Source organism: Vigna umbellata, chromosome 7 (assembly GCF_029865625.1).
Source record: "Vigna umbellata cultivar VRB3 chromosome 7, Vumbellata_1.0, whole genome shotgun sequence".
NCBI lineage: Eukaryota > Viridiplantae > Streptophyta > Magnoliopsida > Fabales > Fabaceae > Vigna > Vigna umbellata.
The window spans coordinates 11,038,082-11,182,260 of NC_142171.1; positions in this window are offsets into that span (position 1 = coordinate 11,038,082).

Sequence of the window (144,179 nt, forward strand, 5' to 3'; positions counted from 1 at the left end):
ATTTGGCCATCAAGTTTTTGGCGCCGTTGCCGGGGACTCATGGTTTAACTGGTTAATTTGTGTGATTATTAATTATCTTTGACTTATTTTTTTTTTATTTTATTTTTAAATTTCGAATTTTTATTTTATTTTATTTCTTTTTGTGCTAACCAAATCTTCTAGGGTTTTGTGTTCTTGTGTATGCAGGAGGCAATTCGAACTAGGAGCAAGAAAACAACAGAACCGTTGCTTGAAGGATTAGAAGACAGTAGACGGAGGAGAAGAATCAGAACATCTAGAGAACTTTTCCCTCCTCCGGAAACTCTGTTGCAACTATCACCACAAGGTTCTGATAATAGCACAGAAAATATGGAGAATAATCATATCAGAAGAACTCTTGCTGATTACACTAATGTAGCTGGACCTCAACATTTTAACAGCATAGCTAGACCTAGAGTCAATGCAGCCAATATGGAGGTCAAACCAGCATTGATCCAACTGGTGAAGAGTAATCAATTTAATGGGTTATCTCATGAAAGCCCATATGAGCACCTGACTACATTTAATGAAATTTGCATCACAGTGAAAATCAATGGGGTGCCAGACGAAGCAATCAAACTTAGTTTGTTTCCTTTCTCATTGGGAGGCAATGCTAAGCTTTGGTTGAACTCTTTTCCAGAAGGAAGTTTCACAGAGTGGGAAGCAGTGGTAACAAAGTTTTTGAACAAGTACTTTCCACAATCAAAAGTGACAAAAGGCAAGCAAGAGATATCTTCATTTAAGCAGGGCATGGAAGAATCACTGGGGCATGCATGGGATAGATACAAAAGTCTGCTAAGAAAAACACCCACGCATGGCTTTGAAGAACAAGAAGTAGTCTTAACTTTCCTTGGAGGGCTTGGTTCACAAACCAAGATGATGCTTGATGCCTCAGCAGGAGGCAATATTAAATGGAAAACTCCAGAGGAAGCTATAGAAATTATTGACAACATGGCTACTAGTGATAATGAGCTCAACAGCGAAAGAGGAGTTCCTATGCAACAAAAAGGGGTTCTCCAATTACAGACACATGATGCCTTGCTAGCTCAAAATAAAATTCTAACTCAACAGCTGGAGACTCTGACTAAAACTCTTGCACAATTACCTAAAGAGTTGAAAACTGCTGCACAGGTGCAAACTCAGTTGTGCGAATTATGTGGAGGTGATCATATCAATGGTCAATGTGCTTTTCCAGTGGAGGCCTTGGAGGATGTTAATTTCATGGCTAATCAATTTCCATACCGTCAAGGGAATTACAATCAAGGGTGGAAACCACATCCAAGCATTGGTCAAGGACAAACTGGGCAAGCAAATCAATATAATAAGCAGCAGCAACCAACCTTTTGGCAACAGTTATCTATGCTTAATGAAAAATCAACAAGGTTGGAAGAAACTCTTCAGCAATTCATACAGAAAACCGAATCTTCTCAAAAGAGCACTGAAGCTGCTATAAAGAATTTGGAGATTCAAATGGGTCAGATTACCAAGCAATTGGAAGAAAGGCCAAATAGAAATTTTGGGGCTAATACTGAGGTTAACCCTAGAGAAGAGTGCAAAGTGGTAAAGAGTGTGAATGAAGAGATAATTGAGTTAGAAGAAGGAGAAACAGAAGAAAGAAGAGAAATAGAGAGCAAAAACAATTTTCCTTTTCCAATAAATCAAGAGAAACAAATGGATTTCACAGAATTATTCAGAATGGTGGATAATAAAGCACCTTGGGAACAGATTTTACAGAAAATTGCAGTTTACACAAAATCTGATGAAGAAATTTCTACAAAGAAGAGACGTAGAGATGATGAGGCAAAAGAGTGTATAACTGTTAAGAAAGAGTCATTCCCTCCTAAAGCGTCAGATCCAGGTAGTTTTTCTATCCCTTGTACTATAGGGAAGAAAAAGGTAAAGAAAGCTCTCCTTGATTTAGGGTCAAGTGTTAACTTGATACCTTATTCTTTACTGGAGCAAATCGGCAAAGTTAAAATGAAACATGCAAAGATTAAAATAGTAATGGCCGATGGATCTTCAAAGGAGCCATGTGGGATTGTAGAGGACATTATAGTTTGTGTTGGCAAACTTCAGTTCTTGGCAGACTTTGTGGTGATGAAGATGGAGACTGAGAAGATACCTATCATACTTGGAAGACCGTTTATGAAAACGGCCAGGGCTATCATAGATGTAAATGAAGGTATAGTGGTGCTCCAGGATAGAGAGGAGAGAGTGGTGGTAGATGTTTTCAAAGATGAGATGCAAGCAAAGGAGGAAGAAGCTAGTTATAAAGCTGCATTTCGAGATGCACCCATGACTAGCCGTAAAGATGAAAATCTTGAGGTTTCAGGTAACCATTGTTTGTTGTTTCAGGTACCCAAGGTAGAAGAGATTGGAAGAGGAGAAGAAATTCCTAGAGACTGGAAGAAAAGAAGACTCCAACTTGGCACACCTGTTAGAATCAAGAACAAGTTGTGGGTTGTGAAGGGCTTTAAAGAGAAGGAGATGATAGAGATAGAGTCTCCATGTTCTAGAAGAACCAAAACAGTTCAAAGGAAACAGCTGAGGAATTGGTGGAATAACAACATCAATTACAAAGAAGATGGAACTTGAACTTTATTGGGTCAAGCTAATGACATTAAAAGAGCGCTTGCTGGGAGGCAACCCAGTGAATTTAAAAACTTTTGATTTGGTTTTGTAATTTTTTTTTTATTTGTGAACATTATTTCTGTATTTATTTTGTTGGATATAGCATCTACTGAAAGATGCTAGGTGGTTAAGTATCTACTGAAGGATACAATGGTTGTAACACCTACTGATGGGTGTTGGTGGATTTTGGGTCAGGCTCGTGACGTTAAACAAGCGCTACCTGGGAGGCAACCCAGTTGATTGAATATTTCTGTTTGTTTGTTTTAGTTAGGGTTTGCATAAGCATTTTGAACATTGAATTGCAGGGAGCCAGTGAGGGGCATATCTAGGAGGCACGTAGGTTAAGAAAAGAAGGAGAAGAGCACTTCACGAAAGTGCCGCTGAGCGGTACTTTACCGCTGAGCGGTACTCTCGCAGAATAGGGTTTTTGTTCCCCTTAGCGGGACCCGAGCCCATTAGGGTATTTTTAAACCCTAAGCTGCGCATTCTCTCACACTTTCAGACTTTTCTTTGCACAAACACTCCCACATACCTTCTCCAAGGTTTTCCACATCTTTTCACTCTTCCCTCTTAAGAAAATTTCTCTTCCACTCACTTTTTCACTAGTGTGCCATCAAAGTTTGGGGTTGGGAGAGAGCATTCTAGCTTGGAAGCATTCTCATTGCATCTAGTATCTCCACCCAAGTAAGTAAAATGCATTTTGTTCATTCTAGGGTTTTTGATTTTGAATATGATTGTCAAAGCATGAAGATTTAGGGGTTTTGATTTCTTTGCATGATTTGATGATATATTTGATGTTTGAACCGATTAAACTGCATGATTATGAACTGGAAAACTGAAAATTGCATTTGGGTGGAGTTAGGAAAGCTTTAAAATAGATTTTTCAAAAATCTGCAGAGTTACCGCTGAGGGGTACACTGCCGCTGAGCGGCACTCTGCCAGATTTGGTTTTTCTGGTCTGAAATGTGGTACTGGTGGCTCTGAGGGGAAATTCTGGCCCTCAGCGGTGGTTTAGCTTCGAAAGGAGTTGTGTTCTGTGTTTTACTAATGATTATCATCATGTTCTGTGGTTTGGTTTTGTGTTTTGAATGTAGGAATGACATCCTCATCCGGAAAAAGATTGAAAACCATGGCAAACAAGAGAAAGGAAAAGGAACCAGAGCAACCCCACTCTAGTAGGTTCCTCTCTAGGAAACATGAGAAGCACTTTAAAGTGGTTCAGGACAGGAGACTTCTGATGGAGAGAAAGGTTGGAATGATACCTAACCTTGCTCCTCAATTTGGAGAGCAAGTGTTAGGGAATGATTGGGGAAAGCTAGCCACTTATCCTGCACCTGCCAACATAGCTGTGGTTAAGGAATTTTACACCAATGCAAAGAAGATTGGTGATTATCCAGCTGAGAATTATTTGGGCTATGTTAGAGGCCATGCTATCAGGTATGATCCTGATTCAATTAATAATTTTCTGGACACTGTATGGGCTGGTGAGCAGTGCCAGTTTGCTCTTTGCATGGAGGAAGGTGCTGATTATGAGGATGTGGAGAGAGTACTGTGTATACCTGGAGGACACTTCCAAAGGAATAGATCTGGCTCAGTGGTTAACATTAGGAGGACAGATTTGACTCCTCTTGCAAAGTATTGGATGGCGTTTTCTCATGCCAACATTCAGCCATGTTCACATGTGTCAGATATTACTCTCAGCAGGGCATTCTTCATCTACTGTGCTATCAGAAACTTGAATGTTAATATTGGGCAGGTGATAGCTGATGAGATTAGTGTGTGCGCCAATACTTCAAACAACAAAGCACCACTAGGACATCCTTCTTTGATCACGCACCTTTGCAAGATAGCTGGGGTGGACACTTCTGCTCCACCTTTTGAGAGGCCAAGAAAAGCTATTGATGAGGCTTACTATAGACAGTACTGTGGAGGTGATGATGCAGCTCAGCCAGTTCCACCGCGCCGTGCTCGTAGAGAGAGAGGGCCAGCACAGAGCCAGACATCTGCTGAGACACATGAAGCAGAGCCATTCCAGATGAGGGACATGTATATGTCTCTTATAGGGGCTCAGTTGCAGTCCATTCACAGAGGGCAGGTGGCCACTGCTGAGATGATTGTGGGGATGTAAGATACACCTCCAGCCCACAGGTGGACTATGGATGAATTCCATAATGTGGTAGCTTGGCCAGAGGAGCCAGTGCATGGAGGAGGAGCTGAAGCAGCTGAAGCTTCAGGTAGAGATATGGAAGAAGATGAAGCTGATGAGGATGATGCATTTGAAGATGATGCAGATGAGGAGGAAGAGGAAGATACAGAGGACAGCTCAGATTGATGAGGAGCTGAGATAACATTTACTGATGAATGCTATCATGTGTTTATGCTTTGTGGTTTAAGTTTTCTGAACTTATTTGTTTTTGTTTTAAATTAGGGTTTGATGTACTCTATTTGAAACCTGGTTTCTTGTGATGGTTTGCTATTAACTGTGATGTTGTGATAAGTAATTCTGAATGATGCTTATGATTAACTGATGTTGAGATGATGTGCACATTAAAATGCTTATACAGGTGATTCACAAGCTTTGTGAACAAATGCAGGATATTATGATTGTGATTGTAAAATTAAGCAGGATGTGTATGTCGAATGTGAATGAGCTTATATGTGAGATTTTGAGCTTCAGAGTTGTTATTGTTGAATGCTATTACTTTGAAAGCATGAATGGTTTTGCCCAGGTTTTCTATGATTGAATCAATTGCTTGTTTTGCATCATGTGATCAAGGCCATTTGTTGAAAACCTTTTTATTGGCCAAATTCATAAAATTAGCTCACTAAAAGAGAACACTGTGTGTTCTATCCTTTGAACCCTTAGCCTTGAATATACACTGAAAACCCTTGATTGAAAATCTTTACCTTGAGTTAAGTAGAAGATCTTGTGTGGTATTGTTAAATGTTCAAGTTTGGGGTTGTTGGGAAAACATGAAAAGCATTGAGCTAAGAGCTAAAAAGTAAGAATATGCAAAGAAAAAGAAAAGAAAAGAAAAAGAAGCAAAGCTCAATGCAAAGGCAAAAGAAAGTTGGGAAAGAATAAGATGATTGTGTTGTATAATTCTCTTAACTCAAGGATTTTGTGATCTAGAAAACCAATTTTCTTGTTAGCCCAGCCACATTATAAGCCATAGAAAAGTCCTTGTGATGATGCATGCTTGTGAATGTTTTTGATTGTGGTAAAATGAAAGGCAAAGTTGATTCATGTAACATTGTGATAGTAGAGTGAATGAGTGATCATCTCTTATACACTTGAGTATGAGTGAAACACTTGACTTAGTGAGGAAATATCACATGAACACATGAACATCCATGTTTAATTGATTGATCATTCATGAAAATAGCATTTGTTGGAATTTAAATGACTTTGTGAACACTAAAGCATGTGCACATCTTGATTGAACTCTTGGTCATAAGTTTGAGTGAAGTTTTTGCTTATCTTGAAAAGAAGATTTTTGAATGAAGTGAATCATCATATCAATTGGTTGAAGATAGAGTTACATCTTATTTGCTTGAGGACAAGCAAAGTTTTAAGTTTGGGGTTGTGATAACAGTTGAAAAACTGTTATTTTCATGATTAAAATTGACACTAAAAGCAACCTTTACACTTAGAAACTAGCTTGAAATCATGCTTTTCTTTATATTTTTGGAAATAAGAGAGCTGGACAGGTTTATGCTTGATTTCAGTGTTTTTGTGCAGGTTTTAAGGTGAATTTGGTGAAAGAAGTGAAGAAGGAGAGAGATGAAATCAGAAAAGACAACAAAAAGTGCAAAAGGAGAAGCCGAAGTCACCGCTCAGCGGCAGTTTACCGCTGAGCGGCACTCAGGAGTTTGCGGGAGGTCCGCTGAGGGGCAAATTGGCCGCTGAGGGGAGAAAACAAGTCACGCACTCACCGCTGAGCGGTATTTTACCGCTGAGCGGTACTCTGAAAGTCACGGGAGGTCCGCTGAGGGGCAAATTGGCCGCTGAGGGGAGAAAACAAGTCACGCAATCACCGCTGAGCGGCACTTTAATGGGCTTGGACTTGACTTTTTGTAATTTACGAATGATACATAAGCTTTAGGGTTTCCTAGGGTTAGGTATCTCTGGCTGGAACGAGGCAAACACTCTCTCTACCACCCCTTTGAAGGAGGATCTTGGATGCTGAGGCTTCCGCTTCACCTTTTTAGGGTTTATTCTTTCATTCTTTCATTGTAATTCATCTAGGTTCACCATGAATATGGTGAACTAACCTCTTTATGTTTGTTGGGGAATCAATGTAGTCTTGTGAAACTCTCATATATGGAATCTGTTTTTACATCTTTTATTTAAGATCTATGCTTTCTTTCATCATTAGTTAGGGTTTTTCCTCTTTGTTTAATGCTTGCATGGTTTAACTCATTCGATGCATGATTATTGGTTTTGTCGATACGGGAAAGTACGGGGAAGTCTAGATCCGGGGAATTTCTCCCAATTTTATATTGGTTGTCGTTAAGCTCCTGTACTTATGAACTAATCATTAGGAATGCTAGGAATTGTATGAACTCGTGATTAGGGAGAAGCCTTCTGGAAAGGTACATTAGAGAGTGGCATTAACAATGGTGATTTGATCGTTGAATTCCTAAAATATATGAGAGTGGATAAGATGAAATTGACCCCCAACAACATATCCATACATAAATTTCATTGAAAGTGTTTATCTCTTGTTTTGCCATTGATCACAATTCATGCATACATGTTTATTTTCTGTCTTGCATTTTAAACCCCAATTAATTCGTTTGTAAGTCTTAGTTAATTAAGAAATCACATAACTAAACTAGGCCGTGAGTCCTTTGGGAAGAACGATACTTGGTCTTACCAAGTTTTATTACTTGAACGATTCGGTCATACTTGCCGATTGAAAACAAGTTTGTGACATCATAATTTGGTGTTCATAAATTTGTCCATCATCGTCCACATTCACCACTTCCTCCACTTCCTCCTCTTCGTCCTCTTTCTCAACTTCGTCAACTTCGTCCACTTAGTCCATTTCCTCCACTTCCTCCACTTCGTTAGTCCACTTCGTCCGTCCACTTCGTCAACTTCGTCAACTTCGTCCACTACGTCAACTTCGTCAACTTCGTCCACTTCGTCAACATCGTCTATTTCGTCCACGTCGTCCACGTCATCCACTTCGTCCACATCATCCACTTCGTCCACTTAGTTCACTTAGTCCACTTCCTCCACTTCGTTCACTTGGTCGACTTCGTCATCTTCGTTCGTCCACTTCGTCCGTCCACTTCGTCAACTTCGTCCACTTCGTCAACTTCGTCAACGTCATCCACTTCGTCCACTTAGTCCACTTCGTCCACTTCGTCCACGTCGTCCACTTGGTCAACTTCGTCCACTTCCTCCACTTTCTCCACTTCCTCCACTTCCTCCACTTCCACAACTTCCTCCACTTCCTCAACTTCGTCAATTTCGTCCACTTAGTCCACTTCATCCCCTTCCTCTACTTCCTCCACTTCGTCCACTTCCTGCACTTCCTCCACTTCGTCCACTTCGTCCACTTCGTCAACTTCGTCAAATTCTTCTACTTCGTCCACTTCGTCCACTTAGTCCACATCAACCACTTCGTCCACTTCCTCCACTTCACCACTTAGTCCACTTTCTTCACTTCGTGCACTTCCTGCACTTCCTCCAGTTTGTCCACTTCGTCAACTTTGTCAACTTTGTCAACTTCGTCCACTTCCTCCACTTCGTCAACCTCGTCCACCTGGTCCACTTCGTCAACTTTGTCCACTTCCCCCACTTCCTCCACTTCGTCCACCTCGTCCACTTTGTCCATTCGTCCACTTTGTCCACTCGTCCACTTCGTCAACTTTGTCCACTTTGTCCACTTCCCCCACTTCCTCCACTTCGTCCACTACGTCCACTTCGTCCACTTCGTCAACTTCCTCAACTTCCTACACTTCATCCACTTCCTCCACTTCCTCCACTTCGTCAACTTCTTCCACTTCCTCCACTTCGTCCACTTCGTCAACTTTGTCAACTTCCTCAACTTCGTGCACTTCCTCCACTTCCTCTACTTCGTCCACTTCCTCCACTTCCTCCACTTTGTCAACTTCTTCAACTTCGTCAACTTCGTCAACTTCCTCCACTTCCTCCACTTCTTCCATTTCCTCCACTTCCTCCCTATCCTCCACTTCCTCCACCTCCTCCACTTCCTCCACTTCGTCAACTTCGTCAACTTCGTCCACTTAGTCCACTTCCTCCACTTCCTCCATTTCCTCCACTTCCTCCACTTCCTCCACTTCCTCCACTTCCTCCACTTCCTTAACTTTGCCCAGTTCCTCCACTTTGTCCACTTCGTCCACTTCGTCAACTTCGTCCACTTTGATGAGTCAATATTTTATTCACTTCACTTAGTTTAATGTGCTAGAATTAGTTGGGGAATTATGCTTAAACGTCCGGTATTTTCCTGTTTTTCCTAATTGTGCTTAATTTGATCGGAAATTCTTATTTTAACTAATTTGAATTATCTGAGCTTATTATTTTGCATTATTAATTACGGGAAAATTTTGGATAACTTTTTGGGACATTTGAAAGCTAAATGAGAAATGGCAATTGAGCCAATGCATCTTAGCCATTTTTATTTTCGCTGGCTGCCGCGTGAATGTTGTGTCAACTTGTGTGTCTTCGTTTGAGTTCAATTCTTATTCGTTTTCCATGCAATTTTTTTTCATAGTTTCGTCTGGATGTCTATTTTAACATATAGTTTTTACTTTGTTCAAATTCATTCTGTGCTGTTCCCAGTATTTATTTTACTCTCATATGTCAGTCCAGTGATTACTGCTGTTTGTGTCAACTTGTGTGTCTTCGTTTGAGTTCAATTCTTATCCGTTTTCCATGCAATTTTTTTTCATAGTTTCGTATGGATGTCTATTTTCACGTATAGTTTTTATTTTGTTCAAATTCGTTCTGTGTTGTTCCCAGTATTTTTTTTACTCCCCTATGTCATTCCAATGCTTGCTGTTTGAGTGATTTCTAATCTGTTGCATTGTTTGCTTGTTGTTTAGTAATTGTGGTGGCTGGAATTGATCATTGGATGATGCTAAGACCTCCCAACACTCTTAACCAAGTCCTTTAATTCTTGAATTTTAAGAAGCAAAATGGAAGGGCCCACATAGAAACGAAGTGGTCCAGCCTTGGAGCTCCCGTCCAGCAACACCACGCGGATGAAAACGCACAAGGAAATTGGTGTGCATGTTGGAAGGGAGGTGCACACGGTAATTGCTAGCTCTCGGTCCAGCAAAATTGGGGGTGTGTCCAGTAGCAAGGGTGCACATCCAGCTTTCAATTGAAGAAACAACATCACGCCACGGACACGCTCTTTTGGGCTGGAGTTTTCTGGAAGATTGAAGTGTTACATCTGGAAGCAGCTGCCACGTCCACGGTCCAGCAAGGAGAGCAGCGGTGCACGCAGAAAACACACGGTCCAGAAGCAAGCAGGTCCAGCAGCTGTGAAGACGTGGTGCTTGAGAGTTTGGGGGTGCATCCAGCACAGATCCAGCCGCAACCTAGGATGGACATCATGTAGCGTCATCCAGAGAGAAGCTCCAGCCGCCACACTAGAAAGAGGGAACCACCGAGAGTAAGTAGGGGAGGAGTTGGAGAAAGAAAAAGCCACGCACATGGAGGGGTACGGCTAGAAGGAGAGAAGCACGCTGGAATGGCTGGAATGCTGCACGCTCATTTCATTCGGAATAGCTGGAAGAAGTGAAGGTGCTGATTCACTTTTCTTTTTGGAAGCACACATTTTCCTTTCACTTTGAAGAAAGAGTAGTTGGCACATCAGGAGGGGAGTAGCCCCCGAAAGGGTTTTCGTTTATTGTAGTTATGCTTGGATGAGAATGAATTTTATATTCCAATTTTTGAAATACCAAAAGCATTGACCGGTTTTGAAGTTGTTTGCTATGAATCATCATTCGCGTTTTTCAATGTTCATCATTAACTATCCATTATTCTAATCCATTCCATTACTATTCATGTGTCCTTTTATTTATACTTTTCACGTGATGGAGGTGTCTTGAAAGAAGACCAACCTAGCACTTCATTTATTAGCTTTAGGATGCATTTTATTTTCTTTTATTGAGAAATGCACTCACGGTGCAGCTGCCATGTGGAGTAGTTTTAGTTTATTTAATTTGCTGCCACTCATTTTGATTCCTTAAGTGATTCACGTTTTTTTTTCAATCTAGAAGTAAGGTGTGTCCACGTAAATGTGAAGCATTGTGTGGTGATGAGACACGTTGAAGGATAGAAAGTTTTATTTTTTTACTTCTTCACGCATTTACTTTTATGTGTTCTTTACGCATTCATTTCAATTGGTTTCCGTTCTCGATGTGCATTTAAATTGTTTAGCTCAATGTTGCACTTTTAATTTGGTTAAAGCGATTTTCATTTTGACGTTCTCTATTTTTCGTGGTTGTGATATTTTAGTTACAATGTTAGCTTAAGTGACTAACCATTTTAATTATGTGTTTATATCTGTGTTTACATCCGTGTTTATGTTCGTGTTTTAATTTAGTTCACTTGCACTCTCAAAAAAAAAAAAATATTCACACACCCCCCCACTACGTGTTTGACCTAAGCCTCGAACCACATTTGGTCCTTGAGAGACGACCTAGGAGTCACTTCCTAGTCTATACTGCATTCTTTTATGCATAACTTTTGTGGGAGGTGCGACCCTCTCATCACACTTCCTCCACTTCCTCCACTTCGTCAACTTCGTCCACTTAGTCCAGTTCCTCCACTTCCTCCATTTCCTCCATTTCCTCCACTTCCTCTAGTTCCTCAGCTTCGTCAACTTCGTCCACTTCCTTCACTTCGTCCACTTTCTCCACTTCGTCCACTTCGTCAACTTCGTGAACTTCGTCCACTTCGTCAACTTCGTGAACTTCGTCCACTTCGTCAACTTTGTCCTCTTCGTCTACTTCGTCCACGTCGTCCACGTCATCCACTTCGTCCACTTAGTCCACTTCGTCCACTTCGTCAACTTCGTCCACTTCGTCCACTTCGTCCACTTCGTCCACTTCGTCCACTTCGTCAACTGCGTCAAATTCTTCTACTTCGTCAACTTCTTCTACTTCGTCAACTTCGTCCACTTCATCAACTTTGTCCTCTTTGTCCACTTCGTCAACTTCGTCCACTTAGTCCACATCAACCACTTCGTCCACTTCCTCCACTTCACCACTTAGTCCACTTTCTTCACTTCGTGCACTTCCTGCACTTCCTCCAGTTTGTCCACTTCGTCAACTTTGTCAACTTTGTCAACTTCGTGCACTTCCTCCACTTCGTCAACCTCGTCCACTTTGTCCACTTCGTCAACTTTGTCCACTTCCCCCACTTCCTCCACTTTGTCAACCTCGTTCACTTTGTCCATTCGTCCACTTCGTCAACTTTGTCCACTTTGTCCACTTCCCCCACTTCCTCCACTTCGTCCACTACGTCCACTTCGTCCACTTCGTCAACTTCCTCAACTTCCTCCACTTCCTCCACTTCCTCCACTTCGTCAACTTCTTCCACTTCCTCCACTTCGTCCACTTCGTCAACTTTGTCAACTTCCTCAACTTCGTGCACTTCCTCCACTTCCTCTACTTCGTCCACTTCCTCCACTTTGTCAACTTCGTCAACTTCGTCAACTTCCTCCACTTCCTCCACTTCTTCCATTTCCTCCACTTCCTCCCTATCCTCCACTTCCTCCACCTCCTCCACTTCCTCCACTTCGTCAACTTCGTCCACTTAGTCCACTTCCTCCACTTCCTCCATTTCCTCCACTTCCTCCACTTCCTCCACTTCCTCCACTTCCTCCACTTCCTTAACTTTGCCCAGTTCCTCCACTTTGTCCACTTCGTCCACTTCGTCAACTTCGTCAACTTCGTCCACTTCCTCCACTTCCTCCACTTCGTCAACTTCGTCCACTTAGTCCAGTTCCTCCACTTCCTCCATTTCCTCCATTTCCTCCACTTCCTCTAGTTCCTCAGCTTCGTCAACTTCGTCCACTTCCTTCACTTCGTCCACTTTCTCCACTTCGTCCACTTCGTCAACTTCGTGAACTTCGTCCACTTCGTCAACTTTGTCCTCTTCGTCTACTTCGTCCACGTCGTCCACGTCATCCACTTCGTCCACTTAGTCCACTTCGTCCACTTCGTCCACTTCGTCCACTTCGTCCACATCGTCCACTTCGTCAACTTCGTCCACTTCCTCCACTTCGTCCACTTCGTCCACTTCGTCCACTTCGTCCACTTCGTCAACTGCGTCAAATTCTTCTACTTCGTCAACTTCTTCTACTTCGTCAACTTCGTCCACTTCATCAACTTTGTCCTCTTTGTCCACTTCGTCAACTTCGTCCACTTAGTCCACATCAACCACTTCGTCCACTTCCTCCACTTCACCACTTAGTCCACTTTCTTCACTTCGTGCACTTCCTGCACTTCCTCCAGTTTGTCCACTTCGTCAACTTTGTCAACTTTGTCAACTTCGTGCACTTCCTCCACTTCGTCAACCTCGTCCACTTTGTCCACTTCGTCAACTTTGTCCACTTCCCCCACTTCCTCCACTTCGTCAACCTCGTTCACTTTGTCCATTCGTCCACTTCGTCAACTTTGTCCACTTTGTCCACTTCCCCCACTTCCTCCACTTCGTCCACTACGTCCACTTCGTCCACTTCGTCAACTTCCTCAACTTCCTCCACTTCCTCCACTTCCTCCACTTCCTCCACTTCGTCAACTTCTTCCACTTCCTCCACTTCGTCCACTTCGTCAACTTTGTCAACTTCCTCAACTTCGTGCACTTCCTCCACTTCCTCTACTTCGTCCACTTCCTCCACTTTGTCAACTTCGTCAACTTCGTCAACTTCCTCCACTTCCTCCACTTCTTCCATTTCCTCCACTTCCTCCCTATCCTCCACTTCCTCCACCTCCTCCACTTCCTCCACTTCGTCAACTTCGTCCACTTAGTCCACTTCCTCCACTTCCTCCATTTCCTCCACTTCCTCCACTTCCTCCACTTCCTCCACTTCCTCCACTTCCTTAACTTTGCCCAGTTCCTCCACTTTGTCCACTTCGTCCACTTCGTCAACTTCGTCAACTTCGTCCACTTCCTCCACTTCCTCCACTTCGTCAACTTCGTCCACTTAGTCCAGTTCCTCCACTTCCTCCATTTCCTCCATTTCCTCCACTTCCTCTAGTTCCTCAGCTTCGTCAATTTCGTCCACTTCCTTCACTTCGTCCACTTTCTCCACTTCGTCCACTTCGTCAACTTCGTGAACTTCGTCCACTTCGTCAACTTTGTCCTCTTCGTCTACTTCGTCCACGTCGTCCACGTCATCCACTTCGTCCACTTAGTCCACTTCGTCCACTTCGTCCACTTCGTCCACTTCGTCCACATCGTCCACTTCGTCAACTTCGTCCACTTCCTCCACTTTCTCCACTTCCTCCACTTCCACAACTTCGTCCACTTAGTCCACTTTATCCACTTCCTCCACTTCCTCCACTTCGTCAACTTCGTCCACTTCCTGCACTTCGTCCACTTCGTCCACTTCGTCCACTTCGTCCACTTCGTCAACTGCGTCAAATTCTTCTACTTCGTCAACTTCTTCTACTTCGTCAACTTCGTCCACTTCATCAACTTTGTCCTCTTTGTCCACTTCGTCAACTTCGTCCACTTAGTCCACATCAACCACTTCGTCCACTTCCTCCACTTCACCACTTAGTCCACTTTCTTCACTTCGTGCACTTCCTGCACTTCCTCCAGTTTGTCCACTTCGTCAACTTTGTCAACTTTGTCAACTTCGTGCACTTCCTCCACTTCGTCAACCTCGTCCACTTTGTCCACTTCGTCAACTTTGTCCACTTCCCCCACTTCCTCCACTTCGTCAACCTCGTTCACTTTGTCCATTCGTCCACTTCGTCAACTTTGTCCACTTTGTCCACTTCCCCCACTTCCTCCACTTCGTCCACTACGTCCACTTCGTCCACTTCGTCAACTTCCTCAACTTCCTCCACTTCCTCCACTTCCTCCACTTCGTCAACTTCTTCCACTTCCTCCACTTCGTCCACTTCGTCAACTTTGTCAACTTCCTCAACTTCATGCACTTCCTCCACTTCCTCTACTTCGTCCACTTCCTCCACTTTGTCAACTTCGTCAACTTCGTCAACTTCCTCCACTTCCTCCACTTCTTCCATTTCCTCCACTTCCTCCCTATCCTCCACTTCCTCCACCTCCTCCACTTCCTCCACTTCGTCAACTTCGTCCACTTAGTCCACTTCCTCCACTTCCTCCATTTCCTCCACTTCCTCCACTTCCTCCACTTCCTCCACTTCCTCCACTTCCTCCACTTCCTTAACTTTGCCCAGTTCCTCCACTTTGTCCACTTCGTCCACTTCGTCAACTTCGTCAACTTCGTCCACTTCCTCCACTTCCTCCACTTCGTCAACTTCGTCCACTTAGTCCAGTTCCTCCACTTCCTCCATTTCCTCCATTTCCTCCACTTCCTCTAGTTCCTCAGCTTCGTCAACTTCGTCCACTTCCTTCACTTCGTCCACTTTCTCCACTTCGTCCACTTCGTCAACTTCGTGAACTTCGTCCACTTCGTCAACTTTGTCCTCTTCGTCTACTTCGTCCACGTCGTCCACGTCATCCACTTCGTCCACTTAGTCCACTTCGTCCACTTCGTCCACTTCGTCCACTTCGTCCACATCGTCCACTTCGTCAACTTCGTCCACTTCCTCCACTTTCTCCACTTCCTCCACTTCCACAACTTCGTCCACTTAGTCCACTTTATCCACTTCCTCCACTTCCTCCACTTCGTCAACTTCGTCCACTTCCTGCACTTCGTCCACTTCGTCCACTTCGTCCACTTCGTCCACTTCGTCCACTTCGTCAACTGCGTCAAATTCTTCTACTTCGTCAACTTCTTCTACTTCGTCAACTTCGTCCACTTCATCAACTTTGTCCTCTTTGTCCACTTCGTCAACTTCGTCCACTTAGTCCACATCAACCACTTCGTCCACTTCCTCCACTTCACCACTTAGTCCACTTTCTTCACTTCGTGCACTTCCTGCACTTCCTCCAGTTTGTCCACTTCGTCAACTTTGACAACTTTGTCAACTTCGTGCACTTCCTCCACTTCGTCAACCTCGTCTACTTTGTCCACTTCGTCAACTTTGTCCACTTCCCCCACTTCCTCCACTTCGTCAACCTCGTCCACTTTGTCCATTCGTCCACTTCGTCAACTTTGTCCACTTTGTCCACTTCCCCCACTTCCTCCACTTCGTCCACTACGTCCACTTCGTCCACTTCGTCAACTTCCTCAACTTCCTCCACTTCCTCCACTTCCTCCACTTCGTCAACTTCTTCCACTTCCTCCACTTCGTCCACTTCGTAAACTTTGTCAACTTCCTCAACTTCGTGCACTTCCTCCACTTCCTCTACTTCGTCCACATCCTCCACTTCCTCCACTTTGTTAACTTCTTCAACTTCGTCAACTTCCTCCACTTCCTCCACTTCTTCCATTTCCTCCACTTCCTCCCTATCCTCCACTTCCTCCACCTCCTCCACTTCCTCCACTTCATCAACTTCGTCAACTTCGTAAACTTCGTCAACTTCGTCCACTTAGTCCACTTCCTCCACTTCCTCCATTTCCTCCACTTCCTCCACTTCCTCCACTTCCTCCACTTCGTCCACTTCCTTAACTTCGCCCAGTTCCTCCACTTTGTCCACTTCCTCCACTTCGTCCACTTCCTCAGCTTCGTCCACTTCGTCCACTTCGTCAACTTCGTCCACTTCGTCCACTTCCTCCCCTTCCTCCACTTCCTCCACTTCGTCAACTTCGTCCACTTAGTCCACTTCCTCCACTTCCTCCACTTCCTCCATTTCCTCCACTTCCTCTAGTTCCTCAGCTTCGTCAACTTCGTCCACTTCCTTCACTTCGTCCACTTTCTCCACTTCGTCAACTTCGTGAACTTCGTCAACTTCGTGAACTTCGTCAACTTCGTGAACTTCGTCCACTTCGTCAACTTTGTCCTCTTCGTCTACTTCGTCCACGTCGTCCACGTCATCCACTTCGTCCACTTAGTCCACTTCTCCCACTTCGTCCACTTCCTCAACTTCGTCAACTTCCTCAACTTCGTCCACTTCATCAACTTCCTCAACTTCGTCCCCTTCTTCCACTTCCTCCACTTCCTCCACTTCGTCAACTTCCTCCACTTCGTCCACTACGTCCACTTCGTCCACTTCCTTCATTTCCTCCACTTCATGCACTTCATCCACTTCCTCCACTTCCTCCACTTCGTCAGCTTCGTTAACTTCAACCACATCGTCCACTTCGTCAACTTCGTCCACTTCGTCAACTTTGTGCACTTCGTCAACTTCCTCCACTTTGTTAACTTCGTCCACTTCGTCCACTTCCTCCACTTCCGCCACTTCCTCCACTTCGTCAACTTCGTCCACTTAGTCCACTTCTTCCACTTCGTTCACTTCGTCTACTTTGTCAACTTCGTCCACTTCGTGCACTTCCTCCACGTCCTCCACTTCCTCCCCTTCGTCCACTTCGTCAGCTTCGTCAACATCGTCCACTGCGTCAACATCGTCAACTTCGTCCACTTCGTCCACTTCTTCCACTTCCTCCACTTCCACCACTTCCTCCACTTCCTCCACTTCCACCACTTCGTCCATTTCGTAAACTTCGTCAACTTCATCTACTTCGTCCACTTCGTCAACTTCGTCCACTTCGTCCACTTCGTCCACTTCGTCCACTTCGTCCACTTCGTTCAGTTCATCCACTTCGTCCAGTTCATCCACTTCCTCCACTTCGTCCACTTCGTCAACTTCGTCCACTTACTCCCCTTCCTCCACTTCCTCCACTTCCTCCACTTCCTCCACTTCCACCACTTCGTCCGTTTCGTAAACTTTGTCAACTTCATCTACTTCGTCCACTTCGTCAACTTCGTCCACTTCGTCAACTTCGTCAACGTCGTCCACTTAATCCACTTCCTCCACCTCATCCACTTCGTTCGCTTCGTCCACTTCGTCAACTTCGTCCACTTCCTTCGTCCACTTTGTCAACTTCCTCCAATTCGTCCTCTTCGTCAACTTCCTCCACTTCGCCAACTTCGTCCAGTTCGACAACTTCTAACACTTCGTCCACTTTGTCAACTTCGTCAACTTCGTTCACTTCCTCCACTTCCTTCCCTTCGTCCACTTCATCCACTTCCTCCACTTCTTCAACTTCGTCCACTTAGTCCACTTCCTCCACTTCCTCCTCTTCGTCCACTTCGTCCACTTCGTCCACTTCGTCTACTTCGTCCACTTCTAAAAAAAATACTCCTTGGCCGTGACTCTTCCATTCCATTCAAAGAAAATTGAAATAATTGAAATGCTTCCCTTTATTCCTCTTTGGTCGTACACCTTCGCTTAAATTACAACTACTACTCCCATTTAGTCTTCATTCTCAAAGAGTTAAAAGAAATGCAACAAGTGGGCCACTTCTTCTTCTTTCACGTGGATCACCAACAACCCATCCACTTTTAATTTCTAAAGTGGATTCTTCTCCACATGGCAGCTACATTCTCCACATAAATAAATCAATGTCTCTCCTCTCTCATCCATTCCCGTCCAGCACAACTTAAAAGAAAGAAAGAAATCTCCAAAATGTTGAATCACCATCCAAATTAAATCACGTGACAGCAGCAACACCATTTCTCCATGCCAAACCGTGACAGCTACTCTATCTAATCACTCTACTACTATTCTCTAAAGAAAGAAAGGGAGAATCAAATAAAAGCAAGGCTACTTAGTCGTAACAGTGTGCACGGCTTCCAACTAAATTAAAATGCACTTTTCATTCAATGAAAAATTAAACCAACATTCCTCATGAATCATCACCGAACAACACTTAGAAAGAAAACAATAAATGCTTGGATAGTAGAATAAGAAATGAAATGAGTTATTTTGCTTCAACCTCTAACAGCGTTCACATTTTCTTTTGCTCAAAATCCCAACGTTCCCAGCCAAAGAAAAACTGAGTAAATGTGGCGGCTGGAGCACATCTTCTACTTGCCCCCCATCCCCTGGACCTCTCCGCTCCCTGCTTCCATTAAAAATGAAAGATAAAAACCACACCAAATCCCACGTGTTGCTGCCCTAATGAACCAGGCCCCTTTTCTCCAAACTTGTTGGACCAAGGTTGCCTCTTCCAAGCTTGCTGGAAGGGTGAAGGCTGTTATTTCCGTGTGCACCCCTCCAAGCTTGTGTTGGATTCTCCTTCCGTGTGCGTGTGAAGTCTCCTCTCTGCTGGATGTGTGTGCCCTACGCTCCAAATTAATTTGTCCGTGGGCCCCTTGTGCCAAGCTCTCTCTCCCGTGTGCTCATCAATTGTTAGGGGTCACCTCTCCTCATACGTGGATTGCTGCTGGACGTGCTTCTTTCTTTTTTCCTTCCTGCACCCCCTCCTTTCTTAAACAATGTTCCAATTAATCCCCCGTGGCAGCTAGAACTCCCTATTCTAAAAACTGTGTACACCCCTCTTCAAGGATGTGGCTTCCCTATGTTGCTGGATGTGCACCCCTCCTCATACGTGCTGTTGTTTGGGAGTTGCTCTCCGTGCCAATCAATTTGAGGAATGCCCCCCCGTGTGCAAGCAATCTCTAGGCCGCTTCTCTCCTGCCTCCACGTGCTGCTCTCTCTTCATCCACCAGGCCCTTGCGCGTGCTGCTTGAAGGTTGTGTTGGTGCTGTCTCGCTGGACAACATATCTTCATGTGTGGGCGTGCTTCTCCAATTGCTCGACACAACGTTGCTTTGCTGGAAAATGAAGAAATTTGGATGCTGCTAGACTGGACGTGTTGAAGGCCTGCTTCTTGGACGCACCCCCCAATTTCGCTGGATGCACCTCCTAAAGCAAGCCAACATTCTCTCTTCATCGTGCACTCCACTTCTTGAATTAATCAGGTTTTCAGCTGGGCCGTGGCATCCCTTTTTCTTCCAGCACCACTTCTTCATTTTAAAAGAAGCTTCTCCAATCAAGCCCATCTCCATGTGCACTCCCATAATTTAAATGAACACCTCCTCACTCATTTTAGCTTAAAATACAATTGATGTGGCATTTCTCTTTAAGTCCAAAAATATTATCCAATAATTTTTCTACAATTAATAATGCAAATAATTAGTCTCAGATAATTCAAATTAATTAAAATAAGAATTTTTGGTCAAATTAAGCACAATTAGAAAAAACGAAAAAATACCGGACATTTAAGCACAATTCCCTGATTAAATCTGGTACAATAAACTAAGTGAAATCAATAAAATATTGACTCATCACTCCACTTCCTCCACTTCCTCCACTTCCTCCTCTTCCTCCAATTCCTCCACTTCCTCCACTTCGTCAACTTCGTCAACTCCATCCACTTAGTCCACTTCCTCCACCTCCTCCACTTCGTTCGCTTCGTCCACTTCGTCAACTTCATTACTCCACTTCCTTCGTCCACTTCGTCGACTTCGTCAACTTCCTCCACTTCGTCCACTTCGTCAACTTCCTCCATTTCGTCAACTTCGTCCACTTCGACAACTTCTAACACTTCGTCAACTTCGTCAACTTCGTCAACTTCGTCAACTTCGTCAACTTCGTCAACTTCGTCAACTTCGTCAACTTCGTCAACTTCGTTCACTTCCTCCATTTCCTTCCCTTCGTCCACTTCCTCCACTTCGTCAACTTCGTCCACCTAGTCCGCTTCCACCACTTCCTCCACTTCCTTCACTTCCTCCACTTCGTCAACTTCGTCAACTTCATCAACTTCGTCCACTTAGTCCACTTCCTCCACCTCCTCCACTTTGTTCGCTTCGTCCACTTCGTCCATTTCGTTAGTCCACTTCCTTCGTCCAATTCGTCCACTTCGTCAACTTCCTCCACTTCGTCCACTTCGACAACTTCTAACACTTCGTCCACTTCGTCAACTTCGTCAACTTCGTTCACTTCTTCCATTTCCTTCCCTTCGTCCACTTCCTCCACTTCGTCAACTTCGTCCACTTCCTCCACTTTGTCCAATTCCTCCACTTCCGCCACTTCCTCCAATTCCTCCACTTCCTCCACTTCCTCCACTTCCTCCACTTCCTCCACTTATTCCACTTCGTCAACTTCGTCCACTTAGTCCACTTCCTCCACTTCGTCCACTTCGTCAACATCGTCAACTTCGTCAACTTCCTCCACTTCCTCCACTTCCTCCATTTCCTCCACTTCCACTACTTTCTCCACTTCGTCCACTTCGTCAACTTCGTCGACTTAGTCAACTTCCTCCACTTCCTCCACTTCGTTCACTTCGTCTACTTCATCAACTTCGTCCACTGCGTCAACTTCGTCAACTTCGTCCACTTCGTCCACTTCTTCCACTTCCTCCACCTCCTCAACTTCCTCCACTTCCACCACTTCGTCCATTTCGTAAACTTCGTCAACTTCGTCTACTTCGTCCACTTCGTCCACTTCGTTCACTTCATCCACTTCGTCCAGTTCGTCCACTTCGTCAACTTCGTCCACTTACTCCACTTCCTCCACTTCCTTCACCTCCTCCTCTTCCTCCACTTCCTCCACTTCCTCTACTTCCTCCACTTCCTCCACTTCCTCCACTTCGTCCACTTCGACAACTTCTAACACTTCGTCCACTTCGTCAACTTCGTCAACTTCGTTCACTTCCTCCATTTCCTTCCCTTCGTCCACTTCCTCCAGTTCGTCAACTTCGTCCACCTAGTCCGCTTCCACCACTTCTTCCACTTCCTCCACTTCCTCCACTTCCTCCACTTCCTCCACTTCCTCCACTTCGTCAATTTCGTCAACTTCGTCCACTTAGTCCACTTCCTCCACCTCCTCCACTTTGTTCGCTTCGTCCACTTCATCAATTTCGTCCACTCCGTTAGTCCACTTCCTTCGTCCAATTCGTCCTCTTCGTCAACTTCCTCCACTTCGTCCACTTCGACAACTTCTAACACTTCATCCACTTCGTCCACTTCGTTCACTTCCTCCATTTCCTTCCCTTCGTCCACTTCCTCCACTTCGTCAACTTCGTCCACTTCCTCCACTTTTTCCACTTCCTCCACTTCCGCCACTTCCTCCACATCCTCCACTTATTCCACTTTGTCAACTTCGTCCACATAGTCCACTTCCTCCACTTCGTTCACTTTGTCTACTTTGTCAACTTCGTCCACTTCCTCCACTTCCGCCACTTCCTCCACTTCCTCCACTTCCTCCCCTTCGTCCACTTCGTCAACTTCGTCCACTGCGTCAACTTCCTCCACTTCCTCCACTTCCTCCACTTCTTCCACTTCCTCCACTTCCTCCTCTTCCACCATTTTGTCCATTTTGTAAACTTCGTCTACTTCGTCCACTTCGTCAACTTCGTCCACTTCGTCCACTTTGTTCACTTCATCCACTTCGTCCAGGTCGTCCACTTCCTCCACTTCGTCAACTTCGTCCACTTACTCCACTTCCTCCACTTCCTCCACTTCCTTCACCTCCTCCTCTTCCTCCACTTCCTCCACTTCCTCTACTACCTCCACTTCCTCCACTTCCTCCACTTCGACAACTTCTAACCCTTCGTCAACTTCGTCCACTTCCTCCACTTCCTCCACTTCCTCCACTTTCTCCACTTCGTCCACTTCCTCCACTTCCTCCACTTCCTCCATTTCCTCCACTTCCTTCACTTCCTCCACTTCCTCCACTTCCTCCACTTCCTCCATTTCCTCCAATTCGTCCACTTCGTCCACTTCGTGAACTTCGTCCACTTCGTCCACTTCCTCCACTTCGTCCAGTTCGTCCACTTCCTCCACTTCGTCCACTTCGTCAACTTCGTCCACTTACTCAACTTCCTCCACTTCCTCCACTTCCTCCACCTCCTCCTCTTCCTCCACTTCCTCCACTTCCTCTACTTCCTCCACCTCGTCAACTTCGTCAACTTCGTCAACTTAGTCCACTTCCTCCACCTCGTCCACTTCGTTCGCTTGGTCCACTTCGTCAACTTCGTCCACTTCGTCAACTTCTTCCACTTCGTTAGTCCACTTCCTTCTTCCACTTCGTCCACTTCCTCTAATTCGTCCACTTCGTCAACTTACTCCACTTCGTCAACTTCGTCAACTTCGTCCACTTCGTCCACTTCGTCCACTTCGTCAACTTCGTCAACTTCGTCAACTTCGTCAACTTCGTCAACTTCGTTCACATCCTCCATTTCCTTCCCTTCCTCCACTTCTTCCACTTCCTCCACTTCGTCAACTTCGTCCACTTCCTCCACTTTCTCCACTTCCTCCACTTCGTCAACTTCGTCCACTTCGTCAACTTCGTCCACTTCGTCCACTTCCTTCACTTCCTCCACTTCGTCCAGTTCGTCCACTTCCTCCACTTCGTCCACTTCGTCAACTTCTTCCACTTACTCAACTTCCTCCACTTCCTCCACTTCCTCCACCTCCTCCTCTTCCTCCACTTCCTCTACTTCCTCCACCTCGTCAACTTCGTCAACTTAGTCCACTTCCTCCACCTCGTCCACTTCGTTCGCTTGGTCCACTTCGTCAACTTCGTCCACTTCGTTAGTCCACTTCCTTCTTCCACTTCGTCCACTTCCTCTAATTCGTCCACTTCGTCAACTTACTCCACTTCGTCAACTTCGTCCACTTCGTCCACTTCGTCAACTTCGTCAACTTCGTTCACATCCTCCATTTCCTTCCCTTCCTCCACTTCTTCCACTTCCTCCACTTCGTCAACTTCGTCCACTTAGTCCGCTTCCTCCATTTCCTCCACATCCTCCACTTCGTCAACTTCGTCCACTTCGTCCACTTCGACCACTTCGTCCACTTCCTTCACTTCCTCCACTTCGTCCAGTTCGTCCACTTCCTCCACTTCGTCCACTTCGTCAACTTCGTCCACTTACTCAACTTCCTCCACTTCCTCCACTTCCTCCACCTCCTCCTCTTCCTCCACTTCCTCCACTTCCTCTACTTCCTCCACCTAGTCAACTTCGTCAACTTCGTCAACTTCGTCAACTTAGTCCACTTCCTCCACCTCGTCCACTTCGTTCGCTTGGTCCACTTCGTCAACTTCGTCCACTTCGTCAACTTCGTCCACTTCGTTAGTCCACTTCCTTCTTCCACTTCGTCCACTTCCTCTAATTCGTCCACTTCGTCAACTTTGTCCACTTCGTCCACTTCGTCCACTTCGTCAACTTCGTCAACTTCGTCAACTTCCTCAACTTCGTCAACTTACTCCACTTCGTCAACTTCGTCCAATTCGTCCACTTCGTCAACTTCGTCAACTTCGTCAACTTCGTCAACTTCGTTCACATCCTCCATTTCCTTCCCTTCCTCCACTTCCTCCACTTCCTCCACTTCGTCAACTTCGTCCACTTACTCCGCTTCCTCCACTTCCTCCACTTCCTCCACTTCGTCAACTTCGTCCACTTCGTCCACTTCGTCCACTTCGTCCACTTCGTCCACTTCGTCCACTTCGTTCACTTCGTCCACTTTGTCCACTTCCTCCACTTCGTACACTTCGTCAACTTCGTCCACTTACTCCACTAACTCCACTTCTCCACTTTGTCCACTTCGTCCACTTCCTCCACTTCGTCAACTTCGTCAACTTCGTCAACTTCGTCCACTTCGTCCACTTCGTCAACTCCGTCCACTTCGTCCACTTCGTCAACTTCGTCTACTTCGTCAACTTCGTCTACTTCGTCAAGTTCGTCCACTTCCTCTACTTCGTCCACTTCCTCCACTTTCTCCACTTCCTCCACTTCCTCCACTTCCTCCACTTCCTCCACTTCCTTCACTTCCTCCACTTCCTCCACTTCGTCCTCTTCGTCCACTTCCTCCACTTCCTCCACTTCCTCGACTTCGTCCACTTTGTCCATTTCCTCCACTTCGTCCACTTAGTCCAATTCCTCCATTTCCTCCACTTCCTCCACTTCCTCCACTTCCTCCACTTCGTCAACTTCGTCAACTTCATCACCTTCGTCCACTTCGTCAACTTTGTCTACTTCGTCAACTTCGTCCAATTTGTCAACTTCGTCCACTTCCTCGACTTCCTCCACGTCCTCCACTTCCTCCACTTCCTCCACTTCGACAACTTCGTCCACTTTGTCCACTTCCTCCACTTCCGCCACTTCCTCCAATTCGTCCACTTCCTCCACTTCGTCAACTTCGTCCACTTAGTCCACTTCCTCCACTTCGTTCACTTCGTCCACTTCGTCAACTTCGTCAACTTCCTCCACTTCCTCCACTTCCTCCAATTCCTCCACTTCCTCCACTTCCTCCACTTCGTGAACTTCGTCCACTTCGTCCACTTCGTTCAGTTCGTCCACTTCGTCAACTTCGGCAACTTCGTCAACTTCGTCCACTTCCTCCACTTCCTCTAGTTCCTCCACTTCCTCCACTTCCACCACTTCCTCCACTTCGTCCACTTCGTCAACTTCGTCCACTTAGTCCACTTCCTCCACTTCCTGCACTTCGTTCACTTCGTCCACTTCGTCAATTTTATCCACTTCGTCCACTTCGTTAGTCCACTTCGTTCGTCCACTTTGTCCACTTTGTCCTTTTCGTCCACTTCCTCCAATTCCTCCACTTCCTCCACATCCTCCACTTCGTCCGTTTCGTCAACTTCGTCCGCTTCGTCAACTTTGTCTTCTTCGTCAACTTCGTCCACTTTGTCGACTTCCTCCACTTCCTCCACTTCCTCCATTTCCTGCACTTCGTCAACTTCGTTCAATTCGTCCACTTCCTCCACTTCGTGCACTTTCTCCACTTCCTCAACTTCCTTCACTTCCTCCACTTCCTCCACTTTGTCAACTTCGTCCACGTAGTCCACTTCCTCCACTTCTTCCACTTCGTCAACTTCGTCCAGTTCGTCCACTTCCTCCACTTCGTCAACTTCGTCCACCTACTCCACTTCCTCCACTTCCTCCACTTCCTCCACCTCCTCCTCTCCCTCCACTTCCTCCACTTCGTCAACTTCGTCAACTTCGTCAACTTCCTCCACTTCGTGAACATCGTCCACTTCATGAACTTCGTCCACTTCCTCCACTTTCTCCACTTCGTCCACTTAATTCACTTCGTTCACTTCGTCCACTTAATTCACTTGGTTGACTTTGTCCACTTCGTCCACTTCGTCCACCTCGTTCGTCAACTTCGTCCACTTTTTCAACTTCGTCCACTTCGTCCACTTCGTCAACTTCTTCGTCCACTTCCTCCACTTCCACCACTTCCTCCACTTCCTCCACTTCCTCCACTTCCTCCACTTCATAAACATCGTCCACCTCGTCCACTTCCTCCACTTCGTCCACTTCCTCCACTTCCTCCACTTCGTCCACTTCATCCACTTCATCAACTTCTTCAGCTTCGTCAACTTTGTCCACTTCGTCAACTTCGTCTACTTCCTCCACTTCCTCCAATTTGTCCACTTTGTCAACCTCACATTCGTCCACTTTGTCAACTTCGTCAATTTCCTCAGCTTCGTCCACTTCGTCAATTTGTCCACTTCCTCCGCTTCGTTCACTTCGTCCACTTTGTCCACTTCCTCCGCTTCGTTCACTTCGTCCACTTCCTCCACTTTGTCCAATTCATCCACTTCGTCCACGTCGTCAACTTCGTCCACTTAGTCCAATTCCTCCATTTCCTCCACTTCATCCACTTCCTCCAGTTCGTCAACTTCGTCAACTTCATCCACTTCGTCCACTTCGTCAACTTGCTCCACTTCGTCAACTTCGTCCACTTCGTCAACTTCGTCCGCTTTGTCAACTTCGTCCACTTCCTCCATTTCCTCCACTTCCTCCAATTCGTGCACTTTGTCATCTTCATCAACTTCGTCCACTTCGTTCATCCACTTCGTCAACTTTGTCTACTTCGTCCACTTCCTCCACTTCGTCCAATTCGTCCACTTAGTCCACTTCGTCCATTTCATCCACTTCGTCCACTTCGTCCACTTCCTCCACTTCGTCCACTTGGTCAACTTCGTCAACTTCGGAAACTTCCTCCAATTCGTCCACTTCGTCAATTTCATCAACTTCCTCCACTTCGTCAACTTCCTTCACTTCGTCAACTTGTTTCACTTCGGCAACTTCTAACACTTCGTCAACTTCGTCAACTTCGTCAACTTCCTCCACTTCGTGCACTTCCTCCACTTCCTCCACTTCCACCACTTCGTCCACTTCCTCCATTTTCTCCACTTCCTCCACTTCCTCCATTCGTCAACTCCGTCAACTTCGTCCACTTCTTCCACTTCCTCCACCTCCTCCGCTTCGTTCACTTCGTCCACTTCGTCCTCTTTGTCCACTTCCTCCATGTCCTTCACTTCGTCCACTTCGTCCACTTTGTCCATTTCCTCCACTTCGTGCAGTTCCTCCACTTCCTCCACTTCGTCAACTTCGTCAACTTCATCCACTTCGTCCACTTCGTCCACTTCGTCAACTTTGTCTACTTCGTCAACTTCGTCCACTTCGTCCACTTCCTCCACTTCCTCCACTTCCTCCACTTTCTCCACTTCGTCCACTTCCTCCACTTCCTCCACTTCCTCCACTTTGTCAACCTCACATTCGTCCACTTTGTCAACTTCGTCAATTTCCTCAGCTTCGTCCACTTCGTCAATTTGTCCACTTCCTCCGCTTCGTTCACTTCGTCCACTTTGTCCACTTCCTCCGCTTCGTTCACTTCGTCCACTTCCTCCACTTTGTCCAATTCATCCACTTCGTCCACGTCGTCAACTTCGTCCACTTAGTCCAATTCCTCCATTTCCTCCACTTCATCCACTTCCTCCAGTTCGTCAACTTCGTCAACTTCATCCACTTCGTCCACTTCGTCAACTTCCTCCACTTCGTCAACTTCGTCCACTTCGTCAACTTCGTCCGCTTTGTCAACTTCGTCCACTTCCTCCATTTCCTCCACTTCCTCCAATTCGTGCACTTTGTCATCTTCATCAACTTCGTCCACTTCGTTCATCCACTTCGTCAACTTTGTCTACTTCCTCCACTTCCTCCACTTCCTCCACTTCGTCCACTTCCTCCACTTCCTCCACTTCCTCCACTTCCTCGACTTCCTCCACTTCGTCCACTTTGTCCATTTCCTCCCCTTCGTCCACTTCGTCAACTTCGTCCACTACGTCAACTTCGTCCACTTCCTCCATTTCCTCCACTTCTCCCACTTCCTCCACTTCCACCACTTCGTCCATTTTGTAAACTTCGTCAACTTCGTCTACTTCGTCCACTTCGTCAACTTCGTCCACTTCGTCCACTTCGTCCACTTCGTTCACTTCATCCACTTCGTCCAGTTCGTCCACTTCCTTCACTTCGTCAACTACGTCCACTTACTGCACTTCCTCCACTTCCTCCACTTCCTTCACCTCCTCCTCTTCCTCCACTTCCTCCACTTCCTCTACTTCCTCCACTTCCTCCACTTCATCAACTTAGTCCACTTCCTCCACCTCGTCCACTTCGTTCGCTTCGTCCACTTCGTCAACTTCGTCCACTTCGTTAGTCCACTTCCTTCGTCCACTTCGTCAACTTCGTCAACTTCCTCTACTTCCTCCACTTCGTCAACTTACTCCACTTCGTCAACTTCGTCCACTTCGTCCACTTCGTCAACATCGTCAACTTCGTCAACTTCATCTACTTCGTCAACTTCGTCCACTTCCTCCACTTCCTCCACTTTCTCCACTTCCTCCACTTCCTCCACTTCCTCCACTTCCTCCACTTCCTTCAGTTCCTCCACTTCCTCCACTTCGTCCTCTTCGTCCACTTCCTCCACTTCCTCCACTTCCTCGACTTCGTACACTTTGTCCATTTCCTCAACTTCGTCCACTTAGTCCAATTCCTCCATTTCCTCCACTTCCTCCACTTCCTCCACTTCGTCAACTTCGTCAACTTCATCCCCTTCGTCCACTTCGTCAACTTCGTCCACTTCGTCAATTTTGTCTACTTCGTCAACTTCGTCATATTTGTCAACTTCGTCCACTTCCTCGACTTCCTCCACGTCCTCCACTTCCTCCACTTCCTCCACTTCGACAACTTCGTCCACTTTGTCCACTTCCTCCACTTCCGCCACTTCCTCCAATTCCTCCACTTCCTCCACTTCCTCCACTTCGTCAACTTCGTCCACTTAGTCCACTTCCTCCACTTCGTTCACTTCGTCCACTTCGTCAACTTCGTCAACTTCCTCCACTTACTCCACTTCCTCCACTTCCACCACTTCTTCCACTTCGTCCCCTTCGTCAACTTCGTCCAGTTAGTCGAATTCCTCCACTTCCTCCACTTCGTTCACTTCGTCCACTTCGTCAATTTTATCCACTTCGTCCACTTTGTTAGTCCACTTCCTCCACTTCGTCCACTTTGTCCACTTCGTCCTCTTCCGCCACTTCCTCCAATTCCTCCATTCCTCCACTTCCTCCACTTCGTTAACTTCGTCCACTTAGTCCACTTCGTCCACTTCGTTCAGTTCGTCCATTTCGTCAACTTCGGTAACTTCGTCCACTTCGTCGACTTCCTCCACTTCCTCTAGTTCCTCCACTTCCTCCACTTCCACCACTTCCTCCACTTCGTCCACTTCGTCAACTTCGTCCACTTAGTCCACTTCCTCCACTTCCTGCCCTTCGTTCACTTCGTCCACTTCGTCAATTTTATCCACTTCGTCCACTTCGTTAGTCCACTTTGTCGACTTCCTCCACTTCCTCCACTTCCTCCAGTTCTTCCACTTTGTCAACTTCGTCCACTTCCTCCACTTCGGCACTTCGTGAACTTCATCAACTTCCTCCACTTAGTCCACTTCCTCCACTTCGTCAACTTCGTCCACTTCGTCAACTTCGTCCACTTCGTGAACATCGTCCACTTCATGAACTTCGTCCACTTCGTCCACTTCCTCCACTTCCTCCACTTTCACGACTTCGTCCACTTAATTCACTTCGTTCACTTCGTCCACTTAATTCACTTCGTTGACTTTGTCCACTTCGTCCACCTCGTTCGTCAACTTCGTCCACTTCGTCCACTTTGTCAACTTCGTCCACTTCGTCCACTTCGTCAACTTCTTCGTCCACTTCCTCCACTTCCTCCACTTCGTAAACATCGTCAACCTCGTCCACTTCCTCCACTTCCTCCACTTCAGCCACTTCGTCCACTTCATCCACTTCATCAACTTCTTCAGCTTCGTCAACTTTGTCCACTTCGTCAACTTCGTCTACTTCCTCCACTTCCTCCAATTTTTCCACTTTGTCAACCTCACATTCGTCCACTTTGTCAACTTCGTCAATTTCCTCAACTTCGTCCACTTCGTCAATTTGTCCACTTCCTCCGCTTCGTTCACTTCGTCCACTTCGTCCACTTAGTCCACTTCCTCCGCTTCGTTCACTTCGTCCACTTCGTCCACCTTGTCCACTTCGTCCACTACGTCCACTTCCTCCACTTCCCCCACTTCCCCCACTTCCTCCACTTCCTCCACTTCGTCAACTTCGTCCACTTAGTCCAATTCCTCCATTTCCTCCACTTCCTCCACTTCCTCCAGTTCGTCTACTTCGTCAACTTCATCCACTTCGTCCACTTCGTCAACTTCCTCCACTTCGTCCACTTCGTAAACTTCGTCCACTTTGTCAACTTCGTCCACTTCCTCCACTTCCTCCAATTCGTGCACTTTGCCAACTTCATCAACTTCGTCCACTTCGTTCATCCACTTCGTCAACTTTGTCTATTTCGTCCACGTCCTCCACTTCGTCCAATTCGTCGACTTAGTCCACTTCGTCCATTTCATCCACATCCTCCACTTCCTCCACTTCCTCCACTTCGTCCACTTTCTTAACTTCGTCAACTTCGTGAACTTCCTCCACTTTGTCAATTTCATCAACTTCCTCCACTTCGTCCACTTCGTCACCTTCGTCAACTTCCTTCACTTCGTCCACTTGTTTCACTTCGGCAACTTCTAACACTTCGTCAACTTCATCAACTTCCTCCACTTCGTGCACTTCCTCCACTTCCTCCACTTCCTCCACTTCCTCCACTTCGTCCACTTCCTCCACTTTCTCCACTTCCTCCACTTCCTCCACTTCCTCCACTTCCTCCATTCGTCAACTACGTCAACTTCTTTAACTTCTTCCACTTCCTCCACCTCCTCCACTTCGTTCACTTCGTCCACTTCGTCAACTTCGTCCACTTCGTCCTCTTTGTCCACTTCCTCCATTTCCTTCACCTCGTCCACTTAGTCCACTTTGTCCATTTCCTCCACTTCGTGCGGTTCCTCCACTTCCTCCACTTCCTCCACTTCGTCAACTTCATCCACTTCGTCCACCTCGTCCACTTCGTCAACTTCGTCTGTTTCGTCAAGTTTGTCTTCTTCGTCAACTTCGTCCACTTCGTCCAATTCGTCCACTTCCTCCACTTCCTCCACTTCAACCACTTCCTCCACTTCCTCCACTTCCTCCACTTTGTTAACTTCGTCCACTTCCTCTACTTCCTCCACTTCCTTCACTTTCGCCACTTCGTCCACTTCCTCCACTTCCTCCACTTCCTCCACTTCGTAAACTTCGTCCGCTTAGTCCACTTCCTCCACTTCCTCCACTTCGTCCACTCCGTTCACTTCGTCCACTTCCTCCACGTCGTCCACTTCGTCAACTTCGTCCACTTCCTCCACTTCCTCCACTTCCTCCACTTCCTCCACTTCGTCAACTTCGTCAACTTCGTCTACTTCGTCCACTTCCTCCACTTCCTCCACTTCGTCCACTTCGTCAACTTCGTCAACTTCGTCAACTTCCTCCACTTCGTCCACTTCGTCAACTTCGGCAACTTCAGCAACATCCTCCACTTCGTCCACTTCGTCAACTTCGTCCACTTCGTTCGTCCACTTCGTTCATCCACTTCGTCAACTTCGTCAACTTCGTCCACTTCGTCCTCTTCGTCCACTTCCTTTATTTCCTCCACTTCGTCCACTTCGTCAACTTCGTCCACTTCCTCCATTTCCTCCACTTCCTGCACTTCCTCCACTTCCTCCACTTCGTCAACTTAGTCAACTTCATCCACTTCGTCCACTTCGTCAACTTCGTCCACTTTGTCTACTTCGTCAACTTCGTCCACTTCGTCCAATTCCTCCACTTCCTCCACTTCCACCACTTCCTCCATTTCTTCCACTTCCTCCACTTTGTTAACTTCGTCCACTTCCTCCACTTCCTCCACTTCATGCACTTCCTCCACTTTGTCAACTTCGTCAACTTCGTCCACCTCCTCCACTTCTTCCACTTCCCCCACTTCCTCCACTTCCTCCACTTCCACCACTTCGTGCACTTCCTCCATTTCGTCAACTTCGTCCACATCGTCCACTTCGTTCACTTCGTTCGCTTCGTCCACTTCCTCCACTTCCTCCACCTCATACAGTTCGTCAACTTCGTCAACTTCGTTAACTTCGTCCACTTACTCCACTTTCTCCACTTCCTCCACTTTGTCCATTTCCTCCACTTCCACTTCGTCCACTTCCTCCACTTCCTCCACTTCCTCCACTTCCTCCACTTCGTCGACTTCGTCAACTTCGTCCACTTTGTCCACTTCGTCCACTCCGTTGACTTCGTCCACTTCCTCCACTTCGTCCACTTCGTTAACTTCGTCCACTTACTCCACTTCCTCCACTTCCTCCACTTTGTCCATTTCCTCCACTTTCACTTCCACCACTTCCTCCACTTCTTCCACTTCCTCCACTTTGTTAACTTCGTCCACTTCCTCCACTTCCCCCACTTCATGCACTTCCTCGACTTTGTCAACTTCGTCAACTTCGTCCATTGCGTCAACTTCGTCCACCTCCTCCACTTCTTCCACTTCCTCCACTTCCTCCACTTCCTCCACTTCCTCCACTTCCACCACTTCGTGCACTTCCTCCATGTCGTCAACTTCGTCCACTTCGTCCACATCGTCCACTTCGTCCACTTCGTTCGCTTCGTCCACTTCCTCCACTTCCTCCACCTCGTACAATTCGTCAACTTCGTCAACTTCGTTAACTTCGTCCACTTCGTCCACTTCCTCCACTTTGTCCATTTCCTCCACTTCCACTTCGTCCACTTCGTCCACTTCCTCCACTTCCTCCACTTCCTCCACTTCGTCGACTTCGTCAACTTCGTCCACTTTGTCCACTTCGTCCACTCCGTTGACTTCGTCCACTTCCTCCACTTCGTCCACTTCGTCAACTTCGTCCACTTCCTCTACTTCCTCCACTTCCTCTACTTCCTCCACTTCCTCCACTTCCTCCACTTCCTCCACTTCCTCCACTTCCTCCACTTCCTCCACTTCCTCCACTTCCTCCACTTCGTCAACTTGGTCCACTTTCTCCACTTCCTCCACTTCCTCCACTTCCTCCACTTCGTCAACTTCCTCCACTTCGTCCACTTTGTCAACTTCGGCAACTTCCTCGACTTCGTCCACTTCGTCAACTTCGTCCACTTCGTTCGTCCACTTCGTTCATCCACTTTGTCAGCTTTGTCAACTTCGTTCACTTCGTCCTCTTCGTCCACTTCCTCCATTTCCTCCACTTCGTCAACTTCGTCCACTTCCTTCATTTCCTCCACTTCGTGCACTTCCTCCACTTCCTCCACTTCGTCAACTTAGTCAACTTCATCCACTTCGTCCACTTCGTCCACTTCTTCCACTTCGTCCACTTTGTCTACTTCGTCAACTTCGTCCACTTCGTCAACTTCGTCCAATTCGTCCACTTCGTCCACTTCCTCCACTTCCACCACTTCCTCCACTTCTTCCACTTCCTCGACTTTGTTAACTTCGTCCACTTACTCCACTTCCCCCACTTCATGCACTTCCTCCACTTCCTCCACTTTGTCAACTTCGTCAACTTCGTTCACTGCGTCAACTTCGTCAACTTCGTTCACTGCGTCAACTTCGTCAACTTCGTCGACCTCCTCCACTTCTTCCACTTCCTCCACTTCCACCACTTTGTCCACTTCGTCCATTTCGTCAACTTCGTCCACTTCGTCCACTTCTTCCACTTCGTCCACTTCGTTCACTTCGTTCGCTTCGTCCACTTCCTCCACTTCGTACAGTTCGTCAACTTCGTCAATTTCGTCAACTTCGTCAACTTCGTCCACTTCCTCTATTTCCTCCAATTTGTCCACTTCTTCCACTTCCTCCACTTCGTCCACTTCGTCAACTTCGTCCACTTCGTCAACTTCGTCCACTTCGTGAACTTCGTCCACTTCGTCCACTTTGTCAACTTCGTCCACTTCATCCACTTCCTCCACTTTCTCCACTTCCTCCACTTCCTCCACTTCCTCCACTTCCTCCACTTCCTCCACTTCGTCCACTTCGTCAACTTCGTCATCTTCGTCCACTTTGTCCACTTCGTCCATTCCGTTCACTTCGTCCACTTCCTCCACTTCATCCACTTCGTCAACTTCGTCCACTTCCTCCACTTCCTCCACTTCCTCCACTTCCTCCACTTCCTCAACTTCGTCAACTTCCTCCACTTCGTCCACTTCGTCAACTTCGTCAACTTCCTCCACTTCGTCCACTTCGTCAACTTCGGCAACTTCCTCCACTTCGGCCACTTCGTCAACTTCGTCCACTTCGTCAAGTTCGTCCACTTCGTTCGTCCACTTCGTTCGTCCACTTCGTTCGTCCACTTCGTTCGTCCACTTCGTTCATCCACTTCGTCAACTTCGTCCTCTTCGTCCACTTCCTTTATTTCCTCCACTTCGTCCACTTCGTCAACTTCGTCCAGTTCCTCCATTTCCTCCACTTCGTGCACTTCCTCCACTTCCTCCACTTCGTAAACTTAGTCAACTTCATCCACTTCGTCCACTTCGTCAACTTCGTCCGCTTTGTCTACTTCGTCAACTTCGTCCACTTCGTCCAATTTGTCCACTTCCTCCACTTCGTCCACTTCCACCACTTCGTCCACTTCATCCACTTCCTCCACTTTGTTAACTTCGTCCACTTCATGCACTTCCTCCACTTCCTCCACTTTGTCAACTTCGTCCACTGCGTCAACTTCGTCAACTTCGTCCACGTCCTCCACTTCTTCCACTTCCTCCACTTCCTCCTCTTCCTCCACTTCCTCCACTTCCACCACTTCGTCCACTTCGTCCATTTCGTCAACTTCGTCAACTTCGTCAACTACGTCAACTTCGTCCACTTCGTCCACTTCGTCCACTTCGTCCACTTCGTCCACTTCGTTCGCTTCTTCCACTTCGTCCACTTCCTCCACTTCGTACAGTTCGTCAACTTCCTCAACTTCTTCCACTTAGTCCACTTCCTCCACTTTGTCCACTTCCTCCACTTCCTCCACTTCGTCCCCTTCGTAAACTTCGTCCACTTCGTCAACTTTGTCCACTTCGTCAACTTCGTCTACTTTGTCAACTTCGTCCACTTTGTCAACTTCGTCCAATTTCTCCACTTCCTCCACTTCCTCCACTTCCTCCACTTCCTCCACTTCCTCCACTTCGTCGACTTCGTCGACTTCGTCGACTTCGTCAACTTCGTCCACTCCGTTCTCTTCGTCCACTTCCTCCACTTCGTCCACTTCGTCAACTTCGTCCACTTCCTCCACTTCCTGCACTTCCTCCACTTCCTCCACTTCCTCCACTACGTCAACTTCGTCAACTTCATCCACTCCGTCCACTTAATCCACTTCGTCCACTTTGTCCACTGCGTCCACTTTGTCCACTTCGTCCACTTCGTCAACTTCCTCCACTTCCTCCACTTCCTTCACTTCCTCCACTTCCTCCACTTCCTCCACTTCCTCCACTTCCTCCACTTCGTCAACTTCGTCCACAGTCCACTTCCTTCGTCCACGTCGTCCACTTCCCAACTTCCTCCACTTCGACCACTTCGTCAACTTCCTTCACTTCGTCAACTTGGTCCACTTCGACAACTTCTAACACTTCGTCCACTTCGTCAACTTCGTTCACTTCCTCCACTTCCTGCGCTTCGTCCACTTCCTCCACTTCCTCCACTTCGTCAACTTCTTCCACTTAGTCCACTTCCTCCACTTCGTCAACTTCGTCCACTTCGTCTACTTCGTCCACTTCGTCCACATCGTTCACTTCGTCCACTTCCTCCACTTCGTCAACTTCGTCAACTTCGTCCTCTTAGTTCACTTCCTCCACTTCTCCACTTTGTCCACTTCCTCCACTTCCTCCACTTCCTCCACTTCGTCAACTTCGTCAACTTCGTCCACTTCTTAAACTTCGTCTACTTCGTCCACTTCCTCCACTTCCTCCACTTCCTCCACTTCCTCAACTTCGTCAACTTCGTCCACTTCGTCCACTTCCTCCACTTCGTCCACTTCGTCAACTTCGTCCACTTCGTTCGTCCACTTCGTTCATCCACTTCGTCAACTTCGTCCACTTCGTCCTCTTCGTCCACTTCCTCCATTTCCTCCACTTCGTCCACTTCGTCAACTTCTTCCACTTCCTCCATTTCCTCCACTTCGTGCACTTCCTCCACTTCCTCCACTTCGTCAACTTAGTCAACTTCATCCACTTCGTGCACTTCGTCAACTTCGTCCACTTCGTCCACTTTGTGCACTTCGTCAACTTCGTCCACTTCGTCAGCTTCGTCCAAATCGTCCACTTCCTCCACTTCCACCACTTCCTCCACTTCTTCCACTTCCTGCACTTTGTTATCTTCGTCCACTTCCTCCACTTCCCCCACTTCATGCACTTCCTCCACGTCCTCCACTTTGACAACTTCGTCAACTTCGTCCACTACGTCAACTTCGTCAACTTCGTCCACCTCCTCCACTTCTTCCACTTCCTCCACTTCCTGATAGACGGGGCCCAAGCCCAATTAGTTCAGTGTAGGATTTCTTTTACTTTTATTAAAACATGTGTAAAAGGTGCTAGGCATGTGCTAGATAGGAGGGACTTTTAGTCCTATATATAGACATGTCACCACGTCTTGTAAGATACTTTTGAGAATAGTGAATTAAACTTTCTGTAGAGAGAACTCCAGAAATTAATTCCCTTGAAAGTCAAAGCTAGAGAATCCCAAAGGATCTCCTCTAGCCACCTTCCATTCACACTTCATTTTTCATTTTTCATTTACACTCCAGAACTCTCTTACCTTCACGTAATCATTGGTTTCTCCACTCTGCTCCAGCCGCGTGGATTGACTACTCCATCACTGCCACGCGAGCTTAGTCCTCGCGAGTTTCCATCAGCACAACACTACATCTTCATTTCGCGAATCTTCATCTACTTCACTCTCGAGAGAGAGCTCTTGCACCACGAACCACACTGTCATCGTAGAACCTCACCTTTCTCACCGATTAAATCACTTCTCCACCGTTCAAAGCCGCTTCCGCCTCAAACCCTAGGTTTTCACCGATTAATCATCCAAACCTAGGGTTCTTAGTTCTTCTACTGTTTCCGCTGCTTCATTTGCTTCTTCTGCTTCTTATTGCTGCGCATCGATGTCAAGGAGGCCTCGAGGAGTCCAGATCTCTCAAGTTTCGTTTTCTCCTCGGAGCGTCGCCTATCAAGTGGTAATCAGAGCTCAGGTTCTCCGCGCTTCGAAAGCTAAGTATCTCTCCATGGATTCGTGTCTCTGATCTGAGTTTAAGTTTCTTGCGTTGTTATGAAATTCACGAGTTGTTTCGATTCTGTCTTGATCTTATTCATTCGTGTTGAATCTCTTCAATATTCGTGTTGTTCATTATGATTCCTTCTCTGTCTTGTGTTGATTCATGTGTTTTTGGTCTTGATCTATTCATTAGGTTTCTGCTTGAGTCATTTCTTGTATGCTAACCTTGTTTTGGTTGTGTCTTTCATCATCTTAATCGGTCCAAATTTTTGTTGAGTCATTTTTATTGATGAATCATATTCTGTCATGTTTACAGTCATGTTTAATTGCTTAAAATGTCATAAATTTTGTGTTCAAAGCTGAGTTGAGTTTTTTTTTGAGATTCTGGAATATATGATCAGTGGCTATACACCATATGAGCTATGATACATTCATTGTGAGCTCGGGTGCATGCAAAAGTGACCGTAATCTCAGATTTAACGTACTGTTGATGTGTATTTTGATTTGCGTTTATTGTCATGCCCAATACATATTATTTTGGTGATAAAATGCTTGAATGAGTTAGTATCAGGTGCACACCACTTAAGCCATGAATTGCTGAAGCAAATAGCTTGGTGGCATCTTGTGAACACTCCAATAGTATCAAAGTTGCAGTTGACCGATCTGCATTGTCTTGTTTGAGTCTAGTTTTTGTTTTAAAATCTGTTTTGGCATATAGATCATGCTGGAAATCTTGCATTAACTTCCTTGTGTCGTGTTTAAGCTTCAAATTGCTGTTTTACAGTCATTTTCATTAATAATTTGTCAATTGACTCCATAAAACTTAAAACTGGTGGTGTAGTTGAGCTGTTTGATTGCATAATTGGCTATTGCAAGTTCAATTTTCGAATTACTACTTTCTGCATCCAACTTCAGAGCAAAACAAGTTGTTTTGATATTTCAAACATGAAGCAATAGCTTAATTCGAGTTATATCAGCCTTTGTGCAATTTCACCTTTGAAACCCCCAATTTTTAAGTTCAAATTTTTTTGTACAAGTTGGAATTGCAGTGCTGAATTTTCTTGTGAATTAGATCATTTCAAGAGGACTGGATTGTAGCAATAGCAAGGATCTGTGATAAAAAAAAATATACAGAAAGATGAATATGATATATTCAATGTAAAAAGCTTTTCAGACCTGTACAATCCAGTTGAAACCAATTTCAAAACAGATTTCAGATTTAAACATATACACTAGTTTCTTTTTGGCATTCCATTTAACAGTTTTGAAAATTCAGTTCTGGACGCTGCATGTGAATTCAGTTTCAACTTGCTGTGGGTTTTGATTTTCTTGCTTTAAAAATCTGTTCTAGCCCTATTCATTAAGTTCCATTTGAGTGCTCACTTTGATCAAAAGCTTTGTTTCTTGCTTGTCATTTGTTGGTTATCTAGTTTTGTCTCTCACATGTTAATCATGTTCTGCTGAATCATAATTGGATCTTTTATTTGCTTTATTAATCTGATCTCAAGTCAGTTGCTCTGCTATTTTTGTCATTCCATTACCTTGTTTATCTTAGCCATTTTCCTTATTGAGAAATCTGATTCCATTCTAGTTTTTGGGATTTGAAAGAAGGTAAGTGTGAATGGTAGCATATTAGGTGGTGGTGATCCACAGGATTCTCTGGCCTAGACTGAAAATTTCTCTTTTAAACTTTTCATTTGAGTGTTTTAAATTTTTAAAGAGAAACCTCAATGCTGTGAGCTTTGTAAGGCTAATTTAGCCTAAATTCCTTGGCATTTGCTTGAGAGTTCAGTTTCAATTAACCATTTGTTGACTGTGTTCATTGTGCAGGAAAAGAAATGGGAGTAATTAGATTGGATCAGCTGTGCTTTGTTTCAACTGCAATCACTGTTGTTTTCAGTTGATTACTGATTGCCTGGTGATGCTATTTGTGCTTGTGAATGTTAAACTGTCATTGCACTCATTTTAGTTTCAAACATTGCTTGCTGAATTCATTGATATACTCATTGTTTTGCAAATGAATTATTGATTTCGTGGTTTAATTGGACATGTTGAATGCTGATTTTGATTTGATAAGACCTATGGGAACTTGGTAAATGCATAGGATTTGCAAATAATGTGCTGATTGTTTTATGAGCATTTCTGGAAGTGCAACAATACTGCTTTAAAACTGCCAATTCCTGATTTGCCTCACATTACTCTTTGTCCATTTATTTGATTAGCATGGTCCACTGATTTCTGAATTAGTTTAGGACATTGTTCTTGACTAGTTGGTCCATTGTTTCTGTCCAGTGTAATTCACTAATTTTTCTGAAAATGTTGTTCTTACCATAATCAGTTGGGCATCAATTTGTTTTAATTGCCAATGCATCCTCCAATTTTAGGAAGTGATTAAAGCACCTAAATTTCTAGTTTTAACTTGGTGATTGAATTAATTAGATGGTTAAATTCTGCATTGAATTATACCCAATCTGAAGTTAATTCACTGTCCATTTGCGCTTGCTGGATTTTGTTGAGATTTATGTGTGTAGAGCTGATGTGAATGAATCATTAGTTGAGCAGAATATTACCGCAGAAACAGTAGCAGAAAAAAACCTCAGTGTAGAGCTTGGAACAGGCTAGAAACAATCATTCAAACAGGGAAGTTGCCTAATTTACCCTTTGTTATGAATTGATATTTTGTTTTAGCTTGTAAGTGATGTAAGTGATAATATTGAATGAATATCCTGCTGATTTTGGTTGAAAATTAACTATGCAGAATATTTGGAACTGTTTGAGAGCAAATAGGAATGATACTTGAAACAACACTGAAGCGACTCAGAGACAGTTAATGGATATTCTTGCTGCTACCAGAGGCACGCCAGGAGCGTCCTCTTCCAACGCTACCCAACCACATGCTGAATGGAGTTTAGAAAGTTTCCTCCAACACCATCCGGCCAAGTTCAGTGGAAAAAAGCTTATATAAATTTAATTCATAAGTCATTCATACAAATCAACATATCATTATTTATAGAAATATCTCAACACATAAAATCATCCAAAACTCTCATATGACAGACCGTCCGGACTGTATGAATCTGTGTATCTACGGTTTAGCTTGAGCAGAAATTTACTGAGAAGACAAAAACCTAAGCACTTCATGTGGAAGCTTTGAACTGAAGGGAGTTATTTACTTTAATTGCTTCTGATTGTTTACATTGCTTTGGTTTAAAATTGTTCATTGTGGACTGCATGAACTGCTGATTTAGTGTGAATTTTCTGTGTAGTTTGGGAAAAGCAATATTGATGGTACTGTAGCATATTGTAAATTGTGAGCTGTTTCAGTGAAGACAGTAGCAGCCATCTGAACTAAAGGGAGTTTCTTTTATCTCAAATTGCTTTTGATATGCTTAAATTCTTTATATGGCCTGCAATCATTAGGATTAGAATTGTTTGATCTGCTAATTTAGTTGGAATTGTGTGTGCAGTATAAGTTGAGACCATTAATTGAGCAGCAGCAGATTCTGAGTGGAAAGCTTGGAAAGTTTGTGCAGCCAAGAGAAAGGGAAGTTCTTACTGCCCTATATCTTCTTTTGCAATCTGTTTTAACCAAGTGAATACTCACAACAGTTTTGTGCATTTGTGATTATAGGATTGACCAGAAGCTAGATTGCCCAAGTTATCCAGCAACAAGAAATTGAAGCAACAAAGTTGGGCAAACGTTTGGTTGGAGCAGGCTAGCAGTTGTCTTCTGAACAAAAAGGGAAGACATTAAATTGTTGTGTATCTCTTCTTGCAATTTGTTTGCATCTGGTTCCCTAATCCACATGTTGTTATATACTGTTTTGAAGGAGTGGTGAATCAGATCCAACGAGAAGTGGAATCCAGAAGCTAGAAAAGGGGCCAAAGCTGGCCGAAACAGCAACAGGAGTGTACGTATTTTTGGCACAAGGACTGACATCAAAAGTGGATTGTAGCTGACCCATACCAGACTGATGAATCAATATTTTATTGATTTCACTTAGTTTATTGTACCGGATTTAATCAAGGAATTGTGCTTGAATGTACAATATTATCCTATTTTTCCTAATTGTGCTAAATTTGATCGGAAATTCTTATTTTAACTAATTTGAATCATCTGAGCTAATTATTTTACAAGGAAAATTTGGAGATACAATTTGGGACATTTGAAGGTTAAATGAGAAATGGAAATTGAGCCAAATGCATCTCAGTCATTTCAATTTTCGCATAGTGCTGCGTGAATGTTGTGTCAACTTGTGTGTCTTCGTTCGAGTTCAATTCTTATCCGTTTTCTATGCAATTTTTTTTCATAGTTTCGTATGGATGTCTATTTTCACGTATAGTTTTTACTTTGTTCAAATTCATTCTGTGCTGTTCCCAGTATTTATTTTACTCTCATATGTCAGTCCAGTGATTACTGCTGTTTGTGTCAACTTGTGTGTCTTCGTTTGAGTTCAATTCTTATCCGTTTTCCATGCAATTTTTTTTCATAGTTTCGTCTGGATGTCTATTTTAACATATAGTTTTTACTTTGTTCAAATTCATTCTGTGCTGTTCCCAGTATTTATTTTACTCTCATATGTCAGTCCAGTGATTACTGCTGTTTGAGTGATTTCTAATCCGTTGCATTGTTTGCTTGCTGTTTAGTAATTGTGGTGGCTGGAATTGATCATTGGACAGTGCTAAAACCTCCCAACACTCTTAAACAAGGAATACAACAGCTTGGCTTTATTGAATAGCAAAGAAAAAAGCTGCCACGTCCGCATCCAGCAGCTTGGTTGCAGGTCCAGCACGTCTAGGAGAGAAGCTGCCCAGTAGGGGTGACGAACAGTAAAGCAGGTCCAGCAGCTTGGAAGTGGTGTGAGTATTGGAGCATAGGGTGACGGGTAGCAAATGGAGGTACACGGTCCAGCAGAAGCAGGTGTGTGCTTGGAGAGAATGGGAGGTGCACAAGCAAGAGGCTTTCACGTCCAGTAGGTTGGATGGATTAGGGAGAGTCGCCACGTTGGAAAAAGGGTGGGTCATTCACCCTTATTTTGGGGAGCTGAAGGTTAGCGTTTTGTTTTGGGGGGAAGCAGCAGAGAGGCCACCAAGGATGGAGGGCTACGGCTGAAGTGGAGGAGTGTTTGGAAGAGAACGGTAGCAGCTTTGGAGGCTTTTGGGGGGAACGTTTCAGGGGGGGCTGGAGGTGTGAGAACCAGCCACTACCGATTGGAGATCTTCATTTTGGCAGCAGCACGCGAGATTTTTCTTTCTTTTAAATAGAACCACGTGAATATTGAGATGGAGGGTGTGTCATGGCCTGGGATGCACACGGTGAATTACTTTGGAAGCATTTTTATGTATGGTGATTCATTGGAGAGTTACGTTCCAGCATAGGAGAATGGAATTTTATGCGCTGATTTCATCTTTCACATGCGGTCATTTTATTTTGTTTCCTTTAGATTTGCGTCTACATACTTTCTTTTCTTTTAGGTAGCTGCAAGCGGTATGCACAAGCTAAATTCACTTACTTTGCTGAATGAAGTAGCTTAGTCCGAGATTTTATTTTCAATGTCATGAGATTTTAATTTCTTGTTTGCTTTAGGAATGTGTTGAAGATGCTGAATAGAACATTTCACCTTTTAACTCAATATTACCATTTACTAGCATTAAATAATGTTTTACTTGATTTAACTTTAAAAGCTTGCACCGAGAATTTTAATGCATTAATAGTAGCACCGTGCTCATTTATCTTGTTTTACTATTAGTGTTTTCTTTTTAAGTGTTGATTTAGTGATGAATAACATTTCATTTCTTTAGCTTAAGTGTTGTGTTTGAATAGTATGTCAAGTGTTTCTTTATTATCTGCTGCATTTTAATTAGTTCACACATATTGTTTTAGAACCGTTCGATCATCTGTAGGACCGTTCGGTCTTCATGCTTTGTTCATTTATTTCAGTGTTTTCAATTATGTTTGGTTGTATTTAAGTTCCAGTTTTAATGTAGTTCATTTCTAAAGACAAAAACATTTTCAAAACCCCCCCACTACGTGTTTGATCTGAGACTGAACCAAAATTGGTCCTTGAGAGACGACCTAGGAGTCACTTCCTAGTACTATACTGCATTCTTTTATGCACAACTTTTGTTGGGAGGTGCGACCCTCTCATCAAAATGGCGCCGCTGCCGGGGACCAACGGTTCAGTCTTAGGTCATTTTGTTGTGTTTGTGTGTGTTGTGTTTTATCTTGTGTTGTGATGTGATGTAATGTGATGTTTTGTTTTGTGTGTGCGTGTTGCATGTATAAATGTGTTGTGTTTAATTTGTTTCGTGATTTTTAGTATTCTTCTTTTTCCATGTCTACCTATTTTGATTTCGTGAACACTGCTTGTTTTGCTAGTGCCTCTGATTATGATTCTCCTTCTGCATGTTACTCTGATTGTAATTCATATTCTGCTGATTTCTATGTTGAGAACAATATGACTCATCCTCTAATTTCTGAGAGTGCTCTTTGTGAGCCGGTTTCACTTAAAGAGGATGATCTTCATTGCGATCTCACCCATGGACTGATACATTTGCTGCCTAAGTTTCATGGTTTTGCAGGAGAATGCCCACACAGACATTTGGAGGAGCTCCACATCATGTGCTCTTCAATGAAGCCTCCAGATGTCCCTCTTGATTACATTTTCTTGAGCGCATTTCCGCATTCATTACAAGGAGCAGCTAAGGATTGGAAAGACTCTCTTCCTCTGAGATCCGTTACCGATTGGGGATATCTTGAGCATCAGTTTCTGAGCAAATTTTCCCCTGTGCAATATGCTTACAGCAACGGTCTTGGATGGAATAACCCTACCTTGGGATGGTATGATGCTCCACAGCATCAATATCAAGAACCACCATTCCAGAGTACTTTTATGCCTTCACCAGTCCAGCAATACCAAAGTCAGCAATATGATGCTCATGCCCAAATAGCTCCTCAGCCTTCTACTTCTGAGCCTACATTGAAGGAGTTGTTGGAGCAGTTGACCATGCAGAACCTGCAGTTTCAGCAAGAGACTAGAGCGTCCATTCAGAGCTTGAATGACCAGATAGGGCAGATGGCTACTCAATTAAATCAGGAACAGTCTCAAGATTCAGAGTTACCATTTCAGACTGTTCAGATTCCAGATGAGGATGATAGTGGCATCAACATAGAAGATGGGGAGAAGAGTCATGAGCTTACTACTGTGCCATCTACTTTCCCATCATCCTATGTCCCTACCCTTGCACCTGAGGAGACTGCTGAAGATTTTGAGGACCAGGCAGGTATAAGCAGTAATTTTGAATCAGGTAGACAACTTTCATATTCCACCACTTTACCAATCTTTAGGGAAGTGGAGGTAAACATACCTCAATGTGATTTTGTTGATAATTATGTTGTTGAGGGGTATGTTGATGATTGTATTGTTGTTGAGTCTGATTTTAATTCTTCCTCTCTGCATGATGAGAATAAATTTTTGATATCAAATTCGTATGTTTATTCTCCATGCACTGAACATGAATCTGAATCTGTGGTTGATATTGTTTCTGAATTTGAAATTGATTCATGTTCTGAGAGTTTATCTGTTGTTCAGCCTGTTACACTGGGATTGGGTGTTATACCCCTGTGTGTCAATTCTTTGGAACCACAATGTACTAACCATGCTGCAGGAGGTACATATGAATTTGACCAACATGCACCCCCAGTGGAAGACAAGGGTGCTTACATACACAATAGTTTGAAGATCAGCAGGCACCTGTTGAACCTGCTCATCAACAATCACTGCATAGATCCAGCTGTGGAAAACATTTCACTGCTAGATCAGATTTGGAGGATGAAGAACTTCGTCCTCAAAACCTCCTTGCTGGACACTATGGCGGAAAACATCTCCCTGAAAGTCCAAAATTGGCAACTGCCACCATGACCAGGGGAGTTTTCTTTCTCTCTTCTCCCCCTTTCCCTACTTTTATTGCACTTGTCCATGATCTGTTGACTGTTTTGATTTTTGGTCTTATGCTTATGACACATTGAGGACACTGTGTAGTTTAAGTGTGGTCTATTGGGGGAGATTCTAATTTTTCTTTGTTAGTTTTTGTTTTCCGTGTTAAATTTTTTTTTTTCTTTTCTAGGTAGTTTTTGTTTTGTCTTGTGTACAGTTTTACATGTTTCTCTTGATTTCTGGACTTTGTTTGGGTTGTAGACTTGACCTTCACTTCACTGATACTTGGCTTGAAATCCTTGCTTTTCTTTGCTTGGGAAGATGATTATGATGTTTGAGAGGTTGAATTGATTGTGATAGAATTACCCTGTGTGAGATTTGAGCCACTTTATGTTCTTTCTTATGTGTGATATATCTCTTGATTGCTTGCGCATATGCCTTGGCTTGACTCTTGTTGATAATTCTTGATTGATATGCATGTTTGGAAGTGATAAAGGCAATTTTGTTCTTGAGCCACTCTAGCCAAATAAGCCTACCTTATTGTGATCCTTTGATAACCCCTTTTGAGCCTGTACTTTCCCTATTTCTTTGTTTTGAAGCTCATACACTAGCCCTAAGTGAAAAACCATGTTTAACTTAACCTTAGGGAATTTTGGAGCTTTGGAAGTGTTTTGGGAACAAGTGTGGTCTTCCTGGGGATTCTAATGAATTGGCTAGTTGGTTCCTCTTCTTGTTTTGTTTCGTAAATATATATGTGTATCTTGTCTTTTACAGTTTTGTTTTGAAAAGAGAGAAAAGAAAAGAGACAGGATGAAAAAAAAAAAAGAGCAGAAAAATAGTGAAGAAAAAAAAAATGTGAATAATTGTGAATAATGGAGTCAAGAAGAGGATGGAATTAGAGGTTGTGGGTGTGTTTGAATGTGTTTACACTTGTTCCCCACTGCTCCTCTGTTCCGTATGGTTTGAAGCTTCTTATCCAGATGTATCCTCCCTGGTCCTTGGCCCCATTACAACCATGAAAAGACCTTTTGATTTGAACATGCGTATGTGCTTAAGTGTTGATATTAGAGGCTTGCCAAGTCTGTTTGTGATTGCTTTCTTGAGTGCATTGAGTGACATTGATTTACCTTAAACACTTGAGAGAAACACTGATAGTGCATCTGTGAGGTTCTGTTGCTTTTGATTCACCTCTTGAGCTGATTGATCATTTTGCCATGTCTTGACGTGCTTGGATAATTTCATGAGTATCTGCTTTCTTTGATTTTGTGTCGGATATTGTCTACTTTCTTTCTTGGTCCAGATTCCTGGAGAATGATGGACAAATTTGTAAGCACCAAAATATGATGTCACAAACTTGTTTCACAATCGGCAAGTATGACCGAATCGTTCAAGTAATAAAACTTGGTAAGACCAAGTATCGTTCTTCCCAAAGGACTCACGGCCTAGTTTAGTTATGTGATTTCTTGATTAGCTAAGACTTAAGAAAACAATGATTGAAATTTTAATATGCAAGACGAAAATAAACATGTATGCATGAATTGATCAATGGCAAAGACATAAGATAAACACTTTCAATGGATTAAATGAATGAATATGTTGTTGGGGGTCAATTTCATCTCATCCACTCTCATATATTTTAGGAATTCCTCTTTCAAATCATCATTGTTAATGCCACTCTCTAATGTACCATTCTAGATGGCTTCTCCCTAATCAAATAGTTCATACAATTCCTAGCATTCCTAATGATTAGTTCATGAGTGCAGGAGCTTAAGGCAACCAATATAATGTTGTCAGTAAAATATTGGGAGAAATTCCCCGGATCTAGATTTCCCCGTACGTGTCCGTATCAACAAAACCAATAATCATGCATTAGAATGAGTTAAACAATGCAAGCATTGAGCAAAGAGGAAAAACCCTAACTAATGATGAAAAGAAAGCATATGTCTTAATTCAAAGATGTATTCAACAAATCCATATATGAGAGCTTCAAGAGATTACATTGATTCCCCAACAAACATACAAGGTTTAGTTCACCATATTCATGGTGAACCTAGATGAATAACAATGAAAGTATGAAAGAATAAACCCAATAAAGTGGAAGAGGTAGCCTGAGCATCCAAGATCCTCCTTCAAAGGGGTGAAAGAGAGAGTGTTTGCCTCGTTTCTGCCAAAGATACTAACTAAAGGACGTGCAAGCCCTCGTGAAGTGGAGGAGTGTTTGGAAGAGAACGGTAGCAGCTTTGGAGGCTTTTGGGGGGAACGTTTCAGGGGGGGCTGGAGGTGTGAGAACCAGCCACTACCGATTGGAGATCTTCATTTTGGCAGCAGCACGCGAGATTTTTCTTTCTTTTAAATAGAACCACGTGAATATTGAGATGGAGGGTGTGTCATGGCCTGGGATGCACACGGTGAATTACTTTGGAAGCATTTTTATGTATGGTGATTCATTGGAGAGTTACGTTCCAGCATAGGAGAATGGAATTTTATGCGCTGATTTCATCTTTCACATGCGGTCATTTTATTTTGTTTCCTTTAGATTTGCGTCTACATACTTTCTTTTCTTTTAGGTAGCTGCAAGCGGTATGCACAAGCTAAATTCACTTACTTTGCTGAATGAAGTAGCTTAGTCCGAGATTTTATTTTCAATGTCATGAGATTTTAATTTCTTGTTTGCTTTAGGAATGTGTTGAAGATGCTGAATAGAACATTTCACCTTTTAACTCAATATTACCATTTACTAGCATTAAATAATGTTTTACTTGATTTAACTTTAAAAGCTTGCACCGAGAATTTTAATGCATTAATAGTAGCACCGTGCTCATTTATCTTGTTTTACTATTAGTGTTTTCTTTTTAAGTGTTGATTTAGTGATGAATAACATTTCATTTCTTTAGCTTAAGTGTTGTGTTTGAATAGTATGTCAAGTGTTTCTTTATTATCTGCTGCATTTTAATTAGTTCACACATATTGTTTTAGAACCGTTCGATCATCTGTAGGACCGTTCGGTCTTCATGCTTTGTTCATTTATTTCAGTGTTTTCAATTATGTTTGGTTGTATTTAAGTTCCAGTTTTAATGTAGTTCATTTCTAAAGACAAAAACATTTTCAAAACCCCCCCACTACGTGTTTGATCTGAGACTGAACCAAAATTGGTCCTTGAGAGACGACCTAGGAGTCACTTCCTAGTACTATACTGCATTCTTTTATGCACAACTTTTGTTGGGAGGTGCGACCCTCTCATCACAGACCGTGGAAGCTGTTCGAATTTTTTGTAAATTGTTTTCTTCATTTTTTATGTGTAATAGGTTTTTGTGTTAGCTTTATTTTAATGTCAGTGTAAAAGGCCATTCAAAGTCCAAGTGTCTTGGAAGAGTCCTTGGTGCTCTTTCAAATCTTGGCAAAACTTTTCTTGTTTGTGTTTAATTTTTTTAGTGTCTTACGTTTAGGGTGATTTAGGCTAAAAGGGATTAAACTCTAAGCCTTGTCACCTTAGAGTCCGAAAAGTCTCGTCTTTTAGTGTTTAATTGTTGTGATTGTTTGTGAGTTGTGTTCTTTGATTTTAAAAGTGATTTTAGTTTAAAAGATAACTAGTAGTAACCTGAGACATTTCTGGCAAGGTAAGACTTGGTACTTAAGTAGTCTTCATGACTCACCTCTCTTACCTGGGACTTGTCTAAGTGTGAATCTTGTAAATCTTTTACACTAGAAAAACTTTTAGAAACAAAGATGTCTTGTTATTCATATAGGTCTTGTAGGAATTTTAATTTTGATAAGCAACTTACTTACAAAGGCATCAAAAGAGAACATGATAAAGCTAGAAGGAAGTCTTGTTCATCTTATGAATTTAATAGGATTGAAGATGATTTGTATAAACAAGCTAGTGAAAACATTCCATTCTTTGGTGATGATATTGGTGCATTAACATACCTAGCTTGGGAAAAGGAAATTAATGACATGCATTCATTCATGGTGAGAAAAAGTAAATATGAATCCTTCTATTCTAGAGATAATGAATCTTATATTCTTAGTCTTTACACTTCTAGTTTTAAAAAGCATGCAAGAGAGTGGTGGGATGATAGACAATATCATGTTAAGATAGGTAGAAAATATCCCATCTATGATTGGAATGAATTGAAAGCTTGTATGAGAAGAAAGTTTGTGCCTCGAGAAATTGAAAGAAACTTAAAACTTATGAGAGAACTTATTAGAGAAGGTGAGTCATTCATTCAAAATTTAAGTGGATTCTCTCATAGGGAAAGTGAGTTTTTCAAAAAACTTAAGAGGCTATGGGAAGAGACAAGCAAATATAGAATTGAGAGATTCAAAAGAGAGAGAAGAGAGCAAGAGAGAAGAAAAGAGGAAGAAATAGAGAGAAGAGAAAAAGAAAGAAGAGAAGAAGAGAAAAGAAAAGAGCAAGAGAGAAGAGAAGAGGAAGAAAATGAGAGAAGAAAAGAGGAAGAAAAAGAGAGAAGAAAAGAGGAAGAGAGAGAGAAGAGACGAGGAAGGAAGAGAAGAAGAGAAAAGAAGAAAGAAAGAAAGAAAAGAAGCAGAAAGAAGAGAAAAGGAAGAAGTTGAAAGGATAGAAATGGAAGAAAAGAAAAAAAAGAGAGCAACTAAGGGCAACATATCCTCCTACACTAGAAGCTAGAATCTTAAGGGGAGGTTTTCTATCCTCTCACTTTTCTTCATTTATATTTGAATTGCCCAAATTTCACTTTTCTTTCAAAGAATTTGCCACTCAATCTTTAAAAATGTTATCACTTTCAAAACATGCAAAGTCACAACTTGGGTTATGGTTACCTTTATGGTTACCAATAACTCAAGATACAAATAAAATTTCAAATGAAGAAAGGTTTCTTTATTATATTAAAATTAAAAATTTCAAAATTAGGAAACCTTCTTCTACACATATTCTTTTATATATCTTATTGGGTCAAAGAAAACTAATTAGAGATATGTTTGATGCTTATTGCAGATGGATATTTGACCCAGGAGGAACCCTTGTGAAGCCAACAAAAATAAGTCTTCAGAAGCATCATCAGATTTGAGGACAAATCCTTTCCAAGGGGGAGGGGATGATAGACGGGGCCCAAGCCCAATTAGTTCAGTGTAGGATTTCTTTTACTTTTATTAAAACATGTGTAAAAGGTGCTAGGCATGTGTTAGATAGGAGGGACTTTTAGTCCTATATATAGACATGTCACCACCTCTTGTAAGATACTTTTGAGAATAGTGAATTAAACTTTCTGTAGAGAGAACTCCAGAAATTAATTCCCTTGAAAGTCAAAGCTAGAGAATCCCAAAGGATCTCCTCTAGCCACCTTCCATTCACACTTCATTTTTCATTTTTCATTTAAACTCCAGAACTCTCTTACCTTCACGTAATCATTGGTTTCTCCACTCTGCTCTAGCCGCGTGGATTGACTACTCCATCAGTGCCACGCGAGCTTAGTCCTCGCGAGTTTCCATCAGCACAACACTGCATCTTCATTTCGCGAATCTTCATCTACTTCACTCTCGAGAGAGAGCTCTTCCACCACGAACCACACTGTCATCGTAGAACCTCACCTTTCTCGCCGATTAAATCACTTCTCCACCGTTCAAAGCCGCTTCCGCCTCAAACCCTAGGTTTTCACCGATTAATCATCCAAACCTAGGGTTCTTAGTTCTTCTGCGGTTTCCGCTGCTTCATTTGCTTCTTCTGCTTCTTTTCGCTGCGCATCGATGTCAAGGAGGCCTCGAGGAGTCCAGATCTCTCAAGTTTCATTTTCTCCTCGGAGCGTCGCCTATCACTTCCTCCACTTCCTCCACTTCCACCACTTCGTCCACTTCGTCCATTTCGTCAACTTCGTCCACTTCGTCCACTTCGTCCACTTCGTCCACTTCGTCCACTTCGTCCACTTCGTGCACTTCGTCCACTTCGTTCACTTTGTTGCTTCGTCCACTTCGTCCACTTCCTCCACTTCGTACAGTTCGTCAACATCGTCAACTTCCTCCACTTCCTCCACTTCCTCCACTTCGTCCACTACATCGACTTCGTCAACTTCGTCCACTCCGATCACTTCGTCCACTTCCTCCACTTCGTCCACTTCGTCAACTTCGTCCACTTCCTCCACTACCTCCATTTCCTCCACTTCCTCCACTTCCTCCACTTCCTCCACTTCGTCCACTTCGTCAACTTCGTCAACTTCCTCCACTTTGTCAACTTCGTCCACTTCCTCCACTTTCTCCACTTCCTCCACTTCCTCCACTTCGTCCACTTCGTCCACTACGTCGACTTCGTCAACTTCGTCCACTTCGTCGACTCCGATCACTTCCTCCACTTCCTCCACATCGTCAGCTTCGTCAACTTCGTCAACTTCGTCCACTTCGTCCTCTTCGTCCACTCCCTCCATTTCCTCTACTTCGTCCACTTCGTCAACTTCGTCCACTTCCTTCATTTCCTCCACTGCGTCCACTTTGTCCACTTCGTCCACTTCGTCAACTTCCTCCACTTCCTCCACTTCCTTCACTTCCTCCACTTCCTCCACTTCCTCCACTTCGTCAACTTCACCAACTTCGTCCACTTCGTCCTCTTCATCCACTTCCTCCACTTCCTCCACTTTGTCCATTTCCTCCACTTCGTCCACTTCGTCAACTTCGTCCACTTCGTCCTCTTCGTCCACTTCCTTTATTTCCTCCACTTCGTCAACTTCGTCCACTTCCTCCATTTCCTCCACTTCGTGCACTTCCTCCACTTCCTCCAGTTCGTCAACTTAGTCAACTTCATCCACTTCGTCCACTTCGTCCACTTCGTCAACTTCGTCCACTTTGTCTACTTCGTCAACTTCGTCCACTTCGTCCAATTTGTCCACTTCCTCCATGATGAGAGGGTCGCACCTCCCACAAAAGTTGTGCATAAAAGAATGCAGTACAGTACTAGGAAGTGACTCCTAGGTCGTCTCTCAAGGACCAATTTGGGTTCAGTCTCAGATCAAACACGAAGTGGGGGGTTTTGAAAGTGTTTTTGTGCTTGGAAATAAACTAAATTAAAATTAGAAATTAAATACAACTAAACATAAATAAATGAATAAAACATGAAGACCGCACGGTCCTACCCATGACCGAACGGTTCTACATTGAGACCGAACAATCTCTAAAGTAAGTGAAAATAAAGGAAAATAAAAAAGCTGAACAAAATAGACTGCAACATATTGAATAAAAACATTAAACCGAAAATAATAAACATAATAATAAACGAAAACAATGAACTCTGCTTGCGTCGGCACAAGCAATTGGAAGCAACGAAATTAAAATTTAACAAAAATGCATATATTACTTTTGAATGTAACACACCAATTTAAAGCACAATGCCGCAGAATAAAATTTAATGCAAGTTGCGTGAATTTGCTAATTTAGATAAAGAAGTATCATATTGCAGCAGGAATAAAAAATTGTAACATTTAAGCTAATAATTGAAAAAAAAAAGTATATTGTAACTTAGAAACCCGTGCAATTGGAATGTAACTTTAAGAAAGTGTGTGACCAATTTAAGATGCAAACTAAGCATTTAAATGTGAACAGAGAAATGGGACTTGAAAAGCTGAATGCACCGCTCTCTTTTCCAGAATAAAATCGAGAGCACCTCTTCCTCCAATTCACGTGCCACTCATCTCAACTCCGTGCAGCGTATCTTCCCCTCTCAAGTAAATCACTGTGTGCGTTCCATTCTCTCGGTGGTTCTCCCTCTCTTTCTACAGTGGCGGCTAGAGCCCTAGACCATCCAGCCCTAGGCCCCCCTCTCGGTAGTGACTACAACTCTTCCTCCCTCCCTATTAAGGGTGAATGACCCACTAAAAACCAGCTCCGTATTTTTCTTTCTTCCAGCACCCCCTTTTTCCCAAGCTGCTGCCCATTCTCCGCGTGGCTACTGGATTCCCCGTGTGCCTCCAATGCTTGCTGGATAATGAAGATACTGGGAACGTGAAGCCCGCGTGGACGTGTGAAGGCTGTCCCCAAATCAGCGCATGTGTCTCCTCTTTTTTTTCTTCCTACACCCCTGCAAGCTGGATGCTGGGCCGCGTGGAATTCCTTTCCCCTTTGAAGGCTGGATGTGCACCCCTTGACCGTGAAGAATGAGCGTGGACGTGTGCTGCTTGGACCGTGATGGACGTGTGGATCTTCATTCTCTCGGTGGCTGTTGCACGTGTTGCTGGATGCACCCCCTGCTTCCCATGTGAAAGCTGCTGGAACGTGATGCTCTTCATATGAAAGCAAGCTGGGCCGAGGTGATGTTTACTGGACGTGTGCTTCAATGTGGTCCCCTTAATTATTTTGAGTTTTGCCAAACCATTCTTTCAGCAAAAACCGTGGAAGCATCTTGTAATATGGTGGCCCCCTCTTTCAAAATTAATTTTCCAATGGACCTTAGCTATTACAAATTCAAGAAAAATATTTATCAACACACAAAATAAATAAATGCAGTGCAAGTTCTTCTAAGCAAACTGTGTGAATGTTTTTCCAAATGTTCCAAATTATTATCCAATAATTTCCCTACAATTAATAATGCAAATAATTAGCTCAAATAATTCAAATTAATTAAAATTTGAATTTCCGATCAAATTAAGCACAATTGGTGAAAACGGGAAAATATCGGACATTTAAGCACAATTTCCTGATTAATTCTAGCACAATAAACTAAGTGAAGTCAATAAAATATCGACTCATCAAAATAGACCACACTTAGTCTTTTGCACTCCTGGGCAAAATCAAGACGCAGATCAAGGAATAGTTCAGAGGACATCAGGGAAATGACACAAACTTGGCACACGGAAAATAAAGACGAACAAGGAAAGAAACAGAATTACATAGTTCTCAAGGAATCTGGACCAAGAAAGGAAGTAGACAATATCCAACACAGAATCAATCAGAGAAAGCAGATACTCATGAAATCATCCAAGCAACTCAAGACATGGCAAAATGATCAATCAGCTCAAGAGGTGAATCAAAAGTAACAAAACCTCACAGATGCACTATCAGTGTTTCTCTCAAGTGTATAAGGTAAAGAATTTCAACTCAATGCACTCAAGAAAGAACATAAAGTGGCTCAAATTCTCACACAGGGCATTTGTGTCACAATCAATTCAACTCTCAAACATCATGATCATCTTCCCAAGCAGAGAAAAGCAAGGATTTCAAACATATCAGAGTATCAATGAAGTGAAAGACACATCTACAACCTAAACAAAGTCCAGAAATCAAGAGAAACATGTAAAACTGTATGCAAGACACGACAAAAACTACCTAGAAAAGAAAAAAATTTAACCAAGAAAACAAAAACTAACGAAGAAAATTAAAAATCTCCCCCAATAGACCACACTTAAACTACACAGTGTCCTCAATGTGTCACAAGCATAAGATCGAAAATCAAAACAGTGAACAGATCATGGACAAGTGCAATAAAAGTAGGGAAAAGGGGGAGAAGAGAGAAAGAAAACTCCCCTGATCATGGTGGCAGTTGCCAATTTTGGACTTTCAGGGAGATGTCTTCCACCACAGGATCCAGCAAAGAAGTTTTGAGGAAGAACTGCTTCATCCTCCATATTTGATCGAGCAGGGAAATGTCTTCCACAGCTGGATCTAAGAAGAAGTGATTGTTGATGAGTGGGTTCAGCAGGTGCCTATTGATCTTGAAGCTTTTGTCAGTGTCAGCACCTTTGTTGTCCACTGTGGGTGTTTGTTGATCAAATTCATTTGTACCTCCTGCAATAGGGTTAGTGCAATGTGGTTCCAAAGAAATGACATGCAGGGGTATACCACCCAATCCCAGTGTAACAGGCTGAACAACAGATAAACTCTCAGAACATGAATCAATTTCAATTTCAGAAACATTATAAATCACAGACTCAGATTCATGTTCAGTGCATGGATGAGAAGTATTCAGATATGATGGCAAAAGTGGTTTCTCATCATGCAGAGAGGGAAAATTAAAAGCATTCTCATCAACAATATAATCATCAATAACATACCCATCAACATCATAATCATGGATAGCATAGTCAAAATTAGGTATGTTTTCTTCCACTTCCCTAAAGATCGGAAAAGTGGTGGAAGATGAAAATTGTCTACCTGATTCAAAATTACTGCTTATACCTGCCTGGTCCTCAAGATCTTCAGCAGTCTCCTCAGGTGCAAGAGTGGGGCCATAGGGCGATGGGAAAGTAGGTGGCACAGTAGTAAGCTCATGACTCTTCTCCCAATCTTCTATGTTGATGCCACTATCATCATCATCTGGAATCTGAACAGTCTGAAATGGTAACTCTGAATCTTGAGACTGTTCCTCAGTGAGTTGAGTGGCCATCTGCCCTATCTGATCAGTCATACTCTGAATGGCAGCTCCTATTTCTTGCTGGAACTGCATGTTCTCTTGTTGGAACTGAAAGTTCTGCATGGTCATCTGCTCCAACAACTCCTTCAATGTAGGCTCAGAAGTAGAAGGCTGAGGAGCTATCTGGGCAGACTCATAAAGTTGCAGCTGTTGTTGTTGCTGGACTGGCGGAGGCATACAAGCATTCTGAGATGGTGCTTCCTGATATTGCTGTGGAGCATCATACCATCCCAAACTAGGGTCATTCCATCCAGGATCGTTGTTGTAACCATACTGCGCGGGGAAGAATTCATCCAAGAACATATGCTTAAGATCTTCCCAAGAAGTGATAGATCCTGGAGGAAGACAATACAGCCAATCCCTTGCTGCTTCTTGTAATGAATGTGGGAATGCCCTTAAGAACATGTGATCAACCGGTACATGTGGAGGCTTCATTGAAGAGCAAATGCTGTGGAATTCCTCCAAATGTCTGTGTGGGCATTCACCTGCAAAACCATGAAACTTAGGCAGCAAATGTATCAGTCCAGTCTTGAGAACGCAATGAATATCATCCTTAGTAGGTGGAACCGGTTCCCAAAGAGAACTCTCAGAAGTCGGAGGATGAGCCATATTACTCTCAACATACAAATCAGCAGAATATGAATCACAATCAAAGTAACATGCAGAAGGAGAATCATAATCAGAGGCACTAGCAGAATAAGCAGTATTCACAAAATCAAAATAGGTAGACATGGAAAGAGAAGGGGAAAGGTAGAAAGGGAATGCTAAAAATTACGAAACAAACAAAACACAACACAATTGAACATGCGACACGTACACACAAAACAAAACATCACATCACAAGACAAGACAAAACACAACACACACTAACACAACAAAAGACCTAAGACCGAACCATTGGTCCCCGGCAGCGGCGCCATTTTGATGAGAGGGTCGCACCTCCCACAAAAGTTGTGCATAAAAGAATGCAGTACAGTACTAGGAAGTGACTCCTAGGTCGTCTCTCAAGGACCAATTTGGGTTCAGTCTCAGATCAAACACGAAGTGGGGGGTTTTGAAAGTGTTTTTGTGCTTGGAAATAAACTAAATTAAAATTAGAAATTAAATACAACTAAACATAAATAAATGAATAAAACATGAAGACCGCACGGTCCTACCCATGACCGAACGGTTCTACATTGAGACCGAACAATCTCTAAAGTAAGTGAAAATAAAGGAAAATAAAAAAGCTGAACAAAATAGACTGCAACATATTGAATAAAAACATTAAACCGAAAATAATAAACATAATAATAAACGAAAACAATGAACTCTGCTTGCGTCGGCACAAGCAATTGGAAGCAACGAAATTAAAATTTAACAAAAATGCATATATTACTTTTGAATGTAACACACCAATTTAAAGCACAATGCCGCAGAATAAAATTTAATGCAAGTTGCGTGAATTTGCTAATTTAGATAAAGAAGTATCATATTGCAGCAGGAATAAAAAATTGTAACATTTAAGCTAATAATTGAAAAAAAAAAAGTATATTGTAACTTAGAAACCCGTGCAATTGGAATGTAACTTTAAGAAAGTGTGTGACCAATTTAAGATGCAAACTAAGCATTTAAATGTGAACAGAGAAATGGGACTTGAAAAGCTGAATGCACCGCTCTCTTTTCCAGAATAAAATCGAGAGCACCTCTTCCTCCAATTCACGTGCCACTCATCTCAACTCCGTGCAGCGTATCTTCCCCTCTCAAGTAAATCACTGTGTGCGTTCCATTCTCTCGGTGGTTCTCCCTCTCTTTCTACAGTGGCGGCTAGAGCCCTAGACCATCCAGCCCTAGGCCCCCCTCTCGGTAGTGACTACAACTCTTCCTCCCTCCCTATTAAGGGTGAATGATCCACTAAAAACCAGCTCCGTATTTTTCTTTCTTCCAGCACCCCCTTTTTCCCAAGCTGCTGCCCATTCTCCGCGTGGCTACTGGATTCCCCGTGTGCCTCCAATGCTTGCTGGATAATGAAGATACTGGGAACGTGAAGCCCGCGTGGACGTGTGAAGGCTGTCCCCAAATCAGCGCATGTGTCTCCTCTTTTTTTTCTTCCTACACCCCTGCAAGCTGGATGCTGGGCCGCGTGGAATTCCTTTCCCCTTTGAAGGCTGGATGTGCACCCCTTGACCGTGAAGAATGAGCGTGGACGTGTGCTGCTTGGACCGTGATGGACGTGTGGATCTTCATTCTCTCGGTGGCTGTTGCACGTGTTGCTGGATGCACCCCCTGCTTCCCATGTGAAAGCTGCTGGAACGTGATGCTCTTCATATGAAAGCAAGCTGGGCCGAGGTGATGTTTACTGGACGTGTGCTTCAATGTGGTCCCCTTAATTATTTTGAGTTTTGCCAAACCATTCTTTCAGCAAAAACCGTGGAAGCATCTTGTAATATGGTGGCCCCCTCTTTCAAAATTAATTTTCCAATGGACCTTAGCTATTACAAATTCAAGAAAAATATTTATCAACACACAAAATAAATAAATGCAGTGCAAGTTCTTCTAAGCAAACTGTGTGAATGTTTTTCCAAATGTTCCAAATTATTATCCAATAATTTCCCTACAATTAATAATGCAAATAATTAGCTCAAATAATTCAAATTAATTAAAATTTGAATTTCCGATCAAATTAAGCACAATTGGTGAAAACGGGAAAATATCGGACATTTAAGCACAATTTCCTGATTAATTCTAGCACAATAAACTAAGTGAAGTCAATAAAATATCGACTCATCACTCCACTTCCACCACTTCCTCCACTTCTTCCACTTCCTCCACTTTGTTAACTTCGTCCACTTCCCCCACTTCATGCACTTCCTCCACTTCCTCCACTTTGTCAACTTCGTCCACTGCGTCAACTTCGTCAACTTCGTCCACCTCCTCCACTTCTTCCACTTCCTCCACTTCCTCCACTTCCTCCACTTCCACCACTTCCACCACTTCGTCCACTTCGTCCATTTCGTCGACTTCGTCAACTTCGTCAACTTCGTCCACTTCGTCCACTTCCTCCACTTCGTCCACTTCGTTCACTTCGTTCGCTTCGTCCACTTCCTCCACTTCGTACAGTTCGTCAACTTCGTCCACTTAGTCCACTTCCTCCACTTCCTCCACTTTGTCCACTTCCTCCACTTCGTCAACTTCGTCCACTTCGTCAATTTCGTCCACTTCGTCAACTTCGTCTACTTTGTCAACTTCGTCCACTTTGTCAACTTCGTGCACTTCCTCCACTTTCTCCACTTCCGCCACTTCCTCCACTTCCTTCACTTCCTCCACTTCGTCGACTTCGTCGACTTCGTCCACTTTGTCTACTTCGTCCACTCCGTTCACTTCGTCCACTTCGCCCACTTCGTCAACTTCGTCAACTTCGTCCACTTCCTCCACTTCCTCCACTTCCTCCACTTCCTCCACTTCCTCCACTTCCAGCACTTCCTCCACTTCGTCAACTTCGTCAACTTCGTCATCTTCGTCCACTTCCTCAACTTCCTCCACTTCCTCCACTTCGTCCACTTCGTCAACTTCGTCAACTTCCTCCACTTCGTCCACTTCGTCAACTTCGGCAACTTCCTCGACTTCGTCCACTTCGTTCATCCACTTCGTCAACTTCGTCCACTTCGTCCTCGTCGTCCACTCCCTCCATTTCCTCCACTTCGTCCACTTCGCCAATGATAACAGTTGTAAAACTGTTATTTTCATGATTAAAATTGACACTAAAAGCAACCTCTACACTTAGAAACTAGCTTGAAATCATGTTTTTCCTCATGTTTTTAGAAATAAGAGAGCTGGACAGGTTTATGCTTGATTTCAGTGTTTTTGTGCAGGTTTTAAGGTGAATTTGGTGAAAGAAAAAAAAAAGGAGAGAGATGAAATCAGAAAAGACAATAAAAAGTGCAAAAGGAGAAGCCGAAGTCACCGCTCAGCGGCAGTTTACCGCTGAGCGGAACTCAGGAGCTTGCGGGAGGTCCGCTGAGGGGCAAAATGGCCGCTGAGGGGAGAAAACAAGTCACGCACTCACCGCTGAGCGGTAGTTTACCGCTGAGCGGCACTCTGGAGGTCACATAAGGTCCGCTGAGGGGCAAAATGGCCGCTGAGGGGAGAAAACAAGTCACGCACTCACCGCTGAGCGGTAGTTTACCGCTGAGCGGCACTCTAATGGGCTTGCACTCTAGTGGTGGTAGATGTCTTCAAGGATGAGATGCAAGCAAAGGAGGAAGAAGCTAGTTATAAAGCTGCATTTCGAGATGCACCCATGACTAGCCGTAAAGAAGAAAATCTTGAGGTTTCAGGTAACCATTGTTTATTGTTTCAGGAACCCCAGGAAGAAGAGATTGGAAGAGGAGAAGAAATTCCTAGAGACTGGAAGAAAAGAAGACTCCAACTTGGCACACCGGTTAGAATCAAGAACAAGTTGTGGGTTGTGAAGGGCTTTAAAGAGAAGGAGATGATAGAGATAGAGTCTCCATATTCTAGAAGAACTAAAACAGTTCAAAGGAAACAGCTGAGGAGTTGGTGGAATGACAACATCAACTACAAAGAAGATGGAACTTGAACTTTATTGGGTCAAGCTAATGACATTAAAAGAGCGCTTGCTGGGAGGCAACCCAGTGATTTAAAAACTTTTGATTTTGATTTTGGTTTTGTAACTTTTAATCTGTGGACATTATTTTTGTAAATATTTTGTTGGATATAGCATCTACTGAAGGATGCTAGGTGGTTAAGTATCTACTGAAGGATACTCAGTTTGTAACACCTACTGATGGGTGTTGGTAAGTTTGTTACACCTACTGATGGGTGTTGGTGGATTTTGGGTCAGGCTCGTGACGTTAAACAAGCGCTACCTGGGAGGCAACCCAGTTGATTGAATATTTTTGTTTGTTTGTTTTAGTTAGGATTTGCATAAGCATTTTGAACATTGAATTGCAGGGAGCCAGTGAGGGGCATGTCTAGGAGGCACGTAGGTTAAGAAAAGAAGGAGAAGAACACATCACGAAAGTGCCGCAGAGCGGTACTTTACCGCTGAGCGGTACTCTCGCAGAATAGGGTTTTAGTTCCCCTTAGCGGGACCCGAGCCCATTAGGGTATTTTTAAACCCTAAGCTGTGCATTCTTTCACACTTTCAGACTTTTCTTTGCACAAACACTCCCACATACCTTCTCCAAGGTTTTCCACATCTTTTCACTCTTCCCGATTAAGAAAATTTCTCTTCCACTCACTTTTTCACTAGTGTGCCATCAAAGTTTGGGGTTGGAAGAGAGCATTCTAGCTTGGAAGCATTCTCATTGCATCTAGTATCTCCACCCAAGTAAGTAAAATGCATTTTGTTCATCCTAGGGTTTTAATTTTGAATATGATGGTTAAAGCATGAAGATTTAGGGGTTTTGATTTCTTGGCATGATTTGATGATATATTTGATGTTTGAACCGATTAAACTGCATGATTATGAACTGGAAAACTGAAAATTGCATTTGGGTGGAGTTAGGAAAGCTTTAAAACAAGTTTTTCAAAAATCTGCAGAGTTACCGCTGAGGGGTAAACTGCCGCTGAGCGGCACTCTGCCAGATTTGATTTTTCTGGTTTTTTGTGATATGGAATGTGGTACTGGTGGCGCTGAGGGGGAATTCTGGCCCTCAGCGGTGGTTTAGCTTCGATAGGAGTTGTGTTCCGTGTTTTACTAATGATTAACATCATGTTCTGTGGTTTTGTTTGTGTTCTAAATATAGGAATGGCATCCTCATCAGGAAAAAGATTGAAAACCATGGCAACCAAGAGAAAGGAAAAGGAACCAGAGCAACCCCACTCTAGCAGGTTCCTCTCTAGGAAACATGAGAAGCACTTTAAAGTGGTTCAGGACAGGAGACTTCTGATGGAGAGAAAGGTTGGAATGATACCTAACCTTGCTCCTCAATTTGGAGAGCAAGTTTTAGGGAATGACTGGGGAAAGCTAGCCATTCTCATTGCATCTAGTATCTCCACCCAAGTAAGTAAAATGCATTTTGTTCATCCTAGGGTTTTAATTTTGAATATGATGGTTAAAGCATGAAGATTTAGGGGTTTTGATTTCTTGGCATGATTTGATGATATATTTGATGTTTGAACCGATTAAACTGCATGATTATGAACTGGAAAACTGAAAATTGCATTTGGGTGGAGTTAGGAAAGCTTTAAAACAAGTTTTTCAAAAATCTGCAGAGTTACCGCTGAGGGTTAAACTGCCGCTGAGCGGCACTCTGCCAGATTTGATTTTTCTGGTTTTTTGTGATATGGAATGTGGTACTGGTGGCGCTGAGGGGGAATTCTGGCCCTCAGCGGTGGTTTAGCTTCGATAGGAGTTGTGTTCCGTGTTTTACTAATGATTAACATCATGTTCTGTGGTTTTGTTTGTGTTCTAAATATAAGAATGGCATCCTCATCAGGAAAAAGATTGAAAACCATGGCAACCAAGAGAAAGGAAAAGGAACCAGAGCAACCCCACTCTAGCAGGTTCCTCTCTAGGAAACATGAGAAGCACTTTAAAGTGGTTCAGGACAGGAGACTTCTGATGGAGAGAAAGGTTGGAATGATACCTAACCTTGCTCCTCAATTTGGAGAGCAAGTTTTAGGGAATGACTGGGGAAAGCTAGCCACTTATCCTGCACCTGCCAACATAGCTGTGGTTAAGGAATTTTACACCAATGCAAAGAAGATTGGTGATTATCCAGCTGAGAATTATTTGGGCTATGTTAGAGGCCATGCTATCAGGTATGATCCTGATTCAATTAATAAGTTTCTGGACACTGTATGGAGGAAGGTGCTGATTATGAGGATGTGGAGAGAGTACTGTGTATACCTGGAGGACACTTCCAAAGGAATAGATCTGGCTCAGTGGTTAACATTAGGAGGACGGATTTGACTCCTCTTGCAAAGTATTGGATGGCGTTTTCTCATGCCAACATTCAGCCATGTTCACATGTGTCAGATATTACTCTCAGCAGGGTGATAACAGTTGAAAAACTGTTATTTTCATGATTAAAATTGACACTAAAAGCAACCTTTACACTTAGAAACTAGCTTGAAATCATGCTTTTCTGTATATTTTTGGAAATAAGAGAGCTGGACAGGTTTATGCTTGATTTCACTGTTTTTGTGCAGGTTTTAAGGTGAATTTGGTAAAAGAAGTGAAGAAGGAGAGAGATGAAATCAGAAAAGACAATAAAAAGTGCAAAAGGAGAAGCCGAAGTCACCGCTTAGCGGCAGTTTACCGCTGAGCGGCACTCAGGAGTTTGCGGGAGGTCCGCTGAGGGGCAAAATGGCCGCTGAGGGGAGAAAACAAGTCACGCACTCACCGCTGAGCGGTATTTTACCGCTGAGCGGTACTCTGGAAGTCACGGGAGATCCGCTGAGGGGCAAAATGGCCGCTGAGGGGAGAAAACAAGTCATGCAATCACCGCTGAGCGGTAGTTTACCGCTAAGCGGCACTTAAATGGGCTTGGACTTGACTTTTTGTAATTTACGAATGATACATAAGCTTTAGGGTTTCCTAGGGTTAGGTATCTTTGGCTGGAACGAGGCAAACACTCTCTCTTCCACCCCTTGGGGTAGATGGGGAGATGGTGACAGCTCTCCTCTTCTCTTTCACGGGTTTTTCTATCTCTTTCATTCTTTCATCATTGTTCATCTAGGTTCACCATGAATATGGTGAACTAAACTCTGTATGTTTGTTGGTGAATCAATGTAATCTTGTGAAACTCTCATATATGGAATCTGTTTTTACATCTTTTTATTAAGACTTATGCTTTCTTTTCATCATTAGTTAGGGTTTTTCCTCTTTGCTTAATGCTTGCATTGTTTAACTCATTCGATGCATGATTATTGGTTTTGTCGATACGGGAACGTACGGGGAAGTCTAGATCCGGGGAATTTCTCCCAATTTTATATTGGTTGTCGTTAAGCTCCTGTACTTATGAACTAATCATTAGGAATGCTAGGAATTGTATGAACTCGTGATTAGGGAGAAGCCTTCTGGAAAGGTACATTAGAGAGTGGCATTAACAATGGTGATTTGATCGTTGAATTCCTAAAATATATGAGAGTGGATAAGATGAAATTGAACCCCAACAACATATCCATACATAAATTTCATTGAAAGTGTTTATCTTTTGCTTTTTGCCATTGATCACAATTCATGCATACATGTTTATTTTCTGTCTTGCATTTTAAACCCCAATTAATTCGTTTGTAAGTCTTAGTTAATTAAGAAATCACATAACTAAACTAGGTCGTGAGTCCTTTGGGAAGAACGATACTTGGTCTAACCAAGTTTATTACTTGAACGATTCGGTCATACTTGCCGATTGAAAACAAGTTTGTGACATCATAATTTGGTGTTCATAAATTTGTCCATCACAGGGCATTCTTCATCTATTGTGCTATCAGAAACTTGAATGTTAATATTGGGCAGGTGATAGCTGATGAGATTAGTGTGTGCGCCAATACTTCAAACAACAAAGCACCACTAGGACATCCTTCTTTGATCACGCACCTTTGCAAGATAGCTGGGGTGGACACTTCTGCTCCACCTTTTGAGAGGCCAAGAAAAGCTATTGATGAGGCCTACTATAGACAGTACTGTGGAGGTGATGATGAAGCTCAGCCAGTTCCACCACGCCGTGCTCGTAGAGAGAGAGGGCCAGCACAGAGCCAGACATCTGCTGAGACACATGAAGCAGAGCCATTCCAGATGAGGGACATGTATATGTCTCTTATAGGGGCTCAGTTGCAGTCCATTCACAGAGGGCAGGTGGCCACTGCTGAGATGATTGTGGGGATGTATGATACACCTCAAGCCCACAGGTGGACTATGGATGAATTCCATAATGTGGTAGCTTGGCCAGAGGAACCAGTGCATGGAGGAGGAGCTGAAGCAGCTGAAGCTTCAGCTAGAGATATGGAAGAAGATGAAGCTGATGAGGATGATGCAGAAGAAGATGATGAAGATGAGGAGGAAGAGGAAGATACAGAGGACAGCTCAGATTGATGAGGAGCTGAGATAGCATTTACTGATGAATGCTATCATGTGCTTATGTTTTGTGGTTTAAGTTTTCTGAACTTATTTGTTTCTGTTTTTAGATTAGGGTTTGATGTACTCTATTTGAAACCTGGTTTCTTGTGATGGTTTGCTATTAACTATGATTGTGTGATAAGTAATGCTGAATGATGCTTATGATTGATTGATGTTGAGATAGATGTGCACATTAAATGCTTATACAGGTGATTCACAAGTTTTGTGAACAAATGCAGGATATTATGATTGTGATTGTGAAATTAAGCAGGATGTGTATGTCAAATGTGAATGAGCTTATATGTGAGATTTTGAGCTCCAGAGTTGTTATTGTTGAATGCTATTACTTTGAAAGCATGAATGGTTTTGCCCAGGTTTTCTATGATTGAATCAATTGCTTGTTTTGCATCACATGATCAAGGCCATTTGTTGAAAACCTTTTTATTGGCCAAATTCATAAAATTAGCTCACTAAAAGAGAACACTGTGTGTTCTATCCTTTGAACCCTTAGCCTTGAATATACACTGAAAACCTTTAGTTGAAAATCTTTACCTTGAGTTAAGAAGAAGATCTTGTGTGGTATTGTTAAATGTTCAAGTTTGGGGTTGTTGGGAAAACATGAAAAGCATTGAGCTAAGAGCTAAAAAGTAAGAATATGCAAAGAAAAAGAAAAGAAAAGAAAAAGAAGCAAAGCTCAATGCAAAGGCAAAAGAAAGTTGGGAATGAATAAGATGATTGTGTTGTTATGATTCTCTTAACTCAAGGATTTTGTGATCCAGAAAAACCAATTTTCTTGTTAGCCCAGCCACATTATAAGCCATAGAAAAGTCCTTGTGATGATGCATGCTTGTGAATGTTTTTGATTGTGGTAAAATGAAAGGCAAAGTTAATTCATGTAACATTGTGATAGTAGAGTGAATGAGTGATCATCTCTTATACACTTGAGTGTTAGTGAAACACTTGACTTAGTGAGGAAATATCACATGAACACATGAACATCCATGCTTAATTGATTGATCATTCATGAAAATAGCATTTGTTGGAATTTAAATGACTTTGTGAACACTAAAGCATGTGCACATCTTGATTGAACTCTTGGTCATAAGTTTGAGTGAAGTTTTTGCTTATCTTGAAAAGAGGATTTTTGAATGAAGTGAACCATCATATGAATTGGTTTAAAGATGGAGTTACATATTATTTGCTTGAGGACAAGCAAAGTTTTAAGTTTGGGGTTGTGATAACAGTTGAAAAACTGTTATTTTCATGATTAAAATTGACACTAAAAGCAACCTTTACACTTAGAAACTAGCTTGAAATCATGTTTTTAGAAATAAGAGAGCTGGACAGGTTTATGCTTGATTTCAGTGTTTTTGTGCAGGTTTTAAGGTGAATTTGGTGAAAGAAGTGAAGAAGGAGAGAGATGAAATCAGAAAAGACAATAAAAAGTGCAAAAGGAGACGCCGAAGTCACCGCTCAGCGGCAGTTTACCGCTGAGCGGAACTCAGGAGCTTGCGGGAGGTCCGCTGAGGGGCAAAATGGCCGCTGAGGGGAGAAAACAAGTCACGCACTCACCGCTGAGCGGTAGTTTACCGCTGAGCGGCACTCTGGAAGTCACGTAAGGTCCGCTGAGGGGCAAAATGGCCGCTGAGGGGAGAAAACAAGTCACGCACTCACCGCTGAGCGGTAGTTTACCGCTGAGCGGCACTCTAATGGGCTTGGACTTGACTTTTTGTAATTTACGAATGATACATAAGCTTTAGGGTTTCCTAGGGTTAGGTATCTCTGGCTGGAACGAGGCAAACACTCTCTCTACCACCCCTTTGAAGGAGGATCTTGGATGCTGAGGCTTCCTCTTCACCTTTTTAGGGTTTATTCTTTCATTCTTTCATTGTAATTCATCTAGGTTCACCATGAATATGGTGAACTAAACTCTGTATGTTTGTTGGGGAATCAATGTAGTCTTTTGAAACTCTCATATATGGAATCCGTTTTTACATCTTTTAATTAAGACTTATGCTTTCTTTCATCATTAGTTAGGGTTTTTCCTCTTTGCTTAATGCTTGCATTGTTTAACTCATTCGATGCATGATTATTGGTTTTGTCGATACGGGCACGTACGGGGAAGTCTAGATCCGGGGAATTTCTCCCAATTTTATATTGGTTGTCGTTAAGCTCCTGCACTTATGAACTGATCATTAGGAATGCTAGGAATTGTATGAACTCGTGATTAGGAAGAAGCCTTCTAGAAAGGTACATTAGAGAGTGGCATTAACAATGGTGATTTGATTGTTGAATTCCTAAAATATATGAGAGTGGATAAGATGAAATTGACCCCCAACAACATATCCATACATAAATTTCATTGAAAGTGTTTATCTTTTGCTTTTTGCCATTGATCAAAATTCATGCATACATATTTATTTTTTGTCTTGCATTTTAAACCCCAATTAATTCGTTTGTAAGTCTTAGTTAATTAAGAAATCACATAACTAAACTAGGCCGTGAGTCCTTTGGGAAGAACGATACTTGGTCTTACCAAGTTTATTACTTGAACGATTCGGTCATACTTGCCGATTGAAAAACAAGCTTGTGACATCATATTTTGGTGTTCATAAATTTGTCCATCAGTCAACTTCGTCAACTTCCTTCATTTCCTCCACTTCGTGCACTTCCTCCACTTCCTCCACTTCGTCAACTTAGTCAACTTCATCCACTTCGTCCACTTCGTCAACTTCGTCCACTTCGTCCATTTCATCAACTTCGTCAACTTCGTCAACTTCGTCCACTTTGTCCACTTCGTCCACTTCGTCCACTTCGTCCACTTCGTCCACTTCGTCCACTTCGTTTACTTGGTTGCTTCGTCCACTTCCTCCACTTCGTATAGTTCGTCAACTTCGTCCACTTAGTCCACTTCCTCCATTTCCTCCACTTTGTCAACTTCCTCCACTTCCTCCACTTCCTCCACTTCGTCCACTTCGTCCACTTCGTCCACTTCGTCAACTTCGTCCACTTTGTCAACTTCGTCCACTTCCTCCACTTTCACCACTTCCTCCACTTCCTCCACTACGTCGACTTCGTCAACTTCGTCCACTTCGTCCACTCCGATCACTTCGTCCACTTCCTCCACTTCGTCCACTTCGTCAACATCGTCCACTTCGTCCAGTTCCTCCACTTCCTCCACTTCGTCAACTTCACCAACTTCGTCCACTTCGTCCTCTTCATCCACTTCCTCCACTTCCTCCACTTTGTCCATTTCCTCCACTTCGTCCACTTCGTCAACTTCGTCCACTTCGTCCTCTTCGTCCACTTCCTTTATTTCCTCCACTTCGTCAACTTCGTCCACTTCCTCCATTTCCTCCACTTCGTGCACTTCCTCCACTTCCTCCAGTTCGTCAACTTAGTCAACTTCATCCACTTCGTCCACTTCGTCCACTTCGTCAACTTCGTCCACTTTGTCTACCTCGTCAACTTCGTCCACTTCGTCCAATTTGTCCACTTCCTCCACTTCCACCACTTCCTCCACTTCTTCCACTTCCTCCACTTTGTTAACTTCGTCCACTTCCCCCACTTCATGCACTTCCTCCACTTTGTCAACTTCGTCCACTGCGTCAACTTCGTCCACCTCCTCCACTTCTTCCACTTCCTCCACTTCCTCCACTTCCTCCACTTCCACCACTTCCACCACTTCGTCCACTTCGTCCATTTCGTCAACTTCGTCAACTTCGTCGACTTCGTCCACTTCGTCCACTTCCTCCACTTCGTCCACTTCGTTCACTTCGTTCGCTTCGTCCACTTCCTCCACTTCGTACAGTTCGTCAACTTCGTCCACTTAGTCCACTTCTTCCACTTCCTCCACTTCCTCCACTTTGTCCACTTCCTCCACTTCGTCAACTTCGTCCACTTCGTCAATTTCGTCCACTTCGTCTACTTTGTCAACTTCGTCCACTTTGTCAACTTCGTGCACTTCCTCCACTTTCTCCACTTCCGCCACTTCCTCCACTTCCTTCACTTCCTCCACTTCGTCGACTTCGTCAACTTCGTCCACTTTGTCTACTTCGTCCACTCCGGTCACTTCGTCCACTTCGCCCACTTCGTCAACTTCGTCAACTTCGTCCACTTCCTCCACTTCCTCCACTTCCTCCACTTCCTCCACTTCCTCCACTTCCTCCACTTCCTCCACTTCCTCCACTTCGTCAACTTCGTCATCTTCGTCCACTTCCTCAACTTCCTCCACTTCCTCCACTTCGTCCACTTCGTCAACTTCGTCAACTTCCTCCACTTCGTCCACTTCGTCAACTTCGGCAACTTCCTCGACTTCGTCCACTTCGTCCACTTCGTCCACTTCATCAACTTCGTCCACTTCGTTCGTCCACTTCGTTCATCCACTTCGTCCACTTCGTCCACTTCGTCCTCTTCGTCAACTTCCTCCATTTCCTCCACTTCGTCCACTTCGTCCACTTCGTCAACTTCGTCCACTTCCTCCATTTCCTCCACTTCGTGCACTTCCTCCACTTCCTCCACTTCGTCAACTTAGTCAACTTCATCCACTTCGTGCACTTCGTCAACTCCGTCCACTTCGTCCACTTTGTCCACTTCGTCAACTTCGTCCACTTCCTCCACTTCCACCACTTCCTCCACTTCTTCCACTTCCTGCACTTCGTCCACTTCGTCCACTTCCTCCACTTCCTCCACTTCGTCATCTTCGTCCACTTCCTCAACTTCCTCCACTTCCTCCACTTCGTCCACTTCGTCAACTTCCTCCACTTCGTCCACTTCGTCAACTTCGGCAACTTCCTCGACTTCGTCCACTTCGTCCACTTCGTCAACTTCGTCCACTTCGTTCGCCCACTTCGTTCATCCACTTCGTCAACTTCGTCCACTTCGTCCACTTCGTCCTCTTCGTCAACTTCCTCCATTTCCTCCACTTCGTCCACTTCGTCCACTTCGTCAACTTCGTCCACTTCCTCCATTTCCTCCACTTCGTGCACTTCCTCCACTTCCTCCACTTCGTCAACTTAGTCAACTTCATCCACTTCGTGCACTTCGTCAACTCCGTCCACTTCGTCCACTTTGTCCACTTCGTCAACTTCGTCCACTTCGTCCAAATCGTCCACTTCCTCCACTTCCACCACTTCCTCCACTTCTTCCACTTCCTGCACTTTGTTAACTTCGTCCACTTCCTCCACTTACCCCACTTCATGCACTTCCTCCACGTCCTCCACTTTGTCAACTTCGTCAAATGCGTCCACTGCGTCAACTTCGTCAACTTCGTCCACCTCCTCCACTTCTTCCACTTCCTCCACTTCCTCCACTTCCTCCACTTCCTCCACTTCCATCACTTCGTCCACTTCGTCCATTTCGTCAACTTCGTCCACTTTGTCCACTTCGTCCACTTCGTGCACTTCGTCCACTTCGTTCACTTTGTTGCTTCGTCCACTTCCTCCACTTCGTCCACTTCGTCAACTTCGTCCACTTCGTCCACTTCCTCCATTTCCTCCACTTCCTCCACTTCTTCCACTTCCTCCACTTCCTCCACTTCCTCCACTTCCTCCACTTCCTCCACTTCCTCCACTTCGTCCACTTCGTCAACTTCGTGAACTTCGTCCACTTTGTCAACTTGGTCCACTTCCTCCACTTCGTCCACTTCCTCCACTTCGTCAACTTAGTCAACTTCATCCACTTCGTCCACTTCGTCAACTTCGTCCACTTCGTCCACTTCGTCCACTTCGTCCATTTCATCAACTTCGTCAACTTCGTCCACTTTGTCCACTTCGTCCACTTCGTCCACTTCGTCCACTTCGTCCACTTCGTTTTCTTGGTTGCTTCGTCCATTTCCTCCACTTCGTATAGTTCGTCAACTTCGTCCACTTAGTCCACTTCCTCCATTTCCTCCACTTTGTCCACTTCCTCCACTTCCTCCACTTCGTCCACTTCGTCCACTTCGTCCACTTCGTCAACTTCGTCCACTTTGTCAACTTCGTCCACTTCCTCCACTTTCACCACTTCCTCCACTTCCTCTACTACGTCGACTTCGTCAACTTCGTCCACTTCGTCCACTCCGATCACTTCGTCCACTTCCTCCACTTCGTCCACTTCGTCAACATCGTGCACTTCGTCCAGTTCCTCCACTTCCTCCACTTCGTCAACTTCACCAACTTCGTCCACTTCGTCCTCTTCATCCACTTCCTCCACTTCCTCCACTTTGTCCATTTCCTCCACTTCGTCCACTTCGTCAACTTCGTCCACTTCGTCCTCTTCGTCCACTTCCTTTATTTCCTCCACTTCGTCAACTTCGTCCACTTCCTCCATTTCCTCCACTTCGTGCACTTCCTCCACTTCCTCCAGTTCGTCAACTTAGTCAACTTCATCCACTTCGTCCACTTCGTCCACTTCGTCAACTTCGTCCACTTTGTCTACTTCGTCAACTTCGTCCAATTTGTCCACTTCCTCCACTTCCACCACTTCCTCCACTTCTTCCACTTCCTCCACTTTGTTAACTTCTTCCACTTCCTCCACTTCTTCCACTTCCTCCACTTCCTCCACTTCCTCCACTTCCACCACTTCCACCACTTCGTCCACTTCGTCCATTTCGTCAACTTCGTCAACTTCGTCGACTTCGTCCACTTCCTCCACTTCGTCCACTTTGTCTACTTCGTCAACTTCGTCCAATTTGTCCACTTCCTCCACTTCCACCACTTCCTCCACTTCTTCCACTTCCTCCACTTTGTCCACTTCTTCCACTTCCTCCACTTCCTCCACTTTGTCCACTTCCTCCACTTCGTCCACTTCGTCAATTTCGTCCACTTCGTCAACTTCGTCTACTTTGTCAACTTCGTCCACTTTGTCAACTTCGTGCACTTCCTCCACTTTCTCCACTTCCGCCACTTCCTCCACTTCCTTCACTTCCTCCACTTCGTCGACTTCGTCGACTTCGTCAACTTCGTCCACTTTGTCTACTTCGTCCACTCCGGTCACTTCGTCCACTTCGCCCACTTCGTCAACTTCGTCAACTTCGTCCACTTCCTCCACTTCCTCCACTTCCTCCACTTCCTCCACTTCGTCATCTTCGTCCACTTCCTCAACTTCCTCCACTTCCTCCACTTCCTCCACTTCGTCAACTTCGTCAACTTCCTCCACTTCGTCCACTTCGTCAACTTCGGCAACTTCCTCGACTTCGTCCACTTCGTCCACTTCGTCAACTTCGTCCACTTCGTTCGTCCACTTCGTTCATCCACTTCGTCAACTTCGTCCACTTCGTCCTCTTCGTCAACTTCCTCCATTTCCTCCACTTCGTCCACTTCGTCCACTTCGTCAACTTCGTCCACTTCCTCCATTTCCTCCACTTCGTGCACTTCCTCCACTTCCTCCACTTCGTCAACTTAGTCAACTTCATCCACTTCGTGCACTTCGTCAACTCCGTCCACTTCGTCCACTTTGTCCACTTCGTCAACTTCGTCCACTTCGTCCAAATCGTCCACTTCCTCCACTTCCACCACTTCCTCCACTTCTTCCACTTCCTGCACTTTGTTAACTTCGTCCACTTCCTCCACTTCCCCCACTTCATGCACTTCCTCCACGTCCTCCACTTTGTCAACTTCGTCAAATGCGTCCACTGCGTCAACTTCGTCAACTTCGTCCACCTCCGCCACTTCTTCCACTCCCTCCACTTCCTCCACTTCCTCCACTTCCATCACTTCGTCCACTTCGTCCATTTCGTCAACTTCGTCCACTTTGTCCACTTCGTCCACTTCGTGCACTTCGTCCACTTTGTTCACTTTGTTGCTTCGTCCACTTCCTCCACTTCGTACAGTTCGTCAACTTCGTCAACTTCCCCCACTTCCTCCACTTCCTCCACTTCCTCCACTTCGTCCACTACGTCAACTTCGTCCACTTCGTCCACTCCGATCACTTCGTCCACTTCCTCCACTTCGTCCACTTCGTCAACTTCGTCCACTTCCTCCACTTCCTCCATTTCCTCCACTTCCTCCACTTCCTCCACTTCGTCCACTTCGTCCACTTCGTCCACTTCGTCCACTTCGTCCACTTCGTCCACTTCGTCCACTTCGTCCACTTCGTCAACTTCGTGAACTTCGTCCACTTTGTCAACTTGGTCCACTTCCTCCACTTTCTCCACTTCCTCCACTTCCTCCACTTCGTCAACTTAGTCAACTTCATCCACTTCGTCCACTTCGTCAACTTCGTCCACTTCGTCCATTTCATCAACTTCGTCAACCTCGTCAACTTCGTCCACTTTGTCCACTTCGTCCACTTCGTCCACTTCGTTTACTTGGTTGCTTCGTCCACTTCCTCCACTTCGTATAGTTCGTCAACTTCGTCCACTTAGTCCACTTCCTCCATTTCCTCCACTTTGTCCACTTCCTCCACTTCCTCCACTTCGTCCACTTCGTCCACTTCGTCCACTTCGTCCACTTCATCCACTTCGTCCACTTCGTCAACTTCGTCCACTTTGTCAACTTCGTCCACTTCCTCCACTTTCACCACTTCCTCCACTTCCTCCACTACGTCGACTTCGTCAACTTCGTCTACTTCGTCCACTCCGATCACTTCGTCCACTTCCTCCACTTCGTCCACTTCGTCAACATCGTCCACTTCGTCCAGTTCCTCCACTTCCTCCACTTCGTCAACTTCACCAACTTCGTCCACTTCGTCCTCTTCATCCACTTCCTCCACTTCCTCCACTTTGTCCATTTCCTCCACTTCGTCCACTTCGTCAACTTCGTCCACTTCGTCCTCTTCGTCCACTTCCTTTATTTCCTCCACTTCGTCAACTTCGTCAACTTCCTCCATTTCCTCCACTTCGTGCACTTCCTCCACTTCCTCCAGTTCGTCAACTTAGTCAACTTCATCCACCTCGTCCACTTCGTCCACTTCGTCAACTTCGTCCACTTTGTCTACTTCGTCAACTTCGTCCACTTCGTCCAATTTGTCCACTTCCTCCACTTCCACCACTTCCTCCACTTCTTCCACTTCCTCCACTTTGTTAACTTCGTCCACTTCCCTCACTTCATGCACTTCCTCCACTTCCTCCACTTTGTCAACTTCGTCCACTGCGTCAACTTCGTCAACTTCGTCCACCTCCTCCACTTCTTCCACTTCCTCCACTTCCTCCACTTCCTCCACTTCCACCACTTCCACCACTTCGTCCACTTCGTCCATTTCGTCAACTTCGTCAACTTCGTCGACTTCGTCCACTTCCTCCACTTCGTCCACTTCGTTCACTTCGTTCGCTTCGTCCACTTCCTCCACTTCGTACAGTTCGTCAACTTCGTCCACTTAGTCCACTTCTTCCACTTCCTCCACTTCCTCCACTTTGTCCACTTCCTCCACTTCGTCCACTTCGTCAATTTCGTCCACTTCGTCAACTTCGTCTACTTTGTCAACTTCGTCCACTTTGTCAACTTCGTGCACTTCCTCCACTTTCTCCACTTCCGCCCCTTCCTCCACTTCCTTCACTTCCTCCACTTCGTCGACTTCGTCAACTTCGTCCACTTTGTCTACTTCGTCCACTCCGGTCACTTCGTCCACTTCGCCCACTTCGTCAACTTCGTCAACTTCGTCCACTTCCTCCACTTCCTCCACTTCCTCCACTTCCTCCACTTCCTCCACTTCCTCCACTTCGTCATCTTCGTCCACTTCCTCAACTTCCTCAACTTCCTCCACTTCGTCCACTTCGTCAACTTCGGCAACTTCCTCGACTTCGTCCACTTCGTCCACTTCGTCAACTTCGTCCACTTCGTTCATCCACTTCGTCAACTTCGTCCACTTCGTCAACTTCGTCCTCTTCGTCAACTTCCTCCATTTCCTCCACTTCGTCCACTTCGTCCACTTCGTCAACTTCGTCCACTTCCTCCATTTCCTCCACTTCGTGCACTTCCTCCACTTCCTCCACTTCGTCAACTTAGTCAACTTCATCCACTTCGTGCACTTCGTCAACTCCGTCCACTTCGTCCACTTCGTCAACTTCGTCCACTTCGTCCAAATCGTCCACTTCCTCCACTTCCACCACTTCCTCCACTTCTTCCACTTCCTGCACTTTGTTAACTTCTTCCACTTCCTCCACTTCCCCCACTTCATGCACTTCCTCCACGTCCTCCACTTTGTCAACTTCGTCAAATTAGTCCACTGCGTCAACTTCGTCAACTTTGTCCACCTCCTCCACTTCTTCCACTTCCTCCACTTCCTCCACTTCCTCCACTTCCTCCACTTCCATCACTTCGTCCACTTCGTCCATTTCGTCAACTTCGTCCACTTTGTCCACTTCGTCCACTTCGTGCACTTCGTCCACTTCGTTCACTTTGTTGCTTCGTCCACTTCGTTCACTTTGTTGCTTCGTACAGTTCGTCAACTTCGTCAACTTCCCCCACTTCCTCCACTTCCTCCACTTCGTCCACTGCGTCGACTTCGTCAACTTCGTCCACTGCGTCCACTCCGATCACTTCCTCCACTTCCTCCACTTCCTCCACTTCCTCCACTTCCTCCACTTCCTCCACTTCCTCCACTTCCTCCACTTCCTCCACTTCCTCCACTTCGTCCACTTCGTCCACTTCGTCAACTTCGTGAACTTCGTCCACTTTGTCAACTTGGTCCACTTCCTCCACTTTCTCCACTTCCTCCACTTCCTCCACTTCCTCCACTTCCTCCACTTCGTCCACTACGTCGACTTCGCCAACTTCGTCCACTCCGATCACTTCCTCCACTTCCTCCACTTCCTCCACTTCGTCAGCTTCGTCAACTTCGTCAACTTCGTCCACTTCGTCCTCTTCGTCCACTCCCTCCATTTCCTGCACTTCGTCAACTTCGTCCACTTCCTCCACTTCCTCCACTTCGTGCACTTCCTCCACTTCCTCCACTTCGTCAACTTAGTCAACTTCATCCACTTCGTGCACTTCGTCAACTTCGTCCACTTCCTCCACTTCGTCAACTTCGTCAACTTCGTCAACTTCGTCATCTTCGTCCACTTCCTCCACTTCCTCCACTTCCTCCACTTCCTCCACTTCGTCAACTTCGTCAACTTCCCCCACTTCGTCCACTTCATCAACTTCGGCAACTTCCTCGACTTCGTCCACTTCGTCAACTTCGTCCACTTCGTTCGTCCACTTCGTTCATCCACTTCGTCAACTTCGTCCCCTTCTTCCTCTTCGTCCACTTCCTGCATTTCCTCCACTTCGTCCACTTCCTCCATTTCTTCCACTTCGTGCACTTCCACCACTTCCTCCACTTCGTCAACTTAGTCAACTTCATCCACTTCGTGCACTTCGTCAACTTCGTCCACTTCGTCCTCTTCGTCCACTTCCTCCATTTCCTCCACTTCGTCCACTTCGTCAACTTCGTCCACTGCCTCCATTTCCTCCACTTCGTGCACTTCCTCCACTTCCTCCACTTCGTCAACTTAGTCAACTTCATCCACTTCGTGCACTTCGTCAACTTCGTCCACTTTGTCCACTTCGTCAACTTCGTCCACTTCGTCAACTTCGTCCAAATCGTCCACTTCCTCCACTTCCACCACTTCCTCCACTTCTTCCACTTCCTGCACTTTGTTAACTTCGTCCACTTCCTCCACTTCCCCCACTTCATGCACTTCCTCCACGTCCTCCACTTTGTCAACTTCGTCAACTTCGTCCACTGCGTCAACTTCGTCAACTTCGTCCACCTCCTCCACTTCTTCCATTTCCTCCACTTCCTCCACTTCCTCCACTTCCTCCACTTCCACCACTTCGTCCTCTTCGTCCATTCCGTCAACTTCGTCCACTTTGTCCACTTCGTCCACTTCGTTCATTTTGTTGCTTCGTCCACTTCGTCCACTTCCTCCACTTCGTACAGTTCATCAACTTCGTCAACTTCGTCAACTTCCTCCACTTCCTCCACTTCCTCCACTTCCTCCACTTCGTCAGCTTCTTCAACTTCGTCCACTTCGTCCTCTTCGTCCACTTCCTCCATTTCCTCCACTACATCCACTTCGTCAACTTCGTCCAGTTCCTCTATTTCCTCCACTTCGTGCACTTCCTCCACTTCCTCCACTTCTACAACTTAGTCAACTTCATCCACTTCGTCCACTTCGTCAACTTCGTCCACTTCGTCCACTTTGTCCACTTCGTCCACTTCGTCAACTTCGTCCAATTCGTCCACTTCCTCCACTTCCCCCACTTCATGCACTTCCTCCACTTCGTCCACTTTGTCAACTTCGTCCACTGCGTCAACTTCGTCAACTTCGTCCACCTCCTCCACTTCTTCCACTTCCTCCACTTCCTCCACTTCCTCCACTTCCTCCACTTCCACCACTTCGTCCACTTCGTCCATTTCGTCAACTTCGTCAACTTCGTCCACTTTGTGCACTTCGTCCATTTCGTCAACTTCGTCCACTTCGTCCACTTCGTCCACTTCGTTCAGTTTGTTGCTTGGTCCACTTCCTCCACTTTGTACAGTTCGTCAACTTCGTCCACTTAGTCCACTTCCTCCATTTCCTCCACTTTGTGCACTTCCTCCACTTCCTCCACTTCGTCCACGTCGTCCACTTCGTCCACTTCGTCAACTTCTTCTACTTCGTCAACTTCGTCCACTTTTTCAACTTCGTCCACTTCCTCCACTTCCTCCACTTCCTCCACTTCCTCCACTACCTCCACTTCCTCCACTTCATGCACTACGTTGATAACAGTTGAAAAACTGTTATTTTTATGATTAAAATTGACACTAAAAGCAACCTTCACACTTAGAAATTAGCTTGAAATCATGTTTTTCTTTATATTTTTAGAAATAAGAGAGCTGGACAGGTTTATGCTTGATTTCAGTGTTTTTGTGCAGGTTTTAAGGTGAATTTGGTAAAAGAAGTGAAGAAGGAGAGAGATGAAATCAGAAAAGACAACAAAAAGTGCAAAAGGAGAAGCCGAAGTCACCGCTCAGCGGCAGTTTACCGCTGAGCGGCACTCAGGAGAGTGCGGGAGGTCCGCTGAGGGGCAAAATGGCCGCTGAGGGGAGAAAACAAGTCACGCACTCACCGCTGAGCGGTACTCTGGAAGTCACGGGAGATCCGCTGAGGGGCAAAATGGCCGCTGAGAGGAGGAAACAAGTCACGCAATCACCGCTGAGCGGTAGTTTACCGCTGAGCGGTACTTTAATGGGCTTGGACTTGAGTTTTTGTAATTTACGAATGATACATAAGCTTTAGGGTTTCCTAGGGTTAGGTATCTCTGGCTGGAACGAGGCAAACACTCTCTCTACCACCCCTTTGAAGGAGGATCTTGGATGCTGAGGCTTCCGCTTCACCTTTTTAGGGTTTATTCTTTCATTCTTTCATTGTAATTCATCTAGGTTCACCATGAATATGGTGAACTAACCTCTTTATGTTTGTTGGGGAATCAATGTAGTCTTGTGAAACTCTCATATATGGAATCTGTTTTTACATCTTTTAAGTAAGACTTATGCTTTCTTTCATCATTAGTTAGGGTTTTTCCTCTTTGTTTAATGCTTGCATGGTTTAACTCATTCGATGCATGATTATTGGTTTTGTCGATACGGGAACGTACGGGGAAGTCTAGATCCGGGGAATTTCTCCCAATTTTATATTGGTTGTCGTTAAGCTCCTGTACTTATGAACTCATCATTAGGAATGCTAGGAATTGTATGAACTCGTGATTAGGGAGAAGCCTTCTGGAAAGGTACATTAGAGAGTGGCATTAACAATGGTGATTTGATCGTTGAATTCCTAAAATATATGAGAGTGGATAAGATGAAATTGAACCCCAACAACATATCCATACATAAATTTCATTGAAAGTGTTTATCTTTTGCTTTTTGCCATTGATCACAATTCATGCATACATGTTTATTTTCTGTCTTGCATTTTAAACCCCAATTAATTCGTTTGTAAGTCTTAGTTAATTAAGAAATCACATAACTAAACTAGGCTGTGAGTCCTTTGGGAAGAACGATACTTGGTCTTACCAAGTTTTATTACTTGAACGATTCGGTCATACTTGCCGATTGAAAACAAGTTTGTGACATCATAATTTGGTGTTCATAAATTTGTCCATCAAGTTTTTGGCGCCGCTTCCGGGGACTCGTGGTTTAACTGGTTAATTTGTGTGATTATTAATTATCTTTGACTTATTTTTTTTATTTTATTTTTAAATTTCGAATTTTTATTTTATTTTATTTTTTTTCTGTTTTCTGTCTTTATTTTCTGAATCTTATATTTTCTTTTATATCTTTTTGTGCTAACCAAATCTTCTAGGGTTTTGTGTTCTTGTGTATGCAGGAGGCAATTCGAACTAGGAGCAAGAAAACAACAGAACCGTTGCTTGAAGGATTAGAAGACAGTAGACGGAGGAGAAGAATCAGAACATCTAGAGAACTTTTCCCTCCTCCGGAAACTCTGTTGCAACCATCACCACAAGGTTCTGACAATAGCACAGAAAATATGGAGAATAATCATATCAGAAGAACTCTTGCTGATTACACCAATGTAGCTGGACCTCAACATTTTAACAGCATAGCTAGACCTAGAGTCAATGCAGCCAATATGGAGGTCAAACCAGCATTGATCCAACTGGTGAAGAGTAATCAATTCAATGGGTTATCTCATGAAAGCCCATATGAGCACCTTACTACATTTAATGAAATTTGCAACACAGTGAAAATCAATGGGGTGCCAGACGAAGCAATCAAACTTAGTTTGTTTCCTTTCTCATTGGGAGGCAATGCTAAGCTTTGGTTGAACTCTTTTCCAGAAGGAAGTTTCACAGAGTGGGAAGCAGTGGTAACAAAGTTTTTGAACAAGTACTTTCCACAATCAAAGGTGACAAAAGGCAAGCAAGAGATATCTTCATTTAAGCAGGGCATGGAAGAATCACTGGGGCATGCATGGGATAGATACAAAAGTCTGCTAAGAAAAACACCCACGCATGGCTTTGAAGAACAGGAAGTAGTCTTAACTTTCCTTGGAGGGCTTGGTTCACAAACCAAGATGATGCTTGATGCCTCAGCAGGAGGCAATATTAAATGGAAAACTCCAGAGGAAGCTATAGAAATTATTGACAACATGGCTACTAGTGATAATGAGCTCAACAGCGAAAGAGGAGTTCCTATGCAACAAAAAGGGGTTCTCCAATTACAGACACATGATGCCTTGCTAGCTCAAAATAAAATTCTAACTCAACAGCTGGAGACTCTGACTAAAACTCTTGCACAATTACCTAAAGAGTTGAAAACTGCTGCACAGGTGCAAACTCAGTTGTGCGAATTATGTGGAGGTGATCATATCAATGGTCAATGTGCTTTTCCAGTGGAGGCCTTGGAGGATGTTAATTTCATGGCTAATCAATTTCCATACCGTCAAGGGAATTACAATCAAGGGTGGAAACCACATCCAAGCATTGGTCAAGGACAAACTGGGCAAGCAAATCAATATAATAAGCAGCAGCAACCAACCTTTTGGCAACAGTTATCTATGCTTAATGAAAAATCAACAAGGTTGGAAGAAACTCTTCAGCAATTCATACAGAAAACCGAATCTTCTCAAAAGAGCACTAAAGCTGCTATAAAGAATTTGGAGATTCAAATGGGTCAGATTACCAAGCAATTGGAAGAAAGGCCAAATAGAAATTTTGGGGCTAATACTGAGGTTAACCCTAGAGAAGAGTGCAAAGTGGTAAAGAGTGTGAATGAAGAGATAATTGAGTTAGAAGAAGGAGAAACAGAAGAAAGAAGAGAAATAGAGAGCAAAAACAATTTTCCTTTTCCAATAAATCAAGAGAAACAAATGGATTTCACAGAATTATTCAGAATGGTGGATAATAAAGCACCTTGGGAACAGATTTTACAGAAAATTGCAGTTTACACAAAATCTGATGAAGAAATTTTTACAAAGAAGAGACGTAGAGATGATGAGGCAAAAGAGTGTATAACTGTTAAGAAAGAGTCTTTCCCTCCTAAAGCGTCAGATCCAGGTAGTTTTTCTATCCCTTGTACTATAGGGAAGAAAAAGGTAAAGAAAGCTCTCCTTGATTTAGGTTCAAGTGTTAACTTGATACCTTATTCTTTACTGGAGCAAATCGGCAATGTTAAAATGAAACATGCAAAGATTAAAATAGTAATGGCCGATGGATCTTCAAAGGAGCCATGTGGGATTGTAGAGGACATTATAGTTTGTGTTGGCAAACTTCAGTTCTTGGCAGACTTTGTGGTGATGAAGATGGAGACTGAGAAGATACCTATCATACTTGGAAGACCGTTTATGAAAACGGCCAGGGCTATCATAGATGTAAATGAAGGTATAGTGGTGCTCCAGGATAGAGAGGAGAGAGTGGTGGTAGATGTTTTCAAAGATGAGATGCAAGCAAAGGAGGAAGAAGCTAGTTATAAAGCTGCATTTCGAGATGCACCCATGACTAGCCGTAAAGATGAAAATCTTGAGGTTTCAGGTAACCATTGTTTGTTGTTTCAGGTACCCAAGGTAGAAGAGATTGGAAGAGGAGAAGAAATTCCTAGAGACTGGAAGAAAAGAAGACTCCAACTTGGCACACCTGTTAGAATCAAGAACAAGTTGTGGGTTGTGAAGGGCTTTAAAGAGAAGGAGATGATAGAGATAGAGTCTCCATGTTCTAGAAGAACCAAAACAGTTCAAAGGAAACAGCTGAGGAGTTGGTGGAATAACAACATCAATTACAAAGAAGATGGAACTTGAACTTTATTGGGTCAAGCTAATGACATTAAAAGAGCGCTTGCTGGGAGGCAACCCAGTGAATTTAAAAACTTTTGATTTGGTTTTGTAATTTGTAATTTATGAACATTATTTCTGTATTTATTTTGTTGGATATAGCATCTACTGAAGGATGCTAGGTGGTTAAGTATCTACTGAAGGATACAATGGCAGTAACACCTACTGATGGGTGTTGGTGGATTTTGGGTCAGGCTCGTGACGTTAAACAAGCGCTACCTGGGAGGCAACCCAGTTGATTGAATACTTCTGTCTGTTTGTTTTAGTTAGGGTTTGCATAAGCATTTTTGAACATTGAATTGCAGGGAGCCAGTGAGGGGCATGTTTAGGAGGCACGTAGGTTAAGAAAAGAAGGAGAAGAGCACTTCACGAAAGTGCCGCTGAGCGGTACTTTACCGCTGAGCGGTACTCTCGCAGAATAGGGTTTTAGTTCCCCTTAGCGGGACCCGAGCCCATTAGGGTATTTTTAAACCCTAAGCTGCGCATTCTCTCACATTTTCAGACTTTTCTTTGCACAAACACTCCCACATACCTTCTCCAAGGTTTTCCACATCTTTTCACTCTTCCCTCTTAAGAAAATTTCTCTTCCACTCACTTTTTCACTAGTGTGCCATCAAAGTTTGGGGTTGGAAGAGAGCATTCTAGCTTGGAAGCATTCTCATTGCATCTAGTATCTCCACCCAAGTAAGTAAAATGCATTTTGTTCATTCTAGGGTTTTTGATTTTGAATATGATTGTCAAAGCATGAAGATTTAGGGGTTTTGATTTCTTTGCATGATTTGATGATATATTTGATGTTTGAAGCGATTAAACTGCATGATTATGAACTGGAAAACTGAAAATTGCACTTGGGTGGAGTTAGGAAAGCTTTAAAACAGATTTTTCAAAAATCTGCAGAGTTACCGCTGAGGGGTAAATTGCCGCTGAGCGGCACTCTGCCAGATTTGATTTTTCTGGTTTTGTGTGATTTGGAATGTGGTACTGGTGGCGCTGAGGGGAAATTCTGGCCCTCAGCGGTGGTTTAGCTTCGAAAGGAGTTGTGTTCTGTGTTTTACTAATGATTAACATCATGTTCTGTGGTTTGGTTTTGTGTTTTGAATGTAGAAATGGCATCCTCATCCGGAAAAAGATTGAAAACCATGGCAAACAAGAGAAAGGAAAAGGAACTAGAGCAACCCCATTCTAGCAGGTTCCTCTCTAGGAAACATGAGAAGCACTTTAAAGTGGTTCAGGACAGGAGACTTCTGATGGAGAGAAAGGTTGGAATGATACCTAACCTTGCTCCTCAATTTGGAGAGCAAGTGTTAGGGAATGATTAGGGAAAGCTAGCCACTTATCCTGCACCTGCCAATATAGCTGTGGTTAAGGAATTTTACACCAATGCAAAGAAGATTGGTGATTATCCAGCTGAGAATTATTTGGGCTATGTTAGAGGCCATGCTATCAGGTATGATCCTGATTCAATTAATAACTTTCTGGACACTGTATGGGCTGGGGAGCAGTGCCAGTTTGCTCTTTGCATGGAGGAAGGTGCTGATTATGAGGATGTGGAGAGAGTACTGTGTATACCTGGAGGACACTTCCAAAGGAATAGATCTGGCTCAGTGGTTAACATTAGGAGGACGGATTTGACTCCTCTTGCAAAGTATTGGATGGCGTTTTCTCATGCCAACATTCAGCCATGTTCACATGTGTCAGATATTACTCTCAGCAGGGCATTTTTCATTTATTGTGCTATCAGAAATTTGAATGTTAATATTGGGCAGGTGATAGCTGATGAGATTAGTGTGTGCGCTAATACTTCAAACAACAAAGCACCACTAGGACATCCTTCTTTGATCACGCACCTTTGCAAGATAGCTGGGGTGCACACTTCTGCTCCACCTTTTGAGAGGCCAAGAAAAGCTATTGATGAGGCCTACTATAGACAGTACTGTGGAGGTGATGATGCAGCTCAGCCAGTTCCACCACGCCGTGCTCGTAGAGAGAGAGGGCCAGCACAGAGCCAGACATCTGCTGAGACACATGAAGCAGAGCCATTCCAGATGAGGGACATGTATATGTCTCTTATAGGGGCTCAGTTGCAGTCCATTCACAGAGGGCAGGTGGCCACTGCTGAGATGATTGTGGGGATGTATGATACACCTCCAGCCCACAGGTGGACTATGGATGAATTCCATAATGTGGTAGCATGGCCAGAGGAACCAGTGCATGGAGGAGGAGCTGGAGCAGCTGAAGCTTCAGCTAGAGATATGGAAGAAGATGAAGCTGATGAGGATGACGCATTTGAAGATGATGCAGATGAGGAGGAAGAGGAAGATACAGAGGACAGCTCAGATTGATGAGGAGCTGAGATAGCATTTACTGATGAATGCTATCATGTGCTTATGCTTTGTGGTTTAAGTTTTCTGAACTTATTTGTTTTTGTTTTTAGATTAGGGCTGATGTACTCTATTTGAAACCTGGTTTGTTGTGATGGTTTGCTATTAACTGTGATTGTGTGATAAGTAATTCTGAATGATGCTTATGATTAACTGATGTTGAGATGATGTGCACATTAAAATGCTTATACAGGTGATTCACAAGTTTTGTGAACAAATGCATGATATCATGATTGTGATTGTGAAATTAAGCAGGAGGTGTATGTCGAATGTGAATGAGCTTATATGTGAGATTTTGAGCTTCAGAGTTGTTATTGTTGAATGCTATTACTTTGAAAGCATGAATGGTTTTGCCCAGGTTTTCTATGATTGAATTAATTGCTTGTTTTGCATCACATGATCAAGGCCATTTGTTGAAAACCTTTTTATTGGCCAAATTCATACAATTAGCCCACTAAAAGAGAACACTTTGTGTTCTATCTTTTGAACCCTTAGCCTTGAATATACACTGAAAACCCTTGATTGAAAATCTTTACCTTGAGTTAAGTAGAAGATCTTGTGTGGTATTGTTAAATGTTCAAGTTTGGGGTTGTTGGGAAAAACATGAAAAGCATTGAGCTAAGAGTTAAAAAAGTAAGAATATGCAAAGAAAAAGAAAAGAAAAAGAAGCAAAGCTCAATGCAAAGGCAAAAGAAAGTTGGGAAAGAATAAGATGATTGTGTTGTATGATTCTATTAACTCAAGGATTTTGTGATCCAGAAAAACCAATTTTCTTGTTAGCCCAGCCACATTATAAGCCATAGCAAAGTCCTTGTGATGATGCATGCTTGTGAATGTTTTTGATTGTGGTAAAATGAAAGGCAAAGCTAATTCATGTAACATTGTGATAGTAGAGTGAATGAGTGATCATCTCTTATACACTTGAGTGTGAGTGAAACACTTGACTTAGTGAGGAAATATCACATGCACACATGAACATCCATGCTTAATTGATTGATCATTCATGAAAATAGCATTTGTTGGAATTTAAATGACTTTGTGAACACTAAAGCATGTGCACATCTTGATTGAACTCTTGGTCATAAGTTTGAGTGAAGTTTTTGCTTATCTTGAAAAGAAGATTTTTTAATAAAGTGAATCATCATATGAATTGGTTTAAAGATAGAGTTACATCTTATTTGCTTGAGGACAAGCAAAGTTTTAAGTTTGGGGTTGTGATAACAGTTGAAAAACTGTTATTTTTATGATTAAAATTGACACTAAAAGCAACCTTCATACTTAGAAATTAGCTTGAAATCATGTTTTTCTTTATATTTTTAGAAATAAGAGAGCTGGACAGGTTTATGCTTGATTTCAGTGTTTTTGTGCAGGTTTTAAGGTGAATTTGGTAAAAGAAGTGAAGAAGGAGAGAGATGAAATCAGAAAAGACAACAAAAAGTGCAAAAGGAGAAGCCGAAGTCACCGCTCAGCGGCAGTTTACCGCTGAGCGGCACTCAGGAGAGTGCGGGAGGTCCGCTGAGGGGCAAAATTGCCGCTGAGGGGAGAAAACAAGTCACGCACTCACCGCTGAGCGGTACTCTGGAAGTCACGGGAGATCCGCTGAGGGGCAAAATGGCCGCTGAGAGGAGGAAACAAGTCACGCAATCACCGCTGAGCGGTAGTTTACCGCTGAGCGGTACTTTAATGGGCTTGGACTTGACTTTTTGTAATTTACGAATGATACATAAGCTTTAGGGTTTCCTAGGGTTAGGTATCTCTGGCTGGAACGAGGCAAACACTCTCTCTACCACCCCTTTGAAGGAGGATCTTGGATGCTGAGGCTTCCGCTTCACCTTTTTAGGGTTTATTCTTTCATTCTTTCATTGTAATTCATCTAGGTTCACCATGAATATGGTGAACTAACCTCTTTATGTTTGTTGGGGAATCAATGTAGTCTTGTGAAACTCTCATATATGGAATCTGTTTTTACATCTTTTAATTAAGACTTATGCTTTCTTTCATCATTAGTTAGGGTTTTTCCTCTTTGTTTAATGCTTGCATGGTTTAACTCATTCGATGCATGATTATTGGTTTTGTCGATACGGGAACGTACGGGGAAGTCTAGATCCGGGGAATTTCTCCCAATTTTATATTGGTTGTCGTTAAGCTCCTGTACTTATGAACTAATCATTAGGAATGCTAGGAATTGTATGAACTCGTGATTAGGGAGAAGCCTTCTGGAAAGGTACATTAGAGAGTGGCATTAACAATGGTGATTTGATCGTTGAATTCCTAAAATATATGAGAGTGGATAAGATGAAATTGAACCCCAACAACATATCCATACATAAATTTCATTGAAAGTGTTTATCTTTTGCTTTTTGCCATTGATCACAATTCATGCATACATGTTTATTTTCTGTCTTGCATTTTAAACCCCAATTAATTCGTTTGTAAGTCTTAGTTAATTAAGAAATCACATAACTAAACTAGGCCGTGAGTCCTTTGGGAAGAACGATACTTGGTCTTACCAAGTTTTATTACTTGAACGATTCGGTCATACTTGCCGATTGAAAACAAGTTTGTGACATCATAATTTGGTGTTCATAAATTTGTCCATCATACGTCGACTTCGTCAACTTCGTCCACTTCGTCCACTCCGATCACTTCGTCCACTTCCTCCACTTCCTCCACTTCGTCAACTTCGTCCACTTCCTCCACTTCATCCACTTCCTCAACTTCCTCCAGTTCCTCCAGTTCCTTCACTTCCTCCACTTCGTCAACTTCGTCCACTTCCTCCAGTTCGTCCACTTCGTCAACTTCGTCAACTTCCTCCACTTTATCCACTTCGTCAACTTCGGCAATTTCCTCCTCTTTGTCCACTTCGTCACTTCGTCCCCTTCGTTCGTCAACTTCGTTCATCCACTTCGTCAGCTTCGTCAACTTCGTCAACTTCGTCCACTTCGTCCTCTTCGTCCACTCCGTCCATTTCCTCCACTTCGTCCACTTCGTCAACTTCGTCCACTTCCTCCATTTCCTCCACTTCGTGCACTTCCTCCACTTCCTCCACTTCGTCAACTTAGTCAACTTCATCCACTTCGTCCATTTCGTCAACTTCGTCCACTTCGTCAACTTCGTCCACTTCGTCCACTTTGTCTACTTCCTCCATTTCGTCCATTTCGTCCACTTCCTCCATTTCCTCCACTTCGTGCACTTCCTCCACTTCCACCACTTCCTCCACTTCTTCCACTTCCTTCACTTTGTTAACTTCGTCTACTTCCTCCACTTCCCCCACTTCATGCACTTCCTCCACGTCCTCCACTTTGTCAACTTCGTCAACTTTGTCCACTCCGTCAACTTCGTCAAGTTCGTCCACTTCCTCCACTTCTTCCACTTCCTCCACTTCCTCCACTTCCACCACTTCGTCCACTTCGTCCATTTCGTCAACTTCGTCAACTTCGTCAACTTCGTCAACTTCGTCCACTTCGTCCACTTCATCCACTTCGTCCAGTTCGTCCACTTCCTCCATTTCCTCCACTTCATGGACTTCCTCCACTTCGTCATCTTCGTCAACTTCATCCACTTCGTCCATTTCGTCAACTTCTTCCACTTCGTCAACTTTGTCTACTTCGTCAACTTCGTCCACTTCGTGAACTTCGTCCAATTCGTCCACTTCCCCCAGTTCCTCCACTTCCTACACTTTGTTAACTTCGTCCACTTCCTCCACTTCCTCCACTTCCGCCATTTCCTCCACTTCCGCCACTTCCTCCAATTCCTCCACTTCGTCAACTTCGTCCACTTAGTCCACTTCGTCCACTTCATTCACTTCGTCAACTTCCTCCACTTCGTCCCCTTCCTCCACTTCCTCCCCTTCGTCCACTTCGTCAACTTCGTCAACTTCGTCCACTTCCTCTACTTCCTCCACTTCTTCCACTTCCTCCACTTCCTCCACTTCATCCACTTCCTCCACTTCCTCCACTTCTCCCTCTTCCTCCTCTTCCTCCACTTTCTCCACTTCCTCCCCTTCCTCCACTTCCTCCACTTCGTGAACTTCGTCCACTTAGTCCACTTCCTCCACCTCCTCCACTTCGTTCGCTTCGTCAACTTCGTCAACTTCGTCCACTTCGTTAGTCCACATCCCTCGTCCACGTCGTCCACTTCGTCAACTTCCTCCACTTCATCCACTTCGTCAACTTCCTCCACTTCTTCAACTTGGTCCACTTCGACAACTTCTAACACTTCGTCCACTTCGTCAACTTCGTCAACTTCGTTCACTTCCTCCACTTCCTTCCCTTCGTCCACTTCCTCCACTTCGTCCACTTAGTCCACTTCCTCCAGTTCCTCCACTTCCTCCAGTTCCTCCACTTCGTCAACTTCGTCCACTTCGTCTACTTCGTCCACTTCGTCCACATCGTTCACTTTGTCCACTTCGTCCACTTCCTCCACTTCGTGAACTTCGTCAACTTCGTTCACTTAGTTCACTTCCTCCACTTCTCCACTTTATGCACTTCCTTCACTTCTTCCACTTCCTCCACTTCGTCAACTTCGTCAACTTCGTCCACTTCGTCAACTTCGCCTACTTCGTCCACTTCCTCCACTTCCTCCACTTCCTCAACTTCGCCGACCTCGTCAACTTCGTCCACTTCGTCCACTCCGATGACTTCGTCCACTTCCTCCACTTCCTCCACTTCGTCAACTTCGTCCACTTCATCCACTTCCTCCACTTCGTCCACTTCCTCCACTTCGTCAACTTCATCAAATTTGTCCACTTCGTTCGTCCACTTCGTCCACTTCGTCAACTTCGTCAACTTCATCAACTTCATCAACTTCGTCCACTTCGTCCTCTTCATCCACTTCCTCCACTTCCTCGACTTCGTCCACTTTGTCTATTTCCTCCACTTCGTCCACTTCGTCAACTTCGTCCACTTAGTCCAATTCCTCCATTTCCTCCACTTCCTCCACTTCGTCAACTTTGTCAACTTCATCCACTTCGTCAACTTCGTCCACTCCGTCAACTTTGTCTACTTCGTCAAGTTCGTCCACTTTGCTAAATTCGTCCACTTCCTTGACTTCCTCCACTTCCTTCACTTCCTCCACTTCCTGCACTTCGTCAACTTCATCCACTTCCTCCACTTTGTCCACTTCCTCCACTTCCGCCACTTCCTTCAATTCCTCCACTTCCTCCACTTCAACCACTTCCTCCACTTCGTCAACTTCTTCCACTTAGTCCACTTCCTCCACTTCGTTCACTTCGTCCACTTCATCAACTTCGTCAACTTCGTCAACTTCCTCCACTTCCTCCACTTCCTCCATTTCCTCCACTTCCACCACTTCCTCCACTTCGTCCACTTCGTAAACTTCGTCAACCTCGTCGACTTAGTCAACTTCCTCAACTTCCTCCACTCTGTTCACTTCGTCCACTTCATCAATTTTATCGACTTCGTCCACTTCGTTAGTCCACTTCGTTCGTCCACTTTGTCCACTTCGTCCTCTTCATCCACTTCCTCCACTTCCTCCACTTCCTCCACTTCCTCCACATCCTCCACTTTGTCAACTTCGTCAACTTCATCCACTTCGTCCACTTCGTCAACTTCATCCGCTTCGTCCACTTTGTCTACTTCGTCAACTTTGTCCACTTCCTCCACTTCCTCCACTTCCTCCATTTCCTCCACTTCGTCAACTTCGTCCACTTCCTCCACTTCCGCCACTTCCTCCACTTCCTCCACTTCCTCCACTTTGTCAACTTCGTCCACTTAGTCCACTTCATCCACTTCGTTCACTTCGTCCACTTCGTCCACCTCGTTCACCTCGTTCGTCAACTTCGTCCACTTTTTCAACGTCGTCCACTTCGTCCACTTCGTCCACTTCGTCAACTTCGTCAACTTCGTCCACTTCGTCAACTTCGTCAACTTCGTCCACTTCATCAACCTCGGGCACTTCGTAAACTTCTTTAACTTCGTCAACTTCGTCCACTTAGTCTATTTCCTCCACTTCGTCCACTTCGTCAACTTCGTCCACTTAGTCCAATTCCTCCATTTCCTCCACTTCCTCCACTTCCTCCACTTCGTCAACTTTGTCAACCTCATCCACTTCGTCCACTTCGTCAACTTCGTCCACTCCGTCAACTTTGTCTACTTCGTCAAGTTCGTCCACTTTGCTAAATTCGTCCACTTCCTTGACTTCCTCCACTTCCTTCACTTCCTCCACTTCCTGCACTTCGTCAACTTCATCCACTTCCTCCACTTTGTCCACTTCCTCCACTTCCGCCACTTCCTTCAATTCCTCCACTTCCTCCACTTCAACCACTTCCTCCACTTCGTCAACTTCTTCCACTTAGTCCACTTCCTCCACTTCGTTCACTTCGTCCACTTCATCAACTTCGTCAACTACGTCAACTTCCTCCACTTCCTCCACTTCCTCCATTTCCTCCACTTCCACCACTTCCTCCACTTCGTCCACTTCATCAATTTTATCGACTTCGTCCACTTCGTTAGTCCACTTCGTTCGTCCACTTTGTCCACTTCGTCCTCTTCATCCACTTCCTCCACTTCCTCCACTTCCTCCACTTCCTCCACATCCTCCACTTTGTCAACTTCGTCAACTTCATCCACTTCGTCCACTTCGTCAACTTCATCCGCTTCGTCCACTTTGTCTACTTCGTCAACTTTGTCCACTTCCTCCACTTCCTCCACTTCCTCCATTTCCTCCACTTCGTCAACTTCGTCCACTTCCTCCACTTCCGCCACTTCCTCCACTTCCTCCACTTCCTCCACTTTGTCAACTTCGTCCACTTAGTCCACTTCATCCACTTCGTTCACTTCGTCCACCTCGTTCACCTCGTTCGTCAACTTCGTCCACTTTTTCAACGTCGTCCACTTCGTCCACTTCGTCCACTTCGTCCACTTCGTCAACTTCGTCAACTTCGTCCACTTCGTCAACTTCGTCCACTTCATCAACCTCGGGCACTTCGTAAACTTCTTTAACTTCGTCAACTTCGTCCACTTAGTCTATTTCCTCCACTTCGTCCACTTCGTCAACTTCGTCCACTTAGTCCAATTCCTCCATTTCCTCCACTTCCTCCACTTCCTCCACTTCGTCAACTTTGTCAACCTCATCCACTTCGTCCACTTCGTCAACTTCGTCCACTCCGTCAACTTTGTCTACTTCGTCAAGTTCGTCCACTTTGCTAAATTCGTCCACTTCCTTGACTTCCTCCACTTCCTTCACTTCCTCCACTTCCTGCACTTCGTCAACTTCATCCACTTCCTCCACTTTGTCCACTTCCTCCACTTCCGCCACTTCCTTCAATTCCTCCACTTCCTCCACTTCAACCACTTCCTCCACTTCGTCAACTTCTTCCACTTAGTCCACTTCCTCCACTTCGTTCACTTCGTCCACTTCATCAACTTCGTCAACTTCGTCAACTTCCTCCACTTCCTCCACTTCCTCCATTTCCTCCACTTCCACCACTTCCTCCACTTCGTCCACTTCATCAATTTTATCGACTTCGTCCACTTCGTTAGTCCACTTCGTTCGTCCACTTTGTCCACTTCGTCCTCTTCATCCACTTCCTCCACTTCCTCCACTTCCTCCACTTCCTCCACATCCTCCACTTTGTCAACTTCGTCAACTTCATCCACTTCGTCAACTTCGTCCACTTTGTCTACTTCGTCAACTTCGTCCACTTCCTCCACTTCCTCCACTTCCTCCATTTCCTCCACTTCGTCAACTTCGTCCACTTCCTCCACTTCCGCCACTTCCTCCACTTCCTCCACTTCCTCCACTTCCTCCACTTTGTCAACTTCGTCCACTTAGTCCACTTCATCCACTTCGTTCACTTCGTCCACTTCGTCCACCTCGTTCACCTCGTTCGTCAACTTCGTCCACTTTTTCAACGTCGTCCACTTCGTCCACTTCGTCCACTTCGTCCACTTCGTCCACTTCGTCCACTTCGTCCACTTCGTCCACTTCGTCAACTTCGTCAACTTCGTCCACTTCGTCAACTTCGTCAACTTCGTCAGCTTCGTCCACTTCGTCAACTTCGTCAACTTCGTCCACTTCATCAACCTCGGGCACTTCGTAAACTTCTTTAACTTCGTCAACTTCGTCAACTTCGTCCACTTAGTCTACTTCCTCCACTTCCTCCACTTCCTCCAATACCTCCACTTCGTCCACTTCATCGAGTTCGTCCACCTCGTTCGTCAACTTCGTCCACTTCGTCCACTTTATCCACTTCGTCAACTTCATCCACTTCGTCCACTTCGTCCACTTCGTCCACTTCATTAGTCCACTTTGTTCGTCCACTTCGTCAGCTTCGTCTACTTCGTCAACTTCCTCCACTTCGTCCACTTCCTCCACGTTCTTCACTTCCCCCTCTTCGTCCACTTCCTACACTTCCTTCACTTCCTCCACTTCGTCAACTTCCTCCACTTCGTCAACTTCGTCGAATTCGTCAACTTCGTCCACTTCGTTCACTTCGTCCACTTCCTCCACTTGGTCCACTTCGTCAACTTCATCCACTTAGTCCACTTCCTCCACTTCCTGCACTTCCTCCACTTCCTCCACTTCGTCAAATTTGTCCACTTCGTTCGTCCACTTCGTCCTCTTCGTCCACTTCCTCCACTTCCTCCACTTCCTTGACTTCGTCCACTTTGTCTATTTTCTCCACTTCGTCCACTTCGTCAACTTCGTCCACTTTGTCCACTTCGTCCACTTCGTCCACTTCCTCCACTTCGTCAACTTCGTCCACTTCGTCCACTTCGTCCACTTCGTCCACTTCGTCAATTTCGTCCACTTCGTCAACTTTGTCTACTTCGTCAAGTTCGTCCAATTTGTCAACTTCGTACACTTCCTCCACTTCCTCCACTTCGTCAACTTCGTCCACTTTGTCCACTTCCTCCACTTCCGCCACTTCCTCCAATTCCTCCACTTCCTCCACTTCCTCCACTTCGCCAGCTTCGTCCACTTATTCATCTTCCTCCAGTTCGTTCACTTCGTCCACTTCGTCAACTTCGTCAACTCCGTCTACTTCGTCCATTTCCTCCACTTCCTCCACTTCCACCACTTCCTCCACTTCATCCACATTCGTAAACATCGTCCACTTAGTCGACTTCCTCCACTTCCTCGACTTCGTTCACTTCGTCCACTTCGTCAATTTTATACACTTCGTCCACTTCGTTAGTCCATTTCGTTCGTCAACTTTGTCCACTTCGTCCTCTTCGTCCACTTCCTCCACTTTCTCCACTTCCTCTACTTCGTCCACTTTGTCCACTTCGTCCTCTTCGTCCTCTTCGTCCACTTCCTCCACTTCCTCCACATCCTCCACTTTGTCAACTTCGACAACTTCATCCACTTCGTCCACTTCGTCAACTTCGTCCGCTTCGTCAACTTTGTCTACTTCGTCAACTTCGTCCTTTTGTCCACTTCCTCCACTTCCTCCACTTCCTCCACTTCCGCCACTTCCTCCAATTCCTCCAGTTCCTCCACTTCGTCAACTTCATCCACTTAGTCCACATCCTCCAGTTCGTTCACTTCGTCCACTTCGTCCACTTCGTCCACTTTGTCCACTTCGTCCACTTCGTCCACTTCGTCCACTTCCTCCACTTCCTCCACTTCCTCCACATCCTCCACTTTGTCAACTTTGTCAACTTCATCCACTTCGTGCATTTTGTCAACTTCGTCCGCTTCGTCAACTTTGTCTACTTCGTCAACTTCGTCCACTTGGTCGACTTCCTCCACTTCCTCCACTTCCTCAATTTCCTCCACTTCGTCAACTTCGTTCACTTCGTCCACTTCCTCCACTTTGTGCACTTCCTCCACTTCCTCCACTTCCTTCACTTCGTCCACTTCCTCCACTTGGTCAACTTCGTCCACTTAGTCCACTTCCTCCACTTCCTCCACTTCTTCCACTTCGTCCACTTCGTCCACTTCGTTCACTTCGTCCAGTTCGTCCACTTCCTCCACTTCGTCCACTTCGTCAACTTCGTCAACTTCATCAACTTCCTCCACTTAGTCCACTTCCTCCACTTCGTCCACCTCCTCCACTTCGTCAACTTCCTCCACTTCGTCCACTTCGTCCACTTTGTGAACTTCGTCCACTTCGTCGACTTCGTCTACTTCCTCCACTTCCTCCACTTCGTTCACTTCGTCCACTTCGTATATTTTATCCACTTCGTCCACTTCGTTAGTCCACTTCGTTCGTCCACTTTGTCCACTTCGTCCTCTTCGTCCACTTCCTCCACTTCCTCCACATCCTCCACTTTGTCAACTTCGTCAACTTCATCCACTTCGTCCATTTCGTCAACTTCGTCAAATTCGTCAACTTCGTCCACTTCGTCTCTTTCGTCCACCGCGTTCGTCAACTTCGTCCACTTCGTCCACTTCGTCCACTTTGTCAACTTCGTCAACTTCGTCCACTTCGTCAACTTCGTCCACTTCGTCAACTTCGTCCACTTCCTCCACTTCCTCCATTTCCACCACTTCGTCCACTTCGTCCACTTCGTCCACTTCGTCCACTTCGTAAACTTCGTCCACTTCGTCCACTTGGTCCACTTCCTCCACTTCCTCCACTTCGTTCACTTCGTCCACTTCGTCAACTTCGTCCACTTCGTCCACTTCGTTAGTCCACTTCGTTCGTCCAGTTCGTCAGCTTCGTCCACTTCCTCCACTTCCTCCACTTCGTCCATTTCGTCAACTTTGTCAACTTCGTCAACTTCGTCCACTTAGTCCACCTCCACCACTTCGTCAACTTCGTCAACTTCGTCCACTTCGTCACCTTCGTCCACTTCGTCAACTTCGTCCACTTCGTCAACTTCCTCCGCTTCCTCCACTTCGTCCACTTCCTCCACTTCCTCCATTTCCACCACTTCATCCACTTCGTCCACTTCGTAAACTTCGTCAGCTTCGTCCACTTAGTCCACTTTCTCCACTTCCTCCACTTCGTTCACTTTGTTCACTTCGTCCACTTAGTCAACTTTGTCCACTTCGTCCACTTCGTTAGTCCACTTCGTTCGTCCACTTCGTCAGCTTGGTCTACTTCGTCAACTTCGTCCCCTTCGTCCACTTCCTCCACTTCCTCCACTTCGTCAACTTCATCAACTTCCTCCACTTCGTCAACTTCGTCTACTTCGACAACTTCTAACACTCCATCCGCTTCGTCAACTTCGTACTCTTCGTCCACATCTTCCACTTCGTCCACTTCGTCAACTTCCTCCACTTCATCAACTTCGTCTACTTCGACAACTTCTAACACTTCGTCCACTTTGTCAACTTCGTCAACTTCGTCTAGTTTGTCCACTTCGTCCACTTCCTCCACTTCCTCCACTTCGTTCGCTTCCTCCACATCCTCCACTTCATCCCCTTCGTCCACTTCGTCAACTTCTTGAGCTTCGTCAAATTCGTCAACTCTGTCCACTTCGTCAACTTCGTCCACTTCCTCCACTTCCTCCAATTCGTCCACTTCGTCAACTTCCTCCAGTTCCTCCACTTCCTCCAGTTGCTCCACTTCCTGCACTTCATCCACTTCGTTCACCTCGTCAACTACGTCAACTTCGTCCACTTACTCCACTTCCTCCACCTCCTCAACTTTGTTCACTTCTTCCACTTCGTCAACTTCGTCCACTTTGTCCACTTCGTTAGTCCACTTCGTTCGTCCACTTCGTCAGCTTCGTCAACTTCGTGAACTTTGTCAACTTCGTCAACGTCGTCCTCCTCGTCCACTTCCTGCACTTCCTCCACTTTGTCCATTTCAATCACTTCGTCCACTTCGACAACTTCGTTCACTTAGTCCAATTCCTCCAATTCTTCCATTTCCTCCACTTCCCCCACTTCCTCCACTTCATTCACTTCGTCCACTTCGTCAACTTTGTCCAATTCGTCAATTTTGTCTACTTTGTCAACTTCGTCCACTTCCTCCACTTCCTTCACTACGTCCACTTCCTCTACTTCCTCCACTTCGTCAACTTCGTCCACTTAGTCTACTTCCTCCACTTCGTCCACTTCGTCAATTTCGTCCACTTCGTAAACTTCGTCAACTTCGTCCACTTCGTCCACTTTGTCAACTTCGTCCACTTCGTTAGTCCACTTCGTTCGTCCACTTCGTCAACTTCGTCTACTTCGTCAACTTTGTCCACTTCGTCCACTTCGTCCACTCAGTCCACTTCGTCCACTTCGTCCTCTTCGTCCACTTCCTCAACTTCCTCCACTTCGTCCATTTCGTCAACTTTGTCAACTTCGTCAACTTCGTCCACTTAGTCCACCTCCACCACTTCGTCAACTTCGTCCACTTCGTCACCTTCGTCCACTTCGTCAACTTCGTCCACTTCGTCATCTTCCTCCGCTTCCTCCCCTTCGTCCACTTCCTCCACTTCCTCCATTTCCACCACTTCATCCACTTCGTCCACTTCGTAAACTTCGTCAGCTTCGTCCACTTCGTCATCTTCGTCCACTTCCTCCACTTTCTCCACTTCCTCCACTTCCTCCACTTCCTGCACTTCCTGCTGATAACAGTTGAAAAACTGCTATTTTCATGCGTAAAATTGATACTAAAAGCAACCTTTAACACCTAGAAACTAGCTTGAAATCATGCTTTTGGTTATATTTTTAGAAATAAGAGAGCTGGACAGGTTTATGCTTGATTTCAGTGTTTTATGCAAGTTTTAAGGTGAATTTGGTGAAAGAAGTGAAGAAGGATAGAGATGGAATCGGAAAAGACATCAAAAAGTGCACAAGGAGAAGTCGCAAATACCGCTCAGCGGCAGTTTACCGTTGAGCGGCACTCTGAAACCCACGTTGGCTCACGCACTTACCGCTAAGGGGAAGAAACGACTCACGCACTTACCGCTGAGTGATGGACAAATTTGTAAGCACCAAAATATGATGTCACAAACTTGTTTCACAATCGGCAAGTATGACCGAATCGTTCAAGTAATAAAACTTGGTAAGACCAAGTATCGTTCTTCCCAAAGGACTCACGGCCTAGTTTAGTTATGTGGTTTCTTGATTAACTAAGACTTACAAACGAAATATTTGAGTTTAAAATGCAAGACAGAAAATAAACATGTATGCATGAATTTTGATCAATGGCAAAGACAAAAGATAAACACTTTCAATGGAATATATGAATGAATATGTTGTTGGGGGTCAATTTCATCTCATCCACTCTCATATATTTTAGGAATTCAACATTCAAATCATCATTGTTAATGCCACTCTCTAATGTACCATTCTAGATGGCTTCTCCCTAATCAAATAGTTCATACAATTCCTAGCATTCCTAATGATTAGTTCATGAGTGCAGGAGCTTAAAGGCAACCAATAGAATATTGTTAGTATAATATTGGGAGAAATTCCCCGGATCTAGACTTCCCCGTACGTGTCCGTATCGTCAAAACCAATAATCATGCATTAGAATGAGTTAAACAATGCAAGCATTGAGCAAAGAGGAAAAACCCTAACTAATGATGAAAGAAAGCATATGTCTTAATTCAAAGATGTACTCAACAGATTCCATATATGAGAGCTTCAAGAGATTACATTGATTCCCCAACAAACATACAAGGTTTAGTTCACCATATTCATGGTGAACCTAGATGAATAACAATGAAAGTATGAAAGAATAAACCCAATAAAGTGGAAGAGGTAGCCTGAGCATCCAAGATCCTCCTTCAAAGGGGTGAAAGAGAGAGTGTTTGCCTCGTTTCTGCCAAAGATCTCTAACTAAAGGACGTGCAAGCCCTTATATACTAATCTAGAGTTACAAAAGATTACAAAAGCCCAAGCCCAAAAAGTGCCGCTCAGCGCCATTTACCGCTCAGCGGTGGTTACGCGTCTTCTTTCTTCCCCTCAGCGGCCATTTGCCCCTCAGCGGTTCCAACGCCACCTCTTGAGTGCCGCTCAGCGGTAGTTTGCCGCTGAGCGGTGCCTTCGACTTCTCTTTTTGCACTCTTTCTTGTCTTTTCTAATGTCCTCTCTCTCATTCTTCACTTCTTTCACCAAATTCACCTCAAAACCTGCACAAAAACACTCAAATCAAGCATAAACCTGTCCAGCTCTCTTATTTCTGAAAATATAAACAAAATGCATGATTTCAAGCTAGTTTCTAAGTCTAAAGGTTGCTTTTAGTATCACTTTTAAGCATGAAAATAACAGTTTTTCAACTGTTATCACAACCCCAAACTTAGAACTTTGCTTGTCCTCAAGCAAACAAAATGTAACTCCATCTCCAACCAATTCATATGATGGTTCACTCATTCAAAATCCTCTTTTCAAGATAAGTAATAACTTTACTCAAACTTAAGACCAAGAGTTCAATCAAGATGTGCACATGCTTTAGTGTTCACAAAGTCATTTCAATTCCAACAAATGCTATTTTTCATGAATGATCAATCAATTAAGCATGGATGTTCATGTGCTTATGGAATATTTCCTCACTAGGTAAAGTGTTCCACTCAACACACAAGTGTATAAGAGGTAAAGTGTTTCACTCATTCACTCCACTATCACAATCACATGAATCAACTTTGCCTTTCATTTAACCACAATCAAATACATTCACAAGCATGCATCATCACAAGGACTTTTCAATGGCTTATAATGTGGCTGGGCTAACAAGAAAATTGGTTTTTCTGGATCACAAAATCCTTGAGTTAAGAGAATCATAACAACACAATCTTCTTATTCATTCCCAACTTTCTTTTGCCTTTGCTTTTGCATTTGCATTGAGCTTTGCTTCTTTTTCTTTTCTTTTCTTTGTATATTCTTACATTTTAGCTGTTAGCTCAATGCTTTTTCCTTTTTCATGTTTCCCCAATAACCCCAAACTTGAACATTTAACAATACCACACAAGATCTTCTACTTAACTCAAGGTAAAGATTTTCAATCAAGGGTGTTCAGTGTATATTTAAGGCTAAGGGTTCAAAGGATAGAACACAACGTGTTCTCTTTTAGAAGGCTAACTTTATGAATTTGGCCAATAAAAAGGGTTTCAAAAACACGGCCTGTGATCATATGATGCAAAACAAGCAATTGATTCAATCATAGAAAACCTGGGCAAAGTCATTCATGCTTTCAAAGTAATAGCATTCAACAATAACAACTCTGGAGCTCAAAACCTCACATATAAGCTCATTCACATTTGACATGCACATCCTGCTTAATTTCACAATCACAATCATGATATTACACATTTGTTCACAAAGCTTGTGAATCACCTATATAAGCATTTTAATGTGCACATCATCTCAACATCAATTAATCATAAGCATCATTCAGCATTACTTATCACACAATCACAGTTAATAGCAAACCATCACAAGAAACCAGGTTTCAAATAGAGTACATCAAACCCTAATCTAAAAACAAAAACAAATAAGTTCAGAAAACTTAAACCACAAAAGCATAATCATATGATAGCATTCATCAGTAAATGCTATCTCAGCTCCTCATCAGTCTGAGCTGTCCTCTGTATCTTCCTCTTCTTCCTCATCATCATCTTCATCAAATGCATCCTCCTTCTCAGCTTCATCTTCATCCATGTCTCGGGCTGAAGCTTCAGCTGCTTCAGCTCCTCCATGCCATGGTTCTTCTGGCCAAGCTACCACATTATGGAATTCATCCATAGTCCACCTGTGTGCTGGAGGGGTATCATACATCCCCACTATCATCTCAGCCGTGGCCACCTGCCCTCTGTGGATGGACTGCAACTGAGCACCTATAAGAGACATATACATGTCCCTCATCTGGAATGGTTCTGCCTCATGAGTATCAGCAGAAGTCCTGCTCTGTGCTGGCCTTCTCTCTCTACGAGCCTGGCGTGGTGGCACTGGCTGGGCTGCCTCCTCACCTCCACAGTACTGTCTGTAATAGGCCTCATCTATAGCTTTTCTTGGCCTCTCAAATGGTGGAACAGAAGTGTCCACCCCAGCTAGCTTGCAAAGGTGAGTGATCAAAGAAGGATGTCCCAGTGGTGCTTTGTTGTTTGAGGTGTTAGCACACACACTAATCTCATCAGCTATCACCTGCCCAATATTAACATTCAAGTTTCTGATAACACAGTAGATGAAGAGTGCCCTGCTGAGAGTAATATCTGACACATGTGAACATGGCTGAATGTTGGCATGAGAAAATGCCATCCAATACTTTGCAAGAGGAGTCAAATCTGTCCTCCTAATATTAACCACTGCTCCAGATCTATTCCTTTGAAAGTGTCCTCCAGGTATGCACAATACTCTCTCAACATCCTCAAAGTCAGCACCTTCCTCCATGCTAAGAGCAAACTGGCATTGCTCACCAGCCCACACAGTATCCAGGAAGTTATTGATGGAGTCAGGATCATATCTGATAGCATGGCCTCTAACATAGCCCAAATAATTCTCAGCTGGATGATCACCAATCTTCTTTGCATTGGTGTAGAATTCCTTGACCACAGCTATGTTGGCAGGTGCTGGATAGGTGGCTAGCTTTCCCCAATCATTCCCTAACACTTGCTCTCCAAATTGAGGAGCAAAGTTAGGTATCATTCCAACCTTTCTCTCCATTAGAAGTCTCCTGTCCTGAACCACCCTAAAGTGCTTCTCATGTTTCCTAGAGAGGAACCTGCCATTATGGGGCTGCTCTGGTTCCTTTTCCTTCCTCTTGGTTGCCATGGTTTTCAATCTCTTTCCTGAAGAGGATGCCATTCCTGCATTCAAACACAAATCCAAAACCACAGAACATGATGTTCATCATTAGTAAACTCAGAACACAACTCCTTTCGAAGCTAAACCACCGCTGAGGGCCAGAATTTCCCCTCAGCGCCACCAGTGCCACATTCAAACACGCAATAAACCAGAAAAAACAAATCTGGCAGAGTGCCGCTCAGCGGTAAATGCCGCTCAGCGGTGATCTGCAGATTTTTGCAAATCTCTTTTTAAAACAGTCCTAACTCCACCCAAATGCAATTTTCAGTTTTCCAGTTCATAATCAAGCAGTTTAATCGGTTCAAACATCAAATATATCATCAAATCATGCATAGAAACTAAAACCCCTAAGTATTCATGCTTTGACAATCACATTCAAATTCAAGAACCCTAGAATGAACAAAATGCATTTTACTTACTTGGGTGGAGATGCTAGATGATATGAGAATGCTTCCAAACTAGAATGCTCTCTTCCAACCCCAAACTTTGATGGCACACTAGTATAAAAGTGAGTGGAAGAGAAATCTTCTAAAGAGGGAAGAGTAGAAAGATGTGGAAAACCTAGGAGAAGAGGTGTGGAAGTGTTTATGCAGAGAAGAACTTGAAAGAGTGTAAAAACGCGCAGCTTAGGGTTTAAAAATACCCCAATGGGCTCGGGTTCCGCTAAGGGGAACTTAAGCCCATCTGCGTTAGTACCGCTCAGCGGTAAATGCCGCTCAGCGGCACTTTCGTGATGTGCCCTTCTCCTTCTTTTCTTGACCTACGTGCCTTCCTAGCATACCCCTCATAGGTTCCCTGCAATTCAATGTTAAAAATGCTTATGCAAACCCTAACTAAAATAGACAAACAGAAAACAATCAATCAACTGGGTTGCCTCCCAGGTAGCGCTTGTTTAACGTCACGAGCCTGACCCAAAATCCACCAACACCCATCAGTAGGTGTTTCAAACTTACCAGCACCCATCAGTAGGTGCAAAATCTTCTCACCAACACCCATCAGTAGGTGTTACAAACTTAGTATCCTTCAGTAGATACTTAATCACCTAGCATCCTTCAGTAGATGCTAGATCCAACAAAATAATGTCCAGAATAATGTTCACAAATTATAAATTACAAAACCAAATCAAAAGTTTGTAAATCCACTGGGTTGCCTCCCAGCAAGCGCTTCTTTAACGTCACTAGCTTGACCCTGTTAAAGCTCACGTTCCATCTTCTTTATAGTTGACGTAGTCCTTCCACCAACCTTTCAACTGCTTCCTTTGGACTGTCTTAGATTCTCTAGAATATGGAGACTCTATCTCTATCATCTCCTTCTCTTTAAAGCCTTTAATAACCCACAACTTGTTCTTGAGTCTTACAGGTGTGCCAAGTTGGAGTCTTAATTTTTTCCAGTCTCTAGGAACTTCTTCTCCTTTTCCAATCTCTTCTACCTTGGGTGCCTGAAAATACAAACAATGGTTATCAGAAACCTTAAGATTTTTATTTTACCTCTAGTTATGGGTGCATCTCGAAATGCAGCTTTATAACTGGCTTCTTCCTCCTTTGCTTGTATCTCATCTTTGAACACATCCACCACCACTCTCTCCTCTCTGTCTTGGAGAACCACTATACCTTCATTCACATCAATGATAGCCCTAGCCGTTTTCATAAACGGCCTTCCAAGTATGAAAGGTATTTTCTCAGTTTCCATCTTCATCACCACAAAGTCTGCCAAGAACTGAAGTTTGCCAACACAAACTACAATGTCTTCTGCAATCCCACATGGCTCCTTTGAAGATCCATCAGCCATTACAAGATTAACCTTTACAGGTTTTATTTCAACATGGCCAATTTGCTCCAATAGAGAATAAGGCATCAAGTTAACACTTGAGCCTAAATCAAGGAGAGCTTTCTTTACCTTTTTCTTCCCTATAATGCAAGGGATAGAAAAACTGCCTGGATCTGCTGCTTTTGGTGGGAATGATTCTTTCTTAACAGTTATACACTTTTCTTCCTCATCCTCTCTACGTCTTCTTTTTGTAGAGGTTCCTTCATCTGATTTGGTGTAAACTGCTATTTTCTGTAGAATTTGTTCCCAAGGAGCTTCATTATCAACCATTTTGAATAAATCTGTGAAATCCATTGGTTTCTCCTGATTTGTTAGAAAAGGAAAAGTGTCCTTTCTTTCTTCTTCTCTTCTCTCTTCTGTTTCATCTTCTTCCAACTCAATGATCTCTTCATTTACACTCTTGACCACTTTGCACTCTTCTCTAGGGTTAACCTCAGTATTAGCCCCAAAGTTTCTGTTGGGTCTTTCTTCCAATTGCTTGGTGATCTGACCCATCTGAATCTCCAAATTCTTTATAGCAGCTTCAGTGCTCTTTTGAGAAGATTCAGTTTTCTGGATGAATTGCTGAAGAGTTTCTTCCAACTTTGTTGATCTGTCATTAAGCATAGATAATTGTTGCCACAAGGTTGGTTGCTGCTGCTGCTTATTAAACTGATTAGCCTGCCCAGTTTGTCCTTGGCCAATGCTTGGATGTGGTTTCCAACCCTGATTATAATTCCCTTGACGGTATGGAAACTGATTAGCCATGAAGTTAACATCCTCCAAGGCCTCCACTGGAAAAGCACACTGGCCATTTATGTGATCACCTCCACATAGTTCGCACAACTGGGTTTGTATCTGGGCAGCAGACTTCAACTCTTTAGGTAATTGAGCCAAAGTTTTTGTCAGAGTCTCTAGCTGTTGAGTTAGAATTTTATTCTGTGCTAGCAGAGCATCATGCGTTTGTAATTGTAGAACCCCTTTCTGTGGCATAGGAGCTCCTCTTTCATTGTGCAGCTCATTATCACTTGTAGCCATATTTTCAATGATTTCAGTTGCTTCCTCTGGAGTCTTCCATTTGATATTGCCTCCAGCTGAGGCATCTAGCATCATCTTGGTTTGTGAACCAAGCCCTCCAAGGAAAGTTAGGACTACTTCTTGATCTTCAAAGCCATGCGTGGGAGTTTTACGTAACAAGCTTTTATACCTATCCCATGCATGTCCAAGTGATTCTTCCATGCCCTGCTTGAATGAAGATATCTCTTGCTTTCCCTTAGTCACTTTAGATTGTGGGAAGTATTTATTCAAAAACTTTGCAACCACTGCTTCCCATTCCGTGAAACTTTCTTCTGGAAAAGAGTTCAACCAAAGCTTAGCATTGCCTCCCAATGAGAAAGGAAACAAGCTAAGTTTGATAGCTTCGTCTGGCACCCCATTAATCTTGACCGTGTTACAGATCTCATTAAATGTTGTAAGGTGCTCATATGGGCTTTCATGTGATAACCCATTAAATTGATTACTCTTTACCAGTTGAATTAATGCTGGTTTGACCTCCATGTTGGCTGCATTGACTCTAGGCCGAGCTATGCTATTGAAGTGCTGAGGTCCAGCAAGATTAGTGTAATCTGCAAGAGTTCTTCTAGCATTATTATTGTTCTCCATACTCCCTGTGCTATGAACAGAACCTTGTGGTGATGATTGTAGGAGAGTTTCAGGAGAAGGGAAAAGTTCTCTGGACGTTCTGATTCTTCTCCTCCTTCTACTCTCGTCTAGCCCTTCAAGTAGTGGTTCTGTTGTTTTCTTACTTCTAGTTCGAATTGCCTTCTGCATGCACAAGAAAACAAAACCCTAGAACAGATTTGTTAGCACAAAAAGATATAGAAGAAAATAAAGATTGAAAAGATATAAGAAGATAAAAGATTTAGAAGATAGAATCAAATAAAATAGAATAAAACCTAATCTAAAAATAAAATCTAATCTAAAAGATAAAATAAAATAAAATCTAACCTAACCTAAAAGATAGAATAAGAATAAAATAAAATCTGACCTAAAAAGATAAAAAAATAAAATCTAATAAAATAAAATAAAATCTAACCTAAAAAGATAAAAAAATAAAATCTAATAAAATAAAATAAAATCTAATCTAAAAAGATAAAATAAAATCAAATAAAAACCGAAAAATAAAAAACAGAAAACAGAAAAACAGAAAACAGAAAAATAAAATAAAAATTCGAAATTAAAATAAAATCTAATCTAAAAAGATAAAAATAAAATCTAACCTAAAAGATAAAAATCAAATCTAAAAAGATAAAAAAATAAAAACAGAAAAAATAAAAACAGAAATTCAAAATTAAAGTCAAAGGTAATCAATAATCACACAAATTAACCAGTTAAACCATGAATCCCCGGCAACGGCGCCAAAAACTTGATGGACAAATTTGTAAGCACCAAAATATGATGTCACAAACTTGTTTCACAATCGGCAAGTATGACCGAATCGTTCAAGTAATAAAACTTGGTAAGACCAAGTATCGTTCTTCCCAAAGGACTCACGGCCTAGTTTAGTTATGTGGTTTCTTGATTAACTAAGACTTACAAACGAAATATTTGAGTTTAAAATGCAAGACAGAAAATAAACATGTATGCATGAATTTTGATCAATGGCAAAGACAAAGATAAACACTTTCAATGGAATATATGAATGAATATGTTGTTGGGGGTCAATTTCATCTCATCCACTCTCATATATTTTAGGAATTCAACATTCAAATCATCATTGTTAATGCCACTCTCTAATGTACCATTCTAGATGGCTTCTCCCTAATCAAATAGTTCATACAATTCCTAGCATTCCTAATGATTAGTTCATGAGTGCAGGAGCTTAAAGGCAACCAATAGAATATTGTTAGTATAATATTGGGAGAAATTCCCCGGATCTAGACTTCCCCGTACGTGTCCGTATCGTCAAAACCAATAATCATGCATTAGAATGAGTTAAACAATGCAAGCATTGAGCAAAGAGGAAAAACCCTAACTAATGATGAAAGAAAGCATATGTCTTAATTCAAAGATGTACTCAACAGATTCCATATATGAGAGCTTCAAGAGATTACATTGATTCCCCAACAAACATACAAGGTTTAGTTCACCATATTCATGGTGAACCTAGATGAATAACAATGAAAGTATGAAAGAATAAACCCAATAAAGTGGAAGAGGTAGCCTGAGCATCCAAGATCCTCCTTCAAAGGGGTGAAAGAGAGAGTGTTTGCCTCGTTTCTGCCAAAGATCTCTAACTAAAGGACGTGCAAGCCCTTATATACTAATCTAGAGTTACAAAAGATTACAAAAGCCCAAGCCCAAAAAGTGCCGCTCAGCGCCATTTACCGCTCAGCGGTGGTTACGCGTCTTCTTTCTTCCCCTCAGCGGCCATTTGCCCCTCAGCGGTTCCAACGCCACCTCTTGAGTGCCGCTCAGCGGTAGTTTGCCGCTGAGCGGTGCCTTCGACTTCTCTTTTTGCACTCTTTCTTGTCTTTTCTAATGTCCTCTCTCTCATTCTTCACTTCTTTCACCAAATTCACCTCAAAACCTGCACAAAAACACTCAAATCAAGCATAAACCTGTCCAGCTCTCTTATTTCTGAAAATATAAACAAAATGCATGATTTCAAGCTAGTTTCTAAGTCTAAAGGTTGCTTTTAGTATCACTTTTAAGCATGAAAATAACAGTTTTTCAACTGTTATCACTGAGCGGCACTATTTTGGGCTTGGGCCTAATTTTCTGTATATTTTAGAATAGTATATAAGCTTTAGGACGTCCTAGGGTTTTTATCTTTGGCTGAGACGAAGCAAATACTCACTTTTCCACCCCTTGGGGGTAGATTGGGAGATGGTGACGGCTCTCCTCTTCTCTTTCTCGGGTTTTTCTATCTCTTGCATTCTTTCATTATTGTTCATCTAGTTTCACCATGAATATGGTGAACTAAACCTTGTTTGGTTGTTGGGGAATCCATGTAGTCTTGTGAAACTCTCATATATGGAATTTGTGTTTTAACATCTTATTTTAAGATACATGCTTTCTTTCATCATTAGTTAGGGTTTTTCCTCTTTGCTTAAAGCTTGCATTGTTTAACTCATTCAATGCCATGATTATTGATTTTGTCGATATGGGAACGTACGGGGAAATCTAGATCCGGGGAATTTCTCCCAATAGCATATTGCCTAGACATAGGAATATGAGGGTTGGTTGCCGTTAAGCTTCTGCACTTCAGAATTAATTATTAGGGATGCTAGGAATTGTATGAACTCGTAATTAAGGATAGGCCTTCTTGCAAGGTGATTTAGAGAGTGGCATTAGCAATTGATGAAAAGAATGATGAATTCCTAAAAGTATATGAGAGTGGATAAGATGAAATTGATAACCCCAACAACATACTCATCCATCTAATTCATTAAAGTGTTTGTATTCCTCTTTTCCATTGACCAACTTCATGCATACATGTTTAATTACTGTCTTTTGCATTTAAACCTACAATCAATTGTTCACAAGTCTTAAATAATCAACAAATCATATAACTAACTAGGTCGTGAGTCCTTTGGGAGAACGATACGTGGTCTTACCGAGTTTTATTACTTGAAACGATTCTGACATACTTGCCAATTGTTAAACAAGTTTGTGGCGCCGTTTTTCGGTGTTCATAAATTTGTCATCACCTGCACTTCCTCCACTTCCTTCACTTCGTCCACTTCGTCAACTACGTCAACATCGTCCACTTCGTCCTCTTCCTCCACTTGCTCCACTTCTTCCACTTAGTCCACTTCCTCAACATCGTCAACTTCCTCCACTTCCTCCACTTCGACAACTTCTAACACTTCGTCCACTTCGTCCACTTAGTCAACTTCGTCAACTTTGTCCACTTCGTCCACTTCCTCCACTTCGTCCACTTCCTCCACTTCCTCCACTTCCCCCACTTCCCCCACTTTGTCCACTTCGTCCACTTCGTCCACTCCGTCCATTTCCTTCACTTCGTCCACTTCGTCCACTCCGTCCATTTCCTTCGCTTCGTCCACTTCGTCAACTTCGTCCACTTCATCCACTTCGTCAACTTCGTCCACTTCCTCCCCTTCGTCCACTTCGTCCACTTAGTCAACTTCGTCAACTTTGTCCACTTCGTCCACTTCCCCCACTTCGTCCACTTTGTCAACTTCGTCAACTTTGTCTACTTCGTCAACTTCGTCATCTTCGTCCACTTCCTCCACTTTCTCCACTTCCTCCACTTCCTCCAATTCCTCCACTTCCTCCACTTCCTACACTTCGTCAAGTACCTCAACTTCGTCCACTTCGTCCTCTTCCTCCACTTCCTCCACTTCGTCCACTTAGTCCACTTCGTCAACACCGTCAACTTCCTCCACTTCGTCCACTTCGTCAACTTCGTCCACTTCGTCCACTTTGTCTACTTCGTCAACTTCGTCATCTTCGTCCACTTCGTCCACTTTCTCCACTTCCTCCACTTCCTCCACTTGCTATACTTCCTACACTTCGTCAACTACGTCAACTTCGTCCACTTCGTCCTCTTCCTCCAGTTCCTCCATTTAGTCCACTTCGTCAACATCGTCATCTTCCTCCACTTCGTCCACTTCGTCAACTTCGTCAACTTCGTCCACTTCGTCAACATCGTCAACCTCGTCCACTTCCTCCACTTCGTCGACTTCCTCCACTTCCTCCACTTCATCCACGTCGTCCACTTCGTCAACTTCGTCCACTTCATCCACTTTGTCAACTTCGTCAACTTCCTCCCCTTCGTCCACTTCGTCCACTTCGTCAACTTCGTCCACTTTGTCAACTTCGTCCACTTCATCCACTTCGTCCACTTCCTCCACTTCCTCCAATTCGTCCACTTTGTCAACTTCGTCAACTTCGTCCACTTCGTTCATCCACTTCGTCAACTTTGGCTACTTCGTCCACTTCCTCCACTTCGTCCAATTCGTCCACTTAGTCCTCTTCGTCCACCTCATCCACTTCCTCCACTTCCTCCACTTCATCCACTTCGTCAACTTCGTCAACTTCCTCGACTTCGTCAACTTCATCAACTTCCTCCACTTCGTCCACTTCGTCAACTTTGTCAACTTCCTCCACTTCGTCAACTTCTTTCACTTCGGCAACTTCTAACACTTCGTCCACTTCGTCAACTTCCTCCACTTCGTGCACTTCCTCCACTTCCTTCACCTCGTCCACTTCCTCCACTTTCTCGACTTCCTTCACTTCCTCCACTTCGTCCACTTCGTCAACTTCGTCAACTTCGCCCACTTACTCAACTTCCTGCACTTCCTCCACTTCGTTCCTCCACTTCGTTCACTTCATCTACTTCGTCCACTTCGTCAACTTCGTCAACTTCGTCCACTTTGTCCTCTTCGTCGACTTCCTCCACTTCCTTCACTTCATGCACTTCCTCCACTTCGTCAACTTCGTCAACTTCCTCCACTTCGTCCACTTCGTCCACTTCGACAACTTCTAACACTTCGTCCACTTCGTCAACTTCGTCAACTTCGTCAACTTCGTTCACTTCGTCCACTTAGTCCACTTCCTCCACTTCGTGCACTTCCTCTACTTCCTCCACTTCCTCCACTTAGTCCACTTCCTCCACTTCCTCCACTTCATCCACTTCGTCACCTTCGTCCACTTCGTCAACTTCGTCCACTTCGTCCACTTCGTCCACTTCGTCGACTTCGTCCACTTTCTCAACTTCGTCCAGTTAGTCCACTTCCTCCACTTCCTCCACTTCATCCACTTCGTCACCTTCGTCCACTTCGTCCACTTCGTCGACTTCGTCGACTTCGTCCACTTTCTCAACTTCCTCCACTTCCTCCACTTCCTCAACCTCGTCAACCTCGTCAACCTCGTCCACTTCGTCCACTTCGTCCACCTCGTCCACTTCGTCCACTTCATCCACTTCATCCACTTCGTCCACTTCATCCACTTCATCCACTTCATCTACTTTGTCCACTTCCTCCACTTCGTCCAATTCGTCTACGTAGTCCACTTCGTCCACTTCCTCCACTTCGTCCACTTCCTCCACTTTGTCCATTTCCTCCACTTCGTCCACTTCGTCAACTTCGTCGACTTAGTCCACTTAGTCCAATTCCTCCATTTCTTCCACTTCCTCCACTTCCTCCATTTCGTCAACTTCATCCACTTCGTCCACTTCGTCTACATCGTCAACTTCGTCTACTCCGTCAAGTTCGTCATTCGTCAACTTTGTGTACATTGTCAACTTCGTCCACTTCTTCAACTTCCTCCCCTTCCTCCACTTCCACCACTTCCTCCCCTTCCTCCACTTCCACCACATCCTCCACTTCCTCCACTTCCTCCACTTCGTGAACTTCGTCCACTTTGTCCACTTACTCCACTTCCTACACTTCTTCCACTTCCTCCAGTTCGTCAATTTTCGTCCACTTAGTCCACTTCCACCACTTCGTCAACTTCGTCCACTTCGTCCATTTCGTCCACTTCCTCCACTTCGTCAACTTCGTCAACTTCGTCCACTTCGTCCACTTCCTCCACTTCGTCCACTTCGTCAACTTCGTCCACATACTCCACTTCGTCCACTTCCTCTACTTTGTTCCTCCACTTCATTCACTTCGTCCACTTCGTTAACTTCGTCCACTTCGTCAGTTTCGTGAACTTCTTCCTCTTAGTCCACTTCCTCCACTTCCTCCACTTCCTCCACTTTCTCCACTTCGTCCACTTCGTCCACTTCGTCAACTTCCTCCACTTCGTCCACTTCGTCAACTTTTTCAAATTCCTCCACTTCGTCCACTTCGTCCGCTTCGTCCACTTCGACAACTTGTAACACTTAGTCCACTTCCACCACTTCGTCAACTTCGTCCACTTCCTCCACTTCGTCCACTTCGTCAACTTCATCCACTTCGTCCACTTCCTCCACTTCGTGCACTTCCTCCACTTCCTCCACTTCCTCCACTTCCTTCACTACGTCCACTTCCTCCACTTCGTCAACTTCATCCACTTAGTGCACTTCCTTAACTTCGTCAACTTCATCCACTTCGTCAACTTCGTCCACTTCGTAAACATCGTCAACTTATTCCACTTCGTCGACTTCGTCCACTTCGTCGAATTCGTTCAGTTCGTCAACTTCGTCCACTTTGTTCACTTCGTCAACTTCGTCCACTTAGTCCACTTCCTCCACTTCCTACACTTCGTCCACTTCCTCGACTTCCTCGACTTCGTCCACTTTGTCAACTTCGTCAACTTCGTCCACTTTGTCAACTTCGTCCACTTTGTCAACTTCGGCTACTTCGTCAACTTCGTCCAATTCGTCCACTTCCTCCACTTCCTCCACTTCGTCCACTTCGTTCACCTCGTCAACTACGTCAACTTCGTCGACTTACTCCACCTCCTCCACCTCCTCCACTTCGTCCACTTCGTCAACTTCGTCAACTTTGTCCACTTTGTTAGACCACTTCGTTCGTCCACTTCGTCAGCTTCGTCATCTTCGTCAACTTTGTCCACTTCGTCAACTTCGTCCACTTCGTCCTCTTCGTCCACTTCCTCCACTTTGTCCATTTCATCCACCTCGTCCACTTCCTCCACTTCCTCCACTTCCTCCACTTCCTCCACTTCCTCCACTTCCTCCACTTCCTCCACTTCGTCCATTTCGTCCACTTCGTCAACTACGTCAACTTCGTCCACTTCTTCCTCTTCCTCCACTTCCTCCACTTAGTCCACTTCGTCAACATCGTCAACGTCCTCCACCTCGTGCACTTCGTTAATTTTTTCAACTTCCTCCACTTCGTCCACTTCCTCCACTTCTTGCACTTCGACAACTTCTAACACTTCGTCCACTTCGTCCACTTCGTCCACTTCGTCCACTTCGTCAACTTTGTCAACTTCGTTCACTTCGTCCACTTAGTCCACTTGCTCCACTTCATGCACTTCCTCCACTTCGTCCACTTCCTCTATTTCCTCCACTTCGTCCACTTCGTCCACTTCCTCCACTTCCTCCACTTCGTTCACTTCACACACTTCGTCCACTTCGTCCACTTCGTCCACTTCCTCCACTTCATCCACTTCGTCCGCTTCGTCCACTTCGTCAACCTGGTCCACTTCGTCAACTTTGTCCACTTCCACCACTTCCTCCACTTCCTCCAATTCATCCACTTCTTCAACCTCACATTTGTCCAGTTCGTGAACTTCGTCAATGTCGTCAACTTCGTCCACTTCGTCAACTCGTCCACTTCCTCCGCTTCGTTCACTTCGTCCACTTCCCCCATGATAATAGTTGAAAAACTGTTTTTTTCATGCTTAAAATTCATACTAAAAGCAACCTTTACACTTAAAAACTAGCTTGAAATCATGTCTTTTATTGATATTTTCAGAAATAAGAGAGCTGGACAGGTTTATGCTTGATTTCAGTGTTTTTGTGCAGGTTTTAAGGTGAATTTGGTGAAAGAAGTGAAGAAGGAGAGAGTTGAAATCAGAAAAGACAACAAAAAGTGCAAAAAGGAGAAGCCGAAGTCACCGCTCAGCGGCAGTTTACCGCTGAGCGGCACTCTGGAAGTCACGTGAGGTCCGCTGAGGGGCAAAATGGCCGCTGAGGGGAGAAAACAAGTCACGCACTCACCGCTGAGCGGTATTTTACCGCTGACCGGCACTTTAATGGGCTTGGACTTGACTTTTTGTAATTTACGAATGATATATAAGCTTTAGGGTTTCCTAGGGTTAGGCATCTTTGGCTGGAACGAAGCAAACACTCTCTCTTCCACCCTTTTGAAGGAGGATCTTGGATGCTGAGGCTTCCTCTTCACCTTTTTAGGGTTTATTCTTTCATTCTTTCATTGTAATTCATCTAGGTTCACCATGAATATGGTGAACTAAACTCTGTATGTTTGTTGGGGAATCAATGTAATCTTGTGAAACTCTCATATATGGAATCTGTTTTTACATCTTTTAATTAAGACTTATGCTTTCTTTTCATCATTAGTTAGGGTTTTTCCTCTTTGCTTAATGCTTGCATTGTTTAACTCATTCGATGCATGATTATTGGTTTTGTCGATACGGGCACGTACGGGGAAGTCTAGATCCGGGGAATTTCTCCCAATTTTATATTGGTTGTCATTAAGCTCCTGCACTTATGAACTGATCATTAGGAATGCTAGGAATTGTATGAACTCGTGATTAGGGAGAAGCCTTCTGGAAAGGTACATTAGAGAGTGGCATTAACAATGATGATTTGACTGTTGAATTCCTAAAAATATATGAGAGTGGATAAGATGAAATTGACCCCCAACAACATATTCATATCTATATTTCATTGAAAGTGTTTATCTTTTGCTTTTTGCCATTGATCAAAATTCATGCATACATGTTTATTTTCTGTCTTGCATATTAAACCCCAAATATTTCGTTTGTAAGTCTTAGTTAATCAAGAAACCACATAACTAAACTAGGCCGTGAGTCCTTTGGGAAGAACGATACTTGGTCTAACCAAGTTTATTACTTGAACGATTCGGTCATACTTGCCGATTGAAAACAAGTTTGTGACATCATAATTTGGTGTTCATAAATTTGTCCATCACCCCACTTCCCCCACTTCCTACACTTCGTCCACCTCGTCCACTTCGTCCGTTTCCTCCACTTCGTCAACTTCGTCCACTTAGTCCAATTCCTCCATTTCCACCACTTCCTCCACGTCATCCACTTCGTCAACTTCGTCCACTTCGTCCACTTCATCCACTTCGTCCACTTCGTCAACTTCGTCCACTTCGTCAACTTCGTCCACTTCGTCAACTTCGTCCACTTCGTCAACTTCGTCCACTTTGTCCACTTCGTCCACTACGTCCACTTCCTCCACTTCCTCCAATTCGTCCACTTTGTCAACTTCGTCAACTTCGTCCACTTCGTTCATCCCCTTCGTCAACTTCGTTTACTTCGTCCACTTCGTACAATTCATCCACTTAGTCTACTTCATCCACTTGCTCCACTTCCTCCACTTCCTCGACTTTCTCCACTTCGTCCACTTCGTCAACTTCCTCCACTTCGTCAACTTCGTCCACTTCTTCCACTTCGACAACTTCTAACATTTCGTCCACTTCGTCAAATTCGTTCACTTCGTCCACTTAGTCCAGTTCCTCCACTTCGTGCAGTTCCTCCACTTCGTTCACTTCGTCAACTTCCTCCACTTAGTCCACTTCGTCCACTTCCTCCAATTTGTCCACTTCTTCAACCTCACATTCGTCCACTTCGTCAACTTCGTTAATTTCTTCAACTTCGTCCAGTTCGTTAATTCGTCCACTTCCTCCGCTTCGTTCACTTCGTCCACTTCCTCCACTTCCCCCACTTCCCCCACTTCCTGCACTTAGTCCATTTCGTCCACTTCCTCCATTTCCTCCACTTCGTCCACTTCGTCAAGTTTGTCTACTTAGTCCAATTCCTCCATTTCCTCCACTTCCTCCACTTCATCCACTTCGTTAAATTCGTCCACTTCGTCCACTTCGTCCACCTCATACACATCGTCCCCTTCGTCAACTTCCTCCACTTCGTCAACTTCGTCCACTTCTTCAACTTCGTCCCCTTCGTCAACTTCGTTCACTTTGTCCACTTCCTCCAATTCTCCACTTTTTCAACTTTGTCAACTTCGTCCACTTCGTCCACTTCCTCCACTTGCTCCACTTCGTGCACTTGCTCCACTTCCTCCACTTCCTCCACTTCGTGCACTTCCTCCACTTCCTCCACTTCCTCCACTTCCTCCACTTCCTTCACTACGTCCACTTCCTCCACATCCTCTACTTCGTCAACTTCATCCACTTAGTCTCTTTCCTCCACTTCGTCAACTTCATCCACTTCGTAAACTTCGTCCACTTCGTAAACTTCGTCAACTTATTCCACTTCGTCGACTTCGTCCACTTCGTTCACTTCGTCCACTTCGTCCACTTCGTCCACTTTGTTCACATCGTCCACTTCATCCACTTTGTTCACTTCGTCAAGTTCGTCAACTTCGTCCACTTAGTCCACTTCCTCGACTTCCTACACTTCGTCCACTTCCTCGACTTCCTCCACTTCGTCCACTTTGTCAACTTCGTCAACTTCGTCCACTTTGTCAACTTCGTCCACTTTGTCAACTTCGGCTACTTCGTCAACTTCGTCCAATTCGTCCACTTCGTCCCCTTCCTCCACTTCGTCCTCTTCGTTCACTTCGTCAACTACGTCAACTTCGTCGACTTACTCCACCTCCTCCACCTCCTCCACTTTGTCCACTTCGTCAACTTCGTCCACTTCGTCCACTTCGTCAACTTCGTCCACTTCGTTAGTCCACTTCGTTCGTCCACTTCGTCAGCTTCGTAAACCTCGTCCACTTCGTCCTCTTCGTCCACCTCCTCCACTTTGTCGATTTCATCCACCTCGTCCACTTCCTCTACTTCCTCCACATCCTCCACTTCCTCCACTTCCTCCACTTCCTCCACTTCGTCCATTTTGTCCACTTCGTCAACTACGTCAACTTCGTCCACTTCTTCCTCTTCCTCCACTTCCTCCACTTCCTCCACTTAGTCCACTTCGTCAACATCGTCAACGTCCTCCACTTCGTGCACTTCGTTAATTTCGTCAATTCCTCCACTTCGTCCACTTCCTCCACTTCCTGCACTTCGTCAACTTCTAACACTTCGTCCACTTCGTCAACTTTGTCAACTTCGTTAACTTCGTCCACTTAGTCCACTTCCTCCACTTCGTGCACTTCCTCCACTTCGTCCACTTCGTCTACTTCCTCTATTTCCTCCACTTCGTCCACTTCCTCCACTTCCTCCACTTCCTCCACTTCCTCCACTTCGTTCACTTCGCACACTTCGTCCACTTCCTCCACTTCCTCCACTTCCTCCATTTCATCCACTTCGTCCACTTTGTCCACTTCGTCAACTTTGTCCGCTTCGTCAACTTTGTCCACTTCCTCCACTTCCTCCACTTCCTTCAATTCGTCCACTTCTTCAACCTCACATTTGTCCAGTTTGTGAACTTCGTCCACTTCGTCAATGTCGTCAACTTCGTCCACTTCGTCAATTCGTCCACTTCCTCCGCTTCGTTGACTTCTTCCACTTCCCCCACTTCCCCCACTTCCTGCACTTCGTCCACCTCGTCCACTTCGTCCATTTCCTCCACTTCGTAACTTCGTCCACTTAGTCCAATTCCTCCATTTCCACCACTTCCTCCACTTCATCCACTTCGTCAACTTCGTCCACTACGTCCACTTCATCCACTTCGTCCACTTCGTTAACTTCCTCCACTTCGTCAACTTCGTCCACTTCGTCAACTTCGTCCACTTCGTCCACTTTTTCCACTTCGTCCACTTCGTCGACTTCCTCCACTTCCTCAACTTCCTCCACTTCCTCCAATTCGTCCACTTTGTCAACTTCGTCCACTTCGTTCATCCCCTTCGTCAACTTCGTCTACTTCGTCCACTTCGTCCAATTCATCCATTTAGTCTACTTCATCCACTTCCTCCACTTCCTCCACTTCCTCCACTTTCTCCACTTCGTCCAGTTCGTCAACTTCCTCCACTTCGTCCACTTCGTCAACTTCGTCCACTTCTTCCACTTCGACAACTTCTAACATTTCGTCCACTTCGTCAACTTTGTCAAATTCGTTCACTTCGTCCACTTAGTCCACTTCCTCCACTTCGTGCACTTCCTCCACTTCCTCCACTTCGTCCACTTCCTCCACTTCGTCAACTTCCTCCACTTAGTCCACTTCGTCCACTTCCTCCAATTCGTCCACTTGTTCAACCTCACATTCGTCCACTTCGTCAACTTCGTTAATTTCTTCAACTTCGTCCAGTTCGTCAATTCGTCCACTTCCTCCGCTTCGTTCACTTCGTCCACTTCCTCCACTTCCTCCACTTCCCCCACTTCCTGCACTTAGTCCACTTCGTCCACTTCCTCCATTTCCTCCACTTCGTCCACTTCGTCAAGTTTGTCTACTTAGTCTAATTCCTCCATTTCCTCCACTTCCTCGACTTCATCCACTTCGACCAATTCGTCCACTTCGTCCACTTCGTCCACCTCATCCACTTCGTCCCCTTCGTCAACTTCCTCCACTTCGTCAACTTCGTCCACTTCTTCAACTTCGTCCACTTCGTCAAATTCTTCCACTTCGTCCACCTCATCCACTTCGTCCCCTTCATTAACTTCCTCCACTTCGTCAACTTCGTCCACTTCTTCAACTTCGTCCACTTTGGCCACTTCGTCCACATCCTCCACTTCCTCCACTTCCTCCAATTCTCCACTTTGTCAACTTTGTCAACTTCGTCCACTTTGTCCACTTCGTCCAGTTCGTCCACGTCCTCCACTTCGTCCACTTCGTCAACTTCGTCCACTTTCTCCACTTCCTCCACTTCGTGCACTACCTCCACTTCCTCCACTTCCTTCACTACGTCCACTTCCTCCACTTCCTCCACTTCGTCAACTTCATCCACTTAGTCCACTTCCTCCACTTCGTTAACTTCGTCCACTTCGTCAACTTCGTCCACTTCGTAAACTTCGTCAACTTATTCCACTTCGTCGACTTCGTCCACTTCGTCCACCTCATCAACTTCATCCCCTTCGTCAACTTCCTCCACTTCGTCAACTTCGTCCACTTCTTCAACTTCGTCCACTTCGTCAAATTCGTCCACTTCGTCTACTTCGTCCACCTCATCCACTATGTCCTCTTTGTCAACTTACTCCACTTCGTCAACTTCGTCCACTTCTTCAACTTCGTCCACTTCGTCAACTTCGTCCACTTTGTCCACTTCGTCCACATCCTCCACTTCCTCCACTTCCTCCAATTCTCCACTCTGTCAACTTTGTCAACCTCGTCAACTTCGTCCACTTCGTCCACTTCGTTCATGCCCTTCGTCAACTTCGTCCAATTCGTCCACTTAGTCTACTTCGTCCACTTCCTCCACTTCCTCCACTTCGTCCACTTCGTCAACTTCCTCCACTTCCTCCACTTCGTCAACTTCCTCCACTTTGTCCACTTTGTCAACTTGATCAACTTCGTCCACTTCGTCCACTTTGTCAACTTCCTCCACTTCGTCAACTCCTTTTACTTCGGCAACTTCTAACACTTCGTCCACTTCGTGCACTTCGTCCATTTCCTCCACTTCCTCCACTTCCTCAGCCTCGTCAACCTCGTCCTCTTCCTCCACTTCCTCCACTTCCTCCACTTCATTCACTTTGTCCACTTCTTCCACTTCATCAACTTCGTCTACTTCGTCCACTTCCTCCACTTCGTCCAATTCGTCCACTTCCTCCACTTTGTCCATCTCCTCCACTTCGTCCACTTCGTCCACTTAGTCCACTTAGTCCAATTCCTCCATTTCGTCCACTTCCTCCACTTCCTCCACTTCATCAACTTCATCCACTTCGTCCACTTCGTCTACTTCGTCAACTTCGTCAACTTCGTCCAATTCGTCTAATTCGTCAACTTTGTGTACATTGTCAACTTCGTCCACTTCTTCAACTTCCTCCACTTCCTCCACTTCCACCACTTCCTCTACTTCCTCCACTTCGTGAACTTCGTCCACTTCTTCCACTTCCTCCACTTCGTCAACTTTGTCCACTTAGTCCACTTCAACCACTTCGTCAACTTCGTCAACTTGGTCCACTTCGTCCACATCGTCCACTTCCTCCACTTCGTCCACTTCGTCAACTTCGTCCACTTCGTCCACTTCCTCCACTTCCTCCACTTCTCCCACTTCCCTTCACTACGTCCACTTCCTCCACTTCCTCCACTTCGTCAACTTCATCCACTTAGTCCACTTCCTCCACTTCGTCCACTTGATCAACTTCGTCCACTTCCTCCACTTAGTCAACTTAGTCAACTTCGTCCCCTTCGTCCACTTCGTCCACTTCGTCCACTTCGTCCACTTCGTCAACTTCGTCCACTTAGTCCACTTCCTCCACTTCCTCCACTTCCTCGACTTCCTCCACGTCGTCCACTTCGTCCACTTCGTCAACTTAGTCAACTTCGTCAACTTCGTCCACTTTGACAACTTCGTCCAATTCGTCAACTTCGTCCACTTCCTCCACTTGCTCCACTTGCTCCACTTCGTCCAATTCGTTCACCTCGTCAACTACGTCAACTTCGTCCACTTACTCGACTTCCTCCACCTCCTCCACTTCGTTCACTTCGTCCACTTCGTGAACTTCGTCCACTTAGTCCACTTCTTCCACTTCCTCCACTTCGTCCAGTTCGTCAACTTCGTCCACTTCGTCAACTTCGTCGACTTCCTCCACTTCGTCCACTTCCTGAACTTCGTTCACTTCGGCCACTTCATACACTTCCTCCACTTCCTCCACTTCCTCCACTTCCTCCACTTCCTCCACTTCGTCCACTTCGTCCACTTCGTCCACTTCGTCCACTTCGTCCACTTCGTCCACTTCGTCCACTTCGTCCACTTCGTCCACTTCGTCCACTTCGTCCACTTCGTCCACTTCGTCCACTTCGTCCACTTCAACCACTTCGTCCACTTCGTCCACTTCGACAAGTTCTTCAGCTTCGTCACCTTCGTTAAATTTGTCCACTTCGTCAATTTTGTCGACTTCCTCCACCTCCTCCACTTCCTCCAATTCGTCCACTTCGTCAATTTCGTCAACTTCGTCCACTTTGTCAACTTCCTCCACTTCCTCCAATTCGTCCACTTTGTCAACTTCGTCCACTTCGTCAACTTCGTCTACTTCGTCCAATTCCTCCACTTCGTCCAATTCGTCCACTTAGTCCACTTCGTCCACTTCGTCAACTTCCTCCACTTCCTCCACTTCGTCAACTTCGTCCACTTCGTCAACTTCGTCAACTTCCTCCACTTTGTCCACTTCGTCAACTTCATCAACTTCCTCCACTTCGTCCACTTCGTCAACTTCCTCCACTTCGTCAACTCCTTTTACTTCGACAACTTTTAACACTTCGTCCACTTCGTCAACTTCGTCAACTTCCTCCACTTCATGCACTTCGTCCACTTCCTCCACTTCCTTCACTTCGTCCACTTCCTCCACTTCCTCAAATTCGTCCCCTTCGTCAACTTCGTCTACTTACTCCACTTCCTCCACTTCCTCCACTTCGTTCCTCCACTTCGTTCACTTCGTCCACTTCGTGAACTTTGTCAACTTCGTCAACTTCGTCAACTTCGTCCACTTTGTCAGCTTCGTAAACTTCTTCCTCTTCGTTCACTTCCTCCACTTCCTCCACTTCCTTCACTTCGTCAACTTCCTCCCCACTCCGCCCACTTCGTCCACTTCGTCCACTTGGTCCACTTCGTGCACTTCCTCCACTTCGTTCACTTCCTCCACTTCCTTCCCTTCGTCCACTTCCTCCACTTCCTCAACTTCGTCAACTTCGTCCACTTAGTACACTTCTTCGACTTCCTCCACTTCGTCCAGTTCGTCAACTTCGTCCACTTCCTCTACTTCCTCCACTTCCTCCACTTCCTCCACTTCCTCAACTTCCTCAACTTCCTCCACTTCGTCTACTTCGTCCACTTCGTCCACTTCGTCAACTTCGTCCACTTCCTCCACTTCCACAACTTGTAACAATTCGTCCACTTCGTCAACTTCGTGAACTTCGTCAACTTCGTCAACTTCATTCACATCATCCACTTAGTCCACTTCCTCCACTTTGTACACTTCCTCCACTTCGTCCACTTCCTCAACTTCCTCCACTTCGTCAAGTTCCTCCACTTCCTCCACTTCCTCCAATTCGTCCACTTCTTCAACCTCACATTCGTCCACTTCGTCAACTTCGTCTATTTCTTCAACTTCGTCCAGTTCGTCAATGCGTCCACTTCCTCCGCTTCGTTCACTTGGTCCACTTCCTCCACTTCCCCCACTTCCCCCACTTCGTGCATTTCGTCCACTTCGTCCACTTCCTCCACTTCATCCACTTCGTCCACTTCCTCCACTTAATCTAATTCGTCAAGTTCGTCTACTTGGTCCAATTCCTCCATTTCCTCCACTTCTGTCAACTTTGTCCACTTCGTCCACTTCATCCACTTCGTTCACTTCGTCAAGTTCCTCCACTTCGTCAACTTCGTCCACTTCGTCAACTTCGTCCACTTTGTCAACTTCCTTCACTTCCTCCATTTTCTCCACTTCCTCCACTTCCTCCAATTCGTACACTTTGTCAACTTCGTCAACTTCGTCCACTTCGTCAACTTCGTCTACTTCGTCCACTTCCTCCACTTCGTCCACTTCCTCCACTTTCTCCACTTCGTCCACTTCGTCAACTTCGTCAACATCGTCAACTTCCTCCACTTTGTCCACTTCGTCAACTTCCTCAACTTCCTCCACTTCGTCCACTTCGTCAACTTCCTCCACTTCGTCAACTCCTTTTACTTCGGCAACTTTTAACACTTCGTCCACTTCGTCAACTTCCTCCACTTCGTGCACTTCCTCCACTTCCTCCACTTCCTTCACTTCGTCCACTTCCTCCACTTCGTCCACTTCCTCCACTTCGTCCACTTCGTCAAATTCGTCAACTTCCTCCACTTCGACAACTTCGTCTAGTTCGTCAACTTCGTTCACTTAGTCCACTTAGTCCACTTCCTCTACTTCGTTCACTTCCTCCACTTCCTCCACTTTGTCAACTTCCTCTACTTCGTCAACTTCGTCCACTTAGTCCACTTCCTCCACTTCTTCCACTTCGTCAACTTCCTCCACTTCGTCAACTTCCTCCATTCGTCAACTTCGTCAACTTCGTCCACTTCGTCAACTTCGTCCACTTCTTCCACTTCCTCCACTTCATTCACTTCGTCCAGTTCGTCCACTTCCTCCACTTCCACCACTTCCTCCACTTCCTCAACTTCCTCCACTTCCTCCACTTCCACAACCTCGTCAACCTCGTCCACTTCGTCCACTTCGTCCACTTCCTTAACTTAGTCCACTTCATCCACTTCCCCCACTTCCTCCACTTCCTCCACTTCGTCAACTTCGTCAACTTCGTCCACTTCCTCCACTCATTGCACTTCCTCCACTTACTCCACTTCCTTCACCTCGTCCACTTCCTCCACTTCCTCCTCTTCCTCACCTTCCTCCACTTTGTCCACTTCGTCAACTTCGTCCACTTACTCCATTTCCTCCACTTTGTTCACTTCGTCCACTTCATCAACTTCGTCCACTTCGTCAGCTTTGTCAACTTCGTCCACTTCGTCCACTTCGTCCACTTCGTCCACTTCGTCAACTTCCTTCACTTCGTCCACTTCATCAACTTCGTCAACTTCCTCCACTTCGTGCACTTCCTCCACTTCCTCCACTTCCTTCACTTCGTCAACTTCCTCCCCACTTCGTCCACTTGGTCCACTTAGTGCACTTCCTCCACTTCGTTCACTTCCTCCACTTCCTTCCCTTCGTCCACTTCCTCCACTTCCTCAACTTCGTCAACTTCATCCGCTTAGTACACTTCTTCCACTTCCTCCACTTCGTCCAGTTCGTCAACTTCGTCCACTTCCTCTACTTCCTCCACTTCCTCCACTTCCTCCACTTCCTCAACTTCCTCAACTTCCTCCACTTCGTCCACTTCGTCCACTTCGTCAACTTCGTCTACTTCCTCCACTTCCACAACTTGTAACAATTCGTCCACTTCGTCAACTTCGTGAACTTCGTCAACTTCATTCACATCATCCACTTAGTCCACTTCCTCCATTTCGTACACTTCCTCCATTTCGTCCACTTCCTCAACTTCCTCCACTTCGTCAAGTTCCTCCACTTCCTCCACTTCCTCCAATTCGTCCACTTCTTCAACCTCACATTCGTCCACTTCGTCAACTTCGTCTATTTCTTCAACTTCGTCCAGTTCGTCAATGCGTCCACTTCCTCCGCTTCGTTCACTTGGTCCACTTCCTCCACTTCCCCCACTTCCCCAACTTCCTGCACTTCGTCCACCTCCTCCACTTCATCCACTTCGTCCATTTCCTCCACTTAATCTAATTCGTCAAGTTCGTCTACTTGGTCCAATTCCTCCATTTCCTCCACTTCTGTCAACTTTGTCCACTTCTGTCCACTTCGTCCACTTCGTCACGTTCCTCCACTTCGTCAACTTCGTCCACTTCGTGCACTTCGTCAACTTCGTCAAATTCATCCACTTTGTCAACTTCCTCCACTTCCTCCATTTCCTCCACTTCCTCCACTTCCTGCAATTCGTCCACTTTGTCAACTTCGTCAACTTCGTCCACTTCGTCAACTTCGTCAACTTCCTCCACTTTGTCCACTTCGTCAACTTCATCAACTTCCTCCACTTCGTCCACTTCGTCAACTTCCTCCACTTCGTCAACTCCTTTTACTTCGGCAACTTTTAACACTTCGTCCACTTCGTCAACTTCCTCCACTTCGTGCACTTCCTCCACTTCCTCCACTTCCTTCACTTCGTCCACTTCCTCCACTTCGTCCACTTCCTCCACTTCGTCCACTTCGTCAACTTCCTCCATTTCGTCCACTTCGTCAACTTCGTCAACTTCCTCCACTTCGTCCACTTCGTGAACTTCGTCCTCGTCCTCAACTTCGACAACTTCGTCCACTTCGTCTACTTCGTCAACTTCGTTCACTTCGTCCACTTAGTCCACTTCCTCTACTTCGTTCACTTCCTCCACTTCGTCAACTTCCTCCACTTCGTCAACTTCGTCCACTTAGTCCACTTCCTCCACTTCCTCCACTTCGTCAACTTCCTCCACTTCGTCAACTTCGTCCACTTCGTCAACTTCCTCCATTCGTCAACTTCGTCCACTTCCTCCACTTCATTCACTTCGTCCAGTTCGTCCACTTCCTCCACTTCCACCACTTCCTCCACTTCCTCAACTTCCTCCACTTCCTCCACTTCCTCAACCTCGTCAACCTCGTCCACCTCGTCCACTTCCTTAACTTAGTCCACTTCATCCACTTCCTCCACTTCCTCCACTTCGTCAACTTCGTCCACTTCCTCCACTTCGTGCACTTCCTCCACTTACTCTACTTCCTTCACCTCGTCCACTTCTTGCACTTCCTCCTCTTCCTCACCTTCCTCCACTTTGTCCACTTCGTCAACTTCGTCCACTTACTCCATTTCCTCCACTTCCTCCACTTCGTTCACTTCGTCCACTTCATCAACTTCGTCCACTTCATCAACTTCGTCCACTTCGTCAGCTTTGTCAACTTCGTCCACTTCTTCCTCTTCGTCCACTTCCTCCACTTCGTCCCCTTCGTCAACTTCCTTCACTTCGTCCAGTTCATCAACTTCGTCAACTTCCTCCACTTCGTGCACTTCGTCCACTTCCTCCACTTTAACAACTTCTAACATTTCGTCCACTTCGTCAACTTCGCCAACTTCGTTCACTTCGTCCACTTAGTCCACTTCCTCCACTTCGGGATTTTCCTCCACTTCCTCCACTTCCTCCGCTTCCTCCACTTCGTCAACTTCGTCACCTTCGTCAACTTCGTCAACTTCGTCAACTTCGTCTACTTCGTGAACTTCGTCCACTTCGTCAACTTCGTCCACTTCGTCCAATTCCTCCACTTCGTTCTCTTCGTCAACTTCGTCCACTTCGCCCACTTCGTCAACCTCCTCCACTTCGTCAACTTCCTCCACTTCTTCCACTTTGTCAACTTCGTCCACTTCCTCCACTTCCTCCACTTCCTGCAATTCGTCCACTTTGTCAACTTGGTCAACTTCGTCCATTTCGTTCATCCACTTCGTCAACTTCCTCTACTTCGTCCACTTCCTCCACTTCGTCCAATTCGTCCACTCAGTCCAATTCGTCCACTTCCTCCACTTCGTCCACTACGTCAACTTCGTCAACTTCCTCCACTTTGTCCAATTCGTCAACTTCATCAACTTCCTCCACTTCGGCCACTTCGTCAACTTCCTCCACTTCGTCAACTCCTTTTACTTCGGCAACGTCAAACACTTCGTCCACTTCGTCAACTTCCTGCACTTCGTGTACTTCCTCCACTTCCTCCACTTCGTCAACTTCGTCAACTTCGCCCACTTACTCGACTTCCTCCACTTCCTCAACTTCGTTCCTCCACTTCGTTCACTTCGTCAACTTCGTCCACCTCGTTCGTCTACTTCGTCAGTTATGTCATCTTCGTCCACTTTGTCCTCTTCGTCAATTTCCTCCACTTCATTCACTTCCTGCACTTCCTCCACTGCCTCCACTTCGTCAACTTCGTCCACTTAGTCCACTTCCTCCACTTCCTCCACTTCCTCCACTTCCTCCACTTCGTCAACTTCGTCCTCTTAGTTCACTTCCTCCACTTCTCCACTTTGTCGACCTCCTCCACTTCCTCCACTTCGACAACTCCTAACACTTCGTCCACTTCGTCAACTTCGTCAACATCGTTCACTTCGTTCACTTCGTCCACTTAGCCCACTTCCTCCACTTCGTGCACTTCCTCCACTTCCTCCACTTCCTCCACTTCGTGAACGTCGTCCACTTAGTCCACTTCCTCCACTTCATCCACTTCGTCAACTTCGTCCACTTCGTCAACTTCGTCCACTTCCTCAACTTCGTCCACTCCCTCTACTTCGTTCACTTCCTCCACTTCATTCACTTCCTACACTTCGTCCATTTCCTCCACTTCCACCACTTCCTCAACTTCCTCCAGTTCCTCCACTTCCTCAACCTCGTCAACCTCGTTCACTTTGTCAACTTCGTCCACTTCGTCCCCTTCCTCCACTTCTTCCACTTCATCAACTTCGTCAACTTCGTCAACTTCGTCCACTTCGTCCACTTCGTCCACTTTGTTCGTCCACTTCGTCAGCTTCGTCAACTTCGTCAACTTAGTCCCCTTCGTCCTCTTCGTCCACTTCCTCCACTTTGTCCATTTCATCTACTTCGTCCACTTCGTCCACTTCGTCCACTTCGTCCACTTCGTCCACTTCGTCCACTTCGATCACTTCGTCCACTTCGTCCACTTCGTCCACTTCGTCAACTTCGTCCACTTCCTCCACTTCCTCCACTTTCTCGATTTCCTCCACTTCCTCCACTTCGTCAACTTAGTCAACTTCGTCAACTTCGTCAACTTCGTCAACTTCGTCAACTTCGTCCACTTTGTCAACTTCGTCCACTTTGTCAACTTCGTCTACTTCGTCAACTTCGTCCAATTCGTCAACTTCGTCCACTTCGTCCACTTCCTCCACGTCCTCCACTTCCTCCACTTCGTTCAACTCGTCAACTTCGTCCACTTACTACACTTCCTCCACCTCCTCCACTTCGTTCACTTCGTCCACTTCGTCAACTTCGTCCACTTTGTCCACTTCGTTAGACGACTTCGTTCGTCCACTTCGTCAGCTTCGTCAACTTCGTCAACTTCGTCCTCTTCGTCCACTTCCTCCACTTTGTCCATTTCATCCACTTCGTCCACTTCGTCCACTTCCTCCACTTCCTCCACTTCCTCCACTTCCTCCACTTCGTCCATTTCGTTAATTTCGTCAACTTCCTCCACTTCGTCCACTTCCTCCACTTCCTGCACTTCGTCAACTTCCTCCACTTCCTCCACTTCCTACACTTCGTCAACTTCGTCCACTTCCTCCAGTTCGACAACTTCTAACATTTCGTCCACTTCGTCAACTTCGTCCACTTCCTCCAGTTCCTCCACTTCCTCCACTTCCTCCACTTCGTCAACTTCCTCCACTTCGTCAACTTCGTGCACTTCGACAACTTCTAACACTTCGTCCACTTCGTCAACTTCGTCCAATTCGTCAACTTCGTCCACTTCGTCCACTTCCTCCACGTCCTCCACTTCCTCCACTTCGTTCAACTCGTCAACTTCGTCCACTTACTGCACTTCCTCCACCTCCTCCACCTCGTTCACTTCGTCCACTTCGTCAACTTCGTCCACTTTGTCCACTTCGTTAGACCACTTCGTTCGTCCACTTCGTCAGCTTCGTCAACTTCGTCCACTTCCTCCACTTTGTCCATTTCATCCACTTCGTCCACTTCGTCCACTTCCTCCACTTCCTCCACTTCCTCCACTTAGTCCACTTCGTCAGCATCGTCAACGTCCTCCACTTCGTCAACATCGTCAACGTCCTCCACTTCGTCCATTTCGTTAATTTCGTCAACTTCCTCCACTTCCTGCACTTCGTCAACTTCCTCCACTTCCTCCACTTCCTACACTTCGTCAACTTCGTCCACTTCCTCCAGTTCGACAACTTCTAACATTTTGTCCACTTCGTCAACTTCGTCCACTTCCTCCACTTCGTCCACTTCCTCCACTTCCTCCACTTCCTCCACTTCGTCAACTTCGTCAACTTCCTCCACTTCGTCAACTTCGTGCACTTCGACAACTTCTAACACTTCGTCCACTTCGTCCACTTCGTCAACTTCGTCAACTTCGTTCACTTCGTCCACTTCCTCCACTTCCTCCACTTCCTCCACTTCGTGAACTTCGTCCACTTAGTCCACTTCCTTCACTTCCTCGACTTCATCCACTTCGTCAACTTCGTCCACTTCCTCAACTTCGTCCACTTCCTCAACTTCGTCCATGATGAGTCGTTATTTCTTGAACTATATTTAGTTTATTGCACTTAAATAAACCAGGGAATTGTGTTTAATTGTCTGTTATTTCCCCGTTTCTCGAATTCTACTTAATTTGGTCAGAAATTCGTAATTGTGCTAATTTGGGTTTTTTGAGCTGATTAAGTGCATTTCTGATCGCATGGAAGTTATGGAAACATCATCTGGAGCATTGGGATATGGAGTGACACACTCAAAGGCTCAACATTTAGTCATTTAGATTCTAATTAAGGTTGTAATTTCGTTTTCTAGAAGCCCTTAATTAGAATTAGGTGTTTTGGACCCTTTTAGGGGCAATTTTGTAAAAAAATATAATTTGTAGGACATGTGCCTTTTAGGTTAGGGTTTTTAAGTTTTTGTGTGGACCCTACCCTTATTAAAAAGGTGACACACGGCCTTTATAGGTCCAGCCGCCACCCCTCACGTAGGATCTCTCGGATTTCTGCTCTTGGATTTTGGGGAACGTTGTTTTTGAATGAGAATAGAGGAGCACACGGCCGGGAGGCAGCCAGTTACCATTTGCTTGTTTTTACTTTGAACATTTCGAGATATGGGATGAATGAGAGTAAGACACGTTCTGCTGGAAGAGAGCTCCAAGAGGTTCCTTTTCATTGTTTTCTTACTTGAACAGATAAAACGTTTATATTTTCTTCATATTGGGATGCACACAGTTACTCATTAGTTTATTTTCACCGTTCATCGCTCGTTCATCTTGTTCACTGTTCATCGTCACCTTTCTGCATTTCTGGTTTGCGATTCTACTGTTCACGTTGCATTTCCAATGCTGTTTGATTCTCAGTTTGCGTTGGATGGTGCCCTTACTGTTGCGAATCATTTTAATCCCATTCGGTGTATTTTCATTAGCGTTTAGAATAGTTTTCGGCTTATCTGTGCATTTCGAAGTTAAAGTTTAGTTTTTGTCGCACTGCGTTCAAAGTTTGATGAATTTTGCTGCATTTCATACCGATCGGTTACCTCTTTAGACCGTTCGGTTATGTAAGTGTTTGTCCATTTACTACCGTTCGGTCGAAGTTCTTACTGTAGACCATTCGGTTTGTTCTGGCCATTGTTGATGCATGCGTTCGGCTGCCTTCTTTGTTGCTTAGTTTCAATTGGTTGCTTATTCCCGTTCGATTATTCTTGAAGTTTTAACTTGTTTCCATTTTACTGCTTAATTACCGTTTAGCTGTTTTCTATATGCGTTCGTTTCTTTTGTTAATAGTACCGTTCGGCTTATGCGTGTTGATTTTCCCACCTCATTTTATTAGTTTGCTTTGAACCATTCGGTGCTCACACTTTATTCTTATTACCGCTCGGTCAAGAACGTTCGGTTTACAATTTTCCTATGCTTTTCCGCTGTTGTACTGTTCAGCTTTAATTACTGCATGCCGCTCGGTTTTACCTTTACACTGTTCGGTCTCTAAGATGCTTCATTGTTAGAGACCGTTCGGGTTTTTTCTGGTTTAGTTTTCAATATCATTTTCCATTGCCTGTTGTCTTCATACTGTTCGGTCACCTAATACCGTTCGTCCTTTTCCTTAGCTGTTAAGTTGCTTTTACCGTTCGGACACACTTCTGTGTATGACCGTTCGGTCTGTTTGTTGTTGTAAACGACCGTTCGTTTCTTGTCAGGACGTTCGACCTAGTGATGGACAAATTTATGAACACCAAATTATGATGTCACAAACTTGTTTTCAATCGGCAAGTATGACCGAATCGTTCAAGTAATAAACTTGGTTAGACCAAGTATCGTTCTTCCCAAAGGACTCACGGCCTAGTTTAGTTATGTGATTTCTTAATTAACTAAGACTTACAAACGAATTAATTGGGGTTTAAAATGCAAGACAGAAAAGAAACATGTATGCATGAATTGTGATCAATGGCAAAAAGCAAAAGATAAACACTTTCAATGAAATTTATGTATGGATATGTTGTTGGGGTTCAATTTCATCTTATCCACTCTCATATATTTTAGGAATTCAACGATCAAATCACCATTGTTAATGCCACTCTCTAATGTACCTTTCCAGAAGGCTTCTCCCTAATCACGAGTTCATACAATTCCTAGCATTCCTAATGATTAGTTCATAAGTACAGGAGCTTAACGACAACCAATATAAAATTGGGAGAAATTCCCCGGATCTAGACTTCCCCGTACGTTCCCGTATCGACAAAACCAATAATCATGCATCGAATGAGTTAAACCATGCAAGCATTAAACAAAGAGGAAAAACCCTAACTAATGATGAAAGAAAGCATAAGTCTTAATTAAAAGATGTAAAAACAGATTCCATATATGAGAGTTTCACAAGACTACATTGATTCCCCAACAAACATAAAGAGGTTAGTTCACCATATTCATGGTGAACCTAGATGAATTACAATGAAAGAATGAAAGAATAAACCCTAAAAAGGTGAAGCGGAAGCCTCAGTATCCAAGATCCTCCTTCAAAGGGGTGGTAGAGAGAGTGTTTGCCTCGTTCCAGCCAGAGATACCTAACCCTAGGAAACCCTAAAGCTTATGTATCATTCGTAAATTACAAAAGTCAAGTCCAAGCCCATTAAAGTGCCGCTCAGCGGTAAACTACCGCTCAGCGGTGATTGCGTGACTTGTTTTCTCCCCTCAGCGGCCATTTTGCCCCTCAGCGGATCTCCCGTGACTTCCAGAGTACCGCTCAGCGGTAAAATACCGCTCAGCGGTGAGTGCGTGACTTGTTTTCTCCCCTCAGCGGCCATTTTGCCCCTCAGCGGACCTCCCGCAAACTCCTGAGTGCCGCTCAGCGGTAAACTGCCGCTGAGCGGTGACTTCGGCTTCTCCTTTTGCACTTTTTATTGTCTTTTCTGATTTCATCTCTCTCCTTCTTCACTTCTTTTACCAAATTCACCTTAAAACCTGCACAAAAACACTGAAATCAAGCATAAACCTGTCCAGCTCTCTTATTTCCAAAAATATACAGAAAAGCATGATTTCAAGCTAGTTTCTAAGTGTAAAGGTTGCTTTTAGTGTCAATTTTAATCATGAAAATAACAGTTTTTCAACTGTTATCACAACCCCAAACTTAAAACTTTGCTTGTCCTCAAGCAAATAAGATGTAACTCTATCTTTAAACCAATTCATATGATGATTCACTTCATTCAAAAATCTTCTTTTCAAGATAAGCAAAAACTTCACTCAAACTTATGACCAAGAGTTCGATCAAGATGTGCACATGCTTTAGTATTCACAAAGTCATTTAAATTCCACCAAATGCTATTTTCATGAATGATCAATCAATTAAACATGGATGTTCATGTGTTCATGTGATATTTCCTCACTCAGTCAAGTGTTTCACTCACACTCAAGTGTATAAGAGATGATCACTCATTCACTCTACTATCACAATGTTACATGAATTAACTTTGCCTTTCATTTTACCACAATAAAAAACATTCACAAGCATGCATCATCACAAGGACTTTTCTATGGCTTATAATGTGGCTGGGCTAACAAGAAAATTGGTTTTTCTGGATCACAAAATCCTTGAGTTAATAGAATCATAACAACACAATCATCTTATTCATTCCCAACTTTCTTTTGCCTCTGCATTGAGCTTTACTTCTTTTTCTTTTCTTTTCTTTTTCTTTGCATATTCTTACTTTTTTTTTAACTCTTAGCTCAATGCTTTTCATGTTTTTCCCAACAACCCCAAACTTGAATATTTAACAATACCACACAAGATCTTCTACTTAACTCAAGGTAAAGATTTTCAATCAAGGGTTTTCAGTGTATATTCAAGGCTAAGGGTTCAAAAGATAGAACACACAGTGTTCTCTTTTAGTGGGCTGATTTTATGAATTTGGCCAATAAAAAGGTTTTCAACAAATGGCCTTGATCATGTGATGCAAAACAAGCAATTGATTCAATCATAGAAAACCTGGGCAAAACTGATAACAGTTGAAAAACTGTTATTTTCATGCTTAAAGTTGATACTAAAAGCAACCTTTAGACTTAGAAACTAGCTGGAAATCATGCCTTTTGTTTATATTTTCAGAAATAAGAGAGCTGGACAGGTTTATGCTTGATTTAAGTGTTCTTGTGCAGGTTTTGAGGTGAATTTGGTGAAAGAAGTGAAGAATAAGAGAGAGGACATTAGAAACGACAAGAAAGAGTGCAAAAAGGAGAAGTCGAAGGCACCGCTCAGCGGCAAACTACCGCTGAGCGGCACTCAAGAGGTGACGTTGGAACCGCTGAGGGGCAAAATGGCCGCTGAGGGGAAGAAAGAAGACGCGCAATCACCGCTGAGCGGTAAATACCGCTGAGCGGCACTTTTTGGGCTTGGACTTTTGTAATCTTTTGTAACTCTAGATTAGTATATAAGGGCTTGCACGTCCTATAGTTAGGCATCTTTGGCAGAAACGAGGCAAACACTCTCTCTTTCACCCCTTTTGAAGGAGGATCTTGGATGCTCAAGCTACCTCTTCACCTTTATTGGGTTTATTCTTTCATACTTTCATTGTAATTCATCTAGGTTCACCATGAATATGGTGAACTAAACCTTGTATGTTTGTTGGGGAGTCAAAGTAATCTCTTGAAGCTCTCATATATGGATTTGTTGAGTACATCTTTGAATTAAGACATATGCTTTCTTTCATCATTAGTTAGGGTTTTTCCTCTTTGCTCAATGCTTGCATTGTTTAACTCATTCTAATGCATGATTATTGGTTTTGTTGATACGGACACGTACGGGGAAATCTAGATCCGGGGAATTTCTCCCAATATTATACTGACAATATTATATTGGTTGCCTTTAAGCTCCTGCACTCATGAACTAATCATTAGGAATGCTAGGAATTGTATGAACTATTTGATTAGGGAGAAGCCATCTAGAATGGTACATTAGAGAGTGGCATTAACAATGATGATTTGAATGTTGAATTCCTAAAATATATGAGAGTGGATGAGATGAAATTGACCCCCAACAACATATTCATTCATATATTTCCTTGAAAGTGTTTATCTTTTGTCTTTGTCATTGATCAATTCATGCATACATATTTAATTTTCGTCTTTGCATATTAACTTCAATTATTGTGTTCTTAAGTCTTAGCTAATCAACAAATCACATAACTAAACTAGGCCGTGAGTCCTTTGGGAGAACGATACTTGGTCTTACCAAGTTTATTACTTGAAACGATTCGGTCATACTTGCCGATTGTGAAACAAGTTTGTGACATCATATTTTGGTGCTTACAAATTTGTCCATCAAGTTTTTGGCGCCGTTGCCGGGGATTCATGGTTTAACTGGTTAATTTGTGTGATTATTGATTATCTTTGACTTTAATTTGAATTTTTTTTTTTATTTTTCTGTTTTTATTGTATTTTATCTTTTTATCTTTTTAGGTTAGATTTTATTTTATTTTATTAGATTTTATCTTTTTATCTTTTTAGATTAGATTTTATTTTATTTTATTTTATTTTCTGTTTTTATTTTATTTTATGTTATTTTATTTTTCTGTTTTTATTTTATTTTATTTTATTTTTTTGTTTTTATTTCCTATCTTCTTATCTTTTCAATTATATCCTTTGATTTTTTTTTTTCTCTATCTTTTTGTGCTAACAATTGTTTTTAGGGTTTTGTGCCTAATGTCTGCAGAATGCAATTTGGTCAAGAATTTAACTATATGGGCACTCAATTCCACCAAAGTAATCTCAACCACTGGTGGGAACCTCACTCAAGCATGGATCAAAGCCAATTTTGGCAAGCTGCTGGACAATTTGAGAACCAACCACAACAGCAATGGCAGCAACAACCCTTTCTATCAAGAAGTTTGAATAGGTTGGAGGACACCCTTCAACGATTTTTGAAAAATTCCGACTCTACTCAGAAAAGCATTGAAGAATCATGTAAAAGAATGGAGATACAACTTCGTCACATTAGTCAGAGATTAAATGATGATGTTAATATTGAAGTTAACCTTAAAGAGGAAGGGCAAGTCATTATCACTGAAAGTGACAAGATTCTTGATGAAGAAAAATTAGAGGAAGATGAGGAAAGGGTAGAGAGAAAAGAGAAAGAAGAGTTGAGTGAGAAAGATAAAGATGAAGAAAAAGAAAAAGAAGTGGTTGAGAGAGAAGAGAGAAAGAAAATTTGTGTGAAAATAAAGAAGTTGAAAAGAAAAAGAAAAGGGAAGAAAAAAATAAAAGAAAAGAAAAAGAGAAAATTTAGGGAGAGAAAAAGGAAGAAAAAGAAGATGAGAGGAAAGAAGAAGAAATCATATGAAAAATCACATCCTTATCTAAAGAAGAATCATAGGAAGGAAAAGAAATTCAAGTGCTTTATGGAAATCTTCAAGAAATTGGAGATTAAAGTTCCTATGATTGTGACACTGCAACAGGTTCCTGGTTTGATCAAATTTTTGAAGAAGTTCAGTAGAAAGAAGAAAAAGAAGAAGGAACTTGAACTTTACTGGGTCAAGCTAATGACGTTAAAAGAGCGCTTGCTGGGAGGCAACCCAGTAGATTTACAAACTTTTGATTTTGTTTTATAATTTGTAATTTGTGAACATTATTCTGGACATTATTTTGTTGGATTTAGCATCTACTGAAGGATGCTAGGTGGTTAAGTATCTACTGAAGGATACTAAGTTTGTAACACCTACTGATGGGTGTTGGTGAGAAGATTTTGCACCTACTGATGGGTGCTGGTAAGTTTGAAACACCTACTGATGGGTGTTGGTGGATTTTGGGTCAGGCTCGTGACGTTAAACAAGCGCTACCTGGGAGGCAACCCAGTTGATTGATTGTTTTCTGTTTGTTTATTTTTAGGATTTGCATAAGCATTTTTAACATTGAATTGCAGGGAACCTATGAGGGGTATGCTAGGAAGGCACGTAGGTCAAGAAAAGAAGGAGAAGGGCACATCACGAAAGTGCCGCTGAGCGGCAATTACCGCTGAGCGGTACTATCGCAGATGGGCTTAAGTTCCCCTTAGCGGAACCCGAGCCCATTGGGGTATTTTTAAACCCTAAGCTGCGCGTTTTTATATTCTTTCAAGCTCTTCTCTGCACTAAGACTCCCACATATCTCCTCTTAGGTTTCCCACATCTTTTTACTCTTCCCTCTTTAGAAAATTTCTCTTCCACTCACTTTTACACTAGTGTGCTATCAAAGTTTGGGGTTGGAAGAGAGCATTCTAGTTTGGAAGCATTCTCATATCATCTAGCATCTCCACCCAAGTAAGTAAAATGCATTTTGTTCATTCTAGGGTTCTTGAAATTGACTGTGATTGTCAAAGCATGAATATTTAGGGGTTTTGATTTCTATGCATGATTTGATGATATATTTGATGTTTGAACCGATTAAACTGCTTGATTATGAACTGGAAAACTGAAAATTGCATTTGGGTGGAGTTAGGACAGTTTAAAAACGAGATTTGCAAAAATCTGCAGATCACCGCTGAGCGGCATTTACCGCTGAGCGGCACTCTGCCAGATTTGCTTTTTCTGGTTTGTTGCGTGTTTGAATGTGGCACTGGTGGCGCTGAGGGGAAATTCTGGCCCTCAGCGGTGGTTTAGCTTCAAAAGGAGTTTTGTTTTGTGTTTACTAATGATTAACATCGTGTTCTGTGGTTTTGGATTTATATTTGAATGCAGGAATGGCATCCTCTTCAGGAAAGAGATTGAAAACCATGGCAACCAAGAGAAAGGAAAAGGAACCAGAGCAGCCCCATAATGGCAGGTTCCTCTCTAGGAAACATGAGAAGCACTTTAGGGTGGTTCAGGACAGGAGACTTCTAATGGAGAGAAAGGTTGGAATGATACCTAACTTTGCTCCTCAATTTGGAGAGCAAGTGTTAGGGAATGATTGGGGGAAGCTAGCCACTTATCCATCACCTGCCAACATAGCTGTGGTGAAAGAATTCTACACCAATGCAAAGAAGATTGGTGATTATCCAGCTGAGAATTATTTGGGCTATGTTAGAGGCCATGCTATCAGGTATGATCCTGACTCCATCAATAACTTTCTGGATACTGTGTGGGCTGGTGAGCAATGCCAGTTTGCTCTTAGCATGGAGGAAGGTGCTGACTTTGAGGATGTTGAGAGAGTATTGTGCATACCTGGAGGACACTTCCAAAGGAATAGATCTGGCTCAGTGGTTAATATTAGGAGGACAGATTTGACTCCTCTTGCAAAGTATTGGATGGCATTTTCTCATGCCAACATTCAGCCATGTTCACATGTGTCAGATATTACTCTCAGCAGGGCACTCTTCATCTACTGTGCTATCAGAAACTTGAATGTTAATATTGGGCAGGTGATAGCTGATGAGATTAGTGTGTGTGCTAACACCTCAAACAACAAAGCACCACTGGGACATCCTTCTTTGATCACTCACCTTTGCAAGCTAGCTGGGGTGGACACTTCTGTTCCACCATTTGAGAGGCCAAGAAAAGCTATAGATGAGGCCTATTACAGACAGTACTGTGGAGGTGAGGAGGCAGCCCAGCCAGTGCCACCACGCCAGGCTCGTAGAGAGAGAAGGCCAGCACAGAGCAGGACTTCTGCTGATACTCATGAGGCAGAACCATTCCAGATGAGGGACATGTATATGTCTCTTATAGGTGCTCAGTTGCAGTCCATCCACAGAGGGCAGGTGGCCACGGCTGAGATGATAGTGGGGATGTATGATACCCCTCCAGCACACAGGTGGACTATGGATGAATTCCATAATGTGGTAGCTTGGCCAGAAGAACCATGGCATGGAGGAGCTGAAGCAGCTGAAGCTTCAGCCCGAGACATGGATGAAGATGAAGCTGAGGAGGAGGATGCATTTGATGAAGATGATGATGAAGAGGAAGAGGAAGATACAGAGAGCTCGGACTGATGAGGAGCTGAGATAGCATTTACTGATGAATGCTATCATATGATTATGCTTTTGTGGTTTAAGTTTTCTGAACTTATTTGTTTTTGTTTTTAGATTAGGGTTTGATGTACTCTATTGAACACCTGGTTCCTTATGATGGTTTGCTATTAACTGTGATTGTGTGATAAGTAATGATTGAATGATGCTTATTGATTGATTAATGTTGAGATGATGTGCACATTAAAATGCTTATACAGGTGATTCACAAGCTTTGTGAACAAATGCAGGGTATCATGATTGTGATTGTGAAATTAAGCAGGATGTGTATGTCAAATGTGAATGAGCTTATATGTGAGGTTTTGAGCTCCAGAGTTGTTATTGTTGAATGCTATTACTTTGAAAGCATGAATGACTTTGCCCAGGTGTTCTATGATTGAATCAATTGCTTGTTTTGCATCATATGATCAAAGGCCGTGTTTTTGAAACCCTTTTTATTGGCCAAATTCATAAAGTTAGCCTTCTAAAAGAGAACACGTTGTGTTATATCCTTTGAACCCTTAGCCTTAAATATACACTGAACACCCTTGATTGAAAATCTTTGCCTTGAGTTAAGTAGAAGATCTTGTGTGGTATTGTTAAATGTTCAAGTTTGGGGTTATTGGGGAAACATGAAAAAGGAAAAAGCATTGAGCTAAAAGCTAAAAAGTAAGAATATGCAAAGAAAAGAAAAGAAAAAGAAGCAAAGCTCAATGCAAATGCAAAAGCAAAGGCAAAATAAAGTTGGGAATGAATAAGAAGATTGTGTTGTTATGATTCTCTTAACTCAAGGATTTTGTGATCCAGAAAAACCAATTTTCTTGTTAGCCCAGCCACATTATAAGCCATTGAAAAGTCCTTGTGATGATGCATGCTTGTGAATGTATTTGATTGTGGTTAAATGAAAGGCAAAGTTGATTCATGTGACATTGTGATAGTGGAGTGAATGAGTGAAACACTTTACCTCTTATACACTTGTGTGTTGAGTGAAACACTTTACCTAGTGAGGAAATATTCCATAAGCACATGAACATCCATGCTTAATTGATTGATCATTCATGAAAAATAGTATTTGTTGGAATTTAAATGACTTTGTGAACACTAAAGCATGTGCACATCTTGATTGAACTCTTGGTCTTAAGTTTGAGTGAAGTTATTACTTATCTTGAAAAGAGGATTTTGAATGAGTGAACCATCATATGAATTGGTTGGAGATGGAGTTACATTTTATTTGCTTGAGGACAAGCAAAGTTCTAAGTTTGGGGTTGTGATAACAGTTGAAAAACTGTTATTTTCATGCTTAAAGTTGATACTAAAAGCAACCTTTAGACTTAGAAACTAGCTGGAAATCATGCCTTTTGTTTATATTTTCAGAAATAAGAGAGCTGGACAGGTTTATGCTTGATTTAAGTGTTCTTGTGCAGGTTTTGAGGTGAATTTGGTGAAAGAAGTGAAGAATAAGAGAGAGGACATTAGAAACGACAAGAAAGAGTGCAAAAAGGAGAAGTCGAAGGCACCGCTCAGCGGCAAACTACCGCTGAGCGGCACTCAAGAGGTGACGTTGGAACCGCTGAGGGGCAAAATGGCCGCTGAGGGGAAGAAAGAAGACGCGCAATCACCGTGAGCGGTAAATACCGCTGAGCGACACTTTTTGGGCTTGGACTTTTGTAATCTTTTGTAACTCTAGATTAGTATATAAGGGCTTGCACGTCCTATAGTTAGGCATCTTTGGCAGAAACGAGGCAAACACTCTCTCTTTCACCCCTTTTGAAGGAGGATCTTGGATGCTCAGGCTACCTCTTCACCTTTATTGGGTTTATTCTTTCATACTTTCATTGTAATTCATCTAGGTTCACCATGAATATGGTGAACTAAACCTTGTATGTTTGTTGGGGAGTCAAAGTAATCTCTTGAAGCTCTCATATATGGATTTGTTGAGTACATCTTTGAATTAAGACATATGCTTTCTTTCATCATTAGTTAGGGTTTTTCCTCTTTGCTCAATGCTTGCATTGTTTAACTCATTCTAATGCATGATTATTGGTTTTGTTGATACGGACACGTACGGGGAAATCTAGATCCGGGGAATTTCTCCCAATATTATACTGACAATATTATATTGGTTGCCTTTAAGCTCCTGCACTCATGAACTAATCATTAGGAATGCTAGGAATTGTATGAACTATTTGATTAGGGAGAAGCCATCTAGAATGGTACATTAGAGAGTGGCATTAACAATGATGATTTGAATGTTGAATTCCTAAAATATATGAGACTGGATGAGATGAAATTGACCCCCAACAACATATTCATTCATATATTTCCTTGAAAGTGTTTATCTTTTGTCTTTGTCATTGATCAATTCATGCATACATATTTAATTTTCGTCTTTGCATATTAAACTTCAATTATTGTGTTCTTAAGTCTTAGCTAATCAACAAATCACATAACTAAACTAGGCCGTGAGTCCTTTGGGAGAACGATACTTGGTCTTACCAAGTTTATTACTTGAAACGATTCGGTCATACTTGCCGATTGTGAAACAAGTTTGTGACATCATATTTTGGTGCTTACAAATTTGTCCATCAAGTTTTTGGCGCCGTTGCCGGGGATTCATGGTTTAACTGGTTAATTTGTGTGATTATTGATTATCTTTGACTTTAATTTGTATTTTTGTTTTTATTTTTCTGTTTTTATTGTATTTTATCTTTTTATCTTTTTAGGTTAGATTTTATTTTATTTTATTAGATTTTATCTTTTTATCTTTTTAGATTAGATTTTATTTTATTTTATTTTATTTTCTGTTTTTATTTTATTTTATGTTATTTTATTTTTCTGTTTTTATTTTATTTTATTTTATTTTTTTGTTTTTATTTCCTATCTTCTTATCTTTACAATTATATCCTTTGATTTTTTTTTTCTCTATCTTTTTGTGCTAACAATTGTTTTTAGGGTTTTGTGCCTAATGTCTGCAGAATGCAATTTGGTCAAGAATTTAACTATATGGGCACTCAATTCCACCAAAGTAATCTCAACCACTGGTGGGAACCTCACTCAAGCATGGATCAAAGCCAATTTTGGCAAGCTGCTGGACAATTTGAGAACCAACCACAATAGCAATGGCAGCAACAAACCTTTCTATCAGGAAGTTTGGATGACACCCTTCAACAATTTTTGAAAAATTCTGACGCTACTCAGAAAAGCATTGAAGAATCATGTAAAAGAATGGAGATGCATCTTCATTACATCAGTCAGAGATTGAATGATGATGTTAATACTGAAGTTAACCTTAAGGAGGAAGGGCAAGTCATTATCACTGAAAGTAACAAGATTCTTGATGAGGAAAAATTAGAGGAAGATGAGGAAAGGGTAGAGAGAAAAGAGAAAGAAGAGTTGAGTGAGAAAGATAAAGATGAAGAAAAAGAAAAAGAAGTGGTTGAGAGAGAAGAGAGAAAGAAAATTTGTGTGAAAATAAAGAAGTTGAAAAGAAAAAGAAAAGGGAAGAAAAAAATAAAAGAAAAGAAAAAGAGAAAATTTAGGGAGAGAAAAAGGAAGAAAAAGAAGATGAGAGGAAAGAAGAAGAAATCATATGAAAAATCACATCCTTATCTAAAGAAGAATCATAGGAAGGAAAAGAAATTCAAGTGCTTTATGGAAATCTTCAAGAAATTGGAGATTAAAGTTCCTATGATTGTGACACTGCAACAGGTTCCTGGTTTGATCAAATTTTTGAAGAAGTTCAGTAGAAAGAAGAAAAAGAAGAAGGAACTTGAACTTTACTGGGTCAAGCTAATGACGTTAAAAGAGCGCTTGCTGGGAGGCAACCCAGTAGATTTACAAACTTTTGATTTTGTTTTATAATTTGTAATTTGTGAACATTATTCTGGACATTATTTTGTTGGATTTAGCATCTACTGAAGGATGCTAGGTGGTTAAGTATCTACTGAAGGATACTAAGTTTGTAACACCTACTGATGGGTGTTGGTGAGAAGATTTTGCACCTACTGATGGGTGCTGGTAAGTTTGAAACACCTACTGATGGGTGTTGGTGGATTTTGGGTCAGGCTCGTGACGTTAAACAAGCGCTACCTGGGAGGCAACCCAGTTGATTGATTGTTTTCTGTTTGTTTATTTTTAGGATTTAAATAAGCATTTTTAACATTGAATTGCAGGGAACCTATGAGGGGTATGCTAGGAAGGCACGTAGGTCAAGAAAAGAAGGAGAAGGGTACATCACGAAAGTACCGCTGAGCGGCAATTACCGCTGAGCGGTACTATCGCAAACTGGGCTTTAGTTCCCCTTAGCGGGACCCGAGCCCATTAGGGTATTTTTATACCCCAAGCTGCGTTTTAGGGTTTATTTCCAGACTTCTCTCTGCACAAACACTTCCACACACCTTCTCCTAGGTTTTCCACATCTTTTCACTCTTCCCTCTTTAGAAAATCTCTCTTTCACTCACTTTTTCACTAGTGTACCATCAAAGTTTGGGGTTGGAAGAGAGCATTCTAGTTTGAAGGCATTCTCATTGCATCTAGTATCTCCACCCAAGTAAGTAAAATGCATTTTGTTCATTCTAGGGTTTTTGAATTTGAATGTGATTGTCAAAGCATGAATATTTAGGGGTTTTGATTTCTATGCATGATTTAATGATATATTTGATGTTTGAACCGATTAAACTGCATGATTATGAACTGGAAAACTGAAAATTGCATTTGGGTGGAGTTAGGAAAGCTTTAAAACTGATTTTTCAAAAATCTGCAGAGTTACCGCTGAGGGGTAAATTACCGCTGAGCGGCACTCTGCCAGATTTGGTTTTTTTCTGATTTTTGCGTGTTGGAATGTGGCGCTGGTGGCGCTGAGGGGAAATTCTGGCCCTCAGCGGTGGTTTAGCTTCGACAGGAGTTATGTTCTATGTTTTACTAATGATTAACATCATGTTCTGTGGTTTTGCTTGTGTTTTGAATGTAGGAATGGCATCCTCATCAGGAAAAAGATTGAAAACCATGGCAACCAAGAGAAAGGAAAAGGAACCAGAGCAACCCCACTCTAGCAGGTTCCTCTCTAGGAAACATGAGAAGCACTTTAGGGTGGTTCAGGACAGGAGACTTCTGATGGAGAGAAAGGTTGGAATGATACCTAACTTTGCTCCTCAATTTGGAGAGCAAGTGTTAGGGAATGACTGGGGAAAGTTAGCCACCTATCCTGCACCTGCCAACATAGTTGTGGTGAAGGAATTCTACACCAATGCAAAGAAGATTGGTGATTATCCAGCTGAGAATTATTTGGGCTATGTCAGAGGCCATGCTATCAGGTATGATCCTGATTCTATCAACAATTTCCTGGATACTGTGTGGGCTGGTGAGCAATGTCAGTTTGCTCTTAGCATGGAGGAAGGTGCTGATTATGAGGATGTGGAGAGAGTATTGTATATACCTGGAGGACACTTCCAAAGGAATAGATCTGGCTCAGTGGTTAACATTAGGAGGACAGATTTGACTCCTCTTGCAAAGTATTGGATGGCGTTTTCTCATGCCAACATTCAGCCATGTTCACATGTGTCAGATATTACTCTCAGCAGGGCACTATTCATCTACTGTGCTATCAGAAGCTTAAATGTTAATATTGGGCAGGTGATAGCTGATGAAATTAGTATGTGCGCCAACACCTCAAACAAAAAAGCACCATTAGGACAACCCTCCTTGATTACTCACCTTTGCAAGCTAGCTGGGGTGGATACTTCTGTTCCACCATTTGAGAGGCCAAGAAAAGCTATTGATGAGGCTTATTATAGACAGTACTGTGGAGGTGAGGATGCAGCTCAGCCAGTTCCACCACGCCGTGCTCGTAGAGAGAGAGGGCCAGCACAGAGCCAGACATCTGCTGAGACACATGAAGCAGAGCCATTCCAGATGAGGGACATGTATATGTCTCTTATAGGGGCTCAGTTGCAGTCCATTCATAGAGGGCAGGTGGCCACTGCTGAGATGATAGTGGGGATGTATGATACACCTCCAGCCCACAGGTGGACTATGGATGAATTCCATAATGTAGTAGCTTGGCCAGAAGAACCAGTACATGGAGGAGGAGCTGGAGCAGCTGAAGCTTCAGCTAGAGATATGGAAGAAGATGAAGCTGAGAAGGAGGATGCGTTTGATGATGATGATGATGAGGAAGAAGAGGAAGATACAGAGGACAGCTCAGACTGATGAGGAGCTGAGATAGCATTTACTGATGAATGCTATCATATGATTATGCTTTTGTGGTTTAAGTTTTCTGAACTTATTTGTTTTTGTTTTTAGATTAGGGTTTGATGTACTCTATTTGAAACCTGGTTTCTTGTGATGGTTTGCTATTAACTGTGATTGTGTGATAAGTAATGTTGAATGATGCTTATGATTAATTGATGTTGAGATGATGTGCACATTAAAATGCTTATACAGGTGATTCACAAGCTTTGTGAACAAATGCATGATATCATGATTGTGATTGTGAAATTAAGCAGGATGTGTATGTCAAATGTGAATGAGCTTATATGTGAGATTTTGAGCTCCAGAGTTGTTATTGTTAAATGCTATTACTTTGAAAGCATGAATGATTTTGCCCAGGTTTTCTATGATTGAATCAATTGCTTGTTTTGCATCACATGATCAAGGCCATTTGTTGAAACCCTTTTTTATTGGCCAAATACATAAAGTTAGCCCACTAAAAGAGAACACTTTGAGTTCTATCCTTTGAACCCTTAGCCTTGAATATACACTGAAAACCCTTGATTGAAAATCTTTACCTTGAGTTAAGTAGAAGATCTTGTGTGGTATTGTTAAATGTTCAAGTTTGGGGTTGTTGGGAAAACATGAAAAGCATTGAGCTAAGAATTAAAAAATTAGAATATGCAAAGAAAAAGAAAAGAAAAGAAAAAGAAGCAAAGCTCAATGCAAAGGCAAAAGAAAGTTGGGAAAGAATAAGATGATTGTGTTGTTATGATTCTCTTAACTCAAGGATTTTGTGATCCAGAAAAAACCAATTTTCTTGTTAGCCCAGCCACATTATAAGCCATTGAAAAGTCCTTGTGATGATGCATGCTTGTGAATGTTTTTGATTGTGGTAAAATGAAAGGCAAAGTTGATTCATGTAACATTGTGATAGTAGAGTGAATGAGTGATCATCTCTTATACACTTGAGTGTGAGTGAAACACTTTACCTAGTGAGGAGATATTCCATTAACACATGAACATCCATGCTTAATTGATTGATCATTCATGAAAAATAGCATTTGTTGGAATTTAAATGACTTTGTGAACACTAAAGCATGTGCACATCTTGATTGAAATTTTGGTCATAAGTTTAATTGAAGTTTTTACTTATCATTGAAAAGAAGATTTTGAATGAAGTGAATCATCATATGAATTGGTTGAAGATGGAGTTACATCTTGTTTGCTTGAGGACAAGCAAAGTTCTAAGTTTGGGGTTGTGATAACTGTTGAAAAACTGTTATTTTCATGCTTAAAATTCATACTAAAAGCAACCTTTACACTTAAAAACTAGCTTGAAATCATGCCTTTTATTGATATTTTCAGAAATAAGAGAGCTGGACAGGTTTATGCTTGATTTCAGTGTTTTTGTGCAGGTTTTAAGGTGAATTTGGTGAAAGAAGTGAAGAAGGAGAGAAGTGAAATCAGAAAAGACAACAAAAAGTGCAAAAAGGGAGAAGCCGAAGTCACCGCTCAGCGGCAGTTTACCGCTGAGCGGCACTCAGGTGCTTGCGGGAGGTCCGCTGAGGGGCAAAATGGCCGCTGAGGGGAGAAAACAAGTCACGCACTCACGCTGAGCGGTATTTTACCGCTGAGCGACACTTTAATGGGCTTGGACTTGACTTTTTGTAATTTACGAATGATATATAAGCTTTAGGGTTTCCTAGGGTTAGGCATCTTTGGCAGAAACGAGGCAAACACTCTCTCTTTCACCCCTTTGAAGGAGGATCTTGGATGCTCAGGCTACCTCTTCACCTTTATTGGGTTTATTCTTTCATACTTTCATTGTAATTCATCTAGGTTCACCATGAATATGGTGAACTAAACCTTGTATGTTTGTTGGGGAGTCAAAGTAATCTCTTGAAGCTCTCATATATGGATTTGTTGAGTACATCTTTGAATTAAGACATATGCTTTCTTTCATCATTAGTTAGGGTTTTTCCTCTTTGCTCAATGCTTGCATTGTTTAACTCATTCTAATGCATGATTATTGGTTTTGTTGATACGGACACGTACGGGGAAATCTAGATCCGGGGAATTTCTCCCAATATTATACTGACAATATTATATTGGTTGCCTTTAAGCTCCTGCACTCATGAACTAATCATTAGGAATGCTAGGAATTGTATGAACTATTTGATTAGGGAGAAGCCATCTAGAATGGTACATTAGAGAGTGGCATTAACAATGATGATTTGAATGTTGAATTCCTAAAATATATGAGAGTGGATGAGATGAAATTGACCCCCAACAACATATTCATTCATATATTTCCTTGAAAGTGTTTATCTTTTGTCTTTGTCATTGATCAATTCATGCATACATATTTAATTTTCGTCTTTGCATATTAAACTTCAATT